Source organism: Panthera leo, chromosome A2, assembly GCF_018350215.1.
Source record: "Panthera leo isolate Ple1 chromosome A2, P.leo_Ple1_pat1.1, whole genome shotgun sequence".
Lineage (NCBI taxonomy): Eukaryota > Metazoa > Chordata > Mammalia > Carnivora > Felidae > Panthera > Panthera leo.
The window spans coordinates 111576573-111720751 of NC_056680.1; the positions used below are offsets into that span (position 1 = coordinate 111576573).

A 144179-nucleotide genomic window follows, 5' to 3' on the forward strand; every position below is an offset into this window, starting at 1 on the left:
GAGTGAGAGAGAGAGAGAGTAGGGGAAGGGCAGAGAGACAGGGAGACAGAGAATCCCAAGCAGGCTTTGCGCTGTCAGTGCAGAGCACTGAGCAGGGCTTAATCCCACGAACCATGAGATTATGACCTAACCTGAAATCAAGAGTCAGACACCTAACCAACTGAGCCACCCAGGTGCTCTAAGGAGTTTTTGTTATAATCTTAATAACAAAGGAGTGTATAACTTTACAGACATCATTCACAAAGTCACAGAGAATAAATTAGAGAACAGAAATATTTGAGACAGAGAGGCCACCAGGAGACTGTAACAGAAACCCAGAAGTTCCTCACTGAAGCTAGGTCAGTGGCAGTGAAAAAGAAAGAACATGCCATTTTCTGCATTATCTTTATGTATAAAAATTGTGTGGCTTTTGCCAAATAGGTCTGTTAAAATTCAGAAAAAGAATTCAACACTTCACACATTCTTTCGGCTGATTTAAATATTATATGAAAATGTACATTCCTTTGGGGCACCTGGGTGGCTCAGTTGGTTAAGCGTCTGTCTGACTTCGGCTCAGGTCACGATCTCACAGTTCATGAGTTCGAGCCCCGTGTCGGGCTCTGTGCTGATAACTCAGAGCCTGAAATCTGCTTCAGGTTCTGTCTCCCTCTCTCTCTGCCCCTCCCCCACTTACATTCTGTCTCTCACTCTCTCAAAAATAAATAAACATTAAAAAGTATTTTAGAGAATGTGCATTCCTTTCAAAATTTAAAGAGTCCAGTATCTTTAATGACATGTATATAAACAAATCAACTACAATTGGCTATGACATTGAAAGTTAATCATTCTTTCATCCGAAAGTCACCCTTTGCAACAACTTTTTCTCATTCCACTACTATTTTTTTTCTTTCCATTTGATAGCTTTTTTGGTCATTTCAATATGTCTGTCTTTACAGGTATATATGTAGGTCTTAAAAAATGTTTTGTCAGTGTATAGAAGACTTTTCATGAATAAAGCAAAAAAATAAACATTATTAAAATGTTGGTAACAGGAACAAGTATGGGAAGTCCATTACTAGGTCTGTTTGTTGTCATGTAGGAGAATATAATTTCAATGAATAGTGTAACTTAGAGTTAGAACTCTATCAGAGAGTATTACTTTATATCTGGAAAATACATTTATTACAAAAAAAACTAAGAACTTCACATTTCTAGTTCAAATTGAGTGATGATATTACATCATAGAATGTCATACATGCAGTAACATAAACCATAATATTCTATGTATTCATTGCTGAAATGTCATGTGTTCATGTATAAAGCAAAGGTCACCAGAGATTCTCACACAGACACCCAAATGACTCTCATTCACACCATTAGTTTGAATTCAATGCTTCAAATTCTCCATGTAACAGTTATTATTATTCTGTAAATTTCTTAGGGTCTACATTTTTTACTTTTCTGGTATCTGCAAAAACCCACTCACAGCAAGCATTTTGTTAGTCTAGTAACTTTAGTGTTCATGAGAAAAGTAATGTTATTCATAGAAAAGCTTTATTCCATCTCCTTTTGCCTCTGCTTTGTTCCTATTCTTATCCCTCCTATCTCTTAATTCTGTCCTCTGCTCCATTGTATAGAATCTTATCTTTATATCACACACATGATCCATGAACCTTTAGTAAGGCCAACATCATACCTGCAAAAACGTACCTCATCCAAAAACTTACCAAGAGCTTTGCAAATAAATTGTGTTCTCCATCTACTAAGCAGTTAAAAATTGCTCCGTCTTATCATGTGTATAATACATCGTGAATGCAGAAGACATCTTGCCTAATGGGGTCTGATATTTTACCCAGATCATAATCTGTTTAGTATTTGCCATTATCCAGCATTTTCTCTTACTACCTACCACTCATCTTAGATTTTATCACATTATCTTCCATCAAGAAATGGATGACATGGAGGAGAAAATATTTTCTGTTTCTTCCACGGAAGGAAAGGGGGATGAAATAGAGAGTTTGGGGTAAAACAAAAACCCAACTATACACTAGGTGACATCTGAGGCATTTTATAAATATTACCACATTCAATAAACTTCTTAATTGAATCTTCACAATAAATAAAGAAGGTATTATAATTCCTCTTTGTTCAGATGGGAATCCTAAGGCTGAGTAACTTTCTCAAGGTCTCAATAGCTAGTAAGTAGAATGGGTGAAGTCCACATTTATTCTGCTAAAATGCTGAATTACAGATTGGAATAGATGTGTAAGTTTTCTTTAACATCCTTTTTGTTATAGCTATATCACTCTTCCACTGAAATTCTTATCCTATTGACCAAAAGTGACCAAAAATTACACAAAGAAGATGGGCCTTAGGAAAAATTTAGGTTCATTACAGTCCCATGGAAAAGAATTTCAGAAACTCAAGGTGTGGGATATCAACTGTTTCTACTAGAGATAGTAACAGGAGAAAGAGTTAAATTTTTACCTACTAAATCAGTCATTCCTTCATTGCTTTATCTGAATAAGCTCCTCACCTGATTTCAAAGTCAAGTTGAAATTTGAAACTGAACTTGGATCCTGTACTCTAACAAATGTGTGAGGCCTTAACATATTTTCCCAGATTTTTACCACTCACAGTCATGCCCCAGACAGAGGAAATGACTCATCTTTTTTAAAAACTGGAAGTGTAAAAGTTAACATAAAATATGCCAAGACAAATTTTTAAAAATATATGTTATAGGAAGTAAGTATTTGTGTTTTTATAAGTCTAATCCATTTGCATACCTTTGGTTCTTGGGTATCTATGTAAAATTCAGTCAAAGGAAACCCATAATTGAAAACTGGAATAATAGAAGAAATGGGTCCCTATTCTTGAGTTTAATTATATTTAATTATACCTATAAATTTCATATGAAATTTTAAAATTGTACTTATTTAAAAACATGCATGTATTACTATACCTCCAAATGTAACAAAATTTCCAAAAATGTTGAAAAATCATGAGAAACCATGAAGTACTTTATTTGACTACAAATAATGCATGATGAATTGAAAATATGATGGTGCTAATTTTTCACTTAAAGACAAGTTTATTTAAGACTCAGTTTGAAAAGTCCGTTGATTAAAAGGCAGACTGTCTTCACAATGGACATTCAGCAGGGACAATCCATCAAGGACGTGTACCTAGCACATGGTATATATTTTTGATATGATAAAGCACAGCATCTCTGAAGATAAAGAGAACAGCTTGAGGCGCATGCCTCAAAGAGAAACTCAAAAGGAAAAGAAATCCATTTCAAAAGGAAGAAACAAAAATTTGACATCTTGCTCCAAAAGAGAGATTTTGCTTTAAACTACTCCAAAAAAAAAAAAAAAAAAAAAAGGAAAATGGCTGCCTGATATCTGAAGGTGAAGAAAACTTTGTCATTCTTGACCTTGGAAACTTTAATGCATGATACACATATATCACAATAAGTCCCAATTCTAAGCCCCCATTCAAGAGGGAGGGATCATCCTGTGAAGGAGATGGTACATACATAAGACAATCTTTTACTGGAGGGGTGTTGGTACCAGCATCTGAGACACAGGGGTCCAAAGTTCGGCTAGATAGAATATTCCAGAAGTGCTCAGAGGTTAAAGCAGTTATATAAGACCAAAGAAAATCCTGATGTTATGGCTAAGACCAAAGTATAGTAGGAACCAAAGGCATAACCTAGAATTAATGCCTGGCAGAACAAAGAGTAACCTAAGCACACTGTAGATGAAGCAAAGCAGTGAGAAGGCAAGCTTTGCAAATGAGGTTGTTTTTATGGCTTTCTTTTTATTGGCTGTACAGTAGAGAATGTGAAGGTGTGTTGGGTACGACCTCAAAGTAAAGGGATATTGGAAGACAATAGGGTCTAAATAAACTTTGCTGGGCATTCAATAATAACAGACAAGGCACTTATTCTTGGTTTTTATTTTCCTTTGCTTTGCTCTGGCTATTTTCCTGTAACTCCTGTTTTGGTTAATAACACCCCACTCCCCTCTTTGAGCAACCCAAAAGCAAGGGAATCATCTTGATTCTTCTTCCCGATACTATACTTATGATTTGTCTTTAAATAGACTCAGCATTCGTTTAACTTAAATGTATTTAAAAGGAAATCACATTATTAATTAAAAACTGCTAGTTACTAAAAGATACTAAAACCATTGGTTTCTAAAAAAGAAATACATTTTTGAAAATTCGATGAAAAATTTTAAATGTCATTGAATTTTAGCAGAAATCTACTCCTTCTTTGTTAAAAGGACTGATTAGCAAATACCATTTAACACATAGATTGGTATGAATGTAAGACTTTCTCCTTAAATTAGAGAGATTAAAATATAACTGAAAATAAAAGTATTTTTTATTGTGTGATTTAATTATGATTTATGCTGCATCCTTGTACCAACAAAATGTCATCTATAGGCAAATCCCACACTTTGGGAAGCAATGAACTATGGGATAGAATCCAAACTCAATAGCCTGGTATGATCTCACTCCTGAATACCTTTCAAGCTCATTTCCTGCCACTGCACAAGCTACATATCCTGACTATATTTGGCTTCATTAACTTCCCCATTGTATCTGCTTGAAATACTCTTACGCCTCCTTCAAGAGTTTCAATTGTGAACTCTTGAGAGACTTCCCAGGTCCATTTCTCCTTAGCACTGACAAGGATTCTTCCTTGACCAAACTCTAGTGGGTTCTTCTAAGTCCTTTTCTTAGCTATGCTTCCACCTATGAAGACTTAAATAAGCACTAATATAGTTTCTAACAGCTCAAGGCTGCATCTCTAGGATAACCCTAGCCCCCTTAAAGTCTGCATAAGAAAACTCGTGGCAGCCAAAAGAATTCACTGTTTGTTCCAGTCAACTTGAAAACATAGGGCTCCTGTCTCCCAGTCTCTTTGGGAGAGAAGGAGTCTAACTTTGATAAGTGCCAGTTAGCAAACTCAGATGGATTTTACATGGACTAAATCCTTCCTTCCCACTTTTTGTAATTTTTACTTCCCTGAAAAACTGTACTGAGCCCTTGCTTGCTTTCTCTACTGCCTCATTGTCTCTTTAAACACCCATCACCCATGTGGAAATCAAAGTTGAATTCCACTCATGCTGGACTCATTTCCCTATTGCAATAGTTTTTACTGATTAAAATCCATCTCCACCCCTTTAACTAGTGTCTGCCTTTATTTTTATTTATTTTTTTTTTTTTTAAATTTTTTTTGTTTAACGTCTATTTTTGGGGCAGAAAGAGACAGAGCATGAATGGGGGAGGGGCAGAGAGAGGGAGACACAGAATGGGAAGCAGGCTCCAGGCTCTGAGCCATCAGCCCAGAGCCTGACTCGGGGCTCGAACTCACAGACCGTGAGATCATGACCTGAGCTGAAGTCAGACGCTTAACCGACTGAGCCACCCAGGCGCCCCGTGTCTGCCTTTATTTTTGACAGCACTTCGTATCTACCTCTAATTCTCTATGTTATTAGTACTGAACTATCCCTCTTTCTTACTATGTTGTACTCATGTGTGTACTCCAAGTGCCCAAATCAGTACTGTACAGCGTCTCCCACATTAGACATGGCAAACCTTTTTTTACACAAGGTTAGTCAAGTAAAATGGTTAAACAACGTTTTGTCAGATTTTTGCATTGTATGTGTATTACATAGGAAACAACTAAATGATATCTTGTCACATAGATACTCAACCACCACTGTGGTGGTAATTTCGTGAGAGCAATCTTTAGACTTAAATAATTGTGTATACAGAACAAGGGTACCAAGTTATCGAACTAGTGTGAACAGGACCACGTGGAGATCTAATATATTGCTTTAGTTTTTGTTCCAACTTATAAACCGTAAGAGGGACATCAACACTGCATTCAGTTTAGTTTAAAAATAGTTTAGGGCCCCTGGGTGGCTCACTTGGTAAGTGTAAAACTCTTGATTGCAGCTCATGGTCATGGGATCAAGCCCCGAGTTGGGCTCCATGCTAAGGGTGGAGCCTGCTTGGGATTCTTTCTCTCCCTCCCTCTCAGCCCCTCCCCCGCTCATGCTCTTTATCTTTCTCTCTCAAAATAAATAAATAAACATTTAAAAATAATTTAAAAATCTTTTTCAGCTTATTTTCCTTCTTTCTCAGCTTTGTCAGTGCCATTTTGTATTCCATCATTTTCTATAACCTCCCATCTTTCTCTTTTGGATGTCTGAAAGGGCGGACCTATGCCGGCCAACTCCATCTTGTTCTGTGTCCTCCACCTTGACCACGCCTCCTCCCCTTGAGTAACCTCCCGCTCACCCGTTCAAACTTCTCGATCAAAACATGCCCGGTGACCTGCGTAACAGGACTCCAACCCTTCCCCAGCCAATCGGCCGGGCCACGACCTTTCCCCAGCCAATCGGCTGAGGCGACAGCCATTACCTCACCAACTGCCCCTAGACCCCAATAAAATCTTTGTGCTTTTGAAACTCGCTCTTTCTCCCCGGCATCTCACTGCTGCGTCGGTGCAGGTAGGGGACTGAGCTCGAGCTAGCTCGAATAAAGGCTCTTTGCTTTTGCCTCGGACTCGGCTCCCTGGTGGTCTTTGGGGATCACGAATTCTGGGCATAACATGTCCACTTCCCTCTTAAAATATCAATTGCCTATTATCACTCCTATCTTTTGTTTTATATTAGTAATAGCACTTCTATAGCTATAGCACTGGGAATTTACATGCAAGCTGCAGCAGACACTGGGCTTTTACTTCAAAATTAGTTTTGTTTTATTTGCTTCTTACAGGTGAAAATGCTACTTTACAAAGAAGCCTATTTTATTTCATAAAATTAAATGAACCAAAACCCCAAAGTGCAATGAGACATACACACCATGACCACACTATTTCAGAAAGCTGAAGGGTTGCCAGTCCATTGATCTCAGACTTCATGAACCACAGTGCAGCTCAAATTGGTTCTCTGCAGAAGCTTTGAGTTTCTGCCAAAACAGCCAGTGCAGAACTCTGAAAACCACAAGGTACGGAGATGGCATCTAGGCACATTTTTTAAAACTGTTAACTCTTTCATTGAAGTTTACTTTGTTACTTTACTAAAGGGGCTAGTGTCACATCAGACATTTTTTTTTGCTTAAAGGCAATATGCAGTAATTGTTAGGATAACATATTACTGAAAACATGAAACTAAATGTGGGGCCTGTGTGAGCTTCCTTCTTTTGCCAATGGATTACAAATGCTTCTTCCTGTATACAATAGTGCCAACATTAAACAATAAATGTAGAATTCCTATTGTGGGTTGATTTGGGGCATATCAAGTCTCTTTTTTTGTTTCCAATTGCTACCTGTAGCAGCATCACCCAGTAGCCTAAAACCATTCAGTCAACGCCCCACCCAGCCTCAGAGTCAATCCTAATGTAACCAGGCAATATATTAAGAGCTCCATCCACAATCATTAAATGGAATCTGAAATTAACTGCACATTCCTGGGTCCAGAATCCAGAACGAAGTGTCCTATGCATTCATACACGCAGTCAACTGCAGCCCCTCTCCCATCCAACAATTCTGTTGCCCAATCTTCACTGCAGGATGTCTGTCCTTAAAGACAGCCTCCACTCCTGGGTTGTAACTGATATCCTAAGCTAAACTACCACTGGTTTAACAGGGGCTCTGCCCCCTCACTAAAATCTGGGCTGACACCCCTCACCCTGTTCCTAGAACTGGTTGGAGCTTTGCTTCTAACTCAATGAGCTCTTTCCTTCCCTTATCTGGAGTGAAAACACTAGCACTGCCAGAAATGCCTTTTGCCATATCCTCCCCTAACTTGATTCCAACTCCTTGTAAATCATTCCTGGCTCAGGAGCTCACACCCCTTACTCTCAATAATGCGACTGGAAACGCTGGTCACTCACTTACTTTAGAACCTTGGTCCCAGCTCCGTTTTTCTTGCTTCCTTCTCTTTTCTTAACCTGAGGCCCAGAACATCTCATAGTAGGTGTATTACATGGAATAAGACAATGTCAGTGTGTAAAAAGTACTTATTATATAAAGGATATCTTGAAGGCATCTTTTTTATTCAATGCAAATAACCACCACAATCATTCTTTTTGGTGGTTTCTGATATTTTTTTAATGAAAAATAAACCTTTACATTTTCCTAACGAGAAAACAGTATAGTTTCCTTATATTCCAAAATCTGATAAAACACGGGATCAAGTTATTCTTTTTGAGATGCTGTTAATGTTAGGTGTTGGAGAGCCCAACTAGTACCTGCATTAAGTAGTTAGCTTTGTGTTTGAGCTTGATTCTTTCTATAAAGGTTTCCGTACTATCTACATTTTGTGCTATCCAGTTTCCATGGCAACATGTTTGTTCCCATGGAGAAACAAAAGTGAACACCTTAACAGAGTTGAAGATATAAAACCTCACTCAGTGGATAGTTTGCTCAGAGGTTATTCCAGAACAAAACAAAAAGATAGAAAAGCAGAAAATATATCCAGGTTTCAAATTCCAGCTCAAAACTAAGAAAATACTTCTGATTTTTTTTGACCTGCCAAGTAACAAATCATTTTGGTGTCCTTAACAGCAACTTCTTTTTTTAATATAATTTATTGTCAAGTTAGCTAACATACATTGCATACATTGTGCTCTTGGTTTCGGGGGGTAGTGTCCCGTGATTCATCACTTACATACAACACTTAGAGCTCATCCCAACAAATGCCCTCAAGGCCCATCACCCATTTTTCTCCTCTCCTCCACCCCCTCCATCAACCTTCAGCTTGTTCTCTGTATTTGAGTCTCTTATAGGTTTGTCTCCTTCTCTGTTTGAAACTATTTTTTCCCTTTCCCTTCCCCCATGGTCTTCTGTTAAGTTTCTCAAGTTCCACATGAGTGAAAACATATAATACCTGTCTTTCTCTGACTGACTTACTTCACTTAGCATAATACCCTCCAGTTCCATCCATTTTATTGCAAATGGCAGGATTTCATTCTTTCTCATTGCCAAGTAGTATTCCATTGTATGTATGGCTTAATAGCAACTTTAAACTGATTGTTTTTTCCCCAAAAGCACTTTTTAAAACTCACTACTTAGACAAAGAGCCTTTTTAATGGTGATTTGATGGTTTGTTTTATTTTGGCAATTTGGTTCTCATAGTAGCAATTTGCATTTACATATTTCAAGAATTTTTGAATTTTCATGAAACTCCCTAAATTTAAACCAACCTGATTGAAACAAAACAAAACAAAACAAAACAAAACAAAACAAAACAACTATACACTAAGGCAATGACATTCTGAGCAAATGATTACAAGGTTACTTTTTAATAAAAACAAATTCTTTTTGTTTTTTCTTTAATGTCCGTATCTTTCCTAGTGTATCTATTTGTCTGTATATGTCATTTCAATAGAGCCCGCAGACTGCAAATGGGTGGGAATTTGGCTGCTTTGACTGAATATGAAGGGAAGTTGGTAGCCTTAGTTAGGCTGCTACTATTATGCCAAATTCCTAACACCCTTACAGCAGGACTTTGGATGATACTAGTAAAATAATTCACACCCATTTGCAAGCTCCATTCAAGTGGCATAAACTTTACTTGTAAAAGACAAAGCAAAATCACTTGGCTCCAGTGTCTCTTTGCTGTGTCACCTCCCTGTCTCCTGCCTGCCTACTTTCCCTCCCACTTATAATCCAGACACTGCTCCCTTTCCATTTCTATCCCACGTCTTTGTCTGCTGTTCCCCCTTTGTGCTTTTTTTTTTTTTTTTAATCTTTAAGCCTTGACCTCCTTTTCCCCTCTGTTCTGCTATTTCTACCCTACAATGTCATCACTTTTTCTGGCTTCACTCTTGTTTCTTATACCTTGCCCTCTTCAATCTTTAACTTTTTTGTGGGGGGGGGGGGATTATCCTTATTTGCAGTCTTCTCTCCTGCTTTTAGTTTACTTTTCATTCTTGACACCTTTTCTTACTCTTTGTACTCCCTCTTCTAGAAGTTTGCACAAGTTGCTCTTTTAAAATTTTTAGGGATTGTACCCTGGCGATTTTTTTTCTCCCCTTCCATGTATTTTTTTTTTTTTTTTCATGATTACTTGAATCCCAGTCCCACGGACTTTGTGCAAAATATTACAACTGAAACAATTAAAATATTTCTTTCATATAATAAAAGTTAGAAGACAATCCTTAGAAATTAGCATCTTAAACAGTAGACTGCTTTTGTTTTTTCTCTTTGTCCCCTCTGTAAGTTCACAGTGAATAGAATCAATGAGATTTGTCATCTACTAGATTTGTCTAGATCAGGCATTATTCACTTGAATCAAGTAGGAAAGAGCAGGACTCTGAAATCAGCTAGTCCAGCATGCTGAATTGTTGCCACTCAAGACAAAATAACTTTTGTACATTATGTGGTCGACTGACAAGGAGCAGAAAAAAGACTTGGCTCAGGATTAATTATAGTTTTTACGGCAATAGTTATAAGAAACAAGAACCAAAGGTTTTTCTCCTACTTATTTTCATATGGTATGGGGGTAAATGCACTTGGGCACTTCCATCATTTTATACTGTTTATTCCATATGGCAGATAAAATAATAAAAATTTCTTGAGTATAGAGATTTCTTCTGCTTCCCTATCATCAAATGAGCATACAGTCTGAGTTGTTTTTTTGTTTGCTTTGGGAATTGGATGTTCATCTTTCTTTTATAGACTTTCACCTAATTTCCAAAAGTATGCAATAGTGTATTGCGTGTAAAGATAAGTGGTCCATTCAGGTTTAAATGCATTGCTTTATTTATTTTATTTTTTAATTTTTTTTTAACATTTATTTATTTTTGAGACAGAGAGAGACAGAGCATGAACGGGGGAGGGTCAGAGAGAGAGGGAGACACAGAATCTGAAACAGGCTCCAGGCTCTGAGCCATCAGCCCAGAGCCCGACGCGGGGCTCGAACTCACGGACCGTGAGATCATGACCTGAGCCGAAGTCGGCCGCTTAACCGACTGAGCCACCCAGGCGCCCCTAAATGCATTGCTTTAAACTAAGGAGATATATATCTTAATATCTGAATTATTCATGACCATATAGTTACATAAATTACATGAGATATACATATATAACTAAATCCATTAGCATAGTGGCAGATTCTTTATTTATGCTTTCGCAAACTTGTAATTAAAAATTATATAAAAATTTTATTACAGAGGAATTTTCCACATCTTCTTTTCTTCACTATTGATATAATTATAGCACCAACACATAGTCATGCATGTTGAGCATTGCACAATGTTAGGGGGCCATTCTTGACCTACGTGTGGGGCCCTATATACAGTGGATTCATTTTGCAATTCTCACTGAAACTATGCTGTGCTTTTACTTGTTAGATGAACAAAATTTTCTATATCAATAATGTTGAATTATATTTGGTTTTACTCTCTAAAAATCCTGAAAAAAAATGTAACATTTTATAGCTAAGAGGAAATGTACAGACCATCCACTTTTTCTCTTTCATGTTCTAAAGAAGAAAAATGTTTCCAGAGAAGTGATGTATCCTGACTATAATTTTATCACCATATATACCATCAGAATCATGTTAGAGCCAGCTGTCCTAATTCCTATCCTCAGGAATATCATTTTGAATATTCATGGTGACAAGAAGAATATATGTTTACCACATTAATCCCATAGGTCCAACTTTCTAGATTTTTAGCCTAACTTTACTCATAGACAATTTTACATTGTAAACTGCTAGAGGAATGAAGTTTGCTACGTAATCAAACAACATATGAAATGTTTTTTTGAGAGGGGATGTCACCTTGCCATTGACTAACATAGTCGAGAATATTTAGAATAAGAACAATTCAATGCTACTGTTACATCTATGTTACTACACTACAGTTTTGGAATATGAACATTCAGTAATTGAAATAGAGTTTCTTTGGGATTAAAATGATTCCCTTCCCAATAATGCACTGGGAAATCACCAATTTACTTATCTTCTCTATAGAGCTTTTCTTTATTAATATCAACCCACACTTTTCCTTCTTTTTTTTATTGCTCAACAGTAACGTGTGGTTTTTGCTATAGTATTTTAATTTGTTTCTGTACTCTTACTGCATCTTGAAACCTGTCAACTCCATGTGTTCTAAGTTTGTCTTTTACTTGTTCTCCCTCCTCCATGATCTTGAGTGTGCATATATTGATGCTAAATGTGCTATTTAGGGGGACAAGAATTGAACTAGAGATACGTCATCACAGAAGTCCTGATTAATTGGAAACAAATATCCAAATTTAGTCTATCTTGCCAAAAGTGTTGTTGTCAACGTGTACATCATGAATCTAAATGCTAATAGATGAATCATTAATAATAACTTTAAGTGAAAATTACTACCAAGAAATTTCTAATAATGATGCTTAAATTTGTTTCTTCTGGTAGATTAAAGCATATTGATAAAAAGAACAAACAGAGAGGAAAACCTAGTGCATACCATCAAAAAATCATAACACTTTAAAATTATTTTTATTTCCCCCCTTTTTTCCTAGAATTTAAAGAGGTATATGATGGATTTGATCATCAACTTTCATTTGAGAGAGTAATGCAAGAGAAAAAGAACACAGTACTCCAAGAAGCCATAGCTTCTGGCAGATGTTGCAAGAATGAGTTAGATCATTGACCTTTTTTTCTGGGGCATTGTGTCAATTTTGAGTGGAGTTTCCAATTGCACAATAGCATCTGGACAGTTTTGACATCTTTATTACACTCTGTGAGTTCTTAAAATGCTACCATTTTGTTTTAAAGATGATTTGTTTCAAAATTAAAATAATTATTTAACTGCCAAGAGTAATTAATCCCATGACTGAATTCCAATAAAATTCTCTTCCCAGATCTGGCTTCCTAACGAATATTCATAATCAGAATACCCATTGTTTAATCAAAATCAGGATTTGATTAATGATATTAACACTCAAATCCATTTCTTTGAAGACCTAATTTTGTTTCTTGTATTTGCTTTGCACTCAATTACTGTGGTTTAAATAGTCTGTTTAACATGACCACTTTCAAACAAGATCATAAATTCTCATAAAAGCAGCCTAAGGAATTCATAATCATAGCTCTTGGCCGCCACCTAAAGGTTTCTTTTTTATTTTATTTTACATAAGACCTACTGTGCATTCCTTTAATAATAAAATTGTTGCCTGTATCATCACATATTTCTACATAAGTGTAAAGAGATCTATTTCAGCATGTTTGTTCACTTTTGCGTATTTGCATTAGAAGCCTACATTATTATATCTGCTTCTCAATCTATTTGGTACACAAAAGTAATTTAAACTAGATCCCCTAGGTGGTCTGAAATATTTCCATTCCTTCAAAAAATATAATTTATTTCTGTTTTTATTGTGTACCACTTCCATTCCTAGGCCCATCTTGAAAATGGAAAAAAAATTAAGTCATGGTATCCGGCTTCAAGAAGCATGCACCACTTATGAATGTAAGAAACCAACATCTTTTTTGTCATAATCTATATTAAAATTATCATTAATTGGATGCCATGGAGTAAATCTAGAAGCCTGAACAAAGATAAATGTATCTCATTTCCAACTTTACAAGGTAAATTCAATTAAACTCATGTTTATTGAACCATTACTGAATGTAATGTATATGCTAAACTCTGCAAATTCCATAGAGAACATTCATGACAGGTGTAATCTCTTAATTGTGCTTGAGGGTAAATGGGATACAGAATTAATAATTCCCAGCTTTGTATCTCCATATCCATAACCTCACTCCTTTTATTCTCCTCTGAAGAAACACTTGATTGAATCAGGCCAAACATTTCTAACACCCTACTTGTATTATGAAAAAGTCATGTTTGGAGAAGGGAATCAATACAATCTATAATATCACAGTGAGAAATTAGTTATGAACTCTACAAACTTCTCATCTCAAAATCCATATTGATAGAACATCTATGAATCACCTCAATTTTTCTTAAAGATGCAGAAAAGTTTATTAGCATACTCACCTGCCATTATAAATTCCAAGCATTTAGCTCTTGATTTATTTATAGGCCACTATTCACTTATTTATTATTTCAAAAAATATTTATTACACACCTACTATGTGCCAGGTATTCACCATTATCAATGTTTAATAAAACAAACTGGTATTTGCCATCATGAGGCTTGTGAGGGAAACAAAATAAATAAGTAAACAAAATGCATTATGATACAAACTACAAAAGAACTTAAACACACTGTACTGTAATAAAGAATAACGGTGAGGAAAGACAGACCTGCATTAGGTAGCATAATCAAGAAAGGCCTCTTGGAGGGGGCAATACTCAAACTGACACCTGAGGAACAAGGGGCCAGCTCTGCCAAGAATATAGAGAAAAGGCATAAGGAATTGTCTATACAAAGGCCAAAACACTTAGTGAGGGCCAAAGGATCTAGAGCAGAGTGAGCAAAGGGGACTTTCGTGAGATGTGGAGAAGTAAGACGAAAGTCCATCATTCAGGATGGTGAAGGAGAAGCTAAGGGCTTTAGTTTTATTTGAAAAAGAATGGAAAGTCACAGTAATAGACTGGAAAAGGAACTGATTTGATCTGATGGCTGCATGGAGAAGGGATTGGGGGCAGCCAAGAGAAATGGGAGAAAGAAGCCTATTGAGGAAACGTAGGTGGGAGAAATGATGTGACATGGACAAGGCTGGTGGCAGTGGAGTCAGAGAAGTGAATATATCTGAAAGGAATTCTGGAACAAAATTCAATAGGACTTGGTGGTAGATTAGATGACTCCTTTGGTTCTTGTGTTGCTTCCCAGCTTATTAGCATTTGCTGATATGAATATAACTCTGAAATGTTGATACAGTTTATTAGATTTAGAGTGCCATATTACATTTTATGTCACACCTAAGCTTTTATTTTTGTAAAAAAAATTAAGAAAAATCTTAATAGAATGAATTATTTGCATGTCAATAAGGAAACACTTATTATCTAGCACCGTCTACAAATGAGGCAATCTACAAAAAATAATTTTATACATAATGGAAGTTCATCTACTAAATCACCAAAGCTTATTTAATTTTAACCACTTAGAAGAAATTTTTTTCTCAAATTGTTAAATATTTTCCTGATCTCTTAAACAGAATATATTTAATATCAGTTAAGCTTTTCAAAAAGTCGGACTTACTATGATGAAAAAATAGTTGCTGGACCTCTGTACTAGAATGGTGCCCTTAAAAAGAGTGAGATATGAAAGTGGGTTTCCTATTCTCTGAAAAACTACTCTGCTTTGAAATAATTAAATTTTTGTTGTTGCCTCAGTTCTACTTCTCATTGTGCCAGATTGTAGTCATTCACTTCTGACGCATTCTAACGTGATGTTTTTCCTTTGCTGTAAGGTGGGAACCTTGCTATCAGACTTTCATGCAAGTTAATAGCATGTAAACCAAGTAAAGTATAAACTTTTGTATTCTATTTTGATTGCACAGAGGCTTTTTTTACATGCTGCTTTCTCAAGTATATTTTAGGTCATTGAAGTTGCTTGATCAGCAAAGTTCAGGGAAATGTCTTCTACTAGCATTTATTTCCCACATATTTCATGAGGTTCCTTGAAAATGGAATTCCCATCACCATATACATTATCATGTCAAGTTTCTACAAAGAATCCTTCCTTATGACACAAGTTCAACTACATCATTATAAATGTTGCTTTTTCTTTTGATGCCTAACATAAAAGCATATAAAATTTGATCATAAAACTAGACTTAAAAAAAAACAGATTTCTTGATTGTGACTATAATGTAATCTCTTTCCTTTTTTTTTTTTTTTCCATTTTGACATGTGTGGAAACTAAAATCAAATGTCCACAAAACTCCAATCAACAACACTACTTTCAAAGTGTCTCTTGACAAGTAACATGTGCATATTACAAACCCAGAGGCATGTCTGAAGTGATTCTTCTGGAGACTTACATTCCTCAAAGCTCTCTCTCTCCTCAAAGTATCACCACTTTGTTTCAGAGAAGAAAATGTGTAAATGTGTAATGGAAATGTGTAAATGATTAAAGCATCTGTATAAACAAAGAACATTCTTAACACGCATAAGAATTATTTTGAGGACTTCTCGAAAAACCAGACACCAGATGCCTAAATCTGATCTGCCAAATGAGAATCCTTGAGAGAGAGGTCCAGATACTGACATTTAAAACAATTAGTAACCAGCTTATTGATATATGTGGTCCTTAGGAAAATCCTTAGATAACAGTGTCATAGACTCCAGATAACCAATTCTAAATGATTTGCCATTTCAAATTTGTGGCAGTTTGTATTTTCCAAAGATGACTATGGCAATACATACCGTCTTATGTGCTCTTCCTATAAAGTGACATGGACATCTCTTCTCCAAAAAATGGGGTTTATGTTTCCTCTTCTTGAATCTGGGCAGACTTTTGACCACAATGGAAGTGATGTTATGTGACTTCCAAGACCAACTCATAAAATGCAAAACAGCTTCTGCGTGGTTCTCTCGAGACACTTGCCCTTGGAATCCAGCCACCATGCTATGAGAAAGCCAAGCAGCCACATGAAAAGGCCACGTGTAGGTCTTTCAGCCATAGCTCCTGCTGAAGGCCCTGTTGACAGCCAGCCATCAGCCAGCAGAGTTGTGAGTGAGTTTTCAGATGATTCCAGCCCCCAGTTTTTGCGCCACCCCAGTAGAGCAAAAACCACCTCTCTCCTTTAGCCCTGGCAAAATTGCAGATTTATGAATAAAATTAATGTTGTCACTATTCTAAGCCACTATTCTTTACATTTTTTTTAATGCAGCAACAGATAACCAGAAAAAATCCCAAATAGTTCTGTGACTTCTTTGGATAAGAAGTAAAGCCCCAGATAAGCCTTTATGCATTCCAGTTTGCATTTAAGGATATCTAATTCTATCCAGCTAGATCCATCCCTGAATCATTGCTAGGTCCTGCTTTAGTTTATTGCCTAGATCTGTGGTTCTCAGCCAGAAGTGATTTTGCCCGCTAGGGGACACTTGGCAATGTCTGGAGACATTTAATGGTAGGCCCAGTTTGGGGTGGGGGGGAGGAGGTTGGAAAGAAATGCAATTGGCTTCTAGTGGGTAGAAGCTAGGGATGATAGTCAACAGCCTACAATGTACATCACCGCCCCACTCCCCAACAATAGTTACCAAACCTAAATAGTGCAAAGGTTGAGAAACTCAGACCTAGATCTGCTTCAGCAGTGGGGTATTCCATTCTTACCCATGATTCTCTTCATCATCATATAAATCTGATGTTCTCAATCATGAGAAAATGGTGCATGTGTTGAGGGCAGGAGGAGTGCAATGAGTTAGAATATCAGGATTTTCAACCTATACAAGTGAGCCTGTGATGTTCAACTCTGGAAACAAATTAGAATAATTTGCCAAATTTTTACTTTTTGTTTTGAAATACTAACTCTGTTTAAATACCAGCTCAATCCCCAACTCTAAGGATTCTAGTTCAAAAAATACTCAATGCCAGTAGTTTTTAAAAGTATTTTAGGTGATTCTAATGTGCAGCTAAGCATGAGAACCAGAGACACTGGCCCTTTTACCTGGAGACTGTGACTCTTAACTTGGAGAGAAATGTTTGTAGAGTCTAGAGAGTAAAATTAGAAAATTTCAATAGGTGATTCTGTTGGTACCCCTCTGCCCCTTCCTCCACTGAAAACCTTTGGCCACCATGCATACCTGAACTTAGCCTGCCAGGTTCAGCAAGAAAAAGGACCTATGCCAGACTCTCATTTCATTCTTCTGCACTTATCTGGAAGGGAAGCAAACCCTAAGGCTTGATTAATTCTTGTTAAGCCAGTAAACAGAACCATTTAGTAAATGCTGAACAGCCAATTCAGATTGAATGGGCTCGGTCTGCTATGTACCCCTCCACTGATAAAATCAGTTCTATTTACTGGATTTTCCATTAATTCCCTAAGGTGTATATAAAGACATCAGTCAATATTCTTAGAATTTTACTACTGGAGTGTCAAGCTAAATCAAATAATTTATATCAAATCAAAAATAATATGTATGATTTACATAGTTCAAGATGATAACTAAAGTTCTTGATAAGTTTTGAACTTGCCTTGCTACCCCACCCCCCAAAAAACAACCAGTTATGCAAATACATTGCCATCTGCCTCAGATGCTAAGCAGATGAAAGTCTGCTTATTAAAAAAAAAATGACTTGGGTGGAGGAGGGAAAAATGTGAAATAGCCTATTATTATAATAATTACCTTGGCAAAAATGTGTTATTTCATCACGGACAATAAGCTTTTCCGAACATGTTATTATTACATTACATTTGTGGTAAAAAGAAAAAATCAAAATTATGTTTTTCTTTTCAAAATCTATTTGTTGAAGGAAAACACAAATTTATTAATTCAGTTTCTCAATTATTGCATTGTAACTTTTCTGTTTTTAACTCTTTCCTCATTAAAGACAAAACCAGAGTCTTTAATGCCATACGTATGATCCTTATCTATAAAACAAAAAGCTGAATGTCTCTAACAGTTTCAAGTAATAATTATACAGTGTGCCTATATCTGGTAGAAGATGGTCATGATTAAAAGCATTTCCCTCTTAGTTAGATCACCTAGGTTTAAATGCTAACTCCACCATTTACAAAGTGATCTTGGACATTATTTTAGCTCTTGTGACTAAGTTTCCTCTTCTCCAAAATGTAATAATAAAAGTATTGAGGTAATAACTGCCTTTGAAGATTAAAAGATAAAATGAATAGAAAGTGTTTAGCATAGTCCCTGGCACATAAGATGCACTAAGTGAATGAGAATCAAATTTAACTGTGAAATATAACTAATACTGGTTTATGTTACTTATTCATTGAGCAATTTTGATTAAATCACATTACCTTTCTACTACCCAATTTTTCATTCATATTATAAAAGGCTTAATTCCTAAAATTCAATTCAACAATTACCCAGTGTGCCAGGTTCCTTCTAGCTCTTTATGTCTAAGAATCTGGCCTCTAAAGCAGATCTTTACCTATTTTCCCTATATCAGAGTGTCAAACTTACACAAATATGTTTTATTTTGTCTGTTATTTTAATGATTGTACTGCAAATTCTGTTTCTATAGCTTCCATTTCTTATATCAAGTATGCCTTGAAATACAGGGGTGTTTGTATTTCCCTATCAAGTGTTATATATATTACTTATTTCCTCTTAGACTGAAATCTGAAATGTCAATTCCTACCCCCAGGAAGGCTGACAACAGATAAACTGTCCTACAGACATGGCTTATGTTGTAATACAAAACAAAAGTTTCCATATTGATTTTATAAAAATATGAATATGGCAGCATATGTAAAGATTCTTTGAGAAATGCAGAAGTTCCTGTCAGGTTATTCTGTCCTCTTTCATCCTCTTCTAATGTCAGTATCTCAAAAGATGTCTCCAACTTGTTCATGTAGTACAGTTTGGCTTCTAACTCACCCTTCACAGAGGATGCTCTCCCTGACAACAGCAGTGATCTCCTGGGTTCCAATCAAGTAGGGCATTTGAAGCCCTTATGAGAATTGACTTTTCTATAGCATTTGGGCTTCTAATCACTGCTTCCTTTTAGAAATGTTGCAGCTTTTCTTGGTTTCTATCAATGAATCTCTACTATCTTTGTTTTCCTGCCTCACTGAACACCTTGTCTCAGCCTTCAAGTGCTATTTCCCAGACTCCTCTTCTTGGCCATAAACTGTAATCCTTCTAAATATTTCCCCAAAGAATGTCCATGACTTCATATATCACCTAGAATATTTTTACTTTCAAATCTATAATAACAGTATATACTTCTCTTTTAAGCTTCAAACCTATATTCCCAACTTCCTCCTGGATATCTCCATCTGAAATTCTTACAGGCCATTTCTAAATTATCTTCCCCAGTATATCTTAGTTTTCCTCTTATATTCCTTAACTAATCACAAAATTTATCATAAATATCTCTTTTTTTAACCTCCTAAATATCTCTCAAATCTATTACCTCCTCTCCATCACCAAATATCACTTTCTTGGTCCAGGTCCTTTGCACATGTCACCTAATCCTGCTCCATTCTCATCCTCTGAAATTCACTCCCCACACTAACCAGAGTGATAAATCCAAAATGCCAGTCTAACCAAACCATCTGCCTGCTTAGAACTTTGCAATGACTCCCCATCATCTTAGGAGAAAGCCTAAGCTCCTTGGCCAATGGGGTGTTCCATGGTCTATTTCTACACACCTCTCTAGTCTCATTATTGGCTACTTCCTCCCACCATCAAACTGGAACCCACTACAAAACTTAATAGCTCTGGGCCCTTGCACATTCTGTTCCATCCACTTCATTACTCCAGTATCCATTCCTCATTCTTCAAAACCCTTCCCAGACTTCTCTCATGTAAAGCCATTCCCAATTCTCTGATGGAGTAAACTTTTCACTTCCCTATACTACTCTATATATTCCAAACATATTGCTTTTATAATCAATATAGGATTATATTGTAGTTATATTTTAATTTTTTAAGTTTATCTATTTACTTTGAGAGAGACGGTGGACAGGAGGGGCAGAGAGAGAGAGAGACAGACAGGGAGAATCCCAAGCTGACGGCACAGAGCTCAATGTGGGGCTCAAACTCACAACCCTGAGGTCATGATACGAGCTGAAATCAAGAGTTGGAGGCTTATCTGACTGAGCCACCCAGGTGCCCCTGTAGTTATATTTTAAATGACTATCACCCTCAGTGTACCATGAAGTCCTAGGACATAAATACTATGTCTTATTCATTATTGTATCCTAGAATTTAGAAGAAAGATAGATGTACACCAGAGCTCTATAATGTTTCTTGATTTAGTAATAGAATAAAGATATAAATTGGTTCACTAATGATTTACTCGGTATAAAATGTATAATAATAAAAACCTAAGATAAATATTGTATTAAGGTTAAAATCTTACTTGCGAAAAAAATTTCAGCTTCATTGAGTTAATTGGCATACAAAATTATAACATATTTAAAGTGTACATGATGGTGATCTGATGTAGGTATACATTGTGAAAGAATTCCCCCCATCTAGGTAATTAACACATCAATCACCTCACATATTCATCTTTTTGTATGAGAATATTTTTCTACCCCCTTAGCAAATTTCAGTTATACAATACAGTGCTATCAATTATAGTTACCATGTTTTACATTAGACTCTCAGACCTTATCCATTTTTCCAAAGCTCTTACTTTTAATTTGTCCTTAAACTTTTCATTCATACCTGGCCTTTTATCTCTTACATGCACTGAGGTACCACCTCTAATCTTCCTGACCCTGTTCACTCAACTGCTCTAGGTTCTTTTCCATCTCAGGATGACTGAGCCTTGAGAGAACTTCTTATGTTATGCTGAAAGGGCTTTAGTCACTTACTTAATCTAATATGTCCTACCAAGAAGTTTATCTCTTTGAATCCTTCTTAGTCTTAAGAATCTGGTTCCCTGTCAGCAAAAATTATTTTCCACCTTCCTCAAAACATAAAGATATATGTTTTCCAACATGTCTCTGAATCTTCTGTACTGGGGTCTAAAATAGATAAGAGAAAATGAAGACAGAGTAAGGTTGTTGGACTGATTTTTCAAGCTCTGTTGATCTTCTCAAGTAAAGTCATGTGGCCATTGTGCCTCCAGTTGTTATTTCTCTTCCTTCTTTAGACACAGATTGTTTGCTATTAGGGTAAAATATTTAAAATAAATCTTTAAGTTCTTCAAACTCTTGTTATCTTTTAACCTTCCTAATAATCTAAGGAGTGTTGACAAATAGTTCTAGGGCTAAAGTCCTACTAAATATTTTATGCAAATAACAAAACTCGATATTGTTCAGTTGTATGTATACCTCTGCTTGAGCATCGCTCCAATAGCATCTTCAGTGTCCATAATGAAGAGTCATACTATTATTTAGTTTCAGGACTTAAAACCATCCGAGAAGTGTCTAATTTCACAAAAATAAATCTGTTTTAATGAGAGAAAAGCTATTATAATTCCAACCAACTTCCTGCAGGTCAGGTAAAACTCAGAGAGAAGAAGCATAATGGAAAGTGGTGAGGTCGAGGACACACAACAGGTAACAGGCAATCACTATTTGGTAAAAGGAATTGTGGAAACATTGCCAGTAATTTTACTTATGCCACATTCCACTGGTGATAATGTAGTTCCTGCTGCATTGAGATTAAATGGACATTTGATCCTAAGAAAATAAAGAACCGGAGGCTGAAATGGTCATTTGATCCTAAGAAAATAAAGAAATAGGAGGCTGGGCACTGCCTCCTTTGTCCATGAGTCACTAGTGCAGGGACCGCAAACTCCAATGACTATACGACTTGGGCATGGAACATATACGAACAAACCCAGCCCAGGTATATGAGAAGCAGTAACATGATCACGTTGCAAAATGATAACTGACTATCATAAACAGAGCAGGAGTGGTGAGGACTGTGGCAAAGTGAAGCGCCTGGCAGCTCCTTCTTAGGTGGTAGCAGATATACAGCTCCAGCTCAGTGCCTTGGAGAAATGTAGGTCCAGTTGTGTTCAATAGTCTGACTGGTCAAGAGAAGCTAAAAGTAGGATTTTTTGAGATCTCCTGGCTTTATAGCATCGGCAAAAAAAATTTTTAAACAATTAAATCACTCTATAGGCAGATAGTATGAGGGCCAAACAAAACATGTGTTCACATTTGATTCTGAAACTGTGTTTCACAGTGAATCAAGAAGATCCAGTGAACTCAAACAAATAATTAGGGGTATATCTAAGAGGAAATTGACTTTTTCTAGCAGCCATAAAAACACTTAATAATTAGGCAGAGATGTGAAATGTAAAGGGCAATTTTCATGTTTCTTTTGCTAATCTTGCCAAGATAGTTTATGGCAATCTTAATAAAGCCAATCTCCTTTCCTTTGGCCATTTGATTGCCTTTGAATTAAACACATTGGATATTTTCCATTTACCTATCCAGTTCCCTCTCTACCCTCTTTGTCTCCCAGGAAACTGGCCAGTGTAGATTGCATTAAAGGGCTACTTTAATTCTGGTTTTCATTGGGTTTGGTCCCTCTGAGGCACGGTCAGGAGTTTGGACAGTAGGAATTGATATCAAGGTCTTTATTTGCCCTTCTTTTGCCCTGCTGGTTTACTAACTGGTTGGTTCCTTTCTTCCAGTCTGGAGGCTTTCTTTATACAGTTCCTTCATGCCCTTTGTGTGTGTTCCTTGAAATAACACCTCTTCTTAACCCTACAAGCCAAAGGTGCTAAAAATTCCTCACTGCTATCAGCCCCAGAAGACCACACTATTACTTGTTCCCTTCCATAAAACCTGACTTTAGGGGCGCCTGGGTGGCTCAGTCGGTTAAGCGTCCGACTTCGGCTCAGGTCATGATCTCACGGTCCGTGAGTTCGAGCCCCACGTCGGGCTCTGTGCTGACAGCTCAGAGCCTGGAGCCTGTTTCAGATTCTGTGTCTCCCTCTCTCTGACCCTCCCCCGTTCATGCTCTGTCTCTCTCTGTCTCAAAAATAAATAAACGTTAAAAAAAAAAATTAAAAAAAAAAAAACAAAAAACCTGACTTTAGGCTTCAATTATCCAGCTTAACTGTGCTTTCCATTTTCTGCTGGGAGCCTCCCTTAAGATGCCATTTCCAAAGACACAATGATTTCCCAGGGTTGGGCTCTTCACTGGGCAAAACTTCTCAAGTCCTTTCATTCTTATTCTTCTGGGTCCTTTGGAAAAGCAAAGCTATTCGGCAGGAAGTATCAAGAGCCTCAAGAATGTATCTAATCTTTGATCCAGTAACCTTCACCTTGAATTTTCCTAAGAAAAGAATCTTTAAATATTTAATAATTTAAATAAATATTTATGCAAGTATGTTTATTATTAAAATGGTCAAAAACCATAAACGACCTACATCCCATCCTAAGGGTATGCCAGGTATCTTTTGCTTGCCCCACCAGCTTTCCACTCCACTATGTTGTCTGCCATAAGGGGCCAGCCTGCCTGGACCCTGGCTATGGCTCCACTATCCTCTTCTATCCTTCTATCCTAAGGGATAGGCTTTGCCCATGGTATGTCTTATAGGACACCGGAGAAGAGAAAAAGAATGAAGTGGGGGCAATTATTCTTCCTGTCCCTTCTATGCAGATGACCTCAGGCTGGCTGTGACTCTTGAGTGAAGGTACCAGAACTTGTCACGTGATATCCACACACTCAATACCTCTGGGGTTTAGTAATGCACCCTTCTTTTACTCTTTGAATCCTAAGGATAGTGATGCATCTCCTCACTGTTTCTAACTCAAGAATACAGCATTGTCACTGACACTCTATCCCCATGTTTATAAATAGTCCCTTTATTAACAAATTCTCCTCAAATTATCCAGTTTGAGTAAGCTATCTGTTTCCCTGCCAAGAATCTGGTAGAATCAAGGAGCATATTTAAGTAAACTGAATAACAAACTCACTAGGGAATAATATATAACATAGAAAGATATTCATGAAGAATGCATATTAAAAACAAAAATGGTAGATCCAGTATGAACAAAGCCACATAAAAAAAAGCAAATAAAATTCACCATGAAAATGCAATATATTCTTCAAATTTTCTAAAATAAAAACATGCTACTTTTTTAATGAATTTTTTTTTACAGATTACTAAAAACGAAAGATATTGTAGATTATGCCAAGAGAAATTCTGAAAGATTTTGTAGAAGTGGCATTAGAAATGATTCTCAACAATTAAGTTAAGGTCTCTTTCATGTCTTAGAGAAAGGATGGGGAATAGCATAAGATGAACCATAGAAAGGTTTAAGAAAATAATAACAAGTTTAGATTCGTATTTCAGAAGGAAAACTCCTATGGCATTGTGGGGATGAGAAGGCTGGGTGTTCAAGAGAAGGATTAGAAAAGCCTGAGCTGAGGCAGCAGTAAAAGCATTAAATAGGAAGGAAAAGATTATGGACATTTCACTAAAGTGAGATTAATATAATTTGTTAACTAATGAAAGACAGGTGTTATGTAGCATACATCTCTGAGAGAGAACAATAATACCTAGGGCACACTGAAAAACTTGATAATCTTCTCATTAATTTAGCTTGAAAAGGGTTCACATGGCCAAAAATATCATTTGCATTTTTTGTTGTTATTGTATATTATACTGAAATGTGCATCTTTATAAACAATTTTCCTATATTTCTGCATATTTGCAGGACTAACTTCCCAGACATGAAATTAGTGTTGCACATATATCTATTGTAAACTAAATATTTTCTTATTGATTTGTATGAACACATGCTATGGTGTATGTTTTTTACCCTTTTATAAAGTAAGTATAAACACTTAGGTTTTAAAGAAATCATCATCAAATTTGTTGATTTGCTCTTTCGAAATTGGATTAACAATCTTTACAGTTTAGAAAGAAATTTTATTGTCAATATCAGAAAAAAAAGAAATATATAGTCTTGTAGTTTTACACTAAGCCCTTTAATCCATCCTGAATTTATTCTGGTATAAAGTAAGTTTCTAAATTAATATTGTTTTTTCCCAAATAGCAAAAATGATCCTGATACCATTTATTAAATTATTTATTCCTTCTCCATCAATTTTCAAAGGATATTTTGCGTTGTATTAAGTTTTTATTGATGTTAAGGTCTACTTCTGACCTATCCTATTTACCAACTCAGTCACCTTTTTTTATTATTACATATTATTTCCAAATCAGATTAAATAATATCTTTGAGAAAATGATAGGATCTATCACTTTACACATAGCAAATGTTCAATAAATATTTACATATTTATTAAATGAATGTTGAAATTGAATATCCTGTGCCTAATTTACAAAGAATTTCCTTACTATGTGAAAAGGTCACATTCTTCAAGGTGAAGCATGAAGTAATTCTGAAATTGGAGAAGGGGGACAAGAATGGAAGCATTCCAAGTATAAAAATGCCATGTGAATCTGATTAGAATAATTTAAATTTTGTAGTGACTTCATTCTCCAGAGGCTATGTGATCATGAGAAAACTCTGAGAGAGAAAATGTTAGTAGTGGGCTTACTCTGAGTTATTGAAGTTCAGAAAGGCCTTTAGCTGTGTAATGACGTGCAAATCAGTCCACATACCATCAAGGCTCAACAGATGAACAATGTCAGTGGTGACATGTTGTCTTTTTAATATCTGCTGATACCTTTATTTGGGAAAGCCAGCTGTGGATCCTTAACATTGCTATACATTTAGAGTACTGAGCAATAAAGCAATAACATTTAAAATATACTACATATACATATTACCCTCCTGACCACATATAAGTTTAAACATGTTGGATTTTAAATAAAAGGCCGTATTAAGTATATTGCCCCTGTCATGTACAAATGAATGAAGCTTTCATATAGTCTTATGTCAAACTGCACAAGGATGACTTCAGGCTGAAAGACTGCAGAATAATTTTGTTTGCTTAAGGAGACTTAAAATGAGACCATCATACGGGGCGCCTGGGTGGCTCAGTTGGTTAAACGCCCAACTTCGGCTCAGGTCACGATCTCGTGGTTTGTGAGTTCGAGCCCCACATCAGGCTCTGTGCTGACAGCTTGGAGCCTGGAGCCTGCTTCAGATTCTGTGTCTCCCTCTCTGGCCCTTCCCCTCTCGAGCTCTGTCTCTCTCTCTATTTCTCTCTCTCTCTCTCTCAAAAATAAACATTAAAAAATTAAAAAAAAAAACTAGACCATCGTAAAGAATGCTAGGAATACAGGTGTCTGTATAAAAACATGCTCACTACATCCACTGATGTACGTAAAGAATTGTACAGTTACCAGAAAAGAGTTATGTATTCAGCAAAATCAAAATTTTGGGTGATATTTTTATGATAAGATCCAAGTCTTGAAATGAGTATGTATGTATTTTCAATGTTGTTTATATTGTGAAGTTTAAATAATCTAAATTGCTACTGCAAAAACCCTTGAGATAATATATGGTGAATTCTAACATGTTTCATTTGTGACCTCTCCTTTGATTCTCATAATAATCTTATTTGGCAGGTGTGTGTGTGTGTGTGTGTGTGTGTGCGTGCGCGCGCGCGCGCGCGCGCGCGCGCTATAAACTTGAGTATTTTTAGTTTCACTGCAAAAATGAATGGAAAATACAGAGGGTTCCCATATGCCTCCTAGCTCCCTGATACACACAGCCTTCCCCACTGTCAAAATCCCGTATCACAGCGGTACACTTGAAACAATGGCTGAACTATACTGACACATCATCATCACCCAAAGTCCATAGTTAACATTAGGATTCACTCTTGATGTTGTATATGCTACAGGTTTTGACAAACGTACTATGACATATATCCACCATTGTAGTATTATATGGAATAGGTTCACTGCCATAAAAATACCCTGTGCGCCATCGATTTATCCTTCCCTTCCCCCTTACCCTACCAACCATCTTTCTACTATTTCTACACTTTTGCCTTTCCAGAATGTCATATAGTTAAAAGTCAGACATTATGTAGACTTTTCACGTTGGCTTGCTTCATTTAGCAATATGCATTTAAGGTTCCTTCATATCTTTTCATGGCTTGATAGCTCATTTCTTTTTAGCACTGAATAATATTCTGTTGTTTGGATATAACCACAGTTTATTTACCCATTCACCTATGGAAGAGCATCTTGATTGCTTGCAAGTTTTGGCTATTATGAATAGAACTGCAATATACATCCACGTGCAGGTTTTTGTGTAGACATAAATTTTCAACTTCTTTGGGTAAATACCAAGGAGTGCAATTGCTGAATTATATGGTAAGAGGTGTCTTAGTTTTGTAAGAAATCATGAAACTCTCTCAAAGTGGCTCTACCATTTTGCATGTCATGCCAACAACGAATGAGGGTTCCTATTGCCCCATATCTTTGCCAGTTGTCAGTGTTCTGGATTTTAGACATTCCACTAGAAGTACAGTGGGGTCTCATTGTTTTAATTTTATATTCTTGTAGTTATCTTAATTTCGTTGTGCATAAGTGAATAAATCAAGGCTCAGAGAAGGTAAATTAATTAATTAATTGCTCATGATTCCACAGCTACTAAGTAACAGATTCAAATTTAGATTTTTCAGACCTCAAAGCTCCTGTACTTTTTCTTCTGTGGGTTGCCTTATAGCTAGACAAGAATAAAATTCAAATTCATACATGGAGGAGTCCAGAGAGTGGTTTTTCAGGCTCATTTATTATTTTTCTTAGTTTAGGTTCCTCCAGAAGAGGACCCTGAGACAAGGAAATACTAGGGAACAGTGGAGAAATGAGGGAGGAAAAAGTGGCCAATGAAGAATATGTCTGAATACAGTTATCTCTGTGGACATCTGTGGCTTACTTCTATAGGGGAACCTGGGAAAATGGTGCTCAATATTGGTCAGAATGTGGTGTGTGATGGTACCAATGTCTGCACCTTCCCAGACTGCTTCAGGATAAAACACGTATAAAAAATAAAAGTTTGTATTGAGGAACTTTTATAAAAATTTGACATTTGGGTGGCATCCATTTTTCTAGTAATTCATTATGTTTTATTGTTTAAAGTACTAATCAATAATGGATTGAAAATTTCAAAACTGGTCCAAAACTAGTGTGAGAAGCACTAGTATAGAACACAAGTCCCAAAGTGATTCCATACAAAGAGCAAGGAAGCTAGAGTATTTATTTCTCCATTCCTATTAGGTCAGTCCTTGGTTGAGACAGGGGCCATGAGTGTTCAGTCCCCAGCACTTCTGGCCATGTGGAATGAAGTAGTGTGGCTGGAAGGACACAGAAAGGTCAACAATAGGATCTGCTATAGACTTGACCAATAAAGAATTTCACACAGCTCAAAAATTAATTCAAACATCATCATATCTCTATAATGATTCTGAGGAGTTAAAGGCTGAATAAGCATTAGTTTGCTGCATATGCTAAAGAAAGATAGCTCCCAGAAAGCTAGGATTAGACTGTGCACATATAAAATGTTTCATTCACAAGTACTCATGAAGATAACTAATACCACTAACCAAAGCATTAGTTAGTAGGCAAGGTAGTTAAATTAAAGCTGCATCATTACCCAAAATCCATCTGTAATGCAAAGCAGTTGCCTGTGGAAGCCAGGATATGTGAGTGATGAGCGTTTGTCACTTTACAGGGCTCCCTTCATCAACCTAAGGCGGCTTCATGTCATTTTGATGGGAAATGGTATTATATTTTCCACTGAGGAAGCCAAAGGCCAAATATCCTCCCCACTGCCCTCTACCCCCAGAAGGCCAGGGGACTGGCATGTGACTAAAATTCTGAAAATTAGACATTCCCAACCAGGATTCTGAATGTGCAAGTTGTATAAAGATGAAGGACTGCTTAGAAAAGCATTCTTGTTTGCTGGACCCTTACTGCCATTGCTTATGCCTCCCTTGGTTTTTGACCTTGTTCAGTCCTGGTCACTCAGCCTCCTGCTGATTCTGTGAGCTCTCAAATTCCTTCCAATAACTTCCCTTTTCACTTATGGCAGTCACAGTCTGAGTCTGTTACTTGAAACAAAAAGTAATCACTGATATGAGGTGGTGGACAAGACCCAGGGCTCTGATTATGTCTGCTCAATAATTCTCTTCAAGAAGGTCGGTCTCCTCACCAATATGGTTCTTAGTTTCCACATTTATAAGATAGGATTCATTCAGCAGTGTGCTTTATGGAAAATTAGTCTGTGAAATGTTCTCTGAATAAAGTGTTCTTCTTTTGAATAATCCAGTTGCATTTTAGCCTGTATAAGTTCCCGGAAAATCCTCCCATAAAGGATTTAACTTTAACTCAGCATTTCCCAAACTTAGTCATGTAAGTCTGTTTCTGAAAACACTAACATCTCATAGAGTTAATCATCCATAGGATACCTTGAGAAGAGTCATTGGCGCCAGAAATTCTTGTGTCTTTGGCTTTGCCTCTGACACTGGAGTTTGTCTATAAGCACACGTGAGACCTTTGAGGAGTTTCTGTATTAATGCATTGTGGCAGAGGTTCTTAAACCTCATTGCATGAAAAATCATTTGAGGATCTTATAATAATAAATACTGCTGGATACCACACCAGATCTGTGAATTCAGAATCTCCTGGAATAGAACTAAAGAATCACTTGGTAGGTAATCATGTTGTAGGCAGTCTTCAGTTCTCAGTATGAGTAACACTACCTTATGGAATATTTCAGTGAAAACTGTCTTGCAGTAGCTTATGTTCTTTATCACTGGAAGACGCTAGAAGACATGGTTACAACAATACATCCCACTTACTGGATCATTCATCATCTCCTAAGAGCTGTAGATGAAGCATGCTCATAGATAATTTGTGAACTTCTGCTTAAAACATACTGAACATCTGATCCTAACTTCAGAAAGATATAATATTAAAATATGTATATGGTTTAACTGTAACCATGAGGTCAATAACTTGGACAAAATCTAGTCAAAGGTGGAACACATGACAAAAGAAGCAGTCTCTCTTAGGTCTCTCGCTGTTGCTATCCATCCATAGCCTATTCGTTGCTAGAAATCAAAGGAGCAGGAAAAAAAACTGAATTCATCTAATTTTATGACTTTTAGCAACTAAAAGAATCTGATGATAGGAAGACTGGAATGAATAGCTAAAATGATATTTTTAGACTATCTGTGAATTTCATTTGCTCTCATTACCACAATGATGAAAAATTAGCCGTCATAAATTTCAAAGCAAGACAGCAGAACATGCTAGAAACAGGAATTAATCAACTATCTTCTGGAACTTTTTTCCTCTGTTAGAAGCCTTCAGGTAACATGATAAAGATAACAATACTCTACTTCTTCACAATATCTTGTATATTTTATTATAGAAAAAAAAGGATTAAGTTGTGGTTGACCAATGGTACTTATTGGAAATAAGCAAAATTTGCCCCTGGGTCCTAATTATTCTTATTGAAAGAAAACCCTACAGATCATTTGCAGGACTCAGGAGAATTCACTTATATATGTATAGCCCAGAATGTACATTTAACTTGTTTGTAAATAACCTGCTAGGATCCCGGTCTCAGCTGGGATACTGTTTTATTTTATTTTGATAACCAGAATTATAACCTCTTTACAAATAGGAAGTGTTGATAAATGGCACTGATATTACTCTTCAACAACTCCATAAAACTGGCATCCTGATATATATTTGCATGGGTTTCATATAACAAAACATGGAAGTCTTTCTTTTTAAATGACTTCAAAATCTCCTGCAACAAATTTACAAACTTTATTTTGTTCCTCTTGCTACACAGTTCTTTTGGCCTAGCATATAAAATATCTAGACATCTAACAATACCGGCAGTCCCTGACTTAACGATGGTTTGACTTAAAATTTTCTGGCCTTACAACAGTGCAAAAGTGATATGAGTTCAGTAGAAACCATATTCAGATCTTTTCCCAGGCTAGTGACATGTGGTAGGATACCTACCTCTCATGCTGGCAGCACCAGCGGGCTGCTGTTCCCAGTCAGCCACACAACCACAACGGTAAACAGCCAATATACCTACCACCATTCTGTACCCATACGACCATTCTTCTCACTCTCAATACAGTATTCAATAGATTGGATGAGATGTTCCATACTTTATTATAAAACAGGCTTTGTGTAACATGGTATCGCACAACTGCAGGCGAATGTACAAGTTCTGAGCATGTTTAATTAAGGTAGGCTAGGCCAAGCTGTGACATTCAGGTTAGGTGTATTGATGCATTTCCAACTCACAGTAGTTTCAACTTATTATGGATTTATGAACATGTAACCCCACCATACATTAAAGAAGATACAGAGAGAGAGTTAAAACTTAGTGCATACCTCTTTAATGTCACAAAACTATACCCATTATTTACATACATTTATATTTCATTTAATATTCTAATTTCCATTTACATTTCCAACACGAAGAATTAGATTATTAAATATGTCATATAACGCTGATGTGATAGTCACTTTACAATGTAGAGTGCACCTATACACACTTCCTTACAGGGGTTACGAACTGACTTTTTCTCGTCATTGTAGCACTACACGGTCTCAATGGTGGCTACATTCCTTGGGACTGTGAAATACTCTCTGGAAAATACACATGCTCCCCCACTGAAGAATTATTAACGGGAGTTAGAATATGCTCCTTTTAGGTTCAAATTTAATGTCTTCACACCATCCCAGCCAGTTTCCAGGCCTTTCCTTTAAGATCACCTAAAGCAAAACTAGAGCTGTTCAAACTTGTAACTAAAGAAAGAAAATAAGTTATGAAGCTGGGCTAGATTTAACTCTATCTATTTAGAGTACATTGCCTATGGTGAATTGTGTTTATAAGGATCATTTTTTCAGGTTCAGATCATTCATTCATTCGGTCTCTCAAAAGGACCCTCTTTGTAGATCTAGGGCAATTTTAATTTTCCAGCTGGGTTCTGGGTTTGCTTAGGTAATTCTGTGGGTCCCAATGTGCAGTCCACACCTGAAAAGGGGGAGTTTTCAATGCTGTGGCTTATTAACCAGGTACTTTCCATTCACTGGGTTAACAATTAGAAAACAGAAAAAAAAAAAAAAAGAGAGAGAAAGAGAGAAAGCCTCCTACTTGTTTTTTTACTCCAAATATGGAGATGGAAACTATTAAACAAATAAGAAGGAGGGGAAACTCCCACATATTTCACCTTGACCTGGCTAGACTGGTCTGATGTCTGTACGAGGTGGGTGCTCTATGAAAGACGTCGCGCAGGCTGCTAGTGGAAAAATGAGAGGTCAGACTTTACCACAGGGAACCACTCCTGCCCCTAGAGGAAAAAGAAAACCATCACTCTGTGTCTCAGAATACGAACAGTGCCTTGTTTTCAATCCGGGGGGACTGGGTTCCCTCCCTCGGTCTAGAGTGGTAGTGACAAGATCCGAGGAGGCGCGCGGCTTCTCTGACAGTTGCCCAGCTTAATACCCGCTCCCTTTTTGCACCTAAATTTCTGAACTTCAAGCAGGCAGAAATGCCCTCTCTCACCATCTCCTTAGCTTCTCTCTCCTGCTTCGTTCGCCGCACTTCATAACTTCTTTGTTCCGTTTATTTGAAAGGTGACGCTTAAGGTCAAAAGACTCACTGTAACTAGCAAAAACCCAGAGCCACCACCAGACCCTGGGAAGAGCAAGGCTGGACAGCTAAGGACTGAGGCTCCGCGAGAAGGAGCGAGAAATTTCAGCTAGCAGCTCCGGGTACAGCCTCTGCGGACTGGCCCAATTCGAAGTGTTGGGAAGATGCCGGATGGTCTTGGGGTGGGGTGAATAGTGAGCTCCTAAATCTGCAAGCGAAGTTGGCAGTGCGCACCCGCGGAACAGAGGGTGTTGGGGGCGGGGAGAGGCCCCTGTGTTCCACTTGGTACGCTGCAGCTGCCGGGCAGTGAGTATTTCGGAACAAAGAAGCGCAGAGTGCCCGGGTAAGAGGCTGGGATCTGCGCGCAGCTGCCATTAGTACTTATCAAGTTTCCACGCCGGCTAGGGGAGCGTTGGGGTGTAGGCATTCGGCGAGGAGGGGGAGAGGAAACAGGGCGAGCGATTCCCGTTGCGCAGCTACGCATCAGGAGCTCTGGTGAACGATGGGAATGGCAACTATCAGAGCCAAGGGGGAGAAAAAGAGCTGGAGTGAGCAAAACAAAGAGCGAGTGTGGGCCGCGGTGACTTCATGCCTCACCAATGTCCCGCCCACGCTGCTCGGAGCTGTTGCTGCTGCTGCCGCCGGAGCCGCCGCTGCGCCTGCAGGCGGCCGGGGCGAGGCGCCGGGTAGCGTGGGGCGGTTTCCTAGCAACTCGCGGCCCCGAGCGCGCCCAGCTATCAGCACTTCGGGAGCCCCCCCAACCCGGGGGCCGGAGCGGGACCACTTCTCCCCCGCCCCTCGCCAGCCTCGCTTCCCTCGCCTGCTCGCGGGGTGTACCCCGGAGTGCGCCAGCTGCCCGGGTTCTGGACGGTGGGACGCCTGAACCGCACACCGGGGCCAGAAGGACGAGGGTACGAAGCTCCCGCCCCGCAAGGCTAGGCTACTGCACCCTCGCGGAACCTCCTCTCCTGTGCTAGAGGCCGTGCGCTCCACTCTCGGCGAAGCGGGGAGCTGCTATGCCTCGCTCTGTGTCCGCGGGCGCCGGCGGGGGCTTCTAGGGTGCTGCCGGAGCCGGCTCCCCCAGCTACCGGCACCCCGAGCTTCCTCCCTCGCCAGCCCGGACGCTGCCGTTCTGACTTTGCCCGCCGCTCAGCTGACGAGGCTGCAAAGCTGTAACTAAGTGGAGTTGGCCTCCCTGCCCACCTGTGGAAGAAGCTCGCGCTGATTGATGCGCCATCGACTTTTTTCCCCCTCGGCCTCGCCGGCGTCCCCTCCCACAGATGCAGCATCACCCAGTGATAGTACTTTAGGCTGGTTTTTCCCCCCAGGCTTCGGGCTTTGTTTGGGTTTGATTCTGTTTGGCTGTTCACTAAGCTGATTTATGCAGCAGAAGCCCCATCGGCTGGAGAGAAACAAAAGCTCTTTTCTTTGTCCCAGAGCGGGCTGCGGAGCCTTCGCTCGCGTCGCCGCCCCGGGCCACTGACCGTCAGAGGAGGTGCTTCTCGCGGAGATCGCGGGACCGCGGAGCAGAGCTGGCAGGGCCGGGGGGGCCCTGAGATGCCAAGCGGAGCCGGGGCCAGCATACCTGCACCGCTTGCTACGAGCCGCGGGGTCCGCCTGCTGGGCCTTCGGGAAACGTCTTAGCGACACTTGGCCGGCGGGCCCCGAGGTGCGCCCGTGAGTCGCCAGCGCGCATCCGGATAGCAGCCAGGCGGCGGGCGCTGTGCGGGCTGCTTTGCATTATGTGCCGCTCCGCCCTGGCTTTCTTTACTGCCGCATTTGTCTGCCTGCAAAACTGCCGGCCAGGTCCTGCCCCATTCCTTCGGGCGGCCTGGGTGTTTTTAGTTGTTCTTGGACTGGGCCAGAGTGGTAAGTTGTTTTGTTTTCTTTTGTTTTCTTCTCTTTCCCAAAGGTCTTGGGCTGTGACGAAGCATATCCCGGCCAGGTAAGTGGCCCAGTGTCAGCCTCCTTGCCCTAAGAACTTCAGAAGGGCGGGTGCGTGGCAGCGTCCTCCCTTCAGGCGGCCTGAGGGAGGCCAGGTGTGAAGTGTTTCCGCCCCGGAGTGACAGCAATAACTAATTACACGAGGAGACTCTGTGTGTTGCTCCCGGTTTGGGGCAAGCAGTAATAGAATGTAAGTTTGGACGAGTGGAAGGCCATATTTACATAAGTCACTTTAGGGGTTCTGCTCCATCCTTGAAGGCATTCTTCTTTAAGTCATCTTTGAAGATGCCCCCATATTTCTGCATGTGGATCCACTAACCACTAACTTGCATTTGATTCAAGGCTGAGGATACATTGGTATAATGGGAGTGAGTTTTCTGGTTTTGAGTCCATGAGAAGATGGCTGCATACAAGTTGCTTCTATCATAGTGCTCAGCCTGAATGAATTAAATACACTACCAATATTCTTTAAGTCACCATTTTTTTTTTCAGCTTAAACAAAAAAAAAAAGTCCTAGCTGATTGATCCCTCAGTGAGATCAGCCCCTGAGACTGAAACACAGAGACAGAAATTTAAACCAGGATTGACTCCATTTAATCCAGGCAAGCCACCTCTATCAGAATTGTCTTGATTGGGAAAGGATACTTCTTTATAAAGTATATTGTCCTTATTTTACAAGTGAGGACAGTACCTCCCTCCCTAAATCACAAGGAATGCTCAAGTTGAATAGTGTATGAAAAGGTGTGGCACTTTTGAATTACATGCAAATTTAAGGTGGCTGTACTGGATTGTTGGCAAACAGTAAAACATACAGTAAGTAATAGTACTAATCAATTTGGGATGAGTTCTTCTTGGTTTTAAATATAGGCCAAACACTTTTGGTCATCAAGCCTTTAAATTCTGTTAGAGCCTTTCTCTGACCTCTGCTGTTAAAGTAGGGTTGTAATTGTTTTGTAGACTAAAATTTTATTTTATACTTTGAATTGATGTGCCATGTTTCCACCTGAAGCTCATAAAAACGATCAAGTCATAACCTTATATGTTAGAGTTTATAATGGAAACATCCAGCTAGTTTCACTCATTTGTTGCATATATCATTGTCCAATATTTGTTTCAAAAAGAGATTTACCCAGTTATGTGAATGAGAGTAATTAGAGTAAATTTTTATCTTGTAGTTATATTTTGGTTAATATGTTTATTTCAAAATAAGTGAAATTTAAAGCAAAGGAAATAGTAACATTGTCAATTATCTCTTCAGTGGAACATCCATTAACTGCAACAGATTTTCCACCAAGTATAATTCCATCTTCTGTTAATAAGTGACAAAGTATTTTTCTAGATTTAGTAAACACACACACACACACACACACACACACACACTCAATAGTAAAATGACCAAGACTGTGTCAACAGAGTATATTTTGTCCCAAATATACTGACAAAGAAAAAAGTGCTACTTGCCTCTAGAATTTACTACTAATAACAATACTTTAAAAATATTCATGGGCGCCTGGGTAGCTCAGTCGGCTAAGTGTCCGACTTCAACTCAGGTCATGATCTCATGGTTCCTGGGTTCGAGCCTCGCATCTGCCTCTGTGCTGACAGCTCAAAGCCTGGAGTTTTCTTCAGATTCTTTGTCCCTCTCTCTCTCTGCTCTTCCTCCGCTTGCACTCTGTCTCTCAAAAATGAATAAACATTAACTTTTTTTTCATGTGCTTGTAAAGATCAGTCAAGTTCTCATGTAATAGCATTGTATTTTCATCCAGTGCCTATAACTGGTTTGAAGCAAATGCTATGAATGGGCTCCCTTGCACCTGCAGTTGTGAAAAGGGAATGCTTATCTGAAATCAGAACAAGACATCCTTTTCCCAGTCTCTGTCAATATACAAAGGTTTCTGATGTATACTGGTTGGCATTGCAGTTAAAATCATGCAAAAAATTTAAATTATAGCCAGTACAACTCAGAAAATTAGAGATCAGCATAAACTGTTGTACTTCCATGATAGAGATACAAGTCTCAAATTATATGTCTTCACAGTGCAAATTAGATGCTTAAAGCAGAATAGAAATTTAGGTATCAGTTACAAAAGAAATCTTGTTCCCTTGTTCAGTAGTTTACACCAAGGAAATGTTTAGGGCAATAAAGGCATACACTAGGAACCATAAACTGCACAACAACATAACTCTGGGTTTAATTTTTGAAGTAGGGCTTATAGGTCCCACATACATAGTGGACTTTTAATAATGACTATATGGTGAGCAAGGGGATGTTGTTATAAAACCTGACCATTTTTCTAATCTACAAAAATGTTTTTCAACTTTCCCTGGTGGAAATCACCGACAATTGGAGAAACAATAACAGAATAAAATGGTTAATGAGTAACTGGAAAACACTAAAGAATACTTAGTAGTTAATATTTGAAGAGTTAATGTAGCAACACTGTTGTTTCTACATTTGCTCACTTTGCAAGGTTAAAAATCTGTTTTGCCTAAATTTTTATACGGCAATATGAGTGACAAATTTCAGAAAGTATTTTCTTTAAAAAAAAAAGGTGTTAACTATTTTTGCAATGAAATTTTACCTTCGGTGCATAATCAACTATTCTTTTAAATAACAATCAACTGGATTAGCATTATTTTGTAACTGTAATATTATTTTACCTTAGAACATATTTCATATCACAGGTGTTCTTAAATTTCTTTATGCTTACCTAAAGTAAGAGGATATTTAAGATTGTTGCACTATATGCTAATTTGGATGTAAATTTAACAAAATAAAACATAAAAAATAAAATTAAAATAAATAAATAAAATAAAATAGAAACAAAAAGAGAGAATCAAGGCTTCATTTTTAAAAGTCTAGTCTTCCAAATTATTTGCACAATAAACATCCAAATTAATTCTATCTTAATGCAACTAAGACACTTTCTGAGAAAAAAAAAAGCTTGTGCTGTCTATGAAAAGTTTTTATGCTGTATAAGAAACAAACAAACAAAAAAACCTGATTATGACTTGGGAAAATTCCTGTGCCCCCAAATAGCTCCATCACCTGTTAATGAATGATCTAAAATTTCACCATTGTAATGGATTTCTTTGGATTAAGTGCAGTACTGACAGTAGGTTTCTTTTCACATTTCATATTTGGAAAATTTCAAACACATACAGAAGCAGAGAGAATGGTATAAGGAATGCCCATATGCCTATCACCAGGCTTCATCAACTATCAACGCAGGGCCCAGCTTCCTTCTTTCATCTCTTCTCCTACTCAGTTCATCTCCTTCCCCCAATAAGATTATTTTGAAGCAAACTTCATATCATTTTATCCCAAAATATTTCAGTAAATCAAAGTATTACTGGAGCAGAAACACTATCATTTGTTTCACAGCATGATTTTTTTAGCTGAAATTTCGGGCTATAGAAATGTTTACTATGTTTAAGGGAAGAAATGCAGAAGTGAGGGAAGAAGCAAAGATAAAGAGAGTTTGAACCATTTACTTTTCAGTGAGTCTGTTATGGCTGCATTAAAAATAGTTATCTTAAAACTATGCCTATGTAACAGCTTTTTGGTATGCATGTATATGGAAAAGAAAAAAAACAGCATGAGTACATCTACTTCCCCAGACAAACATCAATTATTTTATCACAGTGGAATCACAAGTGAGGAGTATTGCAGACAGAAAGAATGGACAACTCTTACAGGGCTTTTTGCTATAAAGGAGAATGAGAAATAGAAGACAAGAGGTATTACAACATGTATGGATATGCACATGCAATGGTCCAGTAGAGAGGCGAAAAACTCTCAATTGAAGAGACAGGAGGAACAACCCTTAAAACTGAAACTCAAAACAAGTTATACCTGAACTTTCTTTTCTATATATATATACTGGACTAATGCAGTCTTGGGTCTTAAATACCACTTGTATGCTAACAATTGCAGTCCTGACCTCTTCCCTGATCTCCAGAGAACATAGTAAACTGCCTCTTTGGCGTATCCACTGTATGTTTAAAGGCAAAACCCTAATGTATTCAAAACCAAATGTCCACTTTTCTCCCTCAAACTTGCTTCTTTAATACTCTTCCTCATCTCACTTTGTGATCAGCCATACTTCCAGTAGTCCAGGGTCACACTTTGGTGGCATCCTTGATTTCTGTTTCTCTTACATTCCACAAGTCAGTTTACAACCTCCACTGCCATGGAGTAGTCCATGCCATTTTTTGCTTGAACTCTTGAATGGCTCTTAAACTGGCTTCTCTACCTCAAAGTGTAGCCAGGCTCACTTTCTAAAAATGTGCCTCGGGTTCTATCACTCCTCCCCTCAGAACTCTACATGTTTTTCATCTATCTCAAATTGAAGGCCACATCTTTATTTTACATGGCTTCCAAGATTCTGATGACTTCCTGACTTTACCTCCTAATCCTCTTTTCCTCTCTCACTTTGTTACAATAACGCTTGCTTGCTTCTTGCTATAGCTTGGATGTACCAAACATGATCCTACCTCCAATCCTGAACTCATTGTCCTGTGCCTGGAATGTGCTTCCATGAGATATATTTCTGATTCCCTCTCTCTCAGTTCTTTCAGATGTCTATTCAAATATCATCTTAAAAAGACCTTCCCTGCCCTCCTTATCAACACCATTTAGTTCCTTACCCTGCATCTTTTTTCTTTTATATATTTTAGCACCCTGATATATTATGTATTTGTTTGTTTTACTGTCTTTTAAAGCTTATGAGGAAGGTACTTTGTTCTTATTTTACTTATGGAAATGCCAGCTACGTACAGGGTGCTAGGTACATATTTGTTGAGTGAATGAAAGAATGAATAAGTAAATTCTTCTTAATTTTTTCATCAGATTGATTATCTTGTTCACTCTAAGACAAGGCTTCATTTTTTTCCTATCAATCTCTAATCTTTGCAAAAAACAGATGAACTGAATAATCAAGTTCTACCACATTTACAAGACAATAACAGAATCTTCTTCCAGAAGAAAAATAAAGGTACTTCTATATTTAGTATAAACATGAAAAAATTGCCCAATGAGCCAATTTGGCTGTGATTTTTTTGTGTGTCCATTCACATTTGATAAAGTTGACTTAATATTGTAACCTCTTTTTTTTTGTTTGTTTGAAGTATACCATATCTTCAAGTAGAACCATTTATATAGGACTCTAAAAAATAGGACTGACCATGTATAAAAAAATTATCTCAGAATAATTCTGCCAGCTGATTATTTTTCCCAATGTATGTTTAAGGTTTAAAGGTAAATTATTTATTCATGAACATATACAACTGGTAAGCTAATTAAGCCTTGATTAGACTGAAAAAATTAGTTAATAATTTTAATGAATTCTTAAGGGGAGTCAGGAGATATTTTAATGAATTATTTGGGAATTATTTTAATTTTAATAAAGTATTAAGGGGAATCAGGAGATATTATTTAGGCAAGTAAGGGATATATTTGAATAGGTTTTAATATAGGTAATAACAAGATAAATATGATAATCAGTTTTCATTCCACTTTGATTTTTTTATGAGGCATGAGAAATATCATGATATAGCAACACCATATTGCCTTTTCAATTTTCCTGTTCACCATTTTGAAAGAACCTTCCTCAAAGCAAATAAAGTATTTGAGATAACCCAGTCTTTGTTGTTCAACAGTTTAGAGCCTTTTCTGCCCACCTGTGAAATAGCTGGGTGTTAAATTCCTCATTTTGTTCATCAGCACCAGCTCCCTGCAGTCATTTTACTGTTCACTAGCTGGGTGTCAGAGGGTATTGTTTTGATCTCAGCTTCTTTAGATGTTAATAAATAGGAGCCAATCCTTGGACTATCAGTTTTTTTGAAAAGTAATAAACTGTTTGCCTTGTTATGTAGCCTTTCGCTTGTTTGTATTTAATAAGTTCAGATGCTCAAAGTATCCCCCCTTGATAATACCTATTGTATAGCATTCTGTCATTTAAATCATGTCTTTGTGCTGGTTTCGTAAGTCTCATTGAGTAACTGGTATAAAAATGGTATTACTTATGATATTATTGAATCTTACCTTATCTGACCTAAGGAAATAGTCTGTTTACATGTTCCTCAAATAACCTAACAACATCCATAACCAACTGTGTACTGTACATGATTAGTCCTTCTTGGTCCTCAATATTGGTCCCTGTTGCAGCCCAAGTCTATAAATTTAGAGTTTTGCCAGCATGAAAATGCTGAGCTCTATGTATCTTCTCTAATTATAGATGAAATATATTCTGTAAGCTGTATATTGATTATAAAAGAAGCCATAGGAAAAAATATTTTCTGATGATTCATTTTGCATTTTATTAAATTGAACAATTAAATACTGAGCTTAAGTAGGTGACCTAATCGTCAATGTCTAAAAATGTCACTTTCCCAATTATATCCTAAAGAATTCATGTAAGTGTGGCTTCTATATGTAGTGGAAAGAACTCACATAATTTAACAAACTGTTGGGTAGCTCTTACTCTATATCATGCACTCATCTAAATGATTCACCATATTATTTTAATCTTCATACTAATACTATGAGAGAGGTAGAATTATTATCCTTGTTTTAGAAATGAGGAAACTGAAGCACAATGGAGATAAATAATTTGCTCCAAATCACTTAGCTAGTAAGTAGAAGAGATGAGATTTGAACTGTTATGTCGCCTCATACCTTCTTCAAAAGCTTCTGGATGTTACTCTAAGTTATACATTCAGTGTGACTATCACATGAAAGAGGACTTTCACATACTCCTTCTATGGGGATTCCTGGGTCCTGCCCTGTAACAATGTTACTAGCACAGAGTAACTACAGATGAGAGGATACTGATTTGCGAACTGGGGCAGGGTCAAAGCATACCTCCTGTGGAAGCCCCCAAACACTCTCAAGTCATCTTAAATATACCTTACAATGGTTAGTTTCTTATCATAGTGAGAATGAAGAGAAGAATGTGGCTTTATGAGAGTAACCTGGAATGTAACTCTGCCTTCTACAGGATCTCCAAAGTGTTACAGATGTGTATGACTTGTGGTTATGAGAGAGAATGAAAAAGAGACTAATCTACTAAATAGCTGGTTACCTGTTCAGCCAAAAGTGTTCAAAGGGACAAAATCATGGTATATGAGTCAGACTGTTGATTATCATAGGGCTTTGACATTCCTAGCTGCTTGGAGCTACTCTATTATAGCTTGATGCTCTATATTGTTTAATATATTCATATTACTTTTTCTCCATGAATTTTTACTGAAGTAAGTAGGCCTTCAGCTGTTAAATATCTGCGATGATTAGCCATGTCTAGCAGTATTGGTTAATGAGAGGATTTCCAATATATACTAGGCTAAAGGTATATAATAATATGCTTTCTTCAGGCAGAAGTTTTTGCTGTTGTTTTGTTTTGTTTATTGCAGTTTTATGACTTTGACAATCAGCAGTTAGTTTTCATCCATATTTACTGTCTATAGATTTTTGAAAGCTGTGACAGGTACATAGATGTACTAGAGCGCTTGTTTAGTGAATCTTCATCCTCATGTGTTCTGGACAACCAAATACAGATACTCTGTAGGACATTCCTTATTCCTTTGACCGAGAAAGCTCTGTTGAACCTGGTGTCGTTGCACACATCTGGAATTCCCTTCTCCTTGATGGCAAATTTCCAGGCACTCTTTTGAGTGCCTGAGGGGCATGGTTCTTAAAGCCCACTCCATGGATGCACTTGTGAATGCCCTTGGCAAATCTTTAGCAAAGATCAAAATAGAGACTTGGTATTTTTTAATCTACTTTTTACAAAGTTGTTTTCCTTTTGAATTTCTGTGATAATTATTTTCACTGCTGATAATTAAGTCTAAAAAGTAATCCTGATCCTTTATCCTCAGTGTGTATTTTAAAACTGATTTCTATTTAGATTATACAAACTGGAATTTATAATCATTTAACCAAATACCAAAAAAGATTTGAAGGGGGACTGTTCTAGTCCATTTAATCATTATTCATTCAGATTTTCTTAAGGCATCTACAACTTTGTGTCAGGTACGGTTCTGGGTTCTAAAGTTAAAATAATAACAATAGTTAACATTTGTGAAGTATTTTCTGTATGCCAGATACCCTTCTGTACATACAGAATAAAAATATGTCCTTGGGGGCACCTGGGTGACTCAGTTGGTTAAGTGTCCAACTCTTGATTTCGGCCTAAGTAATGATCCCATGGTTTGTGGGATCAAGCCCTGCTTTGGGCTCTGCACTGACAATGCAGAGCCTGCTTAGATTCTCTGGCTCCCCCTCTCTCTGCCTCCCCTCCCTCCTCTCAAAAATAAATAAACATAAAAAAACCCCACAACATATCCTTTAATGTTCACAGTCCTCTGAGGTATGTACACTGATCATTCCCATTTTATAGTTAAACAAATTAAAGAGATATTGAATAACTTCTTCAAGATCTCTTAACTAATAAATAAGTAATGGAACCAGAATTCACACCTGAGTGGACTGACTCTATACTCTGGATCATCATTACAGACTATCTTCCAGGAGGTGAGAAGAGTCCCTCTTCTGGCCCTCCCCAAAGGCAAGTTATCCAGTCTATATGACTATTCAGTCTTCAATCCCCTTTTAGATCATCTCCAGAATTCTCTGCCCAAACAGCCCCAAATTACTTTCAGGGCCATCCTGTGGGTAGACTGTATTCCAAACTCCAGGAGAGGGGGAGCAAACAGAGCTTGGAAATGTATGTTGGGAGTGTCCATGTTGGTAAGTGATAGGCTACTTGGCAATGTAGAATAAAACTAGGAGTAAGAGAGAAGAGGAGCAGATCAAGGGCTGGAGGGGACAACACTTTACACACTGCCAGTTCCCAAACAGAAATCTAAAGAGTCAGAATTTCTAAATTCAGATCCAGCCTTGTAGAGCATTATCAATGCATATTTATCAAGATAGGAAAATAGAATTTAACTTTACTTAATGATTTCTTAGTCTGGGTTGTAACTTATTTGGTCATGTTATGCCCACCACTATTTTCACTCTTGCTTTTCACGCTAATGAAGTTAAGGACAGACTTGTCTACTAATTTATATATTACTATAGGAAAAGTAACAAACAAACAATGAAAACACCAGTGATTACTGCATAAGGAAAACTAACTCATGACAAGGTGCTTTTCTTTGTTAGTAACTAAATGCCTTTTGGTAAACTCAAAGATGTGAAGAGATTACACTGAATTCTATTTTCTTGCCAAGAGCATTATAGTAAGAGTCAAGTGTATGCATGTTTTTAGTTTTACTTTTTATTTCCCCTTATTAATTTAAAATATGTCACACACAGAAAAGAACATTTTACTGACATGAATTAGCCAAACTTTGTTGAATTAGTCAGCTGGCATATATTTAATATCTGCAAGTGAATGAATAGGTAAAATAAACATTTCCATACTACTTTCATGGACTAAAAGAACTATTTTTCATTTTAAAAATAAGTCTTGGGGCGCCTGGGTGGCTCTGTCGGTTAAGTGTCCGACTTCGGCTCAGGTCATGATCTCGCGGTCTGTGAGTTCGAGCCCCGCGTCGGGCTCTGTGCTGACAGCTCAGAGCCTGGAGCCTGTTTCGGATTCTCTGTCTCCCTCTCTCTCTGCCCCTCCCCTGTTCACGCTCTGTCTCTCTCTGTCTCAAAAATAAATAAACGTTAAAAAAAAAAATTAAAAAAAAAATAAGTCTTAATGTGACCTCCTTTCTGTTTTCAGAGTAAGTAAATTAGCTTAATTTACATATCAGAGAAAAATGTAATGAAAGTCAAAATGGTTTCCATTGGGATTTTATAATTGAATTAACAAAAGTACTGGGATCAATTCTTGCTCCAAAACTACTAATATTAAACAGATTTATCAGAATTGCCTTCCCTAACTTATTTTTAAAAGCTCCCAATTATTTATTAGTTTAGGAGATAAGAATATGATCATTAAGTTAGAATTGTAGTGTTAAATTATAAGTGACATTACTGGATATATACTCAAGATGATTTTTAAAAATGTTTTTGAGTGCAGTTATTCAAAGTAATAAATGTTCATATTTTAAAACAGCTTATGCGGTCTTAAAAAGTGTCCTTTTCATGATAACCTTACCCATGAGCCAACCATCGTTATCATAATGGTTTGGAGATGTCTTCTCTCTCATTCCTAGGTATTTTTGTTATTTTGTTTTACTTTGTTTTGTTTTAATCAGCAAACACTGTTACATTTGTCCAAGACAGAGTCTGTCGCCATTCCAGATCAGCACTGGTGCAGTTTCATTTAGAGAACTGCCCCCACCCCCCCAAATCACAGTCCCCAGGTTGTATGGAGTAAGGAATCAGAGTAGCTGCCAAGGACTAGTTCAAATCAAAGTTGATGGGAGAAACCAAGTTTAGAAATGGAGGGAAAGTCTAGTAATGAAGACAGGAGGATAAAAGACAAGAAATGTCAGCTCTAAAGAAATGGACCAAAGATGTCTTATTAGGTGTGTGATGTGAGCAGTGGCTTTTGGCCCAAGATATTTTGATGTTTTGCATGGTTTAGGGTCCACTTCCTTTTACAATGGAAAAAGTTGGTATTTCAAGATATGCCAGTGGTAAAATGCAGCTACAGTTGAGATACTGTTTGTTCCACATATACATATGGTACCAGGGTCCTATCCTAGGAATTGAACACAAACATTTTCCCAGATACAAGCCCTTTTCCTGCTCCCCAGGAGCATATATTTAGTACAATTCCCTAGTAACTATTATAGATACTGAGTAGAGCAAGAAACTGGGTGGAAAGCTTCATCCTTATGGAATGAGGGATTATTGCTATGCTCCAAAACAGATTTAGAATATTTTGAGGCTGAACAAAGAAAAAAAATTAAAAGAAAATTTCAAAATTCTACAAGATTAGGCTGACAGAAGGTGCCTTAAGTAATGCCAAACTAGGAAATGTCTTTCCTTATTGCCAGCTTGCTAGGAGGCTGGACTGGCTATGTGGAGTGGTTGGTGTAAGGTATTATTTGACTGCAGTAGAACAAAGAATGCAAGCAAGTTTTGAGATGTGTAGGGATTGCTGTAGAACTGGCTGTTCTAGTTGGAAACAAAGAACTCATTATAGCAGAACTGTATTATTGGCCAAAAAAAAAAAAAAAAGGAAAAAATGACCTAGCTGGTCTCTTTTTTAGTATAAGGCATACCTCCCAAGGTGTTGCTGTATTGTCTTTTTGTGCATTTTGGTTTGAACTTTTATTGAATTTATTGAGTTGAAGAAGAGTGGATTGTAATTGGCAAAAGAAACTCTCTAGAAATGATAGATGGGGCTCAAGTTCCAAGGGAATTCATTTGGAAGATAGTAACACGGATAAAAACACTCAAGAAGAGAGAAAGTTTCAGGCATTCTGAATTTTGATTAAAAAGATCCCTTTTGGTGAGTGTTTCAACCAAAACTATCTAGAACCAGAGCCTTAATGTGAGGGCCAATGTAATATAACCACATTGCCTAACCTCTGAGGTTGGTAATGGAAACACAAGGACTAAATGATTATTAGTACCAGTTTCTAGTTTAGAGGATGTAGTTTGTTTGATGCCTCTTGAAGAATCCAAAGGCGCACAATGCGTGATGACATTTCATGGGACTATGATAGGATGAGAGAGGGGAGTGGGTTCCTCAGCATGTCCTGTGCCCTGCTGAAGGAAGCATGGCCCAGCTGGAGAATGAGGCCTAGTGTTCTCTGTCAGGGTGCACATGGTATTGGTCCAGGACCAATGGTTGGCTACTCTCGGAGGTCAGCATAGCATTGATGCCAGAGTTCAATGCTTTCTGAGAACAGGGCCACAGACTAGATTATCTGGTGATAGACATGTGGGGCAGAAATTGACTTCCAGGTGTTATGAAAAGTCAGATATTACTTTCATGATTTCATGATCCAATGGCCTCTCATGAGAATATACCTCATGAGAATTCCTTGCCACGGTCCCTGGCCCCAGGGATCACTAATGGTTCTGCCCAAAGTAGAGGTAGTGAGATATGTGGGTGATTTGGGTGATTACATGGGATCAGATGAGGCCAAAACCCAAAAGCAAGGGGTTGAATACATTGTAAAATTTAGGAAAGCATCTGGTAATAACAAAGATGAGGAGAGTCATATTGAATAAGAACTCTGGACTTCGAAAGAATAGAGGTTGATATTTTTGGGAGATGAGGAGGTAGGGAGTTAGGGGAGAGCCCTATAAGCAGGCAGTGAAAATGAGAACGTTAAAGCATTGGTTGAAGATTTACCCAAAGAAAGATGAACTCTGATAAAGCTGAGTTTTGATGAGGGAGAAGTAATAGCTGGGCCATTTGGGTACATATGGAGAATATGGAACAAGAATTTCATAGGACAATACAGACAATAAATTAGTTAGTTATATAGTATCACTATTAAATGTCCTGAATTCACCACCCTATGGTGGTTTTTATGGGGCGCCTGGGTGGTTCAGTTGATTAAGCATCCAGCTCTTGATTTTGGCTCAGGTCATGATCTCACAGTTTGTGGCTTTGAGCCCGGCATCGGGCTCTGCGGTGATGGTGCAGAGCCTGTGTGGGATTCTCTCTCTCTTTCTCTCTCTGCCCCTCCCCTGCTTGTGGTGTCTCTCTCCCAAAATAAATAAACAAACTTAAAAAAAAGAAGTATACACAAAAACTATGAGGTAAAGCCTTGTCATTTGACATACATGTATAAAGATGTACTTAGTCAACTTCCAGGAAATGAAGTTAAACTAGGCAATTATTAATTGAAATAGTTTAAGGTAATTGAAGTATTATAGAAGATTAAATTTCTATTCTATAGGGCAGGTGAAAATTTTCTCATTATAATTCAGAATTTTCTTTGTGTGAGCCCAAAAGTAAGATGAATTTTATAAAAGACACTCAAGTATTGAGGATCATCTTTGGCACTGAGCACAGAAGAAACTTTACTGTAGAGAACAGAATATAAAATATATTATTAGGGGTGTCTGGGTGGCCCTGGGTGAAATTAACTCTTGATTTCAGTTCAGGTCATGATCTCAAGGTTTGTGAGTTCGAGCCCCACAGTGGGCGCTGTGCTGACAGTGTGGAGCCTGCTTGGGATCCTGTCTCTCTCCCTCTCTCTCTGCCCCTCCTCTGCTCTATCAAAAATAAATAAATAAACTTAAAAAAAATAAAATATATTAATGTGTACTTCATGCTGTATTAGTATTATTAGCGATAATAGTATGAATTACTAAGATACTTAATTTTACATTTGGTATTAATACATTACTCCTTTCAATTTTTCATACTGATGAGGACTTATAAGAAGTTCCCAGTAGAATATAAAAACTCATTTTTGAATTGGAAAAATAATTTTATCATCCGACAACTGGGATCAGTCCATTTGAAAGAATATTAAAATAATATACCCCTTGATCTGAATAAAAATCATGCAAATCAGATAAGTACAGTAGGGATAAATGACTTTAGTTACCCACTAATGGACCTGTAAGTATCTGTAAGTCAAAGGATTTATGTAATATGTCATTGGCTTACTTTTTAAAAACCACATAATTTACTATTTTTGTATATACTATCAGGAAAGGAATATATTTCCTCACTGTGCACTGATTGTCCTTTAGCTAACAAAAAATACTCTGTCAAAGTTAATTTACAATGCTAATTTTAAATACGATGTATTGGCATAATTTACATCAATAAGCTGCATTTCTTTAAAGTGTCAGTGAGTTTTGACAGATGTATAGGCCTGTGGAACTACTGCTACAATCTGCATAAGGAACATTTCTATCCTTCAAGAAGTTTGCATGTGCCTGTGTTCAAAGTGGTGAATGATTCTCTATTACCAGATTACTGATGGGCAACTGGATATACCTAACATACAGGGTTTGGGTGGCTCAGGTGGTTGAGCATCTGACTTCAGCTCAGGTCATGATCTCGTGGTCCATGAGTTCGAGCCCTGCGTCGGGCTCTGTGCTGACAGCTCAGAGCCTGGAGCCTGCTTCAGATCCTGTGTCTCCCTCTCTCTGTGCCCCTCCCCCACTCACACTATGTCTCTCAAAAATGAGTAAATGTTAAAAAATTTTTAAATAAGTCTTCCCATATTATAAATTGTATCTTAAAATATTCCCATAAATTAACAGGACTGTGCATGTTATAAAGCAAATGTCCTCTATCCAATCATGTCATTTTAACCCAGACTCTACATTTTGAAGTGTTTTTAGAGCACATAAAAAGGAGGAGGATTTTTTCTACTTCATCAGCAAGGAAGCAAAACCCCAGCAAAGTTAAATTATCAAGCCAAGGTCAGAGAATAGGCAGTTAGGACAAGAACAAGTTGCCGGCTTCCCTGTTCCAGATTTGGCTTCCAGGGCAGAACTGGAAATTCACAAATGGAAATAGCAACTGCAAACACCATCTCAAGTGCTTCTGCCTAATTAGCATGCAGCCCAGAGCTGTCCCCTGGCAAGAGGTTGGGGAAACACGGTTGTAAAAGAAGTTCTCCCTTGTGCTGAAAAAGTGCCAACCAATCTAATTTAGGCACTCAGCACTCAGTGAGATGTTCAGGCTGGAGCTTTGGTATTAAAACTCAAAGTCTCCTTGTGCGTGGAAATAAAATGAACTTTGAAAAGAGCACTGTAGTATTTAGGGAGGTCTTTGGTACTGAGGACAGAAAATAATCCTGCTGGGGGAATCTAACATCCTCATCCCGAGAGTGGGAATAATAATAGGAAAAATAATGACATACTACTTCTATGAAAGAACCATCTTGAGGTACATAGGAATTATTACTGAATCATCACTTAAGGACTAATAATAGTTCAATTAGTGAGAATTTTAAGTCATACTTTGGTATAACTGTCTTTATGTTATTCTCTATTCCATATAGGACATTATTTAAGAGAAAAGCCTCTATAATCAGAACAGGGTTCAAACTTGGTCTGTGTACTCACTAACTCTGTGACTTTAGGATGAGATTTTTCCCTAAGTTATAGTTCCCCATCTGTAAAATAGGCATATTAATGATTTCCTCATAGGATTTTCTAAAGTTTCAATGAAATCATACACCTATTTTTGGTATTGTTATGTAGAAGAACACCAACTGGTAGAGGACCTAAAACAGTAATCACTTAATAAATATTTATTCTTTTTTTTTATTTTCCCTAATTTATACAGTTGCATATATAGGTTTGCTTTTTTAAGTGACAGAGTAAAATATAAATACCTTTTTGGTCTTTGAAATGTAATTGCAGGAAAACCAAATGCTAAATGAACTAAATTTCACTTTGGGCTTTATTTTTTTTTATTTAGAACAAAATTGTTCACGATATAAAGTGTTTCTTTGCTGTTCTAATCAAGTGCATACCTGCAATGTGACTTCAGGTTAAAAAAAATAAGGTATAAAATGCATTCCTACTATCCTGGGGCATTCCTTTTACACACTTGAGTATGGCATTTGAGGTTTTGATGTGAATAGCAGTGTGATTTTTTTTTTAAGTGGGAGAAAGGAAATTCATACCTTGGAGAGGAAAATAGGAAGAGCCCCTGGAACTCTAGTGTGTTAGATTAAAAACATTATTTAGAGGAACAGAGTGGGAAACCGGTGAATATTTTGGCTTTTATAAAAAGGGAGTGTGCCTCATAAACAGGACAGTTGGAATGTATGGAAAAGTTCCAGTTAAAACAAGGCACAAAGCACATGACTAATATTGCTTTTCCAAGTTAGACAAATGCAGCTTTAACCAGAATATGCCTCAGAGGGGCCTCTGGAGCCCTCCCTGAATCTTGAGATTTTTGATCCTTGCTCAAGTTCCAAGTCTGAAGAAGGAAAACTATACTGAGAGATGCTGTGCCCTGACCCCTATCTTTCTTCTTGACTGAGTGTCTCTTACTTCCTCGCAAATTTCCCCCAGATGAATAAGTGTCAGAAGACAAACTGATGTGCTCAGGTAAGAGAGTGATTGCAAAAGTGAATTTGATGCTCTTCAGGAAAAATTCTTGTTACACATTGAAAACCTGCTTGGACCACCAAGAGAAACTTCCTGTCAAGAAAATAATATGAACTGCAAAGTCATTTTCAAGTGCAAACAAGTATTCTTCATATTCTTTCATCTCTTTCCCACATCTAAGAATATGTCAAAATACATGAAATATAAAATATAAACATATATGTTTATATACACATAAGCATATAAACATGTGTGTGTGTGTGTGTACACACAATCTAAAAACAATCACAAATTTCAACAAGATTGCTGCATTGCACCTGTCTGGTCCTCCTTAATATGAAGAGATTACTTCATCACTAACTCATGGCATTCTCTTTCTCCTGACATTTTCTGTCACCTTAGCATGGATTTCCTTGTATATTGTTTTTATTTCTTGTTCTGCACCACCAAACTCAAGTACATTTAGGATGACCTTAGACTTCAGCTTACCTGAGAAGTTCCAATTTATACCCATTGCACCAGTGTACTTAATAGTGGCCTCTTTTGTGTTAAAAAGTGTTCTGATGTAGAACATAATTTATACGATCACCCACTGTAAGCTGCAATAATTTTTTCAAAGCTAAGTTGACTGAAGTGTGTGTATATGAATCACAATGAAACATCAGTGATATGACCTCACCAGACCACCCTTCTTGTGATGGCCCATTTCAACACAAATGAGTGTCATCAGTGGCTTCATGATGGTTCTTCTTGTAAATTCCATCATGAACTAGCATTTTCATTTATGCCATCCCAGCCAACTTTAAATTCTGACTCATGATGGGATTGCCCCAAACAGGGCAGGGCAGACAAATGGAATGTGTAGTATTGCCCTAACATTTCTTAACCTGCCTGGCATTGAACATGGCTTTCTCCCCACTTTTGTTCTCCAAAAGTCTTTATGCTAGCATAAAACCCTATTGAGGTCACATGAATTTTTCCTGTGTAATGAGGGAGGTTGAAACTTGTCCTTGAAACATAAAGATTACAATAAAAACCTAATAAACCTGGTTAACAAGAAGAAAAGATTAGTGCTATTTCATAACATTGGCATTACAAGGAAATTCTGCTCAGTAAAAAAATACTCAACTTTACAGGGGCAAAGAACATTTGCCTAATTGAAACTTGATTTAGATCTGAGCCATAATGAAACATCAAGCGAATCTGGTGGTTTTGCATCTGATAATGGTAGCAATAAAAATGTGACTTCAATTCAGTATCATTCCCTTGACATATTCAGAATTCTTTTAGAAACTACCCTTGCTTTAACATAAATTAGCAGAACTGTACATTATCAGAAAATTAGATGTAAAAAATTTGCCCCTATATGTAGGTTCATTTTTTTTCACATTTGAAAACATCAAGATGAGTTCATCCAGATATGTATCATTAAGTATAATTATATTGCCTTTTATAATAAATAGGTTTTAGAAATGAAGATTTCTTTAATGTAAATAATCAAGAGCTATAAAAGCCTCAGAAATTAAACTACCAGATCAACCTCCACTTAGACTAGCATTTATTCATCACACATTTACTGAGTGTGTATCAGATGCTATACTTGGATTTTGGGGATAGAAAGAAAATATATATAAGCACCTGCCCTCTACAGTCTAGTAGTCTTACTTTTCCAAGGGAAAACAAAATGTATCTCTTCAGAGTGGATGGTCTATGTCATGTAAAGTAATGTTATGCCTAACATTTCTAAAAAAGCATTTACATTAATCCTGCTCAAGTCTTTCTTCTATTATCTTTCAAACCCAGGTGAATTTTCCTCTTACTTCAGAAACAGCTCTGAGAGACAACCCAGAATGGGGGCAGCAACTCCATGGTGCTGTGAGGGGCTGGACCCTCTTTACCTTTGCCATTTAAAAAAATTTTTTTAATTATTTTAATATTTTTTTTAATTTATTTTTGAGAGAGACAGAGCACGAGTCGGGGAGGGGCAGAGAAAGAGGGAGAGACAGAATCTGAAGCAGGCTCCAGGTTTCGAGCTGCCAGCACAGAGCCTGACACAGGGCTCAAACTCATGAATCATGAGATCACTACCTGAGCCAAAGTCAGACACTTAAGTGACTGAGCCACCCAGACGCCCCTACCTTTGCCTTTCTTACCCTTGGCTTCCATTAGAAGGGTTCCCTCAGGGCTCAAGATGGCTGCTGCTAGTCTAGACATCCTTTTATAAGACTGGGGCACCATGCCCAGCTGCTCTGAGTTCTGGCCTGTTAACAGTTCACAGTTGCCACGTTGGTGGAAAATTGGCTTCCCTCCATCAAAGAGAGCCACATCGCAGCAATGTGTAAAGGTTAAGCCACCCCAAGTCTCAGCCCTCTCTGGACTGACATCAGTCAATGACTGACTTATGGGAGGGTATAAAAGCCAGACCCACTCCTTACCTCAAAGTGGGACAACTTTGGGGTATCATTTGTGCTCCAAGTTCTGGGTGGAATCAGGCTAAGACCAGAATTTGACTGCAGCGATATCTTTGTGCCTGGCCTTCCTGACCTTACCTTACTTCCCTTCTCAATAAATCACTTTCCAAGAACCTCTAGCTCAGGTTCTTTCTTTGGGGAGCTAATACAATTATTTTTCTCTTATAATGTCCTCATTTCCTCACCTTTTCTCTTGAGTCACAACATACATATTGAACATTATTGAACATATTGAACATACCATGACCTTTTCCTCCAAGTATATTTTGAGACTATCAAACCTAATCACTGGAACAGCTAACAGTGAAGTCAAGAAAGAAAGGAATCCAAGCTGATTTTCACCAAATAAAAATATGGGTATATTTTTTAATTGCAAGTAGAAGCAAAATTATTTAGACAAAATGGTTTTTCCCATAAAGATACTCATTTTCATTTCCATGGCTTGAATGCTTGTTTGCTACAAGTTTGAAACAAGCAATATGGTAAAGGCAAAGGAGAGAGAAAAATGCTCTAGGTTGGGTATTATTGCTGCTAGACAATAGTAGTATTTTCTGAATGTATAATTTAGTACCAAATTACAAAGGTTAAAGTGAATTTTTCTACCAATTCTATATGAGTACAGAACTATGAACTATGCATTTGTTGCATAAAAATTATTGCAGTAAGCTGAAGTTCTGGCACAGATGCATTATTTTAATTTTTAATTATATCTGGTTCTTTGTCTATTCAACAGTAAAGTTGTGTTTCATATAGCCTAAATGCTAAGTTAAAGAACAAATGCAAAATGTTAATAAGTAATGTGGTTTTGTATTATGTTTATATGAAATCCAAGGGAAAAAAAAAACAAAAAGAAAAATACAAGTACTTGTACTATTTCCTTGCTCCCTCTGTTTTGCAGTACTCCCTTAGTCACTAGCTTCCTCATGATACATCTCTAGCTCTTCAGAGCTTCCTTACTCAGATCTACCAAGAGCTTCCCATGCTTCTGCCTTTTCTTCCATGCCCCTTTACCTAATCTCTCTTAAAATTAAACTGACTTTGGTTTTGTTTCCTGTGCCTGATTTTCAAAGAAGTAGTCTTAACCACCTCTTCCCTCCCTATATTTTTGTAGGGTCATTTAAGAAACAGCACCTCAGTCAAAACTTGGAATAACTAGGTAACAGCAAGTGATTCAAACACTCATCTATTGCTTCATTTTTATTTTTACATCAAATGATAGCGTGCTAAATTTCTGTGCAAAAGAGAACTTTCAATAATCACGTAATATATTTTGAAGACATCTGTAACAATTACATGGCCATGATATACATCTAGAATAAGCAAACTCCAAAGTTCTATTCCAAACTTTATTCTATGTGTGCTCAATTTGTCTGGTTTTGACTGCTATCAAAGTAGAGTATGTATTCATTGTAACAGTGTTTATTTTTTTTTAAGGAAGTAGCTTTAAATAATTATCCAAGTTTAATTTAATTTGTATAGTAAATGCAATTAAGAAAAGGATACTGCCTGGAAAAAAATGCATTTCTACATTCTTCACAAATCATTCTGTCTATTCCTAATAGGAGAATCTAGAATAATTGATTCTGAATTTAAAATACTAAAATCTGTATCAGTTTTAATTGTTGGTTCTTCCAGATAACTTTGGGCATCCTTTAAATTTTGTTGAAATTTTGTGGTGTAGACTGTAGAGCAGAAAAACATTAGAAATGTTTCCTAAAACTTTCACTTTCTCTGATCACTTGACTTACAGAAAGATCCCAATGTAAACATTGAACCTTATGTTCTTTTTTAGTTACTTTTTTGGTCCATTTCCCTTCTCTTCTTACTTCTATAGATTTAACATTCTCAAAATAATATGAATAAACGTATCATCCAAAACAAAGAATACTTAAGTGACAGTCACAAATATGTAGTTTCCTGATTTTTGTGTACTTTATCCTGTTGTTGATGGATATTTATTACACTTTATGACAGACTGGTATAAAGGTCATTTCACATGCGTCAGAAACATTTAATTCTGGGAAATAATTAGAAAAATATTCAGATTAAGTCAAGGTACCCTTTGAAGAATGTGAACAAAATGAAGGTGTTGTAAGAGATTTTCAGTAACCCAGTATAGTTATGCCAAAATTGTATTTGTAACAGATTGGATTGATGTGTGTATATTTGACTAAATTCACTTTTAAGAATCATCTTAAATAACTAAAATAAAAGCAGTAGCTTTTTATTTTTATATATTAGCTATATTTTTAAAACTGTTAAAGGGGCACCTGGGTGACTCAGTCAGATAAGCATCTGCCTTCGGCTCAGGTCATGATCTCATGGTTTGTGGGTTTGAGCCCCACATTGGGTTCTGTGCTGACAGCTCAGAGTCTGGAGCCTGCTTCGGATTCTGTGTTTCACTCTCTCTCTCTATGCCCCTCCCCTGCTCATGCTCTGTCTCTCTCTCTCTCTCTCTCTCTCTCTCGAAAATAAACACTAAGAAAAATTTAAAAATAAGTAAATAAAAATGTGTTCATGACCCAAAGGACTTTCATTTGAAAGATGATTAATTACATTTATGACAAATTTAAAGACATAAAACACCTCCCTTTTCTTTGAAGCTGGATCTAAATATGCATACAATATATGTATACACATATAATAACTTACACATGTAAGTTATTATAACACTAATTATAATAACATTGCAATAAGCCCTTTGCTGAGTGTCTATTATATCCTACACACTATGCGTGGCATGCTTATGCTTGCTCATTTCATCTCATATCAGTATTTTGATATAGGTATAATTAGCTCTGCATTACAGTGGAGGAAATGGAAGCCTCAGAATTTAGGTAACTAGCCTAAGAACACATCGCTGTTGAGTCACAGTGCTATGGAAATTGGGAACTTTATTTCTAGTGACTATTTAGCAATGGTACCTCATCACATCTGTTACCTCTAGTTGTAACATGAGTAAAAGTAAGACTCTCAGCCTATGCTCAGAGATCAAGGAATAGAAATTTTCAGAATGTACACACTTATATGACATTAAATTCTTTACTAATTTCTGTTTTGGTAGCACACTTTTTAATTACATGGGGTTTGTGAGGCAGTTAGGAATAAAGCAAATGAGCACAAAAGAGGGTTCTGAAGATACATGGTATAAAATATGATTCTGCTTCTATTGTCTTTCCTAATTTCCATTAGGATCCACAAAAAAAGTGTCTTTAATAAAAACACAATGCTAAAGAATACAGTGCTATGCCACATCACTAGATGGGCAGCTACCACTCTCATAGAGTGGGAAGAAGAACCACTCAAGCACACCCTCTAATAAGGTGTCAGTGCTGAGGACTGCTAGGAAACCTCCACTGGAAAGCAGCCTCCTGTGATGTTGCATCTGTAATGGGGCAGCGAATGGACTGAGTAGACCTAGAGGCTGATGACAAACTGCTTATGTCTGTAAACAGCACTCATGCATTGATGTGTGTTCAGTGTAATATTTCTACTTACATGAAAGTGCCTGGCAGACACACACACACACACACACACACACACACACACACACACACACACATCCCTTTAGCACACATTGACTAACTGCCTCCCTAGTAGCATGTCCATTCAGTGTAAAGAACTGCTTTAATTGGTGTGATATTTGCATGTTAGGTATTCCCTTAATGTGTATTTAAAATTAAAAAGAAAAATCCTTAAGATTCTGCTTAGCAGAGTGTGTCTGGTTTGTCTTCTCTAAAGTCTCACCATGACACTTTCCGGCAGTTAACATTTGACATTATTCCCATGGAGTTCAATTTATGGCCTTCCTCCAGTTCTGCAGAATCATAAGGCCTATGCCATCCATATCCATTTATGGGATCATTTTACCTATAATTATGTAGACTGAGAAATGTCAACCCTGGAACCTAAGAAGTATTGACAGGACCAAAGTTTGTAGCCCTGTTGGTCATCATTCTTAGGTATCTGAAGTTTGAGAACAGAAGTTGGCACTAGAACTTTTTTAAACAAATGGTCAGAAGGCAGACTGTAAAGAAAACAGATTTTTGCTTGTAAACTCGTTATTTACAACTTGTGTCTTGGAAGTAGGAGACTGACCTGACCTTGAATCTGGGTTAACTTAGGACACAGTCTAACAACTATTAGAAACAAAGACTATAGTCATAGAAGCTTCAGCTTCCCTTCCAACAGAGTGCAATCTTAACTGCCAACGTCCTACCTATTGAGTGAAAGAGCTAGTCAAGTCTGAACTGAAATAGACTTAATTCCACATTCCAGTCAGGTCAAGTTTAAGAGTTAGTGAAGGCTAAGTTAGGTCTGCAAATGTGCTTGATTTCTTTCTGAGAACAAAACTAAGAAGGTTACTTTCTCCTCTGAATACTTCAGAAATAAGCACCTTTTATAGGTTGGCAGGCTAAGCCAGATGGAAGGATTTTAGGCTATGGAGTTTTCATAGTTAGGTGGCCACCCTAGTAGTAAAGGCAGCCCAAACATCAGTTATTTTAGCTAGGCCAGGCTGGGACAGATCAGTAAAGAAGTTCTAGATAATGTTTATTAAAAGCTGGTATAAAGCCAAGGACAAAGGCTGCAAGGGGACACAGAGAGGAGATAATGGAACTGCCGTTAAGTGTTCAGGAAGGACAGTTTTGGCTTAACCTGTTGGTTGTCTGGGGAAATACAGAGGAAGGGTGCTCGCTATTACCCCATTTAGTACCTCTCTGCTATATTTACTCTCTTGGAGTTTCTCTTTTTATCTTCCCACTGCCAAAGCCCACCACATGCCACCTCTAGGTCACAGCAGCTTTAATCCTGTATTGTAGAATGTTGGGGCAAGTTGAGAGAGAAGAAAAAGAAAAACTGATTGGATGGGGACAACCAGAAATTTTGTGGGTTCCATCCCTTTTCAAACTACCACATCCCTGTGTGATTGTATATACACACACAAACACACATGGCCCTCTTTCATTACATTTTTTAAAAAGATAAACACAGAAGAAAAAAAGTGAAATGTCAAAGAGACATACTAGATATCACTGCCTTTATGGAGTCATCCTTAAACATACCCTCTCCCCCCAACCCCTATCCTTCCCTCCAGAGCAGAGAAGCCCCTAACTGTGTGCCCATAGTGCCTTGGTGATATCTCTCGTTGTGCTTATCACATTGTATTTTACTGTTTGCCTATATAGTTATCTCCTCACCCAGACTGTGAACTACTTACAGCTAGAATGTCTGTGTTATTTACTGTATGCCTGTGGGTGAGATGAATAAAATGCTGTGATTTCCAGTGTCCAGTGATTTCATAGTAAAGGCTGGACTGTAGGAAGTATGTGATTATTCCACTAAAAACTCACGGTAAAATAATTTATGACTCATGCTTTATTATATTTTATGTGTTTAAGCTCATAATGATGAGCCTCCTTATAATGATACAAGTAGTTAGTGGCTAGGGGTAAAGGTAAAATAGTTTCCAGGCACAGCCACGTTACTAAAATGTCACAGCCAAGTGGGAATCTATGGACAAGTGAATTGGTCACAATCTGGAAGTGATCTAGTAAGAAAAATTACATTGGGTAAACTAAACTCATTCAGGTACTTTGTATCTAAAATGCTGAGTCATGCTGCTACATTTGGTTCTGATATTCATCAAGCCAAAATAATCAATATTAACACAATCAGAATCCCCATTTATTCTATATGTCATCATTTCTCAAGAAATCAAGATCATTTTTCACAAAGTTAATTTACTATAACCCAACATGGATTGACATGTTCAGATTGGGGTCAGTGTATGACTATTTTTACAGGGAAAAATTCTAGTTCCAAAAATGCCTCATTAGTTCAGATAATATGAAATATAGTGAAATTTTAGCACACTAAAAAAATGTGGATCGTCTTTACTATTGTAGTAGAATTCAAGCCAAACCCCAAACCTACCTAAATTACATTTTAATCACTCTACTTTTTTCCAACCTTATAAAACCAAATAGTAACTATCCAGGAAATGTATCTGTTAATTGTTATGTAGTTAACCTTACCCCTTCCCAAAGAAATTATGTATTTTTTAGTGTCATGTACTTAAAACTATTGGTTAGCTTATTTCGGTTTTCAAAATACATTTTGGTTTAGAATTGTATATACTTCTCAATATGAGAGTAACACCTCATTTTATCCTCCATTACAGAAGACAATAGATGTACATCCTCGAATGCAGCTTCCTGCACCAAGTGCCTTGCTCTGGGTCCGGAATGTGGATGGTGTGCTCAAGAGGTGTGCCTTTTTCTTTCTTATTTTCTTTCTTCTTTCTTCCTTTCTCTTCTCTTCTCTTTTCTCTTCTTTTCTCTTTCCCTGTTCTTCACAGTTGACTTCTCTAGGCATGATTTTATTGCCCTAATATTTTGTGCTTTGAAGGTGCATCAGGAAAAAGAAAGACACTGCTGAGCATCAGGAAAATTTTATTTGGTTGTATGCTTAGAAACAGCATATCTGACTAACTATAAAATAACCTTTTCATTAGGAAAATTATGGTAATTTTGAAATGAAGTGCAAGCCATTTTATGTTTTCCATCTGTCCTATAGAGAGAATTGGCAAACACAGATAGTGACTTTTGATAGGTCAGTAGGTTTTGTGTGAAATTCTTGCTACAGCTTGGGGCATTAGGTTATATATCCTAGTTGGATTGTAGTCTTGTACTTGCTTATTAAAGAAAAGCAAGTTAGTTTATAGGGCTGTTTCATTTGTTTTTATTTGAAATACTTAAAGATAAGTTATTTCTCCATTTCATAACATTGTATATCAATTCATTAGTTACTTATGAAAAATGGGATGCTTTTCCTTTGACATGTGACCCTATTTGTGTGATACTGTGTACATTTAAATTCTGTGGAATGGAAAATAAATCAGAAATCTTTTATTGTTCAAAATTAGTGTTTTTATATTCTAACAAGAGAAACGTACCCCAATAACAAACTTCTTAGTAAAACAAATATAATGCATTCCTTCTTTCCTGGCTGTGAAGTTGTTTTGTGAATTTTTTCTTTTGTTGATATTCTTCCATCAGAACTACTTTACATAATAAGTTGCAATGAAGAAGCCATCTATAATCTGGGGTTCTTTTGTGAAATTACAGAGATAACTTTACATTTGTTTATGTAGCTCTTGGGAATTGGAACAAAGAGATATTTAATGACCTTTTGCTTGCTATGAAGATCTCTAGCTTTTGCCTTCTCTGATTTTGCTCAAAAACTGCACCTACCATCATCTTTCCAACCTCTCCTGTTACTACTTGCCTATAACTTATGCATCTCCCAGAAGGAAAAAGAAAGCTGAAAAGTAGCAAAGGATGGTGGACATTACTTTCTTCTAAAGCAAGTCAGTAAAGAGACAGAGGAGGGGTTCACAAAGTAGTCTTAGCCATGTCTGAAAGTGTCTCCTACTGACAACCCAAAGGCTTCTTGGATATACTCTAGCCTTTACCAGTGAGGAATCAGATGTCACTCGAAACTAGGCAGTGCTTCACCAGAACCCATGGAGTGTGGCAATGTCAGAGAGAGGACAATTCCAGAATTTCTATGACAAGTCCCATCACCTCCTATGAGCCAAATGACCAGACAGAACTCACTCTATTCTCTGAGACTACCTTTCCTCATTTCTATAACCATGAGTTTGGAATTTACTTCTAGGTTTTTCTGTCAAGAGTGTTTCATGGCTTTATATTTCCTGACCCTAGGCCAATACTCCATTTTAGATTTTCACTAAGGAAGCCATGAAGTTTGTGTCAACTTGATGTCAGCTGCTCAGAACTTTAGTAAGTGTAGCTTAGAGGAACTCTCAAAAGATGATTAAGAAACCCAGCTGTCAGCCAAATGTAACATGCCAGCCATATAAAATTCCAAGTTCCAGAGAGACCCCTTTATCTGATATCGCCGCTGGCACAGAAAATCTGGAGAGGCTCAGTTATGGGAATAGCAAATGTCAGTCCTGACACAAAAGGAAAGATTTTGAGTATTCAGAGAAATTGGTGGCCAAATGTCAAGAGGTAATCCAAGGAGAAATGTGAGGTGGCTGCCAGAGCACAGGAGGCAAACCCATGTCTGCTGTTGATCAAATATTTCAGAAGAGGATCTCAGAAAACATTTGGAAATCACTTGGCTGTTTGTGTTCCAGAATATCCTTCTGTGTAGTACAGGGTCATCTAATTCATGTGTTGAAAATGCAGGCTCTGAAATGAGGTCAACTTGGGTTCAAATCCCAGGACCATCAGTTTCTAACCATATAAACTTGCATACATTACTCTAACTACTCTGAACCTCAGTTTTCCTTAGCTCTAAAATGGAAATAAAAATTGTACCTATGACATACTATTGTGAGGATTAAATGAAACAGTATGTGACAAGCATTTGTCACAGGCATTGCTTAAGAAATGGAGTTGTTACTAAAAGAACTTGAGTGAGACTCCAAAGCAACTCATTCAGGTTTAGGAAACCAAGAGGACTGTGTTAAGAACACAACTTAGGGGGAAGCAACCAGTGTTAGGACTCAGCTACTAGCCACATCATTAACAGAAGGAGCTGTCCACTCCCTGCAGGCTGACCTGACATCCTTGAGAAGAAGAATACAATGATTAATTTTGAAAGATTACCCACCATTAGACACATATGCAACTGATGTCTTTTATTTCTTAACCAACGAGAGTGGAGGTACGGGGAAAGAAAAGGCTTTTGTTTTGTTTTGTTTTTTTTTCTGTGTTCATGATCAGAATAGTTAAAACTAACAAATTAAGCTTGGTTTGTATAATTTTCAAGGCTGGTCAAAAGTAAAAGATCACTAGAAAATTTGGACAGGGTATATTCAATTTGCCTACATTCTTGTATAGCATGTTAACCTGATGTTCTAGATGTTTTGCCTGCTCTTTCTCTCCATGTTACATAAAAATAATTGTAAAATAATTAGGATGGAAAAGACCTTATCAGTATTGCCTAGTTTAACGCATCAAGCTCCTTTTTAACATATGTAAAAGACTTGATGAGTTTTGAAGAATTCTCTTCTTCTTCTGCATGCTATGTCATACACAGATTGTGATCACATAGTCAGAAGTTCAGAGGGCAGCCTTCGAACATAATTATACTAAAATGCAACACAAAGGTATTCACCGTCAAAAGGAACATGATAGAGTTCTTTCATTTCCGTGCAGATTGCCATGTTTGGAAATCAGAAAGACTCAGAAATAAGAAGAAAAAACTTTTCTTATTTTTTCCACAAATAATTATATTGAATGGATAAAAGTAACAAATGATGAAAAGCTACCTGAGTTAACTTCAAACCTGGGCTTTCATTTACAAATGGGATTTAGATGCAGAAGGAGTATGGTTTTGCTTGTGTATTTCGTGTAGAAAAAATAAAACACAAGCATTAGAAGAAATTAAAATGACACAAAACACCACAAATTAAAAGGGTGTGGTTTCAAATTCTTTTCTTTTATACAAAGTGGAAAGTAGGCCGCAGTGGGCAGGGGCAGCATTCCATTCTTTATTTTGATGTCACGGTCTTTTCTTCCCTTCTCAAACCTAATTGTCAAATTGGCAGTGCTTTTCTAACTCAGTTTTTACAGCAGAGTAAAAACAGCCATGCTGATTCAGACATTGCAAAATAATTGAGACTATTTTGCCTATTTCAGCAAAATGATTTGACATTTAAAGGTCAAATGGCATAGCGTGATGTATAGTTGCAGTGAATTAACCGTACTCCCTTCTTTTCCATTTCTGTGTACACAAATAACAGAATCCCTAGATGAAAAGAAAAATCAGAATTACTTGTATTTTATTTCTTTTCTTGATTTGAAGTCTTGGTGTTTTTACATCTATTAAATGCATGTAGCCCTTTGTCTGTGGCCTGTCATGAACATAGAGGTACCAAGTCTTAAGTACCCTCAATATTGCTCAAACTCTAGGACAGGAAGGATCCTCTCATCTATCTTGGAGCTTTCTGAAGGAAAGTGATACATATGATAGCAATATATGCCATCGTTCTTTGAGCTTAATCTTATATTGAGTACCTCTAAGTTTTATCAATGGACAGAATAAATTTGGATACAAGAAATTAAGGCTTTGGAGATTTTTAAACATCATAATAAAAATCTGGGTGTATGGTCAATAGCAAAGCAAATTGAATTTTTCTATTCCCATGAAGCCATTTACCAAATGACAGCTGGAAATCTTGATTGAAAAGAATATATCCTCTTAATATATCCTCTTAATATCTCTTAATATACTTATATTACAAGGGTGCTTCACACTCTAATTCAGGATCAGTACTGTAAATATCAGTACAGTAAATATTTTTTAAGTTTTATGGGCCACATACTGTTTCTCTTGTATGTTCTTTTTTAATTACTTAACAGCATTTTTTTAAAAGGTAGAATGCATTTTTTTTAGCACTCAAGGAATACAAAAACAGGGCATGGATTATTGTATTTGTACCACCATGCCTAGTTTTTGAACCCCTGTTCTAAATTAAGAGAGGAATTAAAATCTTTGTGTGAATGTTTTTATATTGCCTATCACCATCCCATCTAATACCAGTGCCACGGATGTTACTATTCATAATTAGTGATCTAATATTCAACTAATAGTGAACTTGATAATTTCCTTCTTCCATAACCCTTTGAAATTCTATGCTTCCCCTAAATCTAATGCCTATAATAATTACATTTACTTGTTTAATGGCTGGATTCATCAATGGCCTATTGACTCTTTGACAAGGTCTCTGTCTTCTTCCATTCTGTATCCTTAGCACCTAAAAACTACTGACCCTGTGTAAGTATTCAATCTGTATTCTTTGATTGAATGATTAATTGGAAACCCAATTCCCTGGATCAGCTGAACTAAAGGAGGAATGACTGAATGTCAGATCATAATAGCCACTGCCAGTAAAATCACTGAGCAAATAATCTAGCTACTGTGTAAGCAAATGTTCCAAATAATTCAGGCCAACATTATATATAATAAAATATATTTCTATACTTTTTAATACATTTCCTGTTCTTAGGGGAAAACATGAATGGTTACATGAAAAATAAAAATATCAAATTTTTTTCTCAGGATAAGTTAAATTTTAAGCTTGTTCCACTAATTCCAAGTTTCTTGGATGGCTATTGAATAAAGATCAACTAACCAATGCTGAATGGTAATAAAAGTTCTAGATTCACTTGCAAATCCAGTATAATTTTAGCTCCAATTTTCTATCTTCCAGCCTCCTTATGAACATCTTTCTTGGTTTATTAAATTATTTATAGGCTATTGTGTGTCTAAGATGGGGGATTTCGTGGTCTAAGAAATATACATCTCCAGTTCATCCTTTTGTGAATTTTCAGTACCTTACATTGGGCATGTGACTCCTGAGGACCCTCTCTCATATTCCGAACATAAAAATTTATAATGCATACACCAATTGGGTTATTTGAGAACTGAGACTTACATTTGGAATGAATGAATGGTCTATTTTGGATAAATTTTCTTTTGAAGCAGTCTTTCCAATGTAAAATATTTAGAAAGAATTAAGTTGGAATGATTTTACAGTGATCAGTTAACAATATTTAAAGTACTTGGTTTAAATCTCCTCTTTAATATTCATTTTCTTCTTTTTAGATAAGATTTAGGAATTAAAGCTTTATTTAAGACAAATTTTTTTAGTATTCTTTTTGGAAACAAGCAGATATTTTGAATAGTTGCATAAGTTTTGTGACATTGGAAGATGGCTTCTTTACAATATTTGCTGTGTGGTTTTCTTTGGTTATAATTGAGACGGTATGCACTGAAAACATCAGTGATTTTCCTTCTTTTAAACAGGATTTCATTTCAGGTGGATCAAGAAGTGAACGTTGTGATATTATTTCCAATTTAATAAGCAAAGGCTGCTCAATTGATTCGATAGAATACCCATCTGTGCATGTAATACCAAGTGAAAATGAAATGAATACGCAGGTGACACCAGGAGAAGTGTTGATCCAGCTGCGTCCAGGTTTGGTGATTTTCAAATAAATCTTGATGATTCAGACTTTAAATTACATTTAGCTTTATTTGCTTATATTTAATATTTTGTGAAAGGCAATATTATTGTAGTAGAAATAACAGTGGGCTCAGAAAAAAGAAATCAGAATTCTGATCTTTTTTTGTGCCTACAGCTAGCTAGCTGTGTGGCCTCGGACACTCTGCAAACCTGACCACATTATATTATAATTATGTGTTTCCAGACTTGATCACATTGTAGTGTAATTGTGTTCCAATTCCATTGCCAGCTCTTGAAGAAAGAGAACATGTTTTATTCCCCTTTTTCTCCAAAGCCTCACAGAGTGCTGGCTTTTAGTAAGCACTCTGTAAGTATATGTTGACTTGATTAGTTGATTAATTAATTAGTAAGAGATGTAAATTAAGCTAAGTCCTTAGAGCCTTTGCGATAAACTTTTAAACACAAAACTACAATTCATAATTATCATAATTGAGCTGCTTTGTGATGGCTCCTGAGAGTAACACATAGTTCTCCTATACCTCTCTTATACTTGCCATTTCATCACATTGTATTACACAGTTTGGCACATGTAGTAGGCCACCGGAAATTATTCATTTTCTTCCACTGCTAGAAAATCCCAGTGTACAAGCTACATATGACAAGGTAATTTCAGGTACATAGGTATGCATCAGTCAATTAGATGCATTTAGATTTAAGCAGTATGCAATTGCCTTTAAGTCTTCATTATTTCATTCTGGGTGGTCTTGTCCTGGCATTAAATTTTTAAATAACCATTATTGATACATGACCTCCCTTTTCCAAAGCTGAGCTATTTCTCCAGATTCTTCAATTACCAGAAAAACAAAGTCTATTTCTTTCTTGGCGTCAGGCATATTCCCAGCTTCCAATTAAAACTATGCTCTTCACCATATAAAACAATTATACAGCCTAGTATGGACATATACAAGCAACAGTTGGAAAGGGATACACAAAAATGAAGGTAATTAGGTTGGTAAGATTATGCCATTCACCATCTTCTATTGCTACCATAACAAAATTGTGTACACTAGGGGACGTAAATGACAGAAATTTATTTTCTCACAGTCCTGGAAGTTAGAAAGTACAAGATCAAGGTACTGGCTGATTTCGTTCCTGGGGAGGGAGAAAAAGAGACACACAGAGAGAAGAAGATGGAGATGAAGGTCTCTGGTGTCTCTTCCCATAAGGGCACTAATCTCATTACGAGGGCCCCACCCTCATTACCTCATCGAAACCTAATCTCCAAAGGCTCCATCTCCAAACAACATCACATTATGGTTTAGGGATTCAACATGTAAATTTGGAGGGAACACAAATTGGTCCATAGCTCTTGATATATAAAATAACATTTTCAAAGGCCATGGAGTAATTTTAGATATTAGTCATATTTTAGGCAAGAATATTTAATTCCAAAAAGCGAAAAATATTTTTATAGGTCAATATGTGTGTACATTGTGCTATAATATTTGAAGTCAGTATAAGAGAATAAATATTAAATAACAAAGAAAAGTTTCTCCTAAATAAAGTCTGTCTCCAAGAATAAATCAAAACTCTAGTCATAGACCATTTAATAATAACAATAACAACAACTGACATCAAAATACATGGGATGTTGGGCACCTAGGTGGCTCAGTTGGTTAAGCATCCAACTTCGGCTCAGGTCATGATCTCACAGTTTGAGTTCGAGCCCCACGTCGGGCTCTATGCTGTCAGCTCAGAGCCTGGAGCCTGCTTCCAATTCTGTGTCTCCTTCTCTCTCTGCCCCTCCCCCACTTGTGCTCTGTCTCTCTCTGTCTCTCAAAAATAAATGTAAAAAAAAAATTAAAAAAAATACATGGGATGTGAATAAAGTTGCTCCCAGAAAAATTAAGATCTTTAAATGCTTTTATTATTAAAGAAGAATGAACAAAAATTAACTAAGCATTCAAATTAAGATACAGGAGTAAAAAAAGGCCATAAGGAAAACAAGGGGAAGGAATTAATAATAAGTTAAGAAAAAAAATTAACAAAATGAAAAAGAGAAATAAAAAAAGAAAATGAATGTATAAATCCAAGAGCTAGTTCTTTTTAAAGTCCAATAAATAGACAAATTGCTGGCATAGCTAATTAAGAAAAGAAGAAAAGAAGTAAATAACCCAGTTATATAGATCATAGCCAGAGAAACAAATATTAAGGGAAAAAAGCCATTAAGAAAAAATTAATCACAAAAATCTGTGGTAAAATGTATAAATCTTAATAATATAGGTAATTTTAAGGAACATATGCATGACTAATATTGACTCAAGAAGGAGTGAGCCCTAAGAAACCTAATAAAAGATCAAAGAAATTAATAACATTATAAAATTATAAAATACTCACATTAGGTCTAAATGTTTTCTTCAGAATAAATAATTTAATGTTCACCCAAACATTAGGAAATGCATTATCCCTGTACTACATAAACTCTTCCATTAGTTTTAGAAAAGCCCTAGAAGCTACTCAGTTTGTACAAGGTTAGCATAACCCTAGTATTAAACCCTTAACATATTAGGAAATCACATTAAACCATATGTGATAAGAAAAACAATGCCAAAAGGAAAAAATACATGTTTTGTTATCTCAACAGATGCTGAAAAATTATACAATAAAATTTAGTGTCTATTCTGCCAAAATAAAAATTTAAGAATAGTTCCTTAATATATATTAAAATCCTTCTGGAAGTTTTATGTAAAAGCAGTTAGACAAGAAAACCAAATATGAGTTATAAATATTTTTAGAAGATAAAGCAAAATTATCATCATATGTCTATCTCATAAATCCAAGCAAATCAACCAAAAATAATTTTTAAAATAGAAAACAAAAAATAGGGGCACCTAGCTGGCTCAGTCCACAAAGCATTCAACTCTTGATCAGGGCCATGAGTTTGAGCTCCACCTTGGACCTAGAGTTTACTTAAAAAAAAAATGAATAAAAAAAAATACCTCAGCCTTTGTTATATAAATAAGGTATGCATATTAAAATAAATATATAAATATGCACATTAATTAATTAATTAAATGGCAGGTTTTTTAAAATATTCAAATCAATGGATTTCTTACATAATATTAAATATAATTTAAAAAAGGATAAATTCCTAGCAGCAACCTAAAACACAAACTGTCTAGGATAAACTTTAAAAAGAAAATGTATAAGATCCACTGTGCTACCTAGAAGATATGAATAAATGCAGAAGAATTTTATGTTGCTGATTAGGAAGACAATATTATGGCAGAAAGAGTTAAGATGCCAGAGTAGTAAGGGGATCCTGGGCTTCTCTCTTCTCTTGAACACAGCTAGATCAACATCAAACCATTTTGGATACCTAGGAAATTGATCTGAGGATTAACAGAACAATCTTCATAATTTGAGAGAAAGAACGTGGCAGCTTCTCTTAACAAGCAAACCAAAACACACCTAGGATCTAGGACCTAAGGAATTATTTTTAATTTTTTAATTTTTATTTCATTCTATTATTACTGTTGTTGTTTCTTCCTCCAAAATGACAAGATGGAGGAATTCCCCTCAAAAGAAAGAACAGGAAGAAATTATGACCAGAGATTTAATCAATGCAAATGTAAGTAAGGTGTCAGAACTAGAATTTAAAACAATGATTTTAAGGATAGTAGCTGGGGTTGAAAAAAGCATAGAAGACACCAGAGAGTCCCTTCCTGCAGAGATAAAAGAACTAAAATCTAGTCAGGCCAAAATTAAAAATACTATAACCAAGATGCAAACCCAAATGGAGGCCATAAAAATGAGGATGGATAAGGCAGAGGAGTGAGAGAACAATAGAGAAGATAAAATTATGCAAAATAATGAAGCTCAAACAAGAGGGAAGCAAAAATCAGGGATCATGAAGACAGACTTAGGAAACTCAGTGATTTATTAAAATGTAATAACATTTGTATCACAGGAATCCCAGAAGACAAAAAGAGAGAAAAAGGGGCAAAAGTTTATGTGAGTAAATTATTGCTGAAACCTTCTGTAATTTGGGGAGGGTGACAGACATCAAAAGTCAAGAAGCACAGAGAACTCTCATTAAATGCAACAAAAGCTCATTATCTCTAATACATATCATAGTCAAATTCACAAAATACACAGACAAGGAAAGAATCCTGAAAGCAGCAAGGGGGAAAAAAAAAGCCCTTAACCTACAGGGGAAGACAGATCAGGTTTGCAACAGATCTGTCCACAGAAACATGGCAGGCCAGAAAGGAGTTGCAAAAGATATTCAGTGTGCAGAATGTGAAAAAATATGCAGCCAAGAACACTCTATCCAGCAAGGCCATCATTCAGAATAGGAGAAATAAAAAGGTCCCAGACAAACAAAAACTAAAAGAGTTTGTGACCACTAAACCAGAACTACGATAAATTTTAAGGGGAACTCTGAGTGGAGGAAAAAAAAAAAGCAACAAAGACTAGAAAGGACCATAGAGCATCACCAGAAATATCAACTCCATAGGTAACACAATGGTACTAAATTCATATATTTCAATACTTACTCTGAATGAAAATGGATTAAATGCTCCAATCAAAAGACATAGGGTATCAGAATAGTTAAAAAAAGAAGATCTGTCTTTATGCTGCCTGTAAGAGACTCATTTTAGACCTAAAGACACCTGCAGATTCAAAGTGAGGGGATGGAGAACCATCTGTCATGCTAATGGACATCAACAGAAAGCTGGAGTAGCCATACTTATATCCGACAAACTAGATTTTAAAACAAAAGACTGTAACAAGAGATGAAGAAAGGCATTATATTGTAATTCACGGTCTATCCATCAAGAAGATCTAACAGTTGTAAATATTTATGCCCCCAACTTGAAGGAAACCAAATATATAAACCAATTAATAACAAACATAAACACACTGATAATAATCCAATAATAGTGTGGGACTTTAACACCCCACTCACAGCAATGGATAGAACATTGAAGTAGAAAATCAACAAGGAAGCAATGGCTTTGAATAACACACTGGACTTAACGAATGGACTTAACAAATATATTCAGAACATTTCATCTAAAGCAGAATACACATTCTTCTTGAGTGCACATGGAACATTCTCCAGAATAGATTGCACACTGTGTCATAAATCAACCCTCAACAAGTACAAAAAGACAGAGATCATACCATGCATGTTTTCAGATCACAGCACTATAAAATTTGAAGTCGACCACCAGAAAAATTTGGAAAGCCCTCAAATATATGAGGTTAAAGAACATCTACTAAAGAATGAATGAGTTAACCAGGAAATTAAAGAAGAAATAAAAAAAATACATGGAAGCCAATGAAAATGAAAATACGACAGTCTAAACCCTTTGGAATGCAGCAAAGGCAGTCCTAAGAGGGAAGTATATTGCAATTCAGATGACATGATACTCTATGTAGAAAACCTGAAACCAAAATTTTCCAGAAATGTCCCAAATACATAGCCTAACCTTAGGCTATGTAAAACTAGAAAAACAGACAAAAATAAAAACAAAAAACTATCAAATAAAGTCGAAAGCCAGCAGAGGAAGGGGAATAATAAAGATCAGAGCAGAAATAAATGATATAGAAGGAAAAAAAAACACAACAGAACAGATCAATGAAACTAAGAGCTGGTTCTTTGAAAAAATAAACAAAATTAATAAACCCCTGGAAAGACTTATCAAAATGAAAGAGAAAGAACCCAAATAGATAAAATCACAAATGAAAGAGGAGAGATCACAACCAACACCACAGAAATACAATTAGAATACTTTGAAAAATTACATGCCAACAAACTGGAAAATGTAGAAGAAATGGACAAATTCCCAAATACTCACAAACTACCAAAAATGAAAACTGGAAGAAACAGAAAAACTGGAACAGAACCATAACTAAAAAATGAGAATGATTCAGTAATAAAAAAATCTCTCAACAAACAAGAGTCCAGGGCCAAATGGCTTCCCAAGGGAATTCTACCAGACTTTTAAAGAAGAGTTAATACCTATTCTTCTCATAATGTTTCAAAAGATAGAAATAGAAAGGAAACCTCCAAACCCATTCTATGAAGCCACCATTACCTTGATTCCAAAACCAGACAAAGACTCCACTAAAAAGGAGACTTATAGGCCAAAATGAATAAGGATGCAAAAATTCTCAACAAGATACTAGCAAAATGAATTCAACAGTACATTAAAATAATTATTCACCATGATCAAGAGGGATTTATTCCTGGGCTGCAGGACTAGTTCAATATTCACAAATCAGTCAAGGTGATACATCACATTAATAAAAGAAAGGATAAGAACCATATGATCCTGTCAATAGATGCAGAAAAAGTATTTGACAAAATATAGTAAGTGTTCTTGATATAAACCCTAAACAAAGTAGGGATAGATGAAACATACCTCAACGTCATAAAGGCCATATACTAAAGACCCACAGCTAATATCATCCACAATGGGAAAAACAGATCCTTTCCCCTATGGTCAGGAACAAGACAGGGATGTCCACTCTCACCACTACTATTTAATACAGTACTGGAAGTTGTAACCTTTGCAATCAGACAACAAAAAGAAATAAAAGTATCCAAATCCACCAGGGAAAAGTCAAACTTTCACTATTTGCAGATGACATGATAACTCTATGTAGAAAACCTGAAACCAAAAATTTGCTAGAACTAATACATGAATTGAGCAAAGCTGCAGGATATAAAATCAACATGCAGAAACCTGTTGCATTTCTATACACCAATAAAGAAGCAGCAGAAAAAGAAATCAAGGAATAGATCCCATTTGCAAATGTACCAAAAACAATAAGATACCCAGAAATAAACCTAGCTAAAAAGATAAAAGATTTGTACTCCGAAAACTACAAGAACACTTATGAAAGAAATTGAAGGGTACATAAAGAAATGGAAAGCATTTCATGCTCATGGATTGGAAGAACAAACATTGTTAAAATGTCTGTACTACTCAAATCAATCTACACATTAAATACAATCACTATCAAAATACTAGCAGCATTTTTCACAGAGCTAGAACAAACAATCCTAAAATTTGTATGGAACCACAAAAGACCCTGAATAACCAAAGCAATCCTAAAAAAGAAAAACAAAACTGGAGGCATCACTATTCCAGATTTCAAGCTATAATACAAAGTAATAGTCATCAAAACAGTATAGTACTGGCACAAAAACAGATACATAGATCAATGGAGCAAAGAAGAAAACCCAGAAGTGGACCCACAACTACATGGTCAACTCATCTTCAACAAAGCAGGAAAGAATATCCAATGGAAAAAAGAGTCTCTTCAACAAATGGTGTTGGGAAAACTAGAGGGCAACATGCAGAAGAATGAAATTGGATCACTTTCTTACACCATACTCAAAAATTAAATCGATGAAAGACTTAAATGTGAGACGAGAAGCCATCAAAATCTTACAGGAGAACACAGGCAGCAACCACTCTGACATCAGCCAGAGCTACTTCTTATTAGGCACATTGCTGAAGGCAAGGGAAACAAAAGCAAACATGAACTATTGGGACTTCAGCAAGAAAAAAAATTCTGCACAGCGAAGGAAACAGTGAACAAAACTAAAAGGAAGCCTATTGAACAGGAGAAGATATTTGCAAATGATATGTCTGAAAAAGGGTTCGCATCCAAAATCTATAAAGAACTTAACAAACTCAACACCCAAAAAACAAATAATCCAGTTAAGAACTGTGCAAAAGACATGAATAGACACTTTTCCAAAGAAATGGCCAACAGATACATGAAAAGATGCTTAACATCACTCATCATCAGAGAAATACAAATCAAAATCACAATGAGATACTATCTACACCTTTCAGAAAGGCTAAAATTAACAACACAAGAAACAACAGGTGTTGGTGAGGGTGTGGAGAAAGGGGAACCCTCTTACACTGTTGGTAGGAATGCAAAGTGGTACAGCCACTCTGGAGAGCAGTATGGAGGTTCCTCAAAAAACCAGATATAGAACAACCTTACAGTCTAGCAATTGCACTATTAGGTATTTACCCCCAAAATACAAAAATATAGATTTGATGCAGTACTCAAACCCCAATGTTTATAGCAACATTATCAACAATAACCAAACTATGGAGAAAACCCAAATGTCCATTGACTGATGAATGGATAAAGAAGATGTGGTGGTAAATATATATATATAGAGAGAGAGGGAGAGAGAGAGAGGGAGGAATATTACTCAGCCATCAAAAAGAATAAAATCTTCCCATTTGCAAGGATGTGGATAGAGCTAGAATGTGTTACGCTAAACAAAATAAGTCAATCAAGAAGGACAAATTCCATATGATTTCATTCCTATGTGGAATTTAAGAAACAAACAGATGAACATATGGGGGGCAGAGAGAATAGAGGGAAACAAACCACAAGAGACTCCTAATGATAGAGAACAAACTGTGGTTTCATGGAGGGAAGTGGCTGGGAGATGGGCTAGATGGGTGATGGCTACTAAGGAGAGCACTTGTGATGAGCACTGGGTGCACTGCATTCTACTTCTCAAACTAACATTGCCCTGTAAGTTAACTAAAATTTAAATTAAAAAAAAAGGAAGACAATATTACAGCAATGGCAGTTTTCTATAAACATACTCTATAAATGTAACAAATCCAAATGAATCAATAAATAAGACAATCCCAATCCAATTTGAATGAAGGTTTTTAAAGCAAATCTTCAGTGATACTCATTATGCATGTATCTTTGTATAAAATAGAATATTCATATAGGATAAATTCTTATAAATAGATTTACCTAAATTTATTTAGGTTCCCAATGTATATTATCAGGTTATTTATAAGAAAAATGGATGTCCAGTTAAGGCTTTCAGAGTCAACCTTGCCTTTTCATTCTTTTTAATCTCTTAAATTTTTACATGTAACTCGTCTGTTAGCTGTTTTCTTTTCCCTTTATCCTAGAATTAAAAAGCTGCAACATTTTTCCTAAGCTTATTTTAACCATCTTTAGTTCTTTTTGTGTGTGTGTGATTTGCCTTTCATACAAATTTTCATGTTTTTCTAACTGAACATTAATTTTCAGTAGCTTATACATGAAGCTTATCATATATTATTTGCCTCAAATAAATATGACTATATCCTCTCAAAATGTCTTTCTCTGTTTTAAATACTCGGGATTTGAAAATTATAAGGTGAATTTTTTTTCTATTATTGTGTTACACTTAAATATATACATTTAAATGAATTTAAATTTAGTTTGTTCCTTTTTGTATATATAATGGTGGTTGATTCTTCCTGAGACTAAAAATTAACAGTTCAGAAGGTGGGTAACAGTTTCAGTGCTATAGATAAACAATGATAGTAATGGTGATGAGGCAGGAGAAAAATGGACAGGCATGAGAGATAATGTCTCTCATTAGCATGCCCAGGGGTTGGTGATTGATGAGCAAGGAGACACTGGAGCTGTGGCTTAAGTAACAAGGTGAGAGGTATGGCTGCCTTCTGTGGAAGGTTGGTACTGAGTTCAAACTGAGACATCTTAATTTGAGGTAGTGACTTACTGTATTTGAAGCTGAAGTTCAGCAGGAGGTACAGGTTGGATAAAGATGTGGGAGACCTCAACGTGAGTTCTTAACTAAGGTCACTGAAGGCAGTATGGGGAGTAGAAGAGTGAAAAGAGACATGCTTAATGTCTATGTCAATCACTATGGGGCTTGATTCTGTTTAGTTTCCCACTACTATTTGGATTTCTGTATGCAAATTAGTGTAATTGTCTAATGGGTGTAAGCCATCTTTCCAACATAGCTATGACAGAACTCTGTATTATAATATACATATACAACAAGTAGTTATTAAATTACATTTAATAAGTTCATCTAAAAAATGCATATGATGGGGCACCTGGGTGCTTTAGTCAGTTAAACATCAGACTCTTGATTTCAGCTTAGGTCATGATCTCACAGTTCATGAGATTGATTCCCACATTGGGCTCTGTGCTGACAGTGCAGAAATAACCTTTAAAATAAATGCACATGGCACCAGTTGTTTTGTTTTGTTTTGTTTTAAGTTCATTTATTTATTTTGGGAGAGAGCTCAGGGGAGAAGCAGAGGGAGTGGGAAAGAGAATCCCAAGCAGGCTCTGTGCTGTCAGCGCAGACCCAACTCAGGGCTCAATCCCATGTCTCTGGGATCATGACCTGAGCCAAAATCAAGAGTTGGATGCTTAACTGACTGAGCCACCCATGCACCCTGACATGCCAGCTTTGAAGCATAACATATAAAGCTACACTTTACCAACTCCAGATATATAGAAACATCACTCCTCATGATATGAAAGTCCTCTCTACCATGACACATATAATGCATACCTAAGTGTAAAATGAATTTATCCCTTAATATTGATATTGATTTGATTTATTTATAATCACTTATTCTTATCTTATAAAATTCATTATGTTCAATGTAGCATCTATTAAGAATCTAAAATTTTTTTCATGAATACTTCTATTATATCATATACTAACTAAACTTTTTAAACAATGTTAGGATTCTATTGTATATTTAATATATGTAATATATATTATTGAATCTTTAAAATTTTAAAAATTTAAAAGTGACACTTTCTTTTACTTTTTACTTCTTAAACTATACTTTTTTTCTTATTTTTACCTATCAATCTTATGGAAAAATAGTAACAGAAGCTACTGATCCTACTTGATATTCCCTAAGAACACTGAAATGAAATCTTTAGGAAGGTAGGAGAGAGAAAGAAATCCTCTAATTCTACTTCAGAAGTAATATAATGTATATGATAAGGATAAGTATAATCTATACCTCACTAACTTAAGAAAATGTTTCAACATTAATTTATTTTTGTATTGTAAAAAAAAATCCCTTTAATTTAGTGTAGCTTAATTTAAAATATAAGATTTTTCAGGTATTCTTCTTAAATTAAAAAAAATTAACCATAAAAAATATAGAAGTCATTCATTCTTTTCCCCTCTACCCCTTGGCACAATCCCTTATTTTATCCCCCACAGAAATTCAGAAACGTGCTGGAGTCTGTGCCTTGATGTTTCAAACCCATCTCATTCTGGGGCCTTCTTCCCCCACCCAAGTACAAGAAATTGGCTCTTCTTTCTTCCTGCTAGTTTTCCACATTTTCTTATAGTTTTTCAATTTCATCTTATGTAGAACGTTTTTAGTTATCTTTTCTTAATGTCCCATCATGGTTGTTTCAGCCAAATCTTCCGAGATGTTAACACCATTATTTGAGTGATTTAAAACTCATTCTCACTACTTTTCATTCTTTGAACTATTAACACCAATACTGGCAATAGCTCTAAGTAGGTCTCAGCTTTCCCCCAAGTCCTATTTCTTATTCTATGTCACAGACTCACTTCTTCCCTTTGAAGTTAATTGACAGAAGAAAGGATCTGAGCTTTTAGAATCTCAAAAGGTATAAGAATGAAACTTTCTTGGAAATAATATAAGTAGTAGCATAAACATTTGGGGCCAGATGATATTCTTTCCTCCTCTGTGGGAAAGAAGTCATAGATATTAGCATCTCAGGAAGGTAAATATGTGGACCTTTTGAAATTCTGTATCAAAATGTGCTTCAGTGTAGTTTAGTTAAACACATCTATGAGTGCCTATGCATGTACCAAATCCAGAGGCTTCAGAGATAAATGAATAGTTTTTACCCTAATGAGGCTTATAATTTAGTAATAGTATTAATGATAATTACTAATGTGTGTGTGTATATATACACATATATATATATTTACATTGTACCAAATACTGCAGTAAATATTTTATGTAGATTATGTTACTTAGTAGCTCTTAGCCACTAAAAGAACCCACCTCTCTCAGAGTAGCATTTATGACATTACTGCCTACATTGATAACCTCAAAGCAAAGATGATCACAGATACCAAATCTTATTTTTACATGTGTTTCTTTCTCATCCATTATATTCAAAATTTCTAATGTCATCTGTCTTTTGAGCCCTGTGTTGGTGGCACCCCAGTATGAACTGAGCGGAGATTTTATATGGGGACACAGTATCCATGTCCCCATGAAAAGGTATTTCTACTACCTCCAAGAGAATGTTTCTTCCTCCTATATAAATGAAGCCAAAACCCAGCTAGAAAGCATATATGGAAATATCTCAAGCTTATGGGAAAAACAATAATCCAAGCATGGCCCCTTCAGTCTCCTCCTTAACATACTTAAATACTTAAATTTGGGATTAGTCTATTTAGGGCTGCCTACTTGAGCTGACAACTAGAACCTTACAGGAACCTCAAATGCCTTGCAGTTTAAAAGGGGTAATGTTTGTTTTCTCCAGCAATGACTAAAAAGCCTGTGCGTGGGAAGAGTCTCTTTTCCCCTTTATTAGAAACTTGTCTTACTGAGGCCTCAGCCCAAGCTGAGGTCTATATACTTCAAAATCAAGCTAGAGAAGCCTAAACCCTCCAGCCCTGACCATTTGGCAAGGCTTCTATACAGCCATCTTCTCTGAGGCCAGTGAGACCACGATTTGCTTGCAAGGCTAAGAGCAGCTACTGTATGCTGAGAGCTCTTGTATGGCTAACATTTGGTTGGACCTCCCCTAATATCTTAGTCCTCTAAGGAACTATGCCTTTGCAGATTCTGTTGGCTAAGATAACGAACCAACTTTATAACAACCTGCACAATACACTAAATATCTAGGGCATTATTCAATAACTCCATGAAAACACACAGACTTTCATCTTTAGACAGAGACACAATAAACTGTAATGATCACCAAGATGAAAATACCATGTGGTCAGTGCCTAAGGTCTTCAGCTTATACCCAAGTCAACAGTTAAAAAACAATTACACAACTGGTAAAAAATAAAAAAAAAAAAAAGGAAGAAGCTGATCCACACATTAAACCACATGAACCACACTCCCCAATTATGTTCCATTTCTATTTCTTATCAACTTGGCTCTGTCTAGATTTCTGACATTCTCCTGAATTGAACCTCTCCATCCAAAGAGCAAGACATTTCCACAGGGACAGGCATTCTCGCTAGACATTGGGAAAGCAGAGCTGAATATACGCTCTTTGGAGGCAGCCCAGCTCCTAAAGGGAAGGAGTGAGGGAGTGGGATGGGTGGCCTTCACATGCCAAATTCTCCTCCCAAAAGCTTGGACCCAAAATAAGAGTGTTACAGTAAAGGGATTTCCAGAATATGCAGGCAAATTAGTAATGAGTAATTTCTCCCATCATTATTATTACATGCCAGAAAAACCTTATTATTTTGAATACATTCTGTAACTGACTTGAAAACATCTGACTTATAAAATAATTTGCAAGAAATTATTGCTACTTCTGAAAATATGATTTGATAAATTAGAGGATTCTTTTGATAGGTAGATCAGGCTACCTATTGTATTTACAAATTGGTGTTTATTAAAAAAATTTTCTGCTCAAATTATTCTCCACTGATACTTAATGACTTACAAAGCACTTACTTTATTGTTTAAAAATGTAAATTCACAAATTACCTGTATTTAAATTGACGACTTTTTACCATATACTTACAGGCTTCCAATTATGGGATGAATAAGTCATGGGAATAAAAGGCACAGCATAAGGAATACAGTCAATACTGTAATAACAATGTAACAGTACGGATGGTAGCTACACAGCATAACATAAAAACTTGACAAATCACTAAGTTGTACACCTAAAACTAATGTAACATTGTGTGTCAACTATACTCAAATAAAATAAGTAAATAATAAATAAAAATAAGTTAAAAATAATAACAGAACTACCAACTCCATAGAGTACTATATCCTTATATACAATGATACAGGTCCTTGTAGCAAATGATAATGGATAGAGAATTAAATAAAATTGCACTGCAGACAGTTGTTGGGAAGCTCCCACATTTCTCCTCATGGTGACCCTCTCCTCTCATCTAGTTCCTTGGCCTCCATGATCCCTCCTCAACATATGTTTATCAAGTATCCACTATGCATTAGACAAATTGTGTTCCCTACATTGCCCAGGTGCCCAGTGGGGCACTGCTGGGTACCATTCTTTAGATCACTGTCTCGTTCCTTCTCACGATTAACTGTCGGGAAGAATCTCATTATCTAATTCATAATGACATACTACTTATTTTGAATAGGTTAACATACTGCTAAGTACTAGAGTTTTCACATCTCATATGTAAATATGCCTTAACCCAAAGGGATAAATTTGCATCTGCATACAGTGAGAGGTAACTTTTCTTAAGATGCCTTTCTAGTTTCCCTCAAACCAAAAGCCACTTTCAAACCAATACAGCCACCTACTCTTGAGACAGAATGCTACTTGCTATACTGTGCTATGCTTTCCTAGATACTAAGGGAAACACAGGTTCATGTGGCAATATATTTCCTATTGCATTTATACTGGCCCATATGTTATTATCTCTGCACTACAGAATTGTGACAAATCCATTGTAGAAGCTGGAAACAAATAAATTGATGAAGTTTTCAAACTGTTTTAAAATTATTCCAGGATGTTCCTAACTTCATTCATTATGTACAAATTTGTGGTAGTTGTTCTGTATATAAAATATAACCGATTCATTGAGAGCTTATCCTGAAATGTTTAAAATGAATATTATATGACGTTTGTGTTTCTTTGAACTAGAAGCGGAAGCTAATTTTATGCTGAAAATTCATCCTCTGAAGAAATACCCTGTGGATCTTTATTACCTGGTTGATGTCTCAGCATCAATGCATAATAATATTGAAAAATTAAATTCCGTTGGAAATGATTTATCTAGAAAAATGTCATATTTCTCCCGTGACTTCCGCCTTGGATTTGGCTCATATGTTGATAAAACAGTTTCACCATACATTAGCATCCACCCAGAAAGGATTCATAATCAATGCAGGTATCTAGAGCTTGATGTGAATTTCACAATGCCAAATTAATTTTTTTCTTAGAAAATCTATTTGTTTTTATATAAATGACTTACTAAATTTTATATTTGTTTTATTAAGTGAGAAATGAAAATATTTGGAGAGGAAGTATGTTTTTATCCGAAAACTTATGAGCTTATAACTTGGGACTTCTTGTTTTATGTTTTTTCAAATATGATTCAGTTTTATCACAAAAAAAACCCTACAAATAATATTAGTAATTTTAGACAAAACCCCAATATTCAGGCTACTATGTATAGCAATACCTGTTTGAGAATTCTGTTTTTGTCCTTTTTGATTGCTCCAAATTTGTTAAATGAAGGTTGGTCAAATTTAAAGTGCTTATATTGCCAGTACTGCCACTGTCTTTCCTTTACTGTGTTGTGACTAGGTTTGTAATTTTGTTGTTTAAGATGTGACTTCAAAGAAAGCTCTGCTGAAAGAGCCTCTTTTCTTATCATTTTGAAACTCTGATTCTAAATAGCATATGCTCCACTATGAAACAAGAACTAACCTTAAAAATAAAAGTTTCTCACACAGTATCCTAATTATCCTGTCGAGTGCTGAGAGAGAAATGTGTTCAGTTCTTCGTTAATATAACATTTCATTTTAACATCTTTCCTATTTCCATAATCTGCCCAGATCACTTTAGAGTGTACACTCTAATCTGCCCAAACAACTCGGCTAACTGTTGTAATGGATGCATCTCCTCATGGAGCTGTGTGCACCTTCTCCTGAACGTGCATGTGCCTGAGAAATTGTTCGCACTTTGGGGGACATCATGGGATTCTCAAAACAATTTTAATAAACTTTCATGATTCATTGATACTTTCACCCCAATTATCACTTTAAAAACTAGCATAATATTTTAAATATCAAACAATGGTATAATGTTTTCACTAAGTTCCTAAAAAAACATTTCCCAAAAAGTGTTTTTCAACTATTCCATGGTCAAATATGATAGGAAAGCACTGCAAATTCTTATCTCCTCTTAAAAACTAGCCATGCATATTAGCATAACAAAAGCTCTGTAGGTGTCCTATATTGAACACGTTTAGTCTTTAGTTTTTGGATACCAAACCATTATATTCCTATTTCCTACTTGCAAAGAAACATCCAACAGTATTGAACTTTTCTGTGATTTTATAAAGTACTGCTTTTCTCTAATAAAAGTTCCTTGGCAAAAAAATTATTCTATGTTCTTTTTTTACACCAAACCACACAATTTTACTGTGAGTAGTATTTTGGATCTTTGAATGAAGCATAGCAAAATAGAATTTGCATTTCTTCTTTTTTTACACAGTGACTACAATTTAGACTGTATGCCTCCCCATGGATACATCCATGTACTATCTTTGACAGAGAACATTACTGAGTTTGAAAAAGCAGTTCACAGACAAAAGATCTCCGGAAATATAGATACACCTGAAGGAGGTTTTGATGCCATGCTTCAGGCAGCTGTCTGTGAGGTAAGAAGTTTCATATCATTTTGCTCAGATACAAAATTCCCCAAGAATTTAATATTTTTTTTTCCTCTTTGGTGTATAGAGTCAGAACATAATATAGAAGAATACATTCTTCTGACTCTTACTTGTCACCAGTGTTATTCATTTTGGTATGTGTTCAGGACAGAGGGGCTAAATTGGGAGAGGGAATAATAGGGAATAAATAGGAAAATATAAAAGGGAAAGAATAACTTACACACTTGGAAAATCCTTTCCAAAAGGGCTACTCTTTTTCACTTACCACTTTCCAAAGAAGAGCCCGAAATAGCCTGTTTTCCTACTCACATTGTGTTGGTGCTCTGCACTTTGTAGCCCTGGCTTGTTCTTCCTCTGGGGGAGTGCCAGAAATCTCTAGCTGTGAGATGTGCAGTCAAATGGCTATGGTAAAATAGAGGGTATACAAATAAAAGGTAGTGCTATTTAGGAAACAGCATTGTATTTACACACATCATTCTAGCCTGACTTAATATTTGTTAAATTCCCAACTTTACATTTCTTGAGATCGAGACCACAGTACAGATCTATGGTATGGTACAAGATCTAATTACATGTTTATTTTAAGAGTCATATTGGATGGCGAAAAGAAGCTAAAAGATTGCTGCTGGTGATGACAGATCAGACATCTCATCTTGCTCTTGATAGCAAATTGGCAGGCATAGTGGTGCCAAATGACGGAAACTGCCATCTGAAAAACAACATCTACGTCAGATCTACAAGCATGGTAACATAGCAATAGATTCTTAGTAGTTATGATTCTTTTGGCCAAGATATAGGTTTAAATTGACAATTCACCTGTTCTTGTACCAAGAAATTACCTGAATGGGCATGATCCAGAGTTAGGATACACCATGAGAGAAAAGTTATGTAATAATGCAATCGGTAAATGCTGATTGATATATTAAGACTAAAACACTTTAACAACATCTAGTAGCTGAGTCTCTGATATGTAAAATGAAAGTGATATAGGAGCTTACTGTGTATGGAATTAAATAACATTAAAAGGAAACGTGTGTATATGTATGTGTGTGTGTGTGTGTATGTGTGTGTGTGTGTGTGTGTGTGTGTGTATACATATATATGTATACACTTTTTGCTTTATATTAAAAACAACTGGATCTGCATAGTGGGTATCTAAAAACAATATTAAGGATTGGTAAGAAAAGTGTATTTGGCCTGAAGAATCCTCACAGTATAATAGGGAGAACTAAATACAGACTAAGAAAAAAAGGAATAAAACAAGGTTGGCTTTCAATATTCTGGACCTCACACCTTCCCTCTGAAGCTTATCTATATTTAGGGGATCTTTTTTTAAATCAGTGGATAACTGGATTGCTTCCTGAGGATTAGCTTCAGCTCTGAATCATATACTTAATACAATCTCCTAGAACCACATCTTTCCCAGCATTAGCTACTCTACATGTGGAAAATCAACTGTATGAAGCATCATTTATTTCTGATGCAAACTTATTTATACACAATGTTAGAACAGAGCTTCCAACTTACTCAGATCTTGGTATCCCAGTGTCTACATATTTTTTTCCCCTGGTTTTATAGGAAAAAAAATCCGACAGTTCTGTTCATTAAGTAGTTAGATCCAAAAAACTTAACTATTTATGTCCTAAGAACATAGTAGCCAATTAAAAATAATATACATGAATCATCAAAAAATACATGTGTGTATATTTATGTCATTCGTAGTAATGAACTTAAGAATAGAAATCTGCCAAGCCTCAGAATCAGACTAGACATCACCACCCTCATTTCCTGTTCCACATTGATTTTCATGCTGCCCAGTTTTGAAAGATACGATATCATCTAAAGGAACAAAGCCAAATGTAATCTTAAAAACACAAACTACCTCCAGCTAGTAGTTCATGGCTACCTGACAGATGTCAAATTATCACCTTGAAATTTAAAGATATTCCAAGGCGCTCTGGTAAGTGTACCGTAGTGCTCCAAGGCACCTCATCCTCAAACACACTTTGGGAATTTCAATATTAGAAGCATATAAGTTATGTAGAAATTTGTGTGGTTCCCATGAGTCAAATTTAAATAGTTTAAATTTAGTTAATCTGGAGCATCTTACCAGACTTACTAAATATCTAGAGGAGCAAATATTACTGCATAGAATAAGTTCATCCCTTGGTTGGTTTAGCCCTTGATAGCAGCCTCAAAATTTAAAGATTTTAAAAGGTAACTAGAGTTTGAATTTTAAAATTGGGGATTTGGAATTATTCCAATAATGTCTTTCCCTTTTCTAATTCTCTTCTATTCAGTCACATTTCACTTTGGTAGACCCACCCATTTTAATTTAGTCATTTCTTATCTTTCCTTCCTTCTATTTAACCTTTTAAATCTGAGATAGAGTTCTAATTATTTACCAGGGAGTGGAGGAGGAGACAAGAGTAACTATTCTATTGTGAGCCAAGGAGAAGCATTTTTTTAAAGAAAAAATAATAATCACATTATTCTCAAATTGCATTGCATTATCCTTTTGAGTTTTTGCCAAGTCACTGAAGTCATGTCTTTATAATTATATTTAGAGGGTGCTGCTGTCCATCTTGGAAAGATTCCTTAAGGCAAAGAAATGCTCTCATAATTTTAGACATATACCATGCCATATAACCTTATGGAAATTAATTATAATTCTGGTGGAATTTTGCACCGTGTTTGGGCTCTTATGACATCAGGAATTTGGATAATCTGTCATCAACTGCATTTGCCTTCTTGAACTTTGTTCCACCTACTTAACAGAATGAAACTTCCACATGTCACTGATGTATATTGAGTAAACCAAGGAGCAGTGTGTTTGTTAATACCTTAGAAGAATATATTTATCTCATTTATCCCAGGTCTTTGTTTTAAGGGATCTTCTTCCTAAGAATTCTCATTCCCTTCATTTCCAGGGACACTGCCCTAAAACAAAAGAAGTTGAAGCATATTGATTGATCCCTCGACTATGCATTTATATCTGCAAGATGTGCTACTGCTCTGAACCTTCCTATATCCAAAGCTACCCTGAACCTGACTCTAAGCAGATTTACCTGCTTATTTTAAAATGATCTCCATCTCTCTCCTATTTGGCCATTATAGAGGAAATTAAAAAGGTATAAGTTAGACAAGCAATTAAACACTTCACTTACTGGCTCTACCTCCTGCGGCCAACACCAGCAATGTTGAATGGTATCTGGGCTTCTTGGTCTAAGACTCTGGTTGTTTTATTTATAAAAGGAAATAACTGATAAAAGACCTTTTATATGATTAAATAACATGGGCCAGAGTTCTGCTACTTGTACACATAGCTATTTCATGAGGGTCAATGTGACTTCCAAAATAACAACAACTACCATGTTTGGGGTATTTATTAACTGAAACCACTATAGCAAACACTGCATACAGCATTGAATTTATCTTTACAGCAACTGTAGAGTAGTCATAATTAGCCTTTTTTTTTTTTAACAAACAGAAAAACTGAGGGTAGAAGTACTTAAGTAAGTTGACTAAGGACAGACAGCTAAGAAGTTTTAATAAGTAGCAGAGGTGGGGCTCAAGTAGCTCAGTCCAGTTCAATCTTAAATTAAAATCTGTATTCTTTGCCACAGTGTCTCAAGGGAAAAGTACAAGAAATACAGCAGTGAAGTCCTTGGTGTAATTTCTGATCTAATTTCCTGGTTGCAGTCTTACTTATGAAAGACATAAAGCACATAATTTGGCTTACATGAATAAAGAAGACAGAATTAAAAATAGTTTCTATTTACACATTATTAAAATTAGTATATGGATATTGGAAAATAATATCATACTATTGAATAAATTACATTTTCCACTGCTTTTTCTCTAATTCCAGAATGAAAACTTGAGTAATATAGTTTTATAATTTATCCAGTAATAATGTCTGTTTAAAATATGGCATTCTTTCTAAAATAGTAGGTATTAGTATAAAAATCATTAATGGTATAGAAGAAAGTTATTAATACTGGGTCTAGAATTTCAACCTGTTTCTCCACCCAGCTCCTCCAGGATGATTCTCAGCCTCCCTCAGAGACTTCCTTACAGTATTCACCCCATGCTTGGCAGTGGCCAAGAATAACACCAAGGTCTACAGTAACAGTGAAAGGGAGCTGAGGAGCAAAAGTTGGAAGAGGCACACCAGCCATGCAATGAACCCTTCCTTATTCGTGGATTTTTAAAGGTTGTTATGACTGTCTGTTCTGGATGGAGATATGCAAATTGGCAAAAATCCTACCATAGTCCTAAATGTATTTAGTAGCTTAGATTTGGTGTTTCTTTTTCTATCCAGCCTTTTTTTTTTCTTTTTTTGTCTCATCATATTATGGTTCAGGGATTCTTCATCTTTCCTATCACATAACTCCTCAGAATCCCCTTGCTTCAGGATTCATAGTTCATTCCCTCCCCTGAAGCCTCAATTGGATATACTCACTGCTGAACTGGTCACCATCTTAGAGGACAGAAGCTGAACTGCAGAAGGCATATTAGGCATTACTAAAGAGTTTTGCTTCTTTATGGGTGAAAACGGTCAATATTCTGCTTGTGATTTCTCATGTAACTTTATTTAACATGTTATTCACTTATAGTAAGCCAGTTAGGAAGGCTTTTTTTTCCTCCATGTATCTCAACTACTTGGAATTATATTCAGTTTTTCCAGAGCTGCTGCTGAAGATAGGGAGCCTGACAAGATGCTTGACTAATTTAATCTATAACTTTGTTGAGTTAACAAAAGTTAAAGTTATTATATTTATTTGTGTTCCTATTTTTCTGACAGGGCTATTTCTGACATTTTCAAATGTCTGAGAGCGTCATTTATAATTAATGCTATTATATAGCATTCCATGTAAGGAGACAATATTAATCTTTTAGTAAAGAGACTTTTTACTTATTTTTGCTGCTCTGTGACTAAGAAGTAACTTAGAAATAACCTCAGAAAGTGTTAAATGTTTCCCTTTTTCTGCTTCTCATCTTCTTTGTCTCAGACACATATCAATAAAAATGCTAATTCATTGAGCACTTATTTTATGCTGGCACATTGTTGAGCATATTGTTTATGCTATCTCATTCATATCTCTTCAACCCATTTTATAAACAAGGAAGCTGAAACTTAGAGACCTCAAGTTAATTTATGCAAGGTCACTGAGGTACTACAAATATCAGTCAAGATCCACACCTATGCTGTCTAATAGCAGAATCCATTGCTGTGCTTATGCTGACTGCCTCCATTTATTACCCCCAACCCTAAGCTCTATGATCTATCTGCTGGACCCTCCACATACCTTAGCTCATTAAATCTCCGAATCAACCCAACAGAGTAAGCATCATATACCCATCCACAATGAAGTGGAGAGGGAGGGCAAATATCTTGCTCTGGGTACTTGATTCTCAGATCTCTAGCTTGCCCCCTATACCATAGTCTTCATACTGAGTACTGACTGCTTTTCAGAAGACCAATGAATGTGAGTAATTTTGGTGACACTGAAAGAAACCTAAATTAGGAGTCATTTAAAAAATAGTTTTAAGCATATTCAACCCTGAAGTCTTCCCAAAATAATTATTCTAAATGTTTTGAACACCTAAAAATATACTTTCCAAGCCTAAGTTTATACAATAGTCCTGATTTTGCATGATACTGAATGCTGTTTCTAATGAAAAATAAATCTAGAATAACCCCTAATCTTCTACCTTTTGTCACAGACTGAGGCATAACAGCACAATAACTATTTAAAGTAAAATGGAGAGACTGTCTAAACCAAAACCATCCTTTTAAGAGCATTAGTATCTATTTAGTCGCAGGGAAATTACCGATTTGTAATTATGGGAATAATAATAACAGTAATTCTAATATGGCTCCACTAAAGCATGTAATAATACTTTTCACCTTATTTCTTACTTTTTTCTCTGTGTTTAAAACTACCTAAAACTATAACTTCTAAAATCAATTAAAGAGATAAGACCAGTTTAAAGTTTTTTAGCACCTTTGGGCTTTATGAATATGCAAAATCAGGAAAGTAAAGGAAATGTCACCTGGGCAGAATGCACCTAGAAAATTTTATATCCTGTTTTAAGTCCACGTGCAGTTGAGTTTTTTTTAAATAGTGTTAAAACTTTTAAAACTAACAAAATGCCTCTGTTCAGCTTACTGCTCTCTTAACTTTTAAATTATAAATGCCATAAGAACAATAATGACTTCAATAATAACTTTAGAATAGATCTAATCTGAATGTTTCTCATGCTCAAAGAAAAATAGCCAGAGAATGATCTCTGCAAACAATATTTAGTTTTTTTTTTTTTCTTTTAAATTGAAAGCAAAGGCTGCACACAGAAACACCTGGGTTAGGCTTAGAGTAGTCTGGCACTGCTTTTATAATGGCTTTGAAAATGAGCTCTGAAAAATATAATGGTTTGCAAAAGTGGCACAATAAAAATAAAATGTGATGAAAATATTTATGAAATAGAATGTTCCAATTAAATGATATGTTTCAGTTCAATCATATTTAAGCAGAAAATTTTTATTACCACTCTTCATTGAAAAGCTTACAAAAGTTATCAGTCCATCCCCCTCCTTCAGTAATTGGGATAGCATGATTACAATGATAGTGTGTTTGCCAGGAGCCACAAATTCAAACATTTGAGGGGCCAGGTACAAAGGCAAAACCAATGAAGCAAATGAAGCATAGCTTATCCAAGCATAGCCCACTATCTAACCTTTAGTAATGTCCTCCAAATGGCTTTTACTAAGCAGTATTTTCTTGAAAGCTATCTTTTATTAAGTCCTATGGTACTTGTCACATTACGTTATATAACATCACCCAACATCATAGTGAGATAGATATTGCTAGTGCCTCCATTTTATAAATAAGAAAATGGGGGCACTATAGGGATCAGGAATTAGTCTGTGGTCACACAGCCTTATATATAGTAGTGCCTACAGTAAATGCCATGAAGTGTCACATCAGGACATGAGTTCCTATTCACCATTAATCTGAATTTAATAATTACAGAATGGTAAGTAAAAGCCTTTATACATATTAACTCACGTAATCCCCACTGTAACTATGAAGGGTAGGTACTAATATTCATACCTGTTTCATAGATATGGAAACTGGATCACAGAAAAGTTACAACAGTTATCCAGCATCACATAGCTAGTAAATGCAAAACCAGGAATTAAAGCCCAGGTGGTCTGTTTCCAGAGCCCCTGCTCTTGGTACGGTTCTCAACTGGAGTGATTTTGCCCTCCAGAGGACATGTCAATCTCCAGAGACATTTTGGTTGTTACAAACAACTGGGGAAGGCAGGAGATACTGACATCTAGTAGGTAGAGGCCAGGGATGTTGCTAAATACCCACAGTACACAGGACACCAGTACACCCACAACACGGAATACATAGCCCAAAATGTCAATAGAGCCACTGATAAGAAACCCTGGTCTATGTGATTACTACTGTGCAACTATGCAAATGGAAAATAGGCTATTGCCAGAGATGGAGATTGACAACACATAATTTAAAGTCTTTATCTCTAAATAAATCTCTGCTATCAGAGTACTTTCATTTTATCTCTTTCTTCTAAAACGTGAACTGTAAAAATATAATCCAGATAATTGCGTACTTTATTTAACAAGACATTGGTCTTTTTTCATCTTATGATGATATTCACTACTGCAAATTCTCTATTAGCTTATAAAAATTTTTACCATCAAGTTCAGTTTTATGAAAAGAATCTTAAACACTTCTCTTTTTCGTCACTATTTATGCACATTATTAAAATTCTCCCATACACTTCTACACAACTATCTCTTTAACTGGAATTGCTCCCAATGAATCTTTCTTACCTCCTCTTTCCTTCTGACATTTATAAGTTATTTCCCACAAGTCACAGCGAAGGTGTTGGTGAAGAAGAAAAATGTGAAAGGAATCCTTTTGCCCTTAATTACTTAGCAGCTGTCTTGGCACATTGCTTTCCCTTTTCCCTTTTGCCCCTGAAATGCCTGTTATCTCTATTAATTATTTTCAGAGTTTAGAGAAACAATATGTAATGGGTTGGACAGAGGGGGAGTTAGAGATGAGGAGCACTGACGTCACCAGAATTGGACATCTGGCTGAGAGGGAGTGTTCTGTTAGTGAAATACAAGACAGAAAAGATAAAATATTTAAAAGATAATATGCTTCATGGAGGAAAGGGGAAGGGGCTTCAAAAGCGGCCATTAATCCACAGTTCTCCTGTCAACAGTGGTTTATTTAAACATCTGTTAAACATTTGTAATTTTAACAAATCTACCTCGAAGTAGCTGGAATTTTCTTTTAAAACAGATTTCTTTGTAGGGTTCAAAAAAATGTGTCTTTTAAACTTAAAATCCAACTGACCTCTTAATGAGCTTCTGACCAAGCTAGAACCTTCTAGATTTAAATTTTGTGTACTTTTGGTCAATGTGACTTCCTGTTTTTGAAAAGGGAAAAAAGATTAAGAAGGCTCCAAAAGCTGCTTACATTTGGAACTGTTCTTTAAATATTGATTTTATGTGAGTTAAGTATAAACTGGTTAAAAACATATGGATTAAATTATCCTTAAAATATGAATGGTTTCAAAAACTAAGGGGGAATGCTTGGCAAACTGGTTATTTTTTGTCAAAGTGAAACTATTTCAAAAGTAGTTGTTACCATTAAAAAATATATTCCCAATACAAATAGATTTGTTGTTTCCTTCCTGGACTTGTTCTCTTTAATTCACTAGCATTATGGAAATTGTCAGAAATGTATTTTAAGAGTATACATAGTATCAACAAGGCATAAGAATTTATCTAGCAGAACTTATATTTTGGGAATTGTTTTTCTATTAGTTTACAATTATATTCTTAAGAATTGCTCTGCGAAGAATTTTTTCTGATGCAAATCCATGTGGTAATACTTCTTAAACCTCTTCATAAATTAGTTTCATATCACATTTAAATGAAGTTCATGTAAATTTGATTTGTTTTTTTACCACAATAATAGGTTATATAGAAATGAGATGTATTTGTTATGGTTATTATCTTAGTCCATTCTGTCTGCTGTAACAAAACACCATAAACTGGGTGACTTGTAAACAATAAAAATTTATTCCTCACAGTTCTAGAAGGTTGGGATCTAAGATCAAGGCACTGGCAGATTCTGGGATCTGGTGAGAGACCCTTTCCTAGTTCATACATGACACCTTCTATCTGTAATGTTTTCACCACCTCACATGGTGGAAGGGTCTCCAATGACCCTCTTTTTCTTTTTTTTTTTTTTTTTAAGTTTATTTATTTTGAGAGAGAGGGCACATGTGTGAGCTGGGGAGGGGTAGAGGGGAACAAAGAGAATCCTAAGCGAGTGCCATGCTCTATCTCACAACCATGAGATCATGACCTGAGCCAAAATCAAGAGTCAGATGCCCAAAAGACTGAGTCCCCCAGGCATCCTATGGCCCTCTTTTATAATAGGACTAATCCCATTCATGAGGACTCCACCACCTTCATGATCCAATCATCTCCCAAAGGCCCACTTCTTAACACTGTCACCTTAGGGGTTAGGATTTCAATGTATGAATTTGGAGAGGAGGACACAAATATTCAGATCATAGCATGTTAGTGATAGTATTTTTAACAACAAGGCTGTTATCTTATATCTATGTATGTAAGTTTAATATGTGGGTATCAGCTTAGGCTATAAGAGAAACTGGTCAAATTAATTCTTTTACTAAGTTCACATAGTTTGCCAAAACACAGAAATGTTAACCAAGATGGTTTAGCAAAATCTCCTCTTAAAGAAAACACAATTAGCATTGGAAGGTGAAAGGAGGAGTAAAAACTACAGAGGAATTTGAATTTGAATCACATGATATGTATTAGGTTCAGCCACATGATCCTTAGTTGCAACTTAGCTAATGCAACTAAGTACCAACGAACAGGTGAAGACCACTGCAGGTGAAGTTTGACATCATCCCTCTGAGAACTGTCTAGTTATGAAGTTGTTATTTGAGATCATCACTTTAATTTCTGGAAGACCATTTATATAAAGAAAAAATAAAGTACTATGTCTAACTGTATAACTTTAGATACCATTCGATAGTTGGCAGATTTCTCATATTTACTAAATTGTATACCCTTTCTCCTACTCTTCCCCAGCTTTCTCACTAACACAAGAATAAGTATAGCTCAGCACAAGTTTTGTTTATCAAAGTAAAACAGATTTATCATATATCACATGATGAAAAGGTTAAGTGTACTGATAAGCTGAGAGATCTGAATACCTCTTGTACAAGCTGCTGGAAATAAAAAATCATAACTGCTATTAGTTTTGAGTACCTATCATATGTAAGAAGCTGAACTAAATAGATCACATGCAATTGGTATCTTTTTAATCTTGCTTGCAATCATGGAAGGCAGAAACCACTGACATGTTACAGAGGATGGACTTGAGATAGAATTTGTACCATAAAGTGACAACCTGGGATTTGAGTGCAAGGTTTTCTGCTTTTGTACTATGTTATATATCAATTATACATGTATTTATGTTTATACATGCATATATTTTTATTTCAGCACTTGTTACTAAATTTCAGAATGTGACTGTCACTAATGTGTCTCTATTTCTGAATAGTACATTATCTTTTAGTGATAACACTGTGAGACCAAAGTTAATCTAAAGAGGTGCTGAACACACTTTGCATAATGTTGATTTAACCTTCTTCATTTTTCTGACTTACAGGTTTATATAGGGCTTTTATCTAGAAAATATCCTTAATATGTTGATATTGATCTTATTTTTTTTAAATTTAAACATCTCTAATAAAATCTTAATCCTTCCCAACACAATATATTTTTATGTCAGTCATATGGTTTTCCTCATAATAGATGTTTGGGTATGTATGGGATTGAGCTAATAAATTTCAATCCCTTCTTTTTTTCATTATCTTTTTCAGGAACATCCCTCACTAGGCCAACTTTCTGAGAAGTTAATAGACAACAACATTAATGTCATCTTTGCCGTTCAAGGAAAACAGTTTCATTGGTATAAGGTGCGTGAATTCCAAAATATAAAAACTAAAATGTTTGCATTGGTAGTTAGAATACTTCTTGGGTCCCCAGGTAAGGAGTCTGGAGTTATTATACTTTTTACTATCTGAATTTTATAAAGTAGTAGCTAATGTATACTACACAGTGTCTTAAGTAAACATTTATGTATAAATTCTTTGTTTACAACACTTAGAACCAAGTGTGGGCACTGATACTTAGTGTGTTACTGTGACATTAATGGAGAAGACTTTTATCAGGTAAAAAGTGGTTCACATTCCAACTGCACCTTTCATGTATGGATTCCTGCTTCTATTCAATCCCTGGGCATATTCTTATAATAGATTAGGTTGGGGAACATCAGCTTAGTTTTCACTGGTAACAACATACCTAGATTTGGTCTAGGCCTCCAACAAAGGAACAAGAGGAGTCACTGAAGTGGCTGATCCAGTTAGAGCTTTCCTATGGAAGAAGAATCTTGGTTTTGTCCACAATCCTTCAGGCCAGATCAGACCCACAAACAGAACAGATGTTTGGCAAAACCATGTCACTCTGGCAGCATTGTGGGACCCACCCCCAACAAAAAATTACTTCTGTGACCCTGCTGTCATATTCTTTTCACAGTCTTTTAGGTTCTTTTTTCCAGAAAACTCTCTTTTCTTCATTTTCATGATGTGACTCCTTGATTTTCATTGCACGTGTCTGTTCACTGGATCTCCATCTCCTTTGTTATCTCTGCCTCTTCTTTCCACTCTCACTGTCCTTTACTTATTTCTTTTGTAAAAAAAAATTTAATGTTTAGTTTTTTTGAGAGAGAGCATGAGTGGGGGAAGGGCAGAGAGAGAGGGAGAAACAGAATCCAAAGCAGGCTCCAGGCTCTGAGCTGGCAGCACAGAGCCCAACGTGGGGCTCGAACTCACGGACCACAAGATCATGACCTGAGCCAAAGTTGGACGCTCAACTGACTGAGCCACCCAGGCACCCCTACTTATTTCTTTCAATACTTCAGAAAAACTAAATATCCTTCGGTTTCAATAAATGCTTGAATCAATTTGCATTAGCCACAAAGCTGGTATTCCCTCCATCAATTTCCCCAATACCTGACCACTTCTATGTATCATCTGAAAGCACTACTTTAATCATGCCACTTCTTCCCTTAGAAATCTACAGTGAAACTTTAATCAATTCCCTGTTTTCCCAAGCTGATACACCATGGAACCCCTTTTTAATGTGACAATTATTAATAGTCACAGAAGTAGGGCTCTACTCCAAATTAAATGCCCAAACTACTTTATTAACAATAGTAACAGATTCCACTTACTGAGTTCTTACTATGGTATGGCACTGAGTTTATTAACATGAATTCATATAATACTCATAACAACAAGGGAAGTATTACTAATTTAAAGCCCACTTTAAAGTTGAGAAAACACATTCAGAGAGGTTACATATTTGCCCAAACTTTCCTAACAGCTTAAATCCTGTGTTCTTAACCTCTAAGTTTAATAGTTGAATTTCAAATTATCGTGTAGCTTGTTACTGCTCTAGCCTCTTCCTGCTTTGCTACGGATTACTTAATACTTGCTGCTCTTATTGGCTTTAGCAGTTTCTCCCTACTCCTTTAAACAGATTTTCATTGACTGATAAAACCATAAAACCAGGTTTATTATTAATTGAATTCTGTGCAAAGTAGGATCTGTGCAAAGTAGGAATCAACAGGCTCCAGAAGCCGGATGAGTCCTGTGAGGAGGCCTGTGTCTACCCTTGGAGTCACCTACTTTGGCTGCCCAGACATATTTTTATCAGTCACTTCCATCTGGGTTGTAACAGCCTCCTAATCCATGTCCCACATTCATCCTCCACTTGGCTGCAGAATGATCTATTAAATCACAATTGTGACCACAGTTCTCCCTACAGCAAAATATTCCAGTGGTTCATTCTGATTTAAAGGATCAAGTCTTTAATGTGGCATATGAGCTCATTCGTTCCTGCTTGCCTCTGTGCACATATACTCACCCACTCACCAGGCTCTTTCTTTCCTTCGTGCCTTTGTTCTTGTTATGTATCCCCCATGCCTGGAAGTCTCTTTCCCTCATTACTTGGCTCACTCTTAGTCATCCTTTAAGATACAGCTCATGAGTCACCGCCTCCAGGTAACAATCCCTGACAACTTTTGCAGCCCTCAAATACTTGCTGGGTATCCCTCTCCTTCAGGTCTCTGCATATCTCTATTACTTCATGTGTACATTGTTTTTTGAAGTTGTCATTTATATACCTATGAAATCCTTAAGGATGGAAACTCCAAAGTGGTACATAATAGGTATACAATAAAGGTTAAATGATTGGCTTTTAAAAATCTGTAAGTGATAAATTTTCCCTATGACCTAAGATAACAAATTGTTAATGTCCAAGTAATGGCTGGCATATGGCAGGAATTTAATGATATTTGTGAATGGTAAAATGTGTGTATAAATGGATTTCAAGTCTTTCTATAATCTGATTCCTTATAAATATGCAGCCTTCACTCCAGTCAGACTGGTTTCTTCTCTTTTCTTACTTCATCTAAACCAGTAAACCTTTAAGCCTTCACTAATTCTCACTTTCTCACTAGGAATACCTAGAGTTTTCTCCATAATTGTTAAATCCCATCCATCAAGAATACCCACTCCATGAAGGCTCCACTTGTGACAATGATTTTTTCTCCAGTCTGGGACAACATGTCCTATAGGTCACTCCACAAAATAGTAGTTCTGCAAAATATTTATATATGTTACATGAGAAAAAGTTTTGTGACTTAAAAATGTTGGAAATGCTGCAACAAATGCTGCTAAATTATTTCCAAATTGCAGGACTTCTCTGAACCTTTACTTTGCAGGTGTGCATTTTGAGTACTTAAAGGGAAGAAACCATATGAAGAACTTTCCAAACTTACTTGCCCTCAGAACCCTTTTGATAACTATGTTTCATGGAACATGAGAAATAATTTGGAAAATGCTGGTCTGTATTTGATTGGGTTTTTAGATCAACATGTAATTTGTGCATGCATACAGTCTCATGCATATACACATACACACACTCCCATTTCAGATGTATGTGTTTTGGCTGCCCTACTTGGTTGCTCACATTTTTCTTGTATCTTATATTTTGTTTCATTCATGTAATGGCTCAACTTCCACTAATAACTATAAAAATGTTTAATATTTGTTGATTGCTGAACCACCATATACCACTGTCATGTAACTGCTATTGGTATGTTTTCTAGGACCTTCTACCCCTCTTGCCTGGCACCATTGCTGGTGAAATAGAATCAAAGGCTGCAAACCTCAATAATTTGGTAGTAGAAGCCTATCAGGTATGTATATATTAAACACTATTTTTTTTCATGTAAACTCTTAACCCCAATTTCTGCAGCAGGATACAAATTAAGGCCTTATCATCTTGAGAGGAATGGTGGACAGAAAATCAGGTTAAAAGTTAGGAATTTTAATTTAGCCCTGGCTCTACTACTAACTAGTCATGAAACCTTGGGAAAGTCAGTTCAGCTTTCTGTACCTCACTGTCTCATTGACAGTAAACGCGGGTCAGGCTAGAGCCTATCTAAATTTCCTTCCAAATCAAATGTTAAGTAAGTCACTAAATCACGGCCATAGAATATACTTTATTACCATAAATGTCACAATTTCCTATGTTGTAAAGGTCAAGAAATCCACACTATTTAAAGCAGCAACCTGTCAGGTTGAATAATCTGGGATATAGAGATGACTGAGAGGACTCTGTTGGGGTTTCCTAGGTCAGTCACTTGATTGTTTAATCAGTTATTTTAGCAGTTTTATCAAACTAATTTGATTAAAAGAATCACCTTAAGAGGTATACTATTTTATTGAATTACAGTTGTATGCTCTTCCCAGTCTAAGGAAGAGTGAGTACCAAATGTAAAGTTTTACAGAAACATCTGCTCTCAACACAGGTCATTACTGGATACAATAATCATTGTTAAGATGTTGTAATAATTTTGATTGTTACTTTAATACCACTGAGAATCAGATACTTTCCATACATGACCTCATTTAATCCAGACAACTGATCCATAAGCGAGATGTTATACTCCCATTATGTATTTATAGAACCTCAAAGAAGGGAAGCAAGCTAACCAAAGGTGAAACAAGCAGGAGAAGCAGGATCAGAACCCAGGTCTTCCTTAATTCTAGTTGCCAGGTGCTTCCTTCTGTGTGATACCACCTGTTTTTCTTTCTTCCTTCCTTCCTTCCTTCCTTCCTTCCTTCCTTCCTCCCTCCCTCCCTCTCTTTTCTTTTCCTTTCTTTTCTTTTTTCTTTTCTTTTCTTTTTTTCTTTCCTCTTCTCTTTTCTTTCTTTCTTTCTTTCTTTCATTCTTTCTTTCTTTCTTTCTTTCTTTCTCTTTTTTCCAAACTATCCAAAGATAGGCTTATTCTATCTTGGATTTATGGGCCATTGATAAAGTCTCACTTCCCAAATTCTCTGATTCTCTTCCTGACACATAGAGATGAATAATGTTAATAGTAGCTCAAGCATTATAAGAAATCTCAGGCTTCTCATTTTCTCCATGAAGCATCTGTCTTCAACTTGAGCACAAAAGGTAAAGTCAGGAAGCAGGCACATGATAGAAAATGACTGGTTTAAACTTTTTTCTTTTAAAAATGTTTTTAAATGTTTATTTTTGTGAGAGAGGAGAGACAGAGAGAGAGAGAGAAAGCACACGAGCAGGGAGGGGCAGAGAAAGGGAGACAGAGGATCCAAACCGGGCTCCTCACTGACAGCAGAGAGCCCAATGCAAGGCTCAAACCCACAAACCATGAGGTCATGACCTGAGCCCAAGTCAGATTCTTAACTGACTGAGCCACCCATGTGACTCTCAACTTTATTCTTTTAAAAGAAAAATAGGTGTGCCTGGGTGGCTCAGTCGGTTAAGCGGCGGACTTTGGCTCAGGTCATGATCTTGTGGTCCGTGAGTTCGACCCCACGTCGGGCTCTGTGCTGGCAGCTCAGAGCCTGGAGCCTGTTTCAGATTCTGTGTCTCCCTCTCTCTGACCCTCCCCCGTTCATGCTTTGTCTCTCTCTGTCTCAAAAATAAATAAACGTTAAAAAAATTTTTTAATTAAAAAAAAGAAGAAAAATAAATCTTGTAAGACTTTTTTTTTTTTTTTTTTTTTTTGCCAAGGAATTGTTCTATGCCTCAAAAATACATTGGATGAAATAAGGAAGACCATCTTTAATTATTTTTATTTCTCACTATTACAAAAGAACATTAAGTCTGGGGAAACTTCTCATCAAGGAATATCAAACATATACAATTCATTCCCATCTGCAGTTTGTTCCCAGGAATAATCAAAATAAGGAAGGGATTTACAGTGTTAGAAATCACCCCAGTTTTTATAGTATGAACACATTTGCTAGTCCAAACAAGAAATATAAATTGACAAGCTTGCCTGTGTGTCAGACTATGCCAATAGAAAGGGAAACAGCAGCATTTGGTTTTATATTCTTTATTTACCAAGGTTAGGTATCCAATGCCTTAGCAAACTGCAGTTCTGACTGACCTTAAACAATGGGAAAATACTAGCAAATCCAACGAGACTCACTCTGGCTAACTAATCTCCTTTATGTTAGGATTCTATTATTATTTTATACATTTTTATAATTTTCAAAATTCTTCTGAAGTTTTATTTTGTCTTCACAGTCCAACAGAAATAATTCACAATGCATTGAAGAATAAAAATACTTCACTCTAACTTTTAAGTTTTTGCATTTCCTTTGTAAGAATTTTATAAAATTTACATACAAATTTAGTGTATGGTGAATGTGACCGCATTTTAATTTTATCCTTTACAATAGCACTGCCATTAGAGTTAAGATTAAATAAAAATCATGACTATAATAACTTAAACTGAAATTAAGATATTAAAAATAAGTTATATTTAATACAAACAGAATTAAATACTGAAAAATAAATTCTGCCTCTGTATCTATTAGATATTAAAAAGAATCTTGATATTGTGTTTGGAACCTAATTTCTAAATCTCAAAACCGGGCAAAATTTTAGATATTTGTCTTCACACCTTGCTTAAGTGAAAAACATTAGCGTAACAAGCTTAACTTTTTAACAGAAAGAATTTCAGAAGAGCAAACTGAGAACACTCATTATATTAGGAATGTCCTTCTGATCTGTCAAACCATCACCATATCAACACCATTTGTATACCATTAGAAGTCTCAGTTAGTTTGCTAAGCATGTCCAAGTAAGTGATTACAACGGATGAGCTCTCTGGGAGATTTAAAAATTTGGCTGACACAGTCTTCTCTAATCCAAATAAAATTTACTAATTTGAAAAAGTATCTTGTTCTAGATTTACCACTGTGGTCAATTATTAGTAAGTATACATCTCTTTATTGATTATACAGTTGAAAATTAAAATTTACTCAAGTAAAAAATTAGAAGCCTTTGGAAAAATTGTCTGTCTTCATATCTTGCTATTCATCTTTCCTTAGGTATATATTTCATCTTTTCTCCTTCCTTTTGTTTACAAGTATAAGTTAAGGACTTTTTCATGTGGTAGACTGTTTTATGAGATCAAATACACACAGATCTTCAGTACTTATTTAAGGCAGCTAGAAATGTTTGTAACCAAAGATTTGTGATGGAAGAAATTAGTGTGTGCTTGATACATGATAAGCATTACATAAACATTTTTGAATAATTATATAAATGAGTGAATAAATGAGTGAATGGTTTTCCTGTCTAGTAAATGTCCCCACTGTCCCACTTCAGTATCAAGGATTAGAACAAATTTGATTAACACAAGTAAGCCCCAGGGACTTGGCAAAATTCCTAGGGCATGCTTGGAAAATTTACAGGACATATCTGGCAGGTAATTCTTAGGCCTACAGTACAGAAATGCTCTCCCCAAAATTTACCTTTGAATTCGGTATCAGTAAGGTGTTTTAAGTTTCATGATAGCCTAAAGTGTTTGAAACTGAAATATTTATTTATATATACCATAAATGTCAGGAGTGTGTTTCAGATTTTAAGCTGTTAAGATTTACCCTCTGTGATGATATATGTGTTCTCAATGTTTTATTCAAATTTTGTCACAAAATATAAACATTATTGGATTTAAAATGATTATTTCTGTAACACAGGCTGAACGAGAAATATCTCCAAAGTGATCGAAATGCATAGTCATGGAAATATGTGAAAAAAATAGAACAATTTAAATGCATATGGTCTAATCCTTCAGTATTTCTTATGTATATCAAATATAATTGGGTCATTATGTGGAAACAGTATATTTATTCATCCTTTCATAGGGAGAGACTCTTTGATTTAGCTAAAAATTAAATCTAGAATCATTTAATAAGCTTGACTGTTTAGTTGTTTACATTTGAAATTTCTATGATATACAATTAAAAAATGATGTCTCTGCAGAAACTCATTTCAGAAGTGAAAGTTCAGGTGGAAAACCAGGTAAAAGGAGTCTATTTTAATATTACTGCCATCTGTCCAGATGGGACCCGAAAAGCAGGCACAGACGGATGTGGAAATGTGACAAGCAATGACGAAGTATGTGGGTGTGCATTTTTCCCATTTTAAAATAAACTAAGTTGTTTGGCAAGTTTTCTCACAGAAAAATCAAACCATTCTGGAAAACTTTATTTACTACTGACTCCAAGGATCATATTTATATAGTTCAAAGTAATTTTTATTGTCTCTTTATAAAGTTCCTACTTGTTTTAACTCCATTTATTTGTCTTAAACTCTCAAATTAAGTAAATATATATTATATTAAATACTTATTTAATGATAATAACTTTAAACTTCTGTGTCACAGCCAGTATATATCAGTAAAGCACATCTTTTCAAACAAGTAGTGTTTACACTTATGATGATGATGATACCTACCTTTTTGGTTGCAAATCTCAGAATAAATTTGAAATTGAAGGTAATAAGCCACAAAAAGAATGAGAGTGATGGAGCAACTGATAAGGGCTATGAATTCCAAAATCTTTCACTGTGCTATTGTCCCAGTACTCACAATGATCTAGGATGAAGTGGGGACATTTATTAAGAACAATAAAAAAGAAGTGTCATTTAATTAAAAAGGGATAACCTGGAAAACAGAGGGTCCAGATTATTGCAGTGTTAAGAAATAGGACCAGGGGTGATAGGAATTCTCCCAGTATCAGCACAGTAGAGGGTAAACACACAGAAATATGCTCTTCAAGGGAATTCTTGTTAGATGAAGTGATTTTCAGTGAGCCACCTTGAGGCATCAGTTGCCTAATTTTTAAATGAACAGATTACAAAATTTAGAATCCCTTTTCCTTTCATCTCTAAAGTTCTATGGTGTTGTTATTTTAGTGTCATGCTGTAGTTCAGAAGTATGGTAGTATGGTTGCTCCAACAAGCTAGCTATTTGAAATCAATTATGGCTAGTTTCTAATTCTGTAGGTCCCTGCATAATCACTTTTTGGATTTTGTTAAAAAGACATTATATAAAAAATATATATTTGGTTTATAAAATATACAATTATAACATATAATTTTCATATAATATATAAATATATATTTGATTTCCATTAAATATAGAAAAACTGTGCTAGCAAAAGTTTCTGAGAAAGGGTTAGCCTTTTAGAAGTAGTTCTTTCTTTCAAAATCAGTTTTGGCAGAAAGGTTTTCCTTCTTACATTTTTTTTTCTTTTACTTTGTCTATAATCCCTTTTTCACCCTCACTTTCAACTAAGCAGTATAAACAGTTTTACTCTCAGAAAGAGTCATATGACCTCTTAATTATATAAACCCCAAATTTTGCTTTATTAATATTGGCAATGGCCACATTATCCTACACATCTGTTAATCCTTAACATTCTTTAAGACAAAAAAACATTTCAAGTAAAATACCAACTGCATTAATTTTAATATTATGAAACTGATGTTAATTTCTGATGCATATATGTAATATAAAAGCCTAAACTTAGATCTTTCATACCTTTGTGTGTGTGTGTGTGTGTGTGTGTGTGTGTGTGTGTGTGTGTGTATTTGTGCTAGGCTTTTTGGTCAGAGTGAATTTATATATATGGATATATCCCCACCCACATATATTCATCCCAACAAAAAAGGCTACCACAAATTTTTTTAAGTTGTAATGGATCTTAATCAAAGATGGAAAAAAAAAACATACAAGCTTATTTGCCAAAGTACCTGAAAATTATAAGGTAGGCTAACAAATCCAAAAAAGGCACATTAAACCAATCATGTTGTGCAAAAAGAAAAAATAGAGAGAAAGGAAAAACTTGGCAGGATCTGTTGTTTCACAAGGGAAACAAACTCCTGCCAACCCAGATCTTTAGTTGTATGCTCATGTCTCCACTGAGACAAATGTAGGACCCTGTATTGAGATCTTAAGATCTGAGGGAGTCCTAAATCTTATTCCCTTAAGTAGCATCAGAGAAAGCCTCATGTTTTCCTTCATTAACACCATGTATAAACTAAAATTTAACCCTGAATCTTTACTTGGGGTTTATATATATTATATATTATTATAAGTAAAAATAATTTATTATAAATAAATTTATTTATGCATTATGTATTGTTTATATATTAATATTTATATGTCACATATTTATATATTTATATATTATAAATAAAAATTGTTCATCTGAACATCCTAATTCAAGGTTTAAACCAGTAGAGCAGTAGTCCTTTAGTTTATTTGATCTCTCCCTTGTGCCAAATATTCGTTAACCCCACATTTTAAGGACTTAATTCAGAAAATGGTCTATTCTCTCTCAAATTTGCTAAGAAATCAATTGAGAACATCAGTTAGTCATTGGAAGTGGAGTAGATGTTTCAAATAGACTTAAACCCATGTCCATTTAATGGTACAATATAGACAAGTAGCAGTCATTGCATCTTTTGACTCTCTGGTTCATTAATTAGGAAATAAATGAAATGGAAAAGGGATGTTACATCTATATATGAAAGAGTGCCTGTGTAATTTACAAGTGTTATAAATTTCTATAAGATGGTATATTATTGATTCAAAAAATCATTCACACATAAAGAGTGGTGATAAAAATAATCAAGACATATAAATATATTTTCTTTCTCTCCCTCCATTTAGGTTCTTTTCAATGTCACAGTTACAATGAAGAAATGTGATGTCACAGGAGGAAAAAGCTACGCAATCATCAAACCTATTGGTTTCAATGAAACCACTAAAATTCATATACACAGAAACTGCAGCTGTCAGTGTGAGGACAGCAGAGGACCTAAACGAAAGTGTATAGATGAAATTTTTCTAGATGCCAAATGTTTCCAATGTAATGAGAATAAATGTCATTTTGATGAAGATCAGTTTCCTTCTGAGAGTTGCAAGTCACATAAAGATCAACCTGTTTGCAGTGGCCGAGGAGTTTGTGTTTGTGGGAAATGTTTATGTCACAAAATTAAGCTTGGGAAAGTGTATGGAAAATATTGTGAAAAGGATGACTTTTCTTGTCCATATCACCATGGAAATCTTTGTGCTGGTAAGTATAAGTAAATGTATACATGTAGTTTTCACTAGTTACTATTAAACTAGCATATATATCAAAGTCTCTTTAAGTCACATCTTTATAATTACCAACCCTGAATCTGAATTTAATATTCAAAATTTCAAAGTCTATGAAATTAGGCCATGGCAATGCATTTATGGCACATGATTCTGCTATTTATATTTTAAATTATTTTTGTACAGAAAATAATTGAAAATAAAAACCAAAAATTAAGTGTTATTCTCAACCATGCCTTGATTTTATAAAGATAAATATCAGAAAAGGAAATTTCTGATGTCTGGCAGGTTGTCTATAATCAGAGTATTCTTCTAGAAAAGACTTGATTCATTCTCATAAGTAGTCACTCCCTCTAGCTTTCTCAAAGGATAGTGAGCTTTAAAAACACAGTTTCCATTCATTGGAAAATTCTTAATGCATTATTATAGATGGTATTATAAATTTGTAATAATTTAAACCTATCCAGTTTATTTTTGGAACAATGCAAGCAACAGAATTATCAGAGGACAGCATTCTTCAAGAGAATACGGGTTTTGTAAGTAATCTAGAAGATTAGTACCAGAGGCCACACACAGACCACGTTTAAAAATGAAATAATTTAAAATAAAAATATCAAAAGTACTTTTTGGCTAATTCAGTTTACTGCCACCTAGAGGTTAGATTCTAGAAAATCTATGCAACATTTGAAATTTAATACAAAATACTGTTTTCAAATGAATTAATTTTTCTATGACAGTGTGCTAAATCCACTTACTGTTACAACACCATTTTAAAAATGTTTGCATTTTGGTAAGCAAATATTAATTAAATTATTAATGAACTAAAATATTTCATTATCATAACCATATGGAAAAGTAACAAGCCTATACAAAATGAATTTTCTATTCTTGTGTCAGCTATAAATTTGCCATATATCACATAAATATGCAATGAAAAATTGACTTTTTATTCTGTTATATACACAAAATATTTTATATGCCAAACATGTATCCTGCTATATCTTGTATCATTGGTAGAATATAGATAAGAACAAGCCAGCAATTATCTTCTAATATTTAGAACTAATCCTATTTGGAACAGGGAAGAGGAAGAATTCTGATATCCCACAGATATTGGGATAGCAGCTTGAAATACATTGGGAATCTCAGTCTCTATTTATAGTAAACTATTAAAAATCAATATACTAGCTCTTCTGTATGACTGTTCTACCAGCCCACAGGCAGTTGAAAATCTGCTTTGAATTATTTGTGTATAAGTTATAAGTGCAAAATGTAGCTGACAAACATTTTCTTCACTAGTTTCCTTTGAGAATAAAAACATATGTTCACAGGTCAGCTGGCTAGGATTGGGCGTGCAGCCTACATATAGGGAACAGGGTCTGGCAGGCATTTGTTTGGCCTGGACCTCATTAGTTTTACATTTAGCAATTGAGTTGATCCAACAGTAGACTCTATGGAGCAGTTACCCTGTGAGGTGCTTGCAATAAGGGGAGAGAGGGAAGGAGGGAGGAAGGAAGCCAGGAAGCAAAAGAAGGAAGGAAAGAAGACTCTGTAGCCAAATAAGCTTGAGAAACACTGCGTAACCCTGTAATATATACTCCTTCTTGAGGATTTCTAATCCACATGGGCATATTAAATTTTGGATGCTTCCTGAAGTCTAAAACCCATTTAACTACATATAACCAATGTTTCTCCTCAACTTACTTGTCTACATGCATGCCCCCAACCCCAACACACATGCACACACACACACACACACACACACACACGCACGCACACACATGCACGCACACACATACATACATACATACACCCACACTCCACCTTGCTTTCTCTCATTTACCACCTAATAACAACTCACAGCATACTTTAGGACATGCCTCTCTAACCTGCTAAATAATGTCTTCAAGATGTGAAGAGATCAGTTCAACTCCGCCAGAGATCTTATCTTTAAACATGGCACTAACAGAACTGAAGCACTAGAAGGGTTTGCCTTAACAGACCTTCAAAAGTATCCCAGGCCCTTAGCAATAATGAGAAACTAAGAGAATGATTATGGAAGCTATTAATCAAATACCCCTGGTTTTTGGATTTCAAGACTGACAATTAACATTACTTCAGCCTTTGTAGCTTTTTTATATTTGTGTGTTTTTAATTTAAAACTGAATGCACAGCGACCTTCAGGTAGTCAGGCAGCCACTGCAGTGGGGCATATGTCACAACTGTCAGCACAAGAGATTAGCATCATGGGGTTTATCTACAACAGAACAGCTTCGAAAATAGACGCTCCTAAAACCTCTCGTTGTTTATGTCGGACGAATAGAAAACGATGCTGTTTCCATTCAGTTGACTGTCAGTGTGTTTCCATGGATATGGGAGGGGAATTTATGTTTGGAAACACTGCACAAAGTCAGTGGCTCCAATAACTTAGGTCCTGGAGTGTCTGTTGCAGGGCATGGAGAGTGTGAAGCGGGCAGATGCCAGTGCTTCAGTGGCTGGGAAGGAGATCGGTGCCAGTGCCCATCAGCATCAGCCCAGCACTGTGTCAATCCAAAGGGCCAAGTGTGTAGTGGAAGAGGCACATGTGTATGTGGCAAGTGTCAGTGCACTGATCCCAGGAGCATCGGCCGCTTCTGTGAACACTGCCCCACGTGTCACACAGCCTGCAGCGAAAACTGGTATGTGTTCTCCAACTCCAAACATACATGAAGCAGTCCTTCACCATAGCTATGTTCATCCTTTTATTTTGCCTTCCTTAATCTTAGAAGTTGCTGGATTTTCTCTACCAGATAAATTTGTTATCATCATGCTAAAAAGGAACTGAATAGGGACTTTAGGAACAAGAAAACTTAGATTCTAACTTTTGGCCACTAGATAGCTGTGAAAGCATTGGAATTGATCTAGGCATTCACTGCTTTACTCTTTTTTTTTTTTTTAACGTTTATTTATTTATTTTAGGAGAGAGAGAGAGAGAGAGCGAGCGAGCACATAAGCAGGGGGAGGGGCAGAGAATCCCAAGCAGGCTCCACGCTATCCCCAACATGGGGATATCCCCAAGGGGATATCCCCAACATGGGGCTCCACATCCCAACATGGGGCTTGATCTCATGAAACGTGAGATCATGACCTGAGCCAAAACCAAGAGTCTGAGGCTTAACCGACTGAGCCACCTAGGTGCCCCTGCTTTAGCTTTGTTGAAACAGGTTTGTTGTTTTGAAGAATAAGATTTGGTGTTCATAAGGACTCACTGTTTTTTACCCAGCTTTCATGAGATATAACTGACATATAGCCTTGTTTACACAAGGCTTAAGGTATACAACATGATGATAATTGATGGCAGTTTACCATCAATTAGCTGTTTGATCTAGGGTATGTTGTCGAAATTCTCTGTGCCTCAGTTTCTTGATATTGAAAGTGATGATTATAATAATACTTTGCTATATAGTTCTGTGACAGAATTAAGTTAAATGATTCATGTGAAAAAAACCCCAACATTTTTTACTTGGTGCATAATAATCCTAGAATAAATATTAGCTATTATTACTGGGTTTTTAAATTTTTTTTATTTTTGAGTTTTTTAAATTATTTTAAAAATAAAGAAAGAGGGGAGCCTGGGTGGCGCAGTCGGTTAAGCGTCCGACTTCAGCCAGGTCACAATCTCGCGGTCCATGAGTTCGAGCCCCGCGTCGGGCTCTGGACTGATGGCTCGGAGCCTGGAGCCTGTTTCCGATTCTGTGTCTCCCTCTCTCTCTGCCCCTCCCCCGTTCATGCTCTGTCTCTCTCTGTCCCAAAAATAAAAAAAATAAAATAAAAAAAAAAAAAAACGTTGAAAAAAAAAAAGAAAGAAAGATACTGGCTATGAAGCACCCCTGGAAAAAAGTGATGTATAAGTAATAGGTGATATGTTAAGTGAAGATGGCATTATTGTTTTGTGACAGTAACTAATTTTCCAGTAACAATTTGAGCCTGCTCAAAGACCACTACTCTAAACATCATTGTGCCTTCTAATTTGTTTTATTCAAAAATTTTAAGACATTCACTTTCTCAGATTGGTAGCTCAAGTAAAATTTTTAAAATTATACATGGTAATTTATGTAACTCTCTTGGAAGTGCAGTACTTAAACATAATGATGGAGTTATTTCTAATGAACACAAGTGAAACTTGAATTGTGTATTCACTGCTAAATTTTTCTAGTAGTATAACATTTATCTTCTAAAATATTTTTGCTAATTTTATTTGTAATAAAAGTTTCTTATGTATTTCTTGGGTATTTTCTTCTCAATACAAAAAAATCATTATTTTGACTGTACACATTATTAAAATAGTTTTAGTGATTAGAATATAATTTTGCATGGTATTAAATTCAGCCAGTATTACAAATAAATATTTTGGCTTTCTTTCCCAGTTTTACAAGACTACTATCCTAAAACAGTACTCTATTTTGATATTTTATGTCTTGCAAAAAATACTATGGGCTTACAACTGCCGGAGTCCAGCTCCAGCAGGTCCAGGGGTTCCAGAAGGATGAACAGCGTCGGAGAAAAAGTGAAAATAAAACAAAATTAAAACAAAAATAAAAATAAAAAACTGAAATAAAAAGCTAAAATAAAAAACTAAAATAAAAATGGACACAGACAACAGCAGTGTGTTGAACTGGCCGATTTATTGCAGTAAACGTGGCATTATATATAGTAGTGATTTCCTTGTAGCATACATCAACTATGTTTTTCTAACATTACCTAATTTTGAAAATGTTCCTATGTATAAACGACCTTTAAGAAATAACATGGTGATTTTCCCCTAACTTTCCCGCATACACTTTGATTATAGATTAATTTCTTACATTATTCCATTATGCACCTGCGTTTATCTATAATCTACAAAGCATTTGCTTTGCTGTTCTCGTGAAAGGCCCTCCATTTCTCAACACCTCAATTGGAACAGTTACAGGGACATGACCTCCTAACCACTTGAAGCCAGAAGAACAATGTATTTGCCTCAGTCCGAGGTGCCAGAAAGGGGCTGAAAAAGCCTTAGAAACCCATGCCTCATATATTCTCAGAGAGACAATGCACTTAGGAACCAATGAACCATTCTGTAGTTTAACAGACTGGGTTCAGTCGTCATCTGGAATGCCTCCAGGGGGCCAGGTGGGCCTAGGGGTTGAAGTCACCTGTGTCGAGAGATACACTCGTTAGTTGCCAGAGTGAGGCTTTCAAATCCATATGTCTCTCCTTTACAGGCCCTCTTTGCTGGCAAAGGTATGAGGCTATCCTTCCTGTAAGTAGAGGAGTCTCCATAGGGGATGGCAAGGGCTAAACCTAAGGCTGCACAATTTCTTGGGGAACCTTATTTTCTTCCCTAATGGTTCTTTTCCCAGGGGGCCTGCCAAGGGCAATTCCCCAACAGACAATACCCCAGGTGGTTTTAAGGCCAAATTATGTAAAAGCGGGAGGACAAGAAGCTTCACTGTCAGTGGGCTGCCTTGCAGTCACCAATCCGTCCACAGCCTGGGCCCTGCCACTCAGGCTGGGATAGCTCGGCTTCCAGCATACAACATATTCGAAGATTAAATGTTTCGTTTCTGTTTGTCTTTATAGGAATTGTGTGCAATGTCTTCACCCTCATAATCTATCTCAAGCTATACTTGATCATTGTAAAACTTCATGTGCTCTCACAGAACAGCATTATATGGACCAAACATCAGGTAAACCAAAGCTTACTAATGAAAGCACTGGAGAGTATCTGTAGAGAATCATATTCCCCCAAAGAGCCCACAATCAATCATCCTAAAGAAAGGAAAAACTGCTTCAGTGTTTTCAGTCTTCTAGAGATGGTACTTTATAAAAAGCAGCTGAGTATATTTGCCATAGTTCAGCTGAATGAGTAGATCTCCTGTCTCAGTTATCCAGCTAAATGTCCATGCTGGGCCCCGCTATGGAAGCACACCAAGCAGAGTGTCTACAGAGGCCTCAGTGAGCCAAGAATGGAAATTTCCTATGTACAGTCCGTTTCACCCTTAGACATAAACTCTATGGAGACATTCTTCTCTTTCATAACCCAGCTTCCTTCCAGTTACAACCTTCCTCATGTAAAACCAAAACTCTCCTTTATGTTTCAGGTGAACCAAAAATTCTAAGTAGCAATTACATGCTTTTGCAAAATATATGTCCTAAAAAGGGCCATCCCTTTCTGGTGTTTTTCATTCTGAAATAAATATAATTTATGGGTAAGTGATTATAAAGGCAGCCTAATGGAAAGGGCATGAAAACTTTTAAGCTTAAAGCATGTTCCTTGACACCAATAAGAAATACCAGCCCTCTTACAAAATTTCCCTGAGCCTCAGTTTCCTCATCTGTAATGGAGATGATAATACCAACCTCAAATATTGTATGACAGCAAATGAGCCAGTGAACATGACATAAATATTTAAATTAAAAGATGACACACAAATGGGAGAAACATGTGAAAGCTGTGTTCAAAGACCACTTTAAGACAAAACTTCATTAGAACTCAAAAGCCAGTATCCGACTTTGCTCAGGTGTTAAGGTGTTGAAGTACACATGAATTAGAACCTAAGCTTTAAATTATGTCTTCTTTGAAAGAATTTCTACTGCTACTATTATTTCTAGTCTCTCCTCCAACCTATGAAAATAATTCCAGCTCTTACAGAGCCTGCACAGAAGAATAAAGTTTCTCCAGTTTTGTTTCCTTCTTCTCTTGCATCCACACTGATCTTAGTCCATAATAAATTTGGCTTTGAAAACAGCCCATGTGCTGCCAGCTGGGGCTGCAGCAATCACTCCAGAAAGCCAAGTGCCTTTTCTAATAAATAGAGCCCTTCCTGTCAACATGTCATGTATTATGTTAAGTAAACAAACCTACTCTGACCTAAGTGTGGTTACAAAAAGTATTCCCTTAAAGGTCCTTAGGAAAAGCCCTTGCTTGACCTAAACCAAGATGAGAGTCATGGCCAAGGCTAAAAGTTTGGCTATCCAAAATGATATTCTAACATTTTAAAATGCATGCAGACTTGAGCCTTGAAAATGTCCTCTATCCTAACCCATTAGAAATATTTGTAAAATGTAACAGTAGCTAGGGGGCTCCCCTCCCTTTCACAACTATGGTGGAAGGAGAGGAAAAGGACATTTGTTAGCCACCCCTATTATCTATCCACTCAATCACACTTAAAGGGTGTTTTGGTCTTCTGGCTAAGCTCCTCCTAGGCAAGAAGCCAAAAAGTGGGATCAAGCCACGTGTCCCCTTTAAGGATCTGCTTTAGCCTGATGGACTAGTTCTAAGACAGCCAGAGGAAATGACAGTCTGTCAGGATGAAAGGCATGCATGTCATAGACCTGAAGGTCACTCTGGAAGACTCCAAGGGCACCACTTTTGAATAGAGCATCTTGGATTGTCTCTGTGTGTGAGAACAGTAACAAAGGGAGACTTGTACTCTCATTTGGTGTTTCTATTCCAATTAGTAGCCCTCTGGACTCCCTTTACCCTTTCTTTCAAGGACCCTTGTCATTGACCAAAAGAAAACTGGCTCGAAGTGTTCTCACTTGGTGAGGAGCCCTTACATTGTTCCTGAGCTCTTGGTTTATTCAAAAGCATGCTTGGTCATCCCTTGGGAATTCAGACAGAAATTACCCATGTTTGGGTAAGGTCTAAGACTTGGAAGGTCCCCTCTCAAAAGGCCCTCTCAGGGAGACCTTCATACATTTAGGTGAAGTCCCCAAAGTCTGGAGAATGGGTAGAAAATACTTGCCTCTTTAAGCCAGGAGGTAATTTTGTGAATCTGGGGCAGCTGGTGAGTTCTGTGGAATACTGACATATTGTGCAATGTTCCCCTTAAAATAGGGTAATACTTCTGGCATCCACAGAGCCTGCAGACTTTCCAACTAGAGTTTGCCAAAGGTCTGGTACTAAAACAGAGACCTAGTATGTTCCTCCTCTTAATGCAGCATTTTCTTCGCCAGCTAGTAATTATTTGTTCTTGAAAAAAATACACAGTGAATTTTTAGAAGCAAAACATGACAGATTTGGTTAATGGACAAGTAAAAACCAAATTAATAAAAATTGAGGAAAGAGATTTGCATATTGCCCCGAGTTGGACACTCCTACTCCCTGGAGAAGCTACTTGTAATAATAATGGAAATTTACACTACAGTTTCAAAGGAAATAGCTATTCATCTATTAGAGTAGTACTGCTTTTAGCTTCAGCATTGTTTACTTTACTTTCCATTACTGATGTGCAACAAATGAAGAGCAAGCATAACCAGAGAAACATATGCTAATGCACAGAGCTGTTAAATAATTTTTAAATCCTGTTTCCCACTTAGTGAGCAACAGTACACACCACAAAAACTGTCTCTTCTCTGCTACAGGTAAAATGTTATTTGTTTAAGGGATTTGGACACATTCCAGTTAATACAATTAAAGAATGTCTCTTGGAAACATTTTAATAATAAATGTGTAATAAAAAAATTATGGAGTTTATTTTTGAATCAAAAATGGCATTCTCCTGTTTTAAAAATGCAGGTTTGAAAATATCTCTGGTCCTATTAATTGAGACGGAGAACATTGTTTGCTTGTTAGAATCCTTTGATTTACTCATTCTAGTTTTAATCCATTTATTTGTTTGCTTCATTACAGAATGTTTCTCTAGCCCAAGCTATTTAAGAATATTTTTCATCATCTTCATAGTTACATTCTTGATTGGGTTGCTTAAAGTCCTTATCATTAGACAGGTGATACTACAATGGAACAGTAATAAAATTAAGTCCTCGGCAGATTACAGGGTGTCAGCCTCAAAAAAGGTCAGTGAATTCTACAAAAGAATTACTATCAGTATGTCACTGTCCACTTCCAATATTTAGGCTGTTAATTAACGATAGTATTTTTTCTCCATCAAGGACAAGTTGATTCTGCAAAGCGTTTGCACAAGAACAGTAACCTACCGACGTGAGAAACCTGAAGAAATAAAAATGGATATCAGCAAATTAAATGCTCATGAAACTTTCAGGTGCAACTTCTAAAGAGATAAAAAGTACTTTATGGGAAACTGGATTTTTAATAATTGCTCCTAGAAAATATACTGTTAGAAGTCACAGGAGGAGACAAACTGTTCTAGATCATGCTGGTTGCTGGTTGTCCACTTGAATGAAGACTGACAAGCATCCTCATCATCATGTGACTCACATCGCTGCTGAATTTTTCAGAGAAAAATGTGTCTTACTACTGTTTGAGACTAGTGTCATTGTAGCACTTTACTGTAATATATAACTTATTTAGATCAGCATAGAATGTAGATCATCTGAAGAGCACTGATTACACTTTACAGGTACCTGCCATTCCTGTGCTTCCCAGAGAGAGACAATGCTGTGAGATAGTTTGGGCACTGTGTCACTACAAGGGTACAGTAATCCCTCCACCGAACATGTGGATGAAAAAAATAACAGGCAGTTATAGTACTGTTGCCAAACACTTCTACAACTGGCAGTGACTAGACAAGAACATCTAGATGAATAAATGGTTAGTGTTTCACTCATTCAAGAGGTTAATAGATAAAACCTTAATCTTGAGGGAAACTTCTTTCGAAACTGTGTAGTGTTATGCATCTGTTTATGTTTTCTGCTTTTTACAAGATACTAATCCCAACATTCTCTCCTCTTTGCCTTCATGTTTTTTCTTTCTTACAGGATAAGTTTATATTATGTCACAGATGACTGGATTAAATAAGTGCTAAGTTACTACTGCCATAAAAACCTAATAATACAATGTCACTTTATTAGAATACTGATGTTTTAAAAGCTGAATGTTTAATAAGGGACACTGTAAAGTCACATCAAAATCAGAACAGCTTCGTTGTGTGCAGACGTGGAGTCTTATATCTTCTTACCTGATAAACTGGATGTTCCACCATTTCATTTGTCTAATCATCAGGTTGAAGTTCACAAGGTATTTAGAAACTCTGCCTCAAGCAAAGTACCACATTTTTTAGTGCGCTCTCTCAGATATTAAATCCAAGTAGATATGAGCATTTTTCAAATTAAAAGCTATAGTAAGCTCTATTCTTTTTTGCATTTCAGTACAGCCTAAGAGATTCTGTCCCTGAATCACCTCAACCCTACTCACCAGAATTTTAAAGGTATACAGTGGGAGGAGGATAGACAATAGCTTAGAAGTAAGCTAATTCATCCTCTTAGTTAGTCAGGGAACTGAGGCTCACAAAGTTTAAATGATTTCTTAAAAAACACCCAAGTGATTAAGTGGCAGCATTTGAAGAGAAATTCTATCTTCGGATTGCCAGGCTAGTGTTCGTTGCACAATATCATGCTACCTCTTGAATCTTTAAAATATTTGATTGGCAAGTATTTTTAAATGTGATTTACTGAAGTCTTAAGTATATGAGCATGAGAAAATTTCAAAGGAAAGCAGAAAAGAGTAATTCAAACTGAATTCCACGACTGGCTTGTAATCTTTCTTGCTAATCAGCTTCTAAGAGAATTCAGCATGGCCTAAGTACAGGGAAGTCCATTCAAACGACAGCCTGTGAGTTGTGTAGTGCTCAGCCTGAGAGCTTGATATAGAGGCCATCAGCTTTTGTCTTCCCCAGTGGAAACTTCTTCACAATTACCATATCCCTACAGACTCATTTGGTCTGATTTTATTGGCTAGAAGTCCAATAGTCCTATGTGTAGTACAGAGCTTTGCCTATGAGAACAAAGGAATTTATTTAAAATGCTTTCTTATAATTAACTTCCCAAATTTGCTGTCTTCAAGCACTGGAAGAAATGCCAGGATATTTGCATTTCAATGAGACTAACTCCCACCCCTTATTTTACCACAAAGAGGATTTAAAAACATATAAGTGTTCTGGAGCAAACACAGCAGTCCCATTAAATGTCCCCTCCAGCCACGCAATTATGATGCTAAGTTGAACTGTATTTCCTTCCCCAAATGAAATTGGGGACATTGACATAATTCAGTACTGTGACTCACTTGTGTGAGATACCTTTGATCACCAAGGATAACATAAAAATCGTATTTTGCAGCCTGCCTGTCACACATAGCATCCATTTTAAAAAGAAAAAATATGGATACACTATAGCTCCCCAAAAGGAAAAAGTGGAAATTATCCATTAATTAAAATGCCAACAATTTTAAAAATTAACATTATAATGTTCATAAACTAATCTCCATGTAGAATGAGTTATCCAAAGGAGCATAATAAAATGAAACCCTTAAAAACCGAGGGTTTCTGTTTTTATGCTGTCACTAGTTTGCACTAATATAATGGACCAACGCTGTTATAGGAAAAGACAGACTTCCTCATAGGCAGTTCAAGGCTTGATGATGATTGTAGTTATGCTTGTGATGTCTTGTGCTTTCTTTTTTTACTTAAAGACCTAATTCTTAAAGATTTTAGAGCTTATATTTTACTTGAATAATGGATATTTTCCTATAAAATGGCTTTGAGAAGAGAATTAATATTTGACTAGTTAGAATTAATTAAAAGGTAAGGGAAAACAGGGTATGCTTAGATTAAATAATTTATGTAAATAGAGCCCATTTTCAACTAATACGACCATAGGAACCTTTTGAGATTCATGATATTAAACAAGTAATGAAATTTTAAATAATTAACAAAGAACTTGAACACTTTTGGTACGATAGCATTTTTGTGCCCTAAAGTATGTAATGATTTAGACATGTGCCATATATACACTACAATATAACTGTATGCATTTTGTTTCTCTGGGGACATCTTTACACCACAGTGTACATGGATTTTTAAACATTTGAAACCTTTTTTTGAAACTTGTTAGTATGTATGAAGTCATAGACATTCTCTGAAAGACTCAAAAATTCACCAAAAATCTGATTATGTACTGAATGTTCAATACAGCTTTGATTTATAAGGATAAAAAGGAAATCTAAGGTTATCAGAATAGATTTATTTGGAGGCAAATTTTTCAAAACTCAAAATTAGTGGGTGAAAAAGATGCAAAACTTCACCAAAGAATAAATTCCAGATTAAAAAAAACATATACTTAATTCCACTAACGATATTCTTGTATATGACAATAGGTATCCATGAGACACTGAAATATGATCATGATGAACTATGAAAATTTTTCTCCATAGAATTATATTCCTTCTGGTACCTGGTATAGTTAAATTATACTCAATGACTTTTCCTTCCTTTCCTTACTCCTAGTTTTCCTACTCACTTTTCCTAAGAGCTTGCCTAAAACTCCAAGCTCAATAAGGCTAATCATGAAAAATAACTGAATGTAATGATATAATGAAGTTCTTCATTTCCAAAAATCTCTTAATGATTTCAAAATTCATTATGCACCTGAGCCAACACACACCCATTAAAATTAAGAATTTAAAATTTTCACAACCATTTGAGCTTCTTTCAGGTCTAAAGGATTTGAGATCTAGATCTTTTAATATAAGTATCAAGTGAAATATAGCTAGTTGGGAGTTCAATCATGTGCACATTGTATTCTGTTTTATATACTCTTAACATTTAACTTATGATGATCCTTATTTATATTGACCTTATGAACTCCAATTCATGCAATGTAAACTGAGATATATTTTCAGAGAAATATAGAATTAGCATTCTTTCAGATAATTCCCTTTTTCTTTTATAATTACTCTATGGCAATTTTTTTTATGGGTAACTGATTATACATATTCGTATTTCATTGATTCTAAGATTTCTACTTTTTCAATTCGCATCTCTAAAATTGTGATTATATCTTATAATCATTGGCATCTTAGATGCAGTGTTTAAAGTTGTTCTTATATAACATTACACTAATTCATCTTTAAATGTTCATGGGGATAGGGACATTCCTTTTCTTATAAATATTTCAGAACCAATTTATGGTAACATGTGAAGCCAATTTTCAGGACAACTGAATCACATACAACTCATCATGGAGCCTATCTGATTATGAGCTCAGATCCTGCAAACCTTTAGGTTGTAAAAGCTCTTTCATCTTCCTATTTATACTTTATGCTACTGGCTACGATTTCAGCATACCTACCTTAACTAATAAGAATGGGTGGGTTTCTCCCAATTTTGCTAACAAATATTTAATCCCTCTATGCCTTTCTAAAGAATACTTTCATATGATCATCTCAGTTTTAAACAGAATTAACTGGAAAATACATGAAACCATTGTAATTAGATTTTGTAGTATCTTGTATGTCTGATGTCAATAACAAAAGAAAAATATGATACAACCAATCAGTACTGTAGGAAAAAAACAAACTGTCCCCTCAAGTCCTCCTACAATTTTATTCTTTCTCATTTCTGCTCTTTGGTTTGATTTTTTCTTTGGCTCTGATAAATTTACCTTCAAGCCCATGTAATGACTGTCATTAAACTGCATATTTAAGTTATTTGAATTATGTAAAACAATTGTTCAGCTATCTGGGCAGCTGTTAATGAAACACCTGAGAGTAATAACACTACTCTTTTATCTACCTGCATACTTTCCTGCATAAAATCTATCTTCATAAGCTAACTCTATTATTCAGATTTCCAACCTCTATGGCCTACTTCAGTTAAAATTATTTAACCCAACAATAAAAAAAAAAAACCCTGCAGTTATCAAGGATGGAAAATGTGTGATTTATGTAAAGAACATTTACTAACTTTACACTATACCACAGATAAATGTGATTTTGATAAGAATTATCCACAATAACAAAATTTATGGTACATAAATTTTATTAAGAATATTGAATATGAAATATTTTAATTCTAAATTGTAAGAAAATATAAATTTGCACATAATATAGAAATTCATTTTATGTATATTTAATACAACTTTAAAAACTATTTTACATTTACCAGCTACTTCATTAAAGTTTTTTAAAACCTCTGCAAAAATAAAATTTAGAAATGTTTTTAAATTATCAGTAATAAAACCTTATTTGTCTCGTTTAACAAATCCCACCTTTGTAAAAAAAAAATAATATAGAGTGTATTTTTAAATTAAAATATTTGAATATAAAATAGCTCTTCAGAAAAACAAATTCTCATTAAACAAATTTCTTATTATTTCTGGCTTTAAATTATACATAAAGTTAAATTGCCTTAAATGACACAGAAAATTGGGAAATATGATAATTTCACAAAATATACTATGAAACTGTTCATGTAATTCTAATTGACTACTAACTTCTGTTTTATGTATTTATTAAAGAGCTGACACTGTAGTTTGTTGTGAGATGTTTATTTTTCTAACAGAGCTTATAACAGTTATGACCAGGCATTTAATTAATGCATCATTCTGTTTAATATAGATATTAATCAATGTGAAATTTTATGTTTTAAAATAAAAATGTAAAGATCTAAGAATGCACAAAATGCTTCTTTGTTTACCATTGTGTGTTACATGACCCTTGGAGCTGCCAGACAATAGCATTCTCACATGAGGAAATGTAGTAACATCCATACATTGTCATTGGTAGAGGACATTACATAATTCCAAAAAGCTACTTGAAGAAAGTTGTAAAGCCGATGATACTGAAAGATGTAGGGCCATCCAAATTTCTCTATTCCCTTTTGATAGCTGCTCAGCCAACAGTGGAAGTAGAAAGAATATCCAAATTATAAAGAACTGAAAAATTAGCTAAAAGATAAATCAGGCTTTCTTTACTAGCCAGAGACTTCTACCATCACTTTGATACAAATGTAACATGTTCATAAATTTCAGTCACACATTCTGGAGAGCCATATTTAACAACTGAAATTTATGGAATACCCTTGTGTGTTTGTGATTGTGATTGTTGTGTTGTGATCTGAGGGCCGAGAGTAAAGCACATGAGGGGACAAGTTAAAAGTTAAATAAGACATGTAGACAGATTGCCTGTCATTAGGAATTTTAATAGTTTGAAGGAAAATGTATATGTAGCACATCTATAAGTAGAAGTTGCACTAGAAAGATCAGATGGAATCTATAAGTAGGTCCCACAAGGACTTTATTTTTGAGGATACATCCCAGTTGGGTTTGGGACTAGTCTTTCAGTCTCAGAATCATGATTTTGTTATGAGTGCCATTTGGTCCCATTTTTTCCCTTCTATCTTCGATAATAGGACCTGAGTTTCAGTAGAGCACACAGCTAAGACTGAACTACCTAGACTCCTTTGCAGCTAAATGTGTTACAGGACTAAATGATGCCAGTGAAACGTGCAACTCTGGATCTCACTTCCTCTTTCCCTCTTTTTATTGTCTGGATCTCACTTCCTCTTTTCCTCTTTTCGTTGTCTGAAACAACTGGAGCAGCTGTCTTAGCAAAGGAAGCCCTATACTTAAATTGTCAGAGCGGCCCCTTCAATCATCTGCTCACCTCAAGACTGACACCTGGTGGGGAAACAATCTTTATAGCTAAACCACTGTATTAGATGTTCTAGCAGATAATCTGCACTCTAACAATGTATGCTTTATATAATTGTTTCACTGATTATTCAGCAATACTAATACCACTTCCCTCAATTTTTCAAATAAGAAAAACAAGGCACGGAGATATTAAGGACTTTGTATACATACACACAGCCAGCAAGTTACCAAGGCAGAATTCATACCCAGATCTGTTTTACGCTCCATAAATGACTGATCATGTTTTGTGAGGACAGATTTTACTAGTTTAATTAGCTTTACTAATTTATTTCTCCATACCATTCCCAAATGTGCAATAAATTAAGTTGGAGAGTTAATGTATGTGCAAAAGTACTACACAGGAAGGAGTGAATAGGCTTTAAAAACGAAAAAAAAATTTTTTGGTAATGTACTCAGATGTTGGAGCTAAACTGGAGCAGGTCTATAGAAGAGAGCATTTGGCCTAGACTTTGAAGAAAAGATGAGTGTGGACATGCAGAAAGGCAATGTCACGGAGAGTTAGGGGAATGGTAAAGCAGACAAGACTGGGAATTCCATGTAATACCACTGAAATCTTGTTGAGATACAACATTAGATAATGAAAGGCAGTAGCCTACAGGTGCTAAGTTATGGAGAACTTGATTCCCAGGGTTAGAAGTTTGAATTTGGGGTAGGGAAAAGCAAGCTCTAAAGCTTAAGAAGAGTGATGTTGTCGGAACTATATATAGCTTGGCATATACTTATATAAAACAAATATATTTTTTAAATTAAGCATTAATTTCATATCCTTTAATACTAAATGTCAATATTCAATTCTATTAATGTTGAATCACTATGTTGTACACCTGAAACTAATGTAACATGTGTCAACTATACTCAATTAAAAGTTTCTTTTTAAGTATTATTAAGTATTAATGGTATTAAATGCTTTTTATACCAAATTTAAATATTATTTAGTACTAATATAAAAAAATTGGAAGTATACAAAATCAGGAAAAAAAATATTAATTCTAACTTCCTAACATCAATCACTTTCACATCTAAGCATATTTTCATTTCATTTTTCTCTGTACTTTTATCACTTCTATTGTGCAGATAATGCATATTTATTATAAAACATCCAAAAACACCTAGACACTACAACTTAAATAAATATTTCTCTGGTCTGACCACCCAGCATTAAACATTGCCATATATTTTCCAGACAGATATACGTGTTTGTACCTAAGACAGAAATATGCTACGGACAGTCTAGTATAAAAATACTTTTGTTCAAAGCATTTCAAGTATTTTTCCATGTCAATATTTTAACAATCATTTTAATAAGTGTATGTTATCCCATCCATAAATGTGCCACTATCTCTTATATGCACTGAGTAAAGAATGAGCAGGATATAATACCAAGTATAAAATCTTGGTTAAAAACTTCAGTATTCAACAAGAGGAGATTGGTTAAATAAGTTGCTTTTGAATGGGTGAGATCTACATATTTATAATGGCAGAGAAGGAACCAATGTAGAGAGAAATGTTTATGTTGGGAAGGTTTGAATTGGTCTAGGGTATAATAGGGAAGCATTTCAAACTGTGACAAAGAGGAGTCAGTGAAACGAGCTTAAAAATTTTTTAGGAAGTAAAAATCTAGAGAAAAGTACAAAGGGAGTTGAATATGAGCTACTATTGCAAAGAATATTTGAGAGAATTTGGAGACTGGCTAGATAATCAGTGATAAGAAAAGAAGTTAGTCGAAGAGAATTCCAATGCCAACTCTGAAAGTCACTACAGACTTCTATCCAAATTGGATAAACCTTCCAATCTGGTCTCACAGACCACATTGTTCTTGCCAATTCATGACTTTTAGACTAAATTCTAACTTCATCAAAATATTTGGCCAGACGAAACTAAAGCTGTGAATATTTAAACCATGTCAATGATCATGTTTTCAAAATCATCAAAATAGGCCTAACTGCAAGATAGACAGGATTTCCTTAAAGCAGTTGTTTGTATATGAAAAATTTGATCAGAATTAGAAGTAATGGTAGGCTGCACAAGAAAAATAAATGATACCTTGGCTTTCAACTTGGCAGTCCTTTAGCTCTTATTTGGACTGGTGCATTATTTAGTGCTTAGGACCTGGTACTGTTTAGACTTCTTCCAGTGAATTGCTTTAAGCTTCAAAAAAAATCCTCAGACTATAGTAGTGAGAGGAAAACACTTACTTCCTTTATTGGGCTTTGTCATATTCTGTGCTGTTTTTTTCATTGTTATGACTACAAACTACACTCTCACCATCATTAAGGTCACGAAAGATCATTATCCACATAAGAAAACCTTAATTTGACATTAGCAACAATTATTTTTTACATTTCCCCCTATTAATTATAATCTATAAGTCCATGGTTCTCAAAGGGCAGTCCCCAGACCAGCAGCATCAATGTCACATGAAAACTTACTAGAAACTCCAAATATTCTGAACCAGAAACTTGGAATGGGGCCCACTGATCTGTGTTTTAACCTGCTCTCTAACTAATTCTAATGTGTGCCAAAGTTTAAGAACCATTTCCATAAAGAGTGAAAACTAGCATCAACAGACCATAAGCTATGGGTTATGCTTACTAATCAGTACCTGATAATCAATATTCAGTACAGGCACTCAGTAAATAACTGCTGAGAGAGTCAATGATGTTCTGTTTTCTCTGAGCCCCTGAGACATGTCCCTGAGAAAAACCTGTGCTCAAAATTTCCCTGTCATTTGTTATAGTTAAAATCAAAGTAATAAAATGATTGTCTTGCATGTTATTTTTAAAAATAAGGTTGACTTCAATTACTTTTTATAGGAAACCTAACATCTCCAGTGCATGTAGAGGCCCACATTAAATATTTTGATTATCTATAGCCAGTTCTCATTTTTCTGTCACTGAAAACCTCTCTGTTTTTTTCCAAAAACTAAATGTATTTATATTTGTGTGCATTGTAAACAGTGGAGGAGCTCCATCATTACCCAAATTAACAGGGGAATTCCTAACATGGCCTTTGGAATTCCATCCTGGTCAGAGGACTCAATCAAATCTTCTCTTCACACCCTCATCCCCACCAAAGTATACAACATATCTCCTTCTTCTCTGTTTAGTGACACAAGTATCCAGGTCTATTTGTTGTATTCAGGAAATACAAGGAGGACGGCCACACCAAGGACAGCTAGGCACAGCATCCCTTCTATTCTATTCCCTGGTCATTGGAGTAGAAAATGCTTATGTTCCCTCTTACTTTGAGGAATCACATCTATTTACTCTTCTCTCAGGTCTAATTCACTTCTTTCTCCCTTGCCCTAGACCTAGTGTAGCAGGATTCTCACACAGAGAGTCATGACATCGAGGCTTTTCTTCTAGGAAGCAACTTAATTCATGCAGCACTGCTCAGTTGGGTTTGTACCCGAAAAACAGAGCCTGGAATGTCATGTGACATAGTTTTTTAAATACATTTTCTGTTTCTTTGTTTCCCATATACAGTAACACACAAACATGCCATCTGATTAAGTGTCTCTTGTTACAAGGTTGTGAGGGATGTTGTCAAGTACATGTATAGCCAAGTTGCCTTGAGGTTTTATTTTGTTTTGTTTTTTCTCTCCTTTAGGGAGGGAACCCTACCACACTAGGTTTATATTCTCTTGAAAAAAAAGTAGATCTATGGACATGTATCCACATTTGTCTCTAGTCCACTAAATTTTGCACTTGTTTTGGTAGCATTTCTGCTTTTGTGTGGGCTTGAAAAGGGGAAAACAATGCTTATATTGCCAATGAATAGCAAAATGGAAAAGAAATACATATGTATGTGTATTTAACAGACAGACCCAAAATAAAATAAAAAATGGTACTGAAAATTGGTTCTGGGACTCTGGATCCTTTGAGCCATGGAAAATATAGAGAGGGCAGAGATGGTAGGGATAAAAAGATCGGTTAAAAAGATTTTTTTTTACAGATCTCTGCTTTGAGTCTCTATTTCACCTCTCTCCAGGGATCGGGTAAAACATATTCCCTCTAACTGCCAGCCTAGTGGGACTTCAAGGGACCCACCAGAGGCTCTGAAATGTGTTCCTGCATCTGGGAGACAGAGAAGTCTGATGTCTGGCTCAAGCCAGAAAAAGAGGCTCCATCAGGAACACCGGCGTGGCTTAGTCGGTTCAGCATCCGACTCTTGATTTCAGGTCACATCATGATCTCATAGTTCCTGGGTTTGAGCCCCGCGTTGGGCTCTGCTCTGACAGAGCAGAGCCTACTTGGGATTCTGTCTCTTCTCTCTCTGCACTTCCCCCTCTCTCCTGGTCTTTCAAAATAAATAAATATTTTAAAAATTAAAGAAAAAAGAGAGACTTCAACATAGATTGGTGCTGATAACATATAAGGCTATGCTCCGGGTCTTATCTTCTCCTAGGATGAATGGCTAGCACTAGGTATGTCTACCTATTTCTAACTGTCTATTCTTACTCTATAGGTTAGAGTATAACTTGAAACAGAATAAGTAAGTGCCATTTTTCTTCCTTTCAAATATCAAAACAATAATCTCAGACTCTTCTCAAGAATGATTTTGGATATAATTTACAACTCCCTCTCCCTGACCACAGAATCTGAAAACTACAAATAACATGTATTGAAAACTTTTCCCCAAATACTGTTTATTATGTTTTTTAAAAGGAATTAGAGGAGGGTGTCTAAGATGGCAGCATAGAAAGATCCTGAACTTGCCTCCTCCCACAGACACACCAAATCTACAACTATAAATGGATCAATTCCCTCTGAAAAAGATCTCAAAACTAGATGAACTGCTCTGTACAACAAAGAACAAAGGAACATATTGAGAGAGGTAGGCGAGGCAAACACACAGTCTTATTTAAAAAAAAAAAAAACAACAAAAAACAACAACAACAAAAAAACACCTACCCCTAATAGAGGGACACACAATAAAAAGGGATCTCACCTGAGAGGAACTTCTCTCAGAGGAGCAAGGGGTTGGTGCCCCACACTGGGGACCCCTACTCCTAGGATCTGCACCAGAGAGACAGCCCCAGGATATCTGGCTTAGAAAACCAATAGGGCTGATATCTGGAAGTCCCAAAGTGCTAAAGGAAACAGAATTCCCCCTCGTGGATGACTCACATTCAGTCTTGCTCATCCTGAGATGCAGTGAAAAAATAGCAGCTTGAAAAGCACTTAGACTATATGAGAAGGAGATTCACTTCCTGATTTGAGGGCATCAGCTAAAGGGGCTGCTGAATCGGTTGAGACAGTCCCAGAAGGGGGAAACTCTGGTGGGTGCCATTGCTACATTCTCCACACAGCCTGCTAGCACAGATGGGTGAACTTGGATAGAGCACCCTCCTGCCACTTTGCTGGGATAGGTGAGACAAGCAATCATAATATTTGCTGAGGCCAGAGAGTGTGGGTGGTTGCAGCACTCCCCTATTCCTAACTAGGGCAGATCAGAGAGTTCTTCTGCTCCCCAGCTAAAGTCTGCAGGTGCAGCCAATTGCAACATTCTCCCTCCCCCTGGCTGGGGCTGGCCAATATGAGAGCTCAGAGCATTCTCTTGCTCTCAGCCTAAAGCTGGTGCATGTAGAATCAAGGCACTTCCCTGCTGCACTGCTGAATCCCACAGAAGGGTGCACTCAAGACATTATTCCCCTGCCTTTCAGAAGCCAGCAAGCCTGCCCACCCCCATCCCCCACTCTCCAGCTGCCTTGCAAAAGCCAGCAGGCACATGCAATCCACACAAGGGATATTCCTTGATTGCCTGGCCCTGGTGGCCAAGGGGGCTGGCATTCCAGAGCTCCATGGGACTGTAACAATTGGAAAGACAGTTCTTGGCAGGCCACCACACCCAGGGCACTGCACAGACAGCAGACTGAAACACAAGTCCAGTCTTCCTGTAAAAAAGGCCCATTTATTTAGCCTGGAGTTTCAGTATGAGGGATAAGCCTCAGGATTTCCACACATCTAGATACTAAGGAGGCACTCACTCCCAGGGAACATAAACAGTGAAAAGCCATCTTTGCATACCCATTGACCTCATTACAGCTCAAGGAGACTTCCCAGAAATAGCCTATACACAACTGTCACACAGAGGACACCTCCATATCTAGTTTGCAGACCAGTAGAGATTACAATTGTAGCCATACAGAATTGTATATGTGTGCATACTTTAAAAGCTGCTGCTTAAGGGTCTGGCTTCCAATCAGCAATGAAAATAGGTGCTAAATAAATTCCTTCCTTTGGATCACTAACAAATCTTGGCACACCCTCAACAATGGGGACATATCAGGAATAAATCAGGTGGTTCAGACAAACACAAAGGTTCCAAGGACAACCAAGAGCTAGGGCAAGGTTAAAGAAGGATCATCACCTGCACCAGGCCACTCTTTCAAGACTGAGAGAGGTAGCTCTTTCACCTAATACATAGAAACAAACACAGAGAATCAAATAAAATAAGGAAGCGGAGAAATATGTTCCAAATGAAAGAATAAGATAAATTCTCAGAAAAGGACCTTAATGATATGGAGATAAGTACTCTACCTGATAAAGAATTCAAAGTAATAGTCATAAATATGGTTACTAAACTCAGGAAAAGAATGGATGAACACAAGAGAACATTAACAAAGAGACAGCAAACAGAAGTACTAAACAGAAGTCACAAAGCTGAAGAATACCAACACTGAACTGAAAAATACACTAGAGAGAATCAACAGACTGGATGAAGTAAAAAAAAAAAAAAAAAAATGGATCAGTGAGCTGTAAGATAAAGTACTGGAATTCACCCAGACAAAGAAGAAAACAAAAAAGAATTTTTTTAAGATAATTTAAGGGATATCTAGGCTATCAAGAGGAATAACATTCACATTATTGGGGTCCCAGAAGGAGAAGAGAGAGAGAAGAGGGGCAGAAAATTTATTTGAAGAAATAATGGCTGAAAACTTCCCCAACCTAGGAAGAAAAAAAGCAAATATCCAAGTCCAGGAATCCCAAAGAGTTTTAGATAATATGAACCCAAAGAGAGCTACATCAAGACATTATAATTAAAATATCAAAAGTCATGTTAATCTGGTTTGTTTCTTAAATTCCACATATGAGTGAAATCATATGTTATTTATCTTTCACTGATGGACTTATTTTGCTTAGCATAATACTCTCCAACTCTATCCACATTGTAAAAATGTTTCATTCTTTTTTATTGTTGAGTAATATTCCATGTCTTCTTCACGCAGTCATCAGTTGATGGACATTTGGGCTCTTTCCATAATTTAGCTATTGTTGGTAATATTGTTATAAACATTGAGGTTCATGTATCTCTTCGAATCAGGACATTTGTATCCTTTTGCTAAATACCTAGTAGTGCAATTGCTGGATCATAGGTGAACCCAGGGGAAGGGGGCGGGGGGCAAAGTGGGGAGGAGAGGCAATCCAGGAAACACATTCTTAACTATAGAGAACAAACAGGGTTACTGGATGGGAGATGGGCAGGGGGTTAGCTTAAACAGGTGATGGGTTTTAGGAAGGACATTTGTTATGATGAGCACTGGGTGTTGATGAGTCACTAAATTCTACCCCTAGAACTAATATTATACTGTATGTCAACTTATTGGAATTTAAATGACAATTTGGGGGGAAAAAAGAAAAAAAAAACATGTCAAAAGTTAAAAAAAAAAAGGTAAACAGAGAATCTGTTTTTTATTTTGTATTTTTAAATTTTTTTTTAAGAGAGGGAGAGAGTGTGCATGGGGGAGGAGGGACAGAAGGAGAAAGAGAGAGAATCATAAGCAGGCTCCACACCCAGCATGGAGCCTGACATGGGGCTTGACACAGGATTCAATTTCAGGAACCATGAGATCATGACCTGAGTCAAAATCTAGTGTCAGATGCTTAACCAACTGAGCCACTCAGGCACCCTGCAAGAGAGAATCTTAAAAGCAATAAAAGAAAATCAAATTGTTATGTACAAGGGAAACCCAAAAAGGCTATTAGAATATTTCTCAGTAGAAACTTGGCAAGCCAGAAAGAGTGGCATGTCATATTCAAAGTGCTAAAGAGAAAAAATTTCCAATCAAGAATACTCTACATGGTAAGGAGACCATTCAGGTTTGAAGGAGAGATAGAGTTACCAGATAAGCAAAAGCTAAAGGTATTCACCACTACTAAACTGGCCATACAATAAATATTACAGGGACCTCTTTAACCTGAAAAGAAATGGCATTATTAGTAACAAGAAAATACACAAAGGTAAAAATCTCACTGGAAAAGGTAAATATTTGGTAAAAGCATGGATTAATCCCTTATAAAGCTACTAAGAACACTAAAAGTCAAAAGTAGTAAAAATTAACTAAAAATATAGTAATTAGCTAATGGATACATAAAATAGAAAAATGTGAAAAGTGACATCAAAAACATAGAATGTGGTGGGTGGAGTAAAAATGTAGAGTTTAGGAAAGTGTTCAAATTTAAGCTGTTATCAATTTAAAATATACTGCTATATTCACAGGATGATACATGTGAACTGCATGATAAGCACAGGGCAAAAAATGATGGTAAATACAGAAAAGAAAAAAAGCAATCTAAACATAATACTAAAGAAAGTCACCAAATCAGAAAGGAAGAGAGAAAAGAAAAGAAAAAAAAAAAAAAAAAAAAGGAATAGAGAGGAACTACAAAAGCAGCCAGAAAACAATTAACAACATGGCAGTAAATACACACCTATCAATCATTACTTTAAATATAAATGTGCTAAATTCTCTCATCAAAAGACATAGACTGGCTAAATAGATTAAAAACCAAAACCAAAACCAAACACACAAACAAAAACCAAGACACACATATAAACTGACTATAAGAGACTCATTTTATAAGTAAAGACACACACACACACTGAAGGTGAAGGGATGGAAAAACATATTCCATGCAAATTAAAATGAAAAGAAACCTGGTATATTTATATTCAGACAAAATAGACTTTAAAACAAGGAATGTAATAAAAGACAAAGGGAGCACTACATAATGATAACATAGGAACATCAAAATTTATAAAGTAAATATTAACAGATCTAAAGGGAGAAATTAACAGCAGTACAATAGTTGGAGATTTTAACACCCCACTTACATCAACAGATAGATCATCCAGATAGAAAATCAATAAGGAAACACTGACCTTAAGCAACATATTAGACCAAATAGACTTATAGATATATACAGAATATTTTATACAAAAGCAGCAAAATAAACATGCTTCTCAAGGAGCATATGGAACATCGTCCAAGACAGATCACATGTTCTACCACAAAAGAAATTTCAGTAAGTTCAAGAAAACTGAAATCATATCAAACATCTTTTCCAACCATAATAATCTAAAACTGAAAATCAATTCTAAGTATAAAACTGTAAAAACTACAAGTATGTGGAGATTAAAAAATATGTTACTGAAAACTACTGGGTTATAAAGGAAGCTAAAAAAAAAAACCTAGAGACAAATGAACACAGAAATATGACCTACCAAAATCTATGGGATACAGCAAAAGCAATTATAAGAGGGAAGCTCACAGTAATACAGGCCTACCTCAAGAAACAAGAGAAATCTTAAATAAACTTTACACATAAATAACTAGAAAAAGAACAAACAAAACACAAGGTTAGAAGGAAAAATTAGAAAGGTGAAAGCAAAACTAAATGAAATAGAGAGTAGAATAACAGTAGAAAATATCAATTAAACTAAGAGTTGGTTCTTTGAAAGACAAACAAAACTGACAAACCTTCAGCCAGACCCACCAAAAAAAAGAGAGAGAGAGAGAGAGAGAGCTCAAATAAATAAAATTAGAAATGAAAGATAACAGTTATAACTGATACCATATTAATATAAAGGATCAAATAAGACTACTATGAAAAATTATATTGCCAGTGAACTGAACCACTAGAAAAAAGTGGATACATTCATAGAAATTTAAAATACTTTAAGACTGAATCGTGAAGGGAAAAAAAAAAATGATTACAAGAATTACTAACAAGGAGATTGAGTCAGTAATCAAAACCCTCCCAACAAACAAAAGTCAAGGACCAGACACCTTCATTGGTGTTCTGCCAAATATTCAAAGAAGACTTAATACCGATCCTTATCAAACTCTTCCAAAACGCTCAAGAAAAAAAAGCTTCCAAACTTACTTTATAAAGCCAACTTGGCCTTGATACTGAAACCAGACAAGGACATCACAAAAAAAGAAAATTAGAGGCCAAAATCCCTGATGAACATAGATGCAGAAATTCACAACAAAATTTTAGCAAAAAGAAATTTAAAAATACATTTTAAAATAATACCATAATGAAGTAGGATTTATTCTGGGGATGCAAGGATGGTTCAACATGTCTAAATGAATCAACATGACATACTACATTTTAAAAAGACCAAAGCAACAAAGACTAGAAAGTACGAGAGAATATCACCAGAAACACCAACTCTATAGGTAACACAATGGCACTAAATTCGTATCTTACAAAAATCACTCTGAATGGAAATGGACTAAAAGCTCCAATCAAAAGACAAAAGGTATCAGAATGGTTTTAAAAAAAGATCCATCTATATGCTGACTACAAGAGACTCACTTTAGACCTAAAGACACATTCAGATTGAAAGTGAAGGGATGGAGGGGTGCCTGGGTGGCTCAGTCGGATGAGCATCTGACTTCGGCTCAGGTCATGATCTCACGGGTCCGTGAGTTTGAGCCCCGTGTTGGGCTCTGTGCTGACAGCTCAGAGCTTGGAGCCTGTTTCAGATTCTGTGTCTTCCTCTTTCTCTCTCCTCCCCCGCTCATGCTCTGTCTCTCTCTTCTCAAAAATAAATAAACGTTAAAAAATTTTTTTTAAAGAAAGTGAGGGGATAGAGAACCATCTATCATGTTAATGGATGTCAAAAGAAAGCTAGATATAAGATATAAGATGGCCATACTTATATCACACAAACTAGATTTTAAAACAAAGATTATAATAAGAGATAAAGAAGGACATTATATCATAGTTCAGGGGTCTATCTGTCAAGAAGATCTAACAGTTGTAAATATTTATGCTCCCAACTTGTGAGAACCCAAATATATAAATCAATTAATAACAAACATAAACTCACTGATAATAATACAATAATAGTAGAGGACTTTAACATCCCACTTACGGCAACAGACAGATCATCTAAGCAGAAAATCAACAGGGAAACAAAAACAAAGGATATGGCTTTGAATGACACACTGGACTGGGTGGAGTTAACACATATATTCAGAACATTTCATCCTAAAGCAGCAGAATACACATTATTCTCAAGTGCACATGGAACATTCTCCAGAACAGAGCACATACTGAGTCACAAATCAGCCCTCAACAAAGTACAAAAAGATCAAGAACATACCATACATATTTTCTGACCACAACCCTATGAAACTTGAAGTCAGCCACAAGAAAAATTTGGAAAGCCCTGAAATACGTGGATGTTAAAGAACATCCTACTAAATAATGAATGGGTTAACCAGGAAATTAAAGAAGAAATAAAAGAAAATAATGAAGCCAATCAAAATGAAAACACAACAGTCCAAACACTTTGGGATGAAGCAAAGGCAATCCTAAGAGGGAAGTATATTGCAATTCAGACCTATCTCAAGAATCAAGAAAGGTCCCAAACATGCAATCTAATCTTGCCCCTAAAAATGAAAGATAAAAATGATACGGTCATCTCAATAAATGTAGAAAAATCATTTGACAAAATTCAACATTCAATTATGATAAAAACTCTCAACAAAGTGGTTATAAAAAGAACATAGCTCAACCTAATAAAAGCCACATATAACAAACCCACAGAAAATCATACTCAGCAGAGAAAACCTTCAAGCTTTTTCTCTAAGATTAGGAACAAGGCAAGGATGCCCACTATTCCCAGTTTTATTCAACATAGTATTGGAAGTCCTAGCCACAGCCATTAGGTAAGAAAAAGAAATAAAAGACATACAAATCAAAAAGAAAGTAAAACTGTCACTACTTGCAAATGATGTGATAAAACCCTCAATACTACACACACACACACACACACACACACACACACACACACAATCTGTTAGAACTAATAAGTGAATTCAGTAAAGTTACAGGATATAAAATTAATACACAGAAATGTGTGGCATTTCTATACATTAATAATTGACTATCAGAAAGATAAATCAAGAAAACAATCTCATGTACATTCACATCAAAAAGATTAATATGGGAATGCAAGCTGGTGCAGCCACTCTGGAAAACAGTATGGAGGTTCCTCAAAAAACTAAATATAGAACTACCCTACGACCCAGCAATTGCACTACTAGGCACTCATCCAAGGGATACAGGTGTGCTGTTTTGAAGGGACACATGCACCCCCATGTTTATAGCAGCACTATCAACAATGGCCAAAGTGTGGAAAGAGCCCAAATGTCCATCAATAGATGAATGGATAAAGAAGATGTGGTGTATATATATACAATGGAATATTACTTGGCAATCAAAAAGAATGAAATCTTGCCATTTGCAACTACGTGGATGGAACTAGAGGGTATTATGCTAAGTAAAATTAGTCAGAGAAAGACAAAAATCATATGACTTCACTCATATGAGGACTTTAAGAGACAAAACGAACATAAGGGAAGGGAAACAAAATAATATAAAAACAGGGAGGGGGACAAAACAGAAGACACTCATAAATGTGGAGAATAAACTGAGGGTTATGGGAGGCGTTATGGGAGGGGGATGGGCTAAATGGGTAAGGGGCACTAAGGAATCTACTCCTGAAATCATTGTTGCACCATATGCTAACTAATCTGGATGTAAATTAAAAAAAAAAAGTATATACATTGGACGCATGAAAAAAAAATTCCCATCTCAGGAAAGCACTCAATGATTCATTCAAGTTAACAGACATTTTATTAAACTTTATGAATTTGCATTTTAACATAGGACAACATCTAATTTTGCTGACACCAATAAATAAAATTCAAATTAGGCAAAATTGGAGTAGATAAATTTGGGGGAAATTTAAACTTACCATTGAGCTCAAAATCACCCAATAAATGACTACTTAATCTAAAAAAAAGAGTAAAATAACTAGGAATTAATTTAACCAAAAACATGAAAAACCTGTACATTGAAAACTATGAGATGTGGATGAATGAAACTGAAGAAGACAAAAATAGATAGAAAGATAGTCCATGCTGATGGAATGGAAAAACATACATTGTCTACACTATTCAAAGCAATTTACAGATTCAATGCAATGTATATCAAACTTCCAATGACATTTTTCACAGAACTAAAACAAATAATTCTAAAATTTGTATGGAACCACATAAGACCCTGGAAAGGCAAAACAATCTTGAGAAAGAGGAATGAACCTGGAGGCAACACACTCCCTGGTTTCAAACTATACTACAAAGCTATTGTATGTTATTAACACAAAAACAGACACATGGATAAATGGAACAGAACAAAGAGCCCAGAAATAAACCCATGAATACATGGTCAGTTAATTTATAGCAAAGGAGGCAAGAACATACAGTGGCAAAACAACAGTCTTTTCATTAAAAGGTGTTGGGAAAAATATACAGCTATCTGCAAAAGAATGAAACTGGACCACTATCTTACATCCTACACAAAGATTATCTCAAAATGTATTAAAAACATTAGTGTAAGACCTGAAAAATGAAACCCATAAAAGAAAACATAGACGGTAAGCTTCTTGACATTGGTCTTGGCAAAAATAAACAAATGAGACTGCATCAAATTAAGAAGCTTCTGCACAGCAAAGGAAGCCATCAACAAAACAAAAAGGCAACCTACTTATTGGACAAAGTATTTGCAAGGTAAGGAATTAATATCCAAAATATACAAAGAACTCATATGCCTCAATAACAAAAAGGCAAGCAAGCTGATTAAAAAATGGGTAGAGTATCTAAATAGACATTTTCCAACAAAGACATACACATGACCAACAGGCACATGAAAAGGTGCTCAATCTCAGAAATTATTAGGCATATGCAAATTGGAATGACAATGAGATATCACCGTCTGCCTGTCAGAATGGCTATTATCCAAAGACAAGAAAAAAACAAATGTTGGTGAGGATGTGGAGAAAAGAGAACCCTCATGCACTGTTGATGAGAACATAAGTTGGTGAAGTCACTATGGAAAATTTTATAGAAGTTCCTCAAAAAGTTTAAAAAAGAAGTACCATGTGATCCAGCAATTCCACTACTGGTTATCAAACTGAAGAAAACAAAATACAAATTGGAAAAGATATATGCAACACAAGTTCATTGCAGCATTATTTACAATAGCCAAGATATGGAAAGAAACTAAGCATGAATGCATGGATAAAATGAATGGATTAAAAAGAAGTGAGATATATATTATATGTCACTGCTATGACATGAATGAACCTTGACAGTATCATGCTAAGTGAAATAAGTCAGACAGAGGAAGACAAGCATCTCATGATTTCACTTATATATAGAAACTCAAAATCAAAACAAAGAAAACAAAAATGCGGACTCATAGACACAGAGAACAGATTGGTGATTGCCAGAGGGGAGGGAGGTTGAGGGCAAGAAGTGGGCAAGAAATTTTATAACTTCCAGTTATAAAATATGTAATTACATGGAGACACAATGTACAGCATGGGGAATATAGCCAATGTTTTATTAATACTTCATAAGGTAACAGATGGCAACCAGACTTACTGTGGTAGCCATTTCATAATGTATACAAATGTCAAATAATGATGTTGTGCATTTGAAACTAATATAATATTGCATGTCAATTGTACCTCAATAAACTAAATAATTAATTAAAGTTTATATTTCAATGCATTTAAAATATATGAGATTAATTTGCATAAAAATATTAACTTTAATCTGCAGATTGATTTTGCAAGTATTGGTTACTTTTCACTAGGCAATTTCCTAGCTTCCTGGTATTCGACGACCATGGTTCTCCCCTTTATCCTTGGATAAATTGTGAAAAGACCAATTATTAAACTTCAAGATTTCATTGCATTGTCTCCTGATTACATGGAGTCTATTTGGGTAAGTATATAAGTCATATATATATATATATATATATACATATATATATATATATATACACACACACACACACACACATATATATGTATATATATATATATGTAATATATATGCATACATGTATGTATGTGTGTGTGTGTGTATATATATATATATATATATATATATGTCTTTGAGTCACAATTGGATTTCTAGAATGGTAACTATACGTATCATTTTAAATTTTTTCTATTAATAAAAGATAAATATGCAATTTAAGTTTCTTCCTAGCTCCTTAGTCATTCAGTAAGAATAAGCATACATCTTAACTCTCTATTCTGCTAATGGATAGATAAGGGCCTAATTGGTCAGCAATGATTTGAAAACAGGAGCAGAATAGAAGAAGAAACCTACACACTTCCAAAGAACTGGGGATAAAGTAAATGCATTCTTAAAAATGATGGTGAGTGAAGGTGTCAGTTGAGTCTTTATGATGGGTGTGGGTGGCTCAAAAATAAAGGAGAGAAATGAAGAACAAAATGTCACAGCAGGAAAAATTTCTATCACTTATCTGGCAGCTCCCCTCACCAACGCACACACACTCTCATACACACATACACACACTCATATACATAAACTCTGTATGAATATTAACAGTCACAATACAGCTGCCCAAGGCCCCTTTTGGATGTTTTCCTCTATGTATAATTTACATATAATATAATGCATGGATCTTAAGTTTACAACTTGATGAGTTCTGACAAATGTATACACCTATGGAACTACCAACTCAATGAAGATATAGAACATTTCTCATTTCAGAAAGTTCTTTATTCCCGATATTCGATCAAGCATTTTTCTGGATATTTCTGTGAGGGTGTTTGGGGGTAAAATTTACATTTAAATTAGTGGGCTTTGAGTAAAGCAGATTGTCCTCCATAATGTGACTGGTCCTCATTCAATTAGCTGAAGTGGAAGTTGAATCAGCTTGTTCTATCACTGAATAGAACAAAGGACTGGCCTCCCTCAAGGGAGAGGGAACTCTCCAGCAGGCTGCCTTTGGAGCAAAATCAGCAGTTTGGACTTCATCTGCAAATCAGCATTTCCTGGTTCTCCAGAAGACTGCCGTTAGACTCCAAATGAAACTCTTTCCTGAGACTCAGGCTTGCTGGCCTCCTCCATTAGATTTTGGACTTACTAAGCCTCAAAATTACATGAGCCAATTCCAGTAAACAAACAAATAAATGCATGTAAACATAAAATATATATTCATCCTATTGGAGAGAGAAAGTTGTATTTCCATCCTATTGTTTCTGTTCCTATGGAAAATCCAGTACATCCCTTTCATGCAATCACCGATTTCACTTATAGCCAAACAACTTTCTTACTTGCAATTTTCCTCTGAATTAATAGCCCCTCTCCAGACATTTACCCAAACACAATCTTCTCATAGCAATACTAAAGTATGGAAGCTAGCATAATATTTAAATACATTATTTTTGCTTTTTTAAAAGTCAGGCTCATTATAGTATAATTTCCCTACAGAAAAATTCACTCTTTTCAGATGGATCTTAATAAATACATGCATATAGTTGTATAACCACTACAACAAACAAGATACAGAATATTACCATCATGCCCAAAAGTTTCTAATGCGGCTTAATAGTCAATTCTCTCTTCGTATCCCCAGGTCCCAACAACCACTAATGATTCCTAACCCTATAGTCTCCTTTTTCCAGAATGTCATATAAATGGAATTATACCATACAGTAGCCTTTTGTGTATGTTTTTTTTTTCACTTAACATAATGCTTTTGAGATTCAGCCATGTTGACCTGTGTAAGTAATTCCTTTTATTGCTGAATTCCACTGTATGGATGTACCACAATTTGATGATCCATTCATTCATTAGTTTACAAGCCTTTGGACTATTTCCAGGTTTTAGTGATTATAATAACACTGCTGTCTGCATTCTCAAAAATGTATCATACAGATACATTTTTTATTTCTCATTTAAATACCTAGACAGAGAATTTCTGGGGCAAATGGTAAATGTGTGATTAACTTTATCAGAAACCACCAAACTATTCTGCAAAGTGGCTGTACCATTTTACATTCCCAGCTGCAATACACAAGTGTTCCAGTTGCTCTGTATCCTTGTTAGGACTTTGTAGTGTTAGGTTTCTAAGAGCCATTCTAATAGGTGTGTACTGCTCACTGCTCTATCTTTGTGGTTTTCATTCGTACTTCCTTAATGCCTAAAGATGTGGAGCATCTTTTCATGTGTTTCTTTGCTATCTGTAGTAGTCAGTGTCTACTGATGTCCGCCCCCCAAATAATCCAGAGATATTGATATTCACATTTCTATGTTGCATTCTTCTAAATTTAATAAGGCTGTGTAACAAGTAGTATACTCTGGAACTGATGGTGTGTAACTTCTAAGGCTACATCATGATAGCTATTGCTGCTTCCTCCTTGATGTATCTTGGCTCACTCACTTTGAGGTAAGCCAGCTGCCAGGTAATGAGGGAATTCAAAAATACCTAGGGAGAGATCCACACGGTGAAGAATTCAGGTCTCCTGATAACAGCCAATATCAACTTGTCAGCCATGTGACTCAACCATATTGAAAGCAGATCTTCTAGCCCTTAGGTAAGGCTTCAGATGACACTCAAACAAACAACCCTAGCTAAGCTGCTTCTTATTTTCTGACCTACAAACACTGTAATAAATGTAATAAATGTTTATTATTTTAAGCCAGCAAGTTGTTTAGTAAATTGTTAAGCAGTAATAATTAACACACGATTCATATGTTTTCTTTGGTAAAATGTCTGTCCAAACCTTTAGTCTATTTTTAAAAATGGGTTGTCTTCTTGTTACTGAGTTAAAAGTTCTTCATATACTTTGGCATAAATTGTTTATAAGGTGTTATTCAAGTATTTTCTTCCAGAGTTTGGCTTATTTTTTTTTATTTTCTTAATAGAATCTTTCAAGAGAATAGATTTTATATTTTGATGTTAAATTTGAGTGTGTATGAGACAGAGAGAGACAGAGAGGGAGAGATTCATGCTTTCGGAGAGATTCATATCTAAGAAATCTCGACCTAATGAAAAGTCAAAGGATTTTTTTCCCATTTTTCCTTCCAGAAGTTTTATAAATTTAGGTTTTACTTTTAGATATATAATTCATTTTCGATTTAAAAATATGATGTGAGTTCATTTTTTGAAAGCCTAATTGTTTCAGCACCATTTCTTAAAAAGACCATTCTTTCTCTATAAATAAGCTTGGCACTTTGTAAAACAAATCATTTGATTAGGACTCTATTGAATATATAAATCAATTTAGAGAGAGAATTGACATTTTAATAGTTTTGATTCCTCTGGTGCATGAACAAGATATATTCTCTCCATTTATTGAAATGTTCTTTGATTTCTCTCATTAATAATTTATAACTTTCAACATAAAAATCTTACACATATTTTGTTAGATTTATTCTTATGCATTTTATATTTTGATTCAATATTTATGGCAGTGTTTATTAATTTCAAATTTTAATTTTCCATTGTCAGTATAGACAAATGTAGTTGATTTTTATGTATTGACCTTTTATCTTGTGACCTTACTTAAACTCACTTATAAATTTTAGTATCTTGGGGTGCCTGGGTGACTCAGTAGGTCAAGCGACTGACTTCAGCTCAGGTTATGATCTTGCTGTTTGTGGGTTCAAGCCCCACATCAGGCTCTGTGCTGACAGCTCAGAGCCTAGAGCCTGCTTTGGATTCTGTGTCTCTCTCCCTCTCTCAAAAATAAATAAACATAAAAAAATTTTTTTTAAATAAGTTTTAGTGGCTTTTGTTGTAGATTTTTAGGGATTTTCTATTTAGACAATTATGTCACCTATAAATAAAAATAATATTATTTCTTCTTTTGTAATCTGTATGTCATTTATTTATTTTTTTAATTAAAAATTTTTTCAATGTTTATTTATTTTGAGACAGACACAGAGCACGAGTGGGAGGAGGGGCAGAGAGAGTGGGAAACACAAAATCCGAAGCAGGGTCCAGGCTCTGAGCTATCAGCACAGAACCCAACTCGGGACTCCAGCCATGAGATCGTGACCTGAGCCAAAGTTGGACGCTTAACTGACTGAGTCACCCAGGCATTCCTGTATGGCATTTATTTCTTTATCTTACTCCATTGTACCAGCTAGGACTGCCAGTACAATGTTAAATAAGAATGATGAGAGCAGACACTTTGCATTGTCTCCAATTCTTGGGTGAAGGCATTCACAGTCTTTCATCATTAAGTAAACTACTAGCTGTAGATTTTTATATTTATGCCCTTTATGAAGGTGAGGAAATCTCTTTCTGTGCCTCATTTGCTGAGAGTTCTTTAATGATGGATGTTGAACTTTTCCAAATGTTTTTACTTCATCTACTGACATGATCAATTTTTTTTCTTTGTTTTTTCTTTGTTGATATCACTTACATTTATTTTTTTTTCAATGCTGAACTAACCCAGCTGCTTTTAAACACCTTACACAGTATAACCTCACATATTCTACCATATTTTGCACATGGTGCAATCACAAAACCTAATCTGTGGTACCTCACTACCTTCTTAACGATGCTCATCCTCTGACCCACAATGCTCTTTTCTCTTCACCTATCTGAATCCCTGTTTTCTTTCAAGGTCAAGTTTAATTTCACCTCCTCCATAATCCTTTCTCCAGTTATCTAAATTCCCTTTCCATGGGCTAATCATTGGATGTAAGCACTCTTTCAATCCATTTTTTATCAGCAAAAGCCATGTCCAGAAGAGCAAGAAACTGCTTGGGATCAGGGGATAGAGACAAGAGTCAGTGGAGGAGAGTAATGATGAGGCAAGGTGGCATAATATTTCAGTATCACAATTGGTGTTTTTCTCCTGGTATAATAATACAGGGAATTTCTTGTTCTAGTTATGGGGAGATTCCAGTAATGTTATGCTCATAGATAATCCTCCTCCCACCCTTACTGCTCTTGGAACAATTCTGGAAGACTGTAGTCCTTTATTTATGGTGGAACTGCAAAGATAAAAAGAACCTCCTGTTTCTCTGAAAATCCTTTGTAAAAATATATATAAAAGAATAAGATAAAATGTTACATTTATTCACTCACTAAATCCTCAGCAGTACCTTGTGTGAAACACTGTGTTAAGCTTTGTTGGAGATATAAAAACAAACTCTATTTGACGTATCTAAATTTAAATTACATGTAAAATACTGAATCTACTTATACTTTCTTGTACTGAAATCTCTATTTCTTTTTAATTCCCCACCTCAGACACACACTCAGCTTCCTTCTACCCAAGGAAAAAGGGCTATTTAATACACAAATACTAAAATATATGGTCACATAAATAAATATTATTAACATAAAGTTAACACTATTTTGAATAGTTTTACACAACTAGTTCCACTGTCAAACAATTGTGAAATATAATATTTAATTTTTAAAAATCAGTTTGAATATTTTCTCATAATCTCTGAATAGAAAACCCATTTGCAATGTAGCCAACTGGTTTTCATTAAAAATTAAAAATGAAAAGCATCATGGTTAAAGCTGGGTTTCAGAATTAAAACCGCATGGGAGCTCTGAACAGTGCAACTTTTGGCACTGTCAGGATTTCTTGTGATGAAACTGGCACCTGTTTTCATGGAAGTATTTTGCCACCTACGCATTTGGACATTTTCAGTTTTGGCCTTAATAACAGTATCCAGATGATTATTAAATTACCTAGGTAAGGAATTTCAAGTTGTTAAATATTCCTTTTTAAAATGTATTTGTCTTCGTATAGCAGACATAGTACAGAGTAATTGCCTGGGAAAACAGAAATCGCCAAATATTGGACTAGTATCACCCCCACTCAGATCAGAATCTTAAGAGACAAGAGTAAAACTTTGGTGATTTCCATGCTCCAAGATGAAAAACAAAGAAGATAGTCTTATACTGTAAATGACAGTGGGGATTTTTCTCCCTTATATTAGAATTCAGCTAATTAAAATTCAGCTGGAATTTACAGTACTCAATGGTCAAAATCAAATGTATGCCTTGAACTTCAAACACAAGTTGAATGCAATAGGAATTACAGAGTAAAATACTGGATGAATCCCAGTTTTATGTTACCCACAGTCAAATTCTGTGTGCAAGTCTTAACTCTACCTTGAATAATTTAGGAGCCATCTGCCTGAGAATGTCTGTGTATCCCCCTTTCTTCTATCCTTTGATATTCTGATTTTTGATATCCTTTTCTAGTTAAGCCTTGTCAGCCTAAAGTAAACAATTTATTAGTTTTAGTAAAGATGTGATGGTAGAAGAATAAACAGCATAAAACAGTTTAAAAAGGAATGTTTTCAATGTATAAAGCTATATAAAGAGTATTCTTCAGTGCCTTTTTATAATCATCCATGAAAAAGTACAGTAGTGCCCCCTCCTTACCCACAGGTCACCAAGCCCCCCAGTGGATGCCTGTAACAGGAGATAGTACTGAACCCTGTACATACACTGTTTTCCCTATACATACATACATACATACATACATACCTAAAATAAAGTTTAATTTGAAAATTCTAGCACAGTAATAGATTAACCACAATTATTAATAAAATAGAACAATATATTTTAATAAAAATTATGTGAATGTGGTCTCTGTCTCTCTCTCTCTCTCTCTCAAAATCTCTTATTGTACTGCGCTCACTCTTCTTGTGATGAGGCCAGGTAATAAAATGCCTACATGATGAGATGAAGTGAAGTGAATGATGTAAACATTGTGATGTAGCATTAGGTCCTACTGATACTCTGAGGAGAAGTCAGAAGGAGGATCATCTGCTTCCAGACTGTGGTTGACCACGGGTAACTGAAAGTATGGAAAGCAAAACCACAGATAAGGGAGGACAACTGTATAAACAGTCCAGTGTATTGGAGCTAAGAGGGAATGCAGGAAATACCCAGAGGGAAGAAGAATGCCTTGTTCACCTTTTGCTAGGTCCTGCAGACCATACCAACGAACTACCTCCACAGATACACAGAAATCTTCCCTCTGTATAACCCCTGATCCTTCTTTGTATCCTTCTTCACACCCTCCCCTTTGCAAGGTGTGTTTGCTGTATTATTTGAGAATATTCAGATCTCCTATAGAAGACAGGAAAAGCAAATGGAATCAGTAAAACTCATGAGAAACATTAAACATAATAAGTATAAAAGTAGCTTGTGAGACACAAGAAAAACTCATAATATGTTAAGCAAAGACACTAAGTTAATAACATGTGAAATACGTTAGACATAAATAAAGTAAAAAGACCACTAGTGATAAACATAGGTGGAGATGGAAAGATCAAAGGCATCAAATACTAGTATGGCACATGAGATACCAAATCTTAATGTTCTACTAATGTCCTACAAATGTCCATAAGATTTTTAATTACCCTCCATCTCTTGGTGACACCCATTCTGGTTCATGTGTCTTCTGCCTGAGACATGCAGATTAAAATCTACAACTGTTAAGACAAGACAATGGGCAAGCTATAGTTGTGGTCAGGTATATTTGCCCCCGTGTCTCCCATAGCACAAGCATTTATTGATTTCAAGCACCTTCCATTGGCTGAGTTCCTTGTTCATTCTCAATACTATTCCTTTTAACCACACTAACAGTGGGGGGTGGGGGGCTGATAACTTAGAGAGAAGGATAAGACAGAGAAGCACTGTATAACACTGAAGTCACATCATGTGGTCCTTCTAACCCCTTTACCCTTTCCCAAGTGTGTTAACGTACCCCATCTCTTTTCTCTTGCTTCTTACTCTTTGCTTTATGTTGATTCATAACATATGAGCTTTGATAATTTTAGTTTAGTCTCTGAGTGTTTCTGTTCTGTGACCTTTGGGAAAGCTTCTCTGATTGTATACTTGTAGACTTCCATTATATCAAGGCAATTTTCCATGTGACACCCCATTACCAACCACCTCCAAGGTTGCTCTCAGCTTTACTGTCCTGGCTGGTAAGAATAATGACAGGTATCCAAGGATTCCAGAAGTCCCTCAATGCTTTTGAGCTCCCCAGACTTAAAACCTTTTGCTGTCATGTACACCTAAACAAGTGCCTCCCTATACTTGAGACTTCTGTGAGTAGATTAATTTTCTTTACATAAACTCTCATTTTTGTCTGACCTTTAGGTCGTCATTTTTCTCTTTTATTAGTTTTATCATGAATAATATCTCTACTCTATACTATTACTTGAAAATGTTGTATTATTATTGAGAGTGTTCCTCTGATTCCTGCCCTACACCCAGTTCCCTTCTCCACAAACACCAGATATTTTCAGCTGCCCAAGTCTGGTGAGGACAAAAGGAAATAACCAATTTCCATTGAAAAATATTTAATATATTATTAATAATAAAGTAATTATAAAAATAATTAAAAGTTCTTTGGAACTCTGAATTAGGTAAAGGAATTTTCAAACTATATTTTTTTGATAATCACTGAAACTCCTTGAAAAATAAATATAATACTAGATGTGTGACCACTGACAAGTTCCTCAACCCCCTGTGCCTCAGTTTCCTCATCTCATAAAAATAAAAAATAACAAATGTGCCTATCCTATAGGGTTATTGTAAGTATTAAAATAACAAACTCACGTAAAGTGCTTAGAATAAATCACTAGCACTTAATCATTTCAATCTCTTATTTTGTAAATTGTCTTTTATTCTTTCTGTCACATTCATCTTTTATAAAGAATAAATAGCACTGTAAGTATTCACTATTTATAAAAAATGTAGACCAGTTTTAAAGACAATAATACTTAGAATGAGACTTTATTGAACTCTTACCATATTTCAGGCATTCTGCAAAGTACTTTATCTAGATAATCTCATTTAATGGTCAAAACAACGTTAAGTTGTTTGGATATATTACTATGATACATTTGATATACAATTATCTCCTTTTAGTACATAAGAAAACAGAGACTTACCATGATTAGTTTGCCCAAGATCACACAGTTAGCAAATATAGCCAAACCTTAAAGTAGTGAAATGATCCATTTCTATCTCTCTGAAGTCCATAATGTTAAAATTGTGTTTTAGTACCTTTGCCAAAACTTCTTAAAATACCTCTCCACTCTATAATTTCCTTCTTAGTTTTGTTTACATTACTCGCAACACAGAAATATTTCATTTTTATGTAGTAATATCTAACAATGTTTTGCAGTTTCCTTCACTGTTTTTATGGTTAGAAAGTCATTCCCCACTCCCAAGACAACATAGTCTGCAGTACTTTCTAGTTGTTTTAGAGTATTTTTTCTTAATTTACATATTTAACTTATTGATGAATTTGGTATTTATTTTTGTTTTTGTTTTAAGTTTACTAATTTATTTTGAGAGTGCACGTGCATGCACAAATGCACATGCAAGCAGAAGAAGAGCAGAGAGAGGGTGAGAGAAAATTCCAAGCCAGCCTTGGACTGTCAGTGCCACTATTTTTGTTTTTATTATGAGGTTGGGGATAACTTGATTCTCTCCCCATATAATTATCTAATTGTCATTTCTTGGTAATATGTGAATTCATCATAATCACACAAACTGAAGATGTATTTTTGCTTATAAATTTAAATTATGGCAATTTGAAAACATACTCTACTATGATGTTAATAAAGCATCATTTTTGTGCAGAAAATTTAATACCTTCACTCTAAATTAAAACTCTCTCAAGAATATGTTAATTCCAAGGGGGCTCCTGGGTAGCTCAGTTGGTTGAGCATCTGACTCTTGATTTTGGCTCAAATCATGATCTTGAGGTATGAGAGATCAAGCCCTTCATAAGGCTCTGCAATGACCACACAAAGCCTTGTTGGGATTTTCTCTCTTCCTCTCTCTCTGCCCCTCCACCCCCCAAAATAAATAAATAAATAAACATTAAAAAAAGAATATACTAATTCTAAAAAAAAAAGTAAGAAAAATAATAAACCACCCATTTCCCCATGTTGTGCAATATGATGGTGGCACCTATAGCATAGCACTGTG

At 35.9% G+C, this 144179-nt stretch overlaps 1 protein-coding gene across 1 annotated transcript; it reads left to right on the forward strand.

Annotated features, from left to right (window-relative positions):
- The first annotated feature begins 34181 nt into the window (after positions 1 to 34181).
- Positions 34182 to 117431, forward strand: ITGB8 (integrin subunit beta 8). The gene is made up of 14 exons (XM_042919815.1): positions 34182 to 35009; positions 59689 to 59774; positions 65352 to 65523; positions 80212 to 80458; positions 81790 to 81955; positions 82554 to 82712; positions 92945 to 93040; positions 96298 to 96387; positions 100497 to 100631; positions 103192 to 103597; positions 106073 to 106298; positions 109222 to 109328; positions 112277 to 112440; positions 112537 to 117431. Exons 1-14 carry the CDS (start codon positions 34883 to 34885, stop codon positions 112657 to 112659), a joined length of 2304 nt encoding a protein of 767 aa, XP_042775749.1. The 5' UTR covers positions 34182 to 34882; the 3' UTR covers positions 112660 to 117431.
- The last annotated feature ends 26748 nt before the right edge of the window (positions 117432 to 144179 follow it).

Coding starts and splice junctions, on each gene's coding strand:
- ITGB8 (XM_042919815.1), top strand. CDS start 34,883: ATGTGCCGCTCCGCCCTGGCTTTCTTTACTGCCGCATTTGTCTGCCTG. Junction 65,524..80,211: donor GTTGATCCAGCTGCGTCCAG/GTTTGGTGATTT, acceptor TCTTTGAACTAG/AAGCGGAAGCTAATTTTATG. Junction 93,041..96,297: donor AACAGTTTCATTGGTATAAG/GTGCGTGAATTC, acceptor TATGTTTTCTAG/GACCTTCTACCCCTCTTGCC.